The sequence below is a fragment of the Bos taurus genome, chromosome 5 (genome assembly GCF_002263795.3).
Source record: "Bos taurus isolate L1 Dominette 01449 registration number 42190680 breed Hereford chromosome 5, ARS-UCD2.0, whole genome shotgun sequence".
In the NCBI taxonomy this organism is placed as follows: domain Eukaryota; kingdom Metazoa; phylum Chordata; class Mammalia; order Artiodactyla; family Bovidae; genus Bos; species Bos taurus.
In genome coordinates this window covers 44,856,347-44,977,275 of record NC_037332.1, presented here as the reverse complement: position 1 = coordinate 44,977,275, position 120,929 = coordinate 44,856,347, and the positions used below count along the sequence as shown (strand labels likewise).

The 120,929-nt window shown below is 40.8% G+C and overlaps 1 protein-coding gene across 3 annotated transcripts; it reads right to left on the bottom strand.

Annotated features, from left to right (window-relative positions):
• Positions 1-11,847: 11,847 nt before the first annotated feature.
• On the bottom strand, positions 11,848-100,679 carry CPM (carboxypeptidase M). Of its 3 annotated transcripts, none has more exons than XM_005206471.5 (9): positions 100,618-100,679; positions 100,183-100,345; positions 48,899-48,996; positions 41,876-42,048; positions 40,050-40,234; positions 39,196-39,363; positions 32,973-33,125; positions 22,007-22,155; positions 11,848-13,743 (listed from the first exon to the last, which is right to left on the bottom strand). In XM_005206471.5, exons 2-9 carry the CDS (start codon positions 100,340-100,342, stop codon positions 13,699-13,701), a joined length of 1,131 nt encoding a protein of 376 aa, XP_005206528.1. In that variant the 5' UTR covers positions 100,343-100,345; positions 100,618-100,679; the 3' UTR covers positions 11,848-13,698. The 3 variants fall into 3 exon arrangements, with proteins under 3 accessions (XP_005206528.1, XP_003586115.1, XP_059742916.1); XM_003586067.5 differs by lacking the exon at positions 11,848-13,743 and adding an exon at positions 16,818-19,909; XM_059886933.1 differs by lacking the exons at positions 11,848-13,743; positions 48,899-48,996; positions 100,183-100,345; positions 100,618-100,679 and adding exons at positions 16,818-19,909; positions 43,066-43,450.
• Between the last annotated feature and the right edge of the window lie 20,250 nt (positions 100,680-120,929).

Genomic DNA, 120,929 nt, shown 5'->3' with positions numbered 1-120,929 from the left:
GTTTATTTGGGTTTTTTGGAAATACAAAGACCTACAATACTGTGTTAGTTCCTGTTATACAACAAAGTCATGTGGTATTCTATACATTTTCAAATGAATACAATGTCTCATTATATGTTACTGTACAAAGATGTTACATAGTTATTGCCTGTTATTCATACCCTGTGCATTTCACACCTGAGTCATTTACTTTGCAACTAAATGTTTGTACCTGTTAATCTTCACTTATTTCTTTGCTCCTCTGATCTCTGTGGCAACCACCCCTTTCTGATTTGTTGTGTTCATTTTTTAGATTCCACACATAGTGAAAGCATGCAGTGTTTGTCTTCTCTGATTTATCTCACTTAGCACAATACCCTCTAGGTCCATCTATATTGTTGCAAATGGCAAGATTTTGTTCATTTTATGGCTAGTCTTGCACAGTGTGTGTATGCTACATCTCTACATCTTTACTCATTGTGCATTGATGGATACTTGGATTGCTTTCTTTGCTGTTGTAAATAGTGCTGCAGACATTGAAGTGCACGTAAATTTTTGGATTAGTGCTTTTGGTTTTTCAAGGTATATACCTGGAGTGGAGTTGCTGGATGATATGGTAGCTCTATTTTTAGTTTTTGAGGAAGCTCCATACTGTTCTGTAGTGGCTGCACCAGTTAATGTGCCCACCAAGAGTACAAGGAAGGATTCCCTTTTTTCCTCCTTATCTGCTGTCTTGATAATAGCCATTCTGGTAGGTGTGAGGTGAGATCTCATTGTGATTTTGATTTTCATTTCCCTGATGAGTGATGTTGAGCATCTTTTCATGTGCCTGTTGGCCATCTGTATGTAGTCTTTGGAGAAATAGCTGTTCAGATCCTCTGCCCGTTTTTCAATAGGCTTGTTTTTATTGAACTCCTTAATCTATTTTGAATTTATTTTTGTGAATGGTGTGAGAGTAGGCCAGTTTCTTTTGCATGTAGTTGTCCAGATATCCTAACACCGCCTTTTCAGAATATTTTATTTTTGGCTGTGCTGGGTCTTGGTTGCTGCACATGGGCTTTCTCTAGTTGTGGTGAGAGGAGACTGCTCTGTAGTTACAGTGCGAGGGCTTCTCGTTGCGGTGGCTTCTCTTGCTGCTGAGCACTGGCTTTAGGGCTCGAAGGCTCAGTAGTAGGTGGCGTATGAGCTTAGTTGCCTTGTAGCATGTGGGATCTTCCTGGACCAGGGACTGAACTGGTGTCCCTTGCGTTGCAAGGCAGATTCCTAAGCACTAGACCACCGAGGAATCCCCCAACACCCCTTACTGAAGTGGTTGTGTTTTTCTCATTGTATATCCTTGCCACTTTGTCATAGATTAATTGACCATAAGTGTGGGTTTATTTCTGCGCTCTGTATTCTGTTCCATTGACCTATGTGTCTGTTTTTGTGCCAGTACTACCCTGTTATGATGACTGTAGCATTATAGTATGGTTTGAACCAGGGAGTGGGAGGCCCCCAGCTTGCTTCTTTTTCCTCAAGACTTTTGGCTGTTCAGGGCATGTGTATTCTCAGTGAAAAATACCATTTTGGCTGTTCAGTGTGTGTGTGTGTGTGTGTGTGTGTGTGTGTGTGTGTGTTCTCAATGAAAAATACCATTTTGTGTGTGTGTTTTTCTCATGTGTGTTTTCTCATACAAGTTTTATAATTAGTTGTAGTTCTGTGAAAAGTACCATTAATATTTAAATAAGGATTGAATTGATCTGTAGATTTCCTTGAGTAGTATATAGTCTTTTTAACTAATCCTTCCAGTCCATGAACACCGTATATCTCCATTTATCTATATCATTTTCAGTTTCTTTTATTGATGTCCTGTAGTTTCTCAGTACAGGTCTTTAACCTCCTTAGTTACCTTAGTCTTAAATATTTTATTCCTTTTGATGCAGTTCTAAATGGGATTGTTTAATTTCTCTTTCTGATGGTTTGTTGTTAGTGCATAGAAATGCAACAGGTGTCTGTCTATTGATTTTTGTCTCTGGCAGCTTTACCAAATTCATTGAGCTATAGTAGTTTTTGTTGTCATCTTGAGAATTTTCTTTGGTGTGCTGTGCAACTTGCAGGATCTTTGTTCCCTGACCAGGAATCCAACCCAGGGGCACCAAATCCTCACCACTAGACCGCTAGGGAATTCCCAGGATTTTCTATGTATAGGATGTTATCTGTAAGCAGTGACAATTTACTTTTTTGCAATTTTGATTCTATTTTTTTTTCCTCCCTGATTGCCATGACTAGGACTTCCGATAATATCTTGAATGAAAGTGGCAGGAGTGGGCATCACTGTGTTGTTCCTAGTGTTAGAGAAGATGCTTTCACCTTTTCACCATTGAGTATGATGTTAGCTGTGGGCTTGTCATTTATGGCCGTTATTGTTTTGAGGTATGTTCCCTCTATACCACTTTGTTGACTTTCTATCATAAATGAATGTTGAATTTTGTCATATTTTTCTACATCTGTTGAGATGATCGTATGATTTTTGTTCTTCAGTTTGTTAATGTGTATCCCTTTGATTAATTTGCAGATATTAGTCCACCCCTGGGATAAATGATGTTTGATCTTGGTGTATGATCCTTTTAATGATTTGCTGAATTCTGTTGCTAATGTATTGTCAAGAATTTTTGCATGTGTGTTCATCAGTGATATTGACCTGTAAATTTCTTTTTTAGTATTATCTTTGGTTTTGGTAGCAGGATGATACTGGTCTTGTAGAATGAGTTTGGAAATGTTACTTCCTCTACAGTTTTTTGAAATAGTTTGAGAAGGATTCGTGTTAACTCCTCTGGATGAAAGAATTCACCTGTGAAGCAGTCTGGTCCTGAACTCTTGTTTTCTGAAAGTTGTTTTATTACTGATTCAGTGTTATTCCTGGTAATTGGTTTGTTCACATTTTTATTTGTTCTTAGTTCAGTCTGAGGAGATTGTACATTTCTAGGAATTTATCGTTTCTTTGAGGTGGTCCGTTTATATAATTATTTGTTGTAATCTCTTATGATCCTTTGTAATTCTGTGGTGTCAGTTGTAACTTTCCCCTTTTCGTTTCTGATTTTATTGATCTGGGCTCTCGTTGAGTCTGGGTAATTAATTTTATCTTTTCAGAGAACCAGCTCTTGATTTCATTAGTCTCTATTGTTTTTTAAATCTCTTATTTCTGCTCTAATCTTTTAATTCCTTTCCTTCTGCTCACTTTGGGTTTTATTTGTTTTTCCTTTTCTGGTTCTTTTAGGTGTAAGAATAGGTGGTTTATTTGAGGTTTTTTTTCTTTGCTGAGATAGGCTTGTAGCACTATAAACTTTTCTCTTAGAACTGCTTTTGATGCATCACATAGATTTTGGATTGTTTTGTTTTTGTTTTCATTTCCAGGTATTTTTAAGTTCCTTTTTTGTTGGCATCTTCAGTGATCCATTGATAAGTAGCATGTTGTTTAGCATCACATTTACATTTAATGCAATTACTGATAGGTACTTATGGCCATTTTGTTAATTGTTTTGGAATGTTTGTGTGTGTGTTTTTTTTTTTTTTTGCAGTTTTTTCCCCCTTGTATTTATTTTCTAGTCTCATAAGATTGTAGTCAGAAAAGATGATATGATTTCAGTTTTTTTAAGTTTATGGAAACTTGTTTTGTGGTGTAGTAAAAGTCCCTTAGTATTGTATTACTCTGTTTCTCCCTTTGTGTCTGTCAATAGTTGCTTTATGTGTTCAGGTGCCCCTGTGTTCGATGCATTTATTACTGTTAATGCCTTCTTAGGTTTATCCCTTTATCATTATGTATTGTCCTTAGTCTCTTGTGAGTCTTTATTTTCAAGCTTATTCTGTCTAAGAATTGCTACCTCATTTTACCCCCACCCCCATTTTCACGGAATGCTCATTTTCCCATCTACTTTCTGTTTCTTCAGATTTGAAACAAGTCTCAGGCAGCATATATATTGGTATTGTTTTTGTATCTGTTCAGCCATTCTGTGTCTTTTGATTGGAGCATTTAGTTCATTTACATTTAATGTGATTTTTAATAGGTATGTACTTAATGCCATTTTGTTAATTGTTTGAGGGTTTTATAGTTTTTGGTCCTAATTCTCTTCCCTTGTGATTTGAAGACTCTTTAATGTTATGTTTTAATTCCTTTCTTTTTTCTGTGTATCCGTTACAGGTTTTTGGTTTTCTGATTACCATAAAGTTATCTACCTACCTACCTACCTATCTATGATTATTTTAAGTTGCCGATCTCTTCAGTTCAAATGCATTTTAACAATCCTGGCATTTTTACTGACCATTTCCCTTCATGTTTACTGTTTTTGATGTCGTATTATACATCTTTTTTCTGTATTCCCTGAGTACTTATTGTGGATATAGGCAGTTTTACTATGGATAATTTTGTCTTTTAATCTTCTTACTTGCTTTATAAATTTGCCTTTACCAGTGAGATTTTTTTTTTCCTTTTGTAATTTTCATTTTTCTAGTTGTACCCTGCCCCCTAGCCTGCCCACTTAGGAAGTCTGTTTAACATTTCTTGTAAGCTGGTTTGGTGGTGCTGAACTCTTAGCTTTTGCTTGTCTGTAAAATGTTTGACCTCTCCATCAAATTTGAGTGAAAGCCTTGCCAGGTTTTTTGTGTGTATGTGTACGTGTGTGTTTTCCCTTTCGTCACTTTAAGTATATTGTGCCATTCCCTTCTTGCCTGCAGAGTTTCTGCTGAAAACTCAGCTGATAGCCTTATGGGAGTTCCCTTGGACTTAACTAGTTGCTCTTGCTTTGCTGCTTTAATATTCTTTAATTTTTGCATTGGTGTAGTCCTCTTTGAGTGTGAGACTCTTGGCTTCCTGGACCTGGATGTCTGTTTCCTAGCTTAGGGAAGCTTTTAGCTATTATGTCTTCAGATGGATTCTCTGTCCCTTCCTCTCTTCTTCTGAGACTCCTGTAATGTGAGTGTTGCTCCACTAGATGCTCTCCCTCAGGTCTCTTAAACTCATTTTCTTTCTTTTTTTAAAATTGAAATATAGTTGATGCACAATGTAAGTTTCAGGGATAGAACAGTGATTCACAATTTTCAAAGCTTATGTTCCATTTATAGTTACAAAATATTGTATATATCCTTGTAACTTACTTTATACATCATGATTTGTACCTCTTAATCTTCTACCCCTATCTTGTCCCTCCCCTCTTCCTTTTCCCCTTGCCCCTCTGGTAAACACTAGCCTGTTTTCTATGTTTCTATTTGTTATATTCACAAGTTTTATTTTTTAAACTCCCCATATAAGTGATCAGTTGCTCAGTCGTGTCCAACTCTTTGCAACCCCATGAATCGCAGCATGCCAGGCCTCCCTGTCCATCACCAACTCCCAGAGTTCACTCACACTCACGTCCATCGAGTCAGTGATGCCATCCAGCCATCTCATCCTCTGTTGTCCCCTTCTCCTGCCCCCAACCCCTCCCAGCATCAGAGTCTTTTCCAATGAGTCAACTCTTCGCATGAGGTGGCCAAAGTACTGGAGTTTCAGCTTTAGCATCAGTCCTTCCAAAGAAATCCCAGGGCTGATCTCCTTCAGAATGGACTGGTTGGATGTCCTTGCAGTCCAAGGGACTCTGGAGAGTCTTCTCCAACACCACAGTTCAAAAGCATCAATTCTTCAGTGCTCAGCCTTCTTCACAGTCCAACTCACATCCATACATGACCACAGGAAAAACCATAGCCTTGACTAGATGAACCTTTGTTGGCAAAGTAATGTCTCTGCTTTTGAATATGCTATGTAGGTTGGTCATAACTTCTTCCAAGGAGTAAGCGATAGCATACATTATTTTGGCTTTTTCTGACTTATTTTACTAAACATAACATGGTTCATGTCCATTCATGTTGCAAACAGCAGAGTTTCATTCTCTTATGGCTAAGTAGTATTCCATTGTGTGTGTGTGTGTGTGTGTGTGTACACACCATATCTGTCCATCTGTTGATGGACACCTGGGTTGCTTCCATACCTTGGCTATTGTAATAATGCTGCTGTGAACACTGGTGTCCTCATTTCTTTTTGTTTGCTTGCTCTTTATGTTCAGCTCCAGTGATTCCCACTGCTGTCTTCTATCTAGCTTTGTGGGTCCATTCCTCTGTATTGTCTAATCTACTATTGATTCCTTCTAGTGTATTTTTTATTTCAGTTATTATATTCTTCGTCTCTGGCTCTTCTTTATATTTTATAATTCTTTGTTAAAACTGTCTTACATTTTGCTCTGTTCACCCACAGCACTTTGTCTCAGGTATGGAACATCATTGTGATCATTACCTGGTGACTAGGGCTGTATGCCGTAGGGCCGCCCCCTATTTCTGCGTGAACTCTTCTTTTGTGGGCTGATCACTGTGGGCCGTCTGATGGATGTGGCTGGCCCAAGCCCGGTTGGTTTCCAGGCCTTGCCTTGTGCAGAGGCTGCCATTTGCTGGTGGGCAGGGCTGGATTACAAGGCTGCTGGCTGTGGAGCTTTAGGGGATCCTGGGCTCCAGCTAGTCCACCAGCGGGGTGAGCAAAGTGGCGTGGGGGCTTGTGGGGAATGAAGGGGGTGAGTGTGTCCCAGATCTAATGTTGGCTTGCTCATGGGTTGGGCCAGTTGCTAACACAGCTGGCTCCCAGGTCTGAGGTGTGGCGTTGCTCACTGGTGAATGAATGGGCCTGGATCCTGGGGCAGCTGGCTAAGGGTTACAAGGTGTCTTGGAGTTGGTGTCTGCCTGCTGGTGGGTGGGACTGGGGCTTCCTGGGGCTGGTGGTGTCTTGTAGGGAGACAGTGCTGGAGCTAATGCCAACTCACTGGTGGGCAGAACTGGGTTCCCAGGTCTCTGCCTGCAAGGCCCCGAAAGTTCTAGAGCTGGTAGTGTTCTGTTGGTAGGGGGGGACGTATCCTGGACCAGCTGACTGAGGGGCCCAAGGGGTCCTGTGGCAGGTGCAAGCCTACTGGTAGGTGGCTGGGTTTTGATACGGTAGGGTGCAGGGTGGAAGTAGTCCTAGGTCTGGTGTCTGCTTGCTGGTGGGCAGGGCCAAGGCCCAGGGTGTCTTGGGGCTAATGCTTATTCACTGGGAGGTAGATCCAGGACCTGAGGTCTTTAGCCCAGGGTCCTGGGGGTCCCAGAGTTGATGTTTTGTCCTGCTGGTGTGTGGTGCCCATAGGATCCTGTGTCTACCCACTGATGGGTGAGCTTGGTCCTGTGAGTAGTGCCCATTGGTGGACCCAACCAGGGTCTGAGCCAGGTTGACTATGGGCTCGAGATCATAAGGCAGCAGGCCTGTTGTTGGTGGGACTGTTTCTCCACCTGGTTAGTTGCTTCGCCTGGGCATCCCAATACTGATGCCAACAGGCTGGTGGGAGGGGCTGGGTCCTGAGGCTAATAAGCTGGAGAGAGGACTCCAAAATGGCACTCACCAGCACCAGTGTTCATGTGATAGAACAAGCTCCCAAAGATAGTTGTGCCAGTGTCTGTGTCTGCAGGACAAGCTGCAATTGCCTCCTGCCTCACCAGGAGACTCCAAGATCAGATGGTGGCTCTGACTCAGGCTCCTTTCAAATTACTGCTTCTGGCCTGAGTCCTGGAGTATGTGAGAGTTTGTGTGCATCTTTAAGAGTGGGGTCTCTATTTCCCACAGTCCTCTGGCTCTCCCAGAAGTAAGCCCTGCTGGTCTTTAAAGCCAGATGTTCTAAGGGCCCATCCTGGTGCAGGATTCTCTGGGCTGGGGAGCCCACTGTGGGGCTTGGACCACTCACTCCGTGGGAGAACCTCTGCAACTTTAATTATCCTCCCATTTGTGGGTCATTCACCTGGGGGTATGCGTTTTAGCTACATCACATCACCTGCCCTCCTACATGTCTTGTTACAGTTCCTTCTCTCTATCTTTGGTTGAAGATACTTGCTGCTAGTTTTCCAGTTTTTCTCATTAGTCGTTTCCCTGTTGTAATTTTGGTGTGCCTGTGGGAGGAGGTGAGCTCAGGGTCTTCCTCCTCTGCTGTTTTGGCCACATCTCCATTATAATGAGTTTTGTTAAAAATTATATTTGAATATCATCTATTTGGGTAATCAAAGGCACTAGTGTAAATATGCTGCTGCTTTTAGAATGGCCATGCCTGCGCACTGTGGAAGTACATATATATGGGCAGCGTGACCCAGTTGGGAGCTTGTAAGGCATGGAATAAGACCAACTTGAGAATAATGACACAATTTAGTAGGGCCACGAAATGCTGTTGTCTCCCTATCTTGCACTTTTGTTACCATACGGCAGGCTGGCTTAAGTAGTTTCTCAACAAGTGGTACTTCTGAACAGTCTGAAAGGGATGTAGCTAGGGCATGGATGGGACTAGGATTAGCTACCCTGTCACTTGTCAGCCTGAAAGGCACTGTTGTAATCGCGTGTGACTTCTCTGTGTTGTCTGTGAACCTAAATTCCATGAATGTCTTCTTGACTGTGATATACATATGGGTGCTTAATAAGAGTTGATATTGAATGAGTCTAAGCACTGGGACATGAGTCTTGAAGCTGGCTTGAAAGCAGGAGATTGTGGGTCCCAAAGGCAAACCAGGGTTAGCTGTTGGCATAATTTAGGTTTTTAACTTTGTTGTTCAGTTGATAAGTCTGATTTTTTAATTTTTTGTTGTTCAGTCACTAAGGTGCTAATTCAGGGTTGATTTCCTTTAGGATTGACTGGTTTGATCTCCTTGCTGTCCATGGGACTCTCAAGAGTCTTCTCCAGCACCACAATTTGAAAGCATTAGTTCTTTGGTGCTCAGCCTTCTTTATGGTCCAACTCTTACATCCATACATGACTACTGGAAAAACCATGTTCTTCAGTCGCTAAGTTGTGTCCAACTCTTTGTGACCCCATGAAATGCAGCACTCCAGGCTTTTCTGGCCATCACTATCTCCTTGAGTTTCCTCAAACTCGTGTCCATGGAGTCAGTGATGCCATCTAACCATTTCATCCTCTGTCACTCCCTTCTCTTGCCCTCGATTTTTCCCAGGATCAGGGTCTTTTCAGTTAGTCAGCTCTATGCATCAGGTGGCCAAAGTATTGAAGCTTCAGTTCAGTTCAGTCACTCAGTCGTGTCTGACTCTTGTGAACCCATGGACTCCAGCACTCTAGGTCTCCCTGTCCATCACCAACTCCCGGAGTTTACCCAAACTCATGTCCATTGAGTCAGTGATGCCATCCAACCATCTCATCCTCTGTCATCCCCTTCTCCTCCTGCTTTCAATCTTTTCCAGCATCAGAGTCTTTTCCAATGAGTCAAGTCTTCGCATCAGGTGGCCCAGAGTATTGGGGTTTCAGCTTCAACATCAGTCCTTCCAATGAACACTCAGGACTGATCTTTAGGATGGACTGGTTGGATCTCCTCGCAGTCCAAGGGACTCAAGAGTCTTCTCCAACACCACAATTCAAAAGCTTCAATTCTTCAGTGCTCAGCTTTCTTTATATAGTCCATAACTACTGGAAAAACCATAGCCTTGACTAGACGGACCTTTGTTGGCAAAGTATAATGTCTCTGCTTTTTAATATGCTGTCTAGGTTGGTCATAACTTTGCTTCCAAGGAGTAAGCATCTTTTAATTTCATGACTGCAGTCACCATCTGCAGTGATTTTGGAGCCCCCCAAAATAAAGTCAGCTGCTGTTTCCACTGTTTTCCCATCTATTTGCCATGAAGTGATGGGATCAGATGCCATGATCTTAGTTTTCTGAATGTTGAGTTTTAAGCCAACTTTTTCACTCTCCTCTCTCAAGTTCATCAAGAGGCTCTTTAGATCTTCACTTTCTGCCATAAGGGTGGTGTCATCTGCGTATCTGAGGTTATTGATATTTCTCCCAGCAGTCTTAATTCCAGCTTGTGCTTCTTCCAGCCCAGTGTTTCTCATGATGTACTCTGCAGATAAGTTAAATAAGCAGGGTGACAATATACAACCTTGACGTACTCTTTTTCCTATATGGAACCAGTCTGTTCCATGTCCAGTTCTAACGTTGCTTCCTGATCTGCATACAGATTCTTAAGAGGCAGGTCAGCATCAGTCCATCCAATGAATATTCAGGGTTGATTTCCTTTAGGATTGACTGGTTTGATCTCCGTGCTGTCCAAAGGACTAAGAGTCTTGTCAGCACCACAGTTCGAGGGTGTCAGTTGTTCAGTGCTCAGCCTTCTTTATGGTCCAACTCTCACATCCATATGTGACTACTGGAAAAACCCTAACTTTGACTATGTGGACTTTTGTAAAAGGCTTTGGCATAGTCAGTGAATCAGAAGTAGGTGGATTTGGGGATTTCCTTGCTTTTTCTATGATCCAGCTTATGTTGGCAATCTGAAGGGCATGTCCCTGCTAGTTAGGGCCTGACAAAATCTGGTCCACTGGAGAAGGGAATGGCAAACCACTTCAGTATTCTTGATTTGAGAACCCCACAAACAGCATGAAAAGGTAAAACCATGGCTTTGGTTTACATATAGACCTTTGTTGGGAAATTGATGTCTCTGCTTTTTAATAAGCTATCTAGGTTTGTCATAGCTTTTCTTCCAAGGAGTAAATGTCTTTTAATCTCATGGCTGCAGTCACCGTCCACAGTGATTTTAGAACCCAAGAAAATAAACTCTGTCACTGTTTCCACTTTTTCAACCCTTCTGTTTGCCATGAAGTGATGGGACCGAATGCCATGATCGTTTTTTGACTTGTTTGAAGCCAGCTTTTCCACTCTCCTCTTTCACCATCAAGAGGCTCTTTAATTTTTCTTTGGTTTCTGCCATTAAGGTGGTGTCATCTGCATATCTGAGGTTATCGATAGTTCTCCTGGAAATCTTGATTCCAGCTTGTGCTTCATCCAGCCCAGTGTTTCTCATGATGTACTCTGCATATAAGTTAAATAAGCACGTGACAATATACAGCTTTGTATTCCTTTCCCAATTCTGAACCAGTCCATTCCATGTCCAGTTCTAACTGTTGCTTCTTGACCTGTATACAGATTTCTCAGGAGACAGGAAGGTGGTCTGGTATTCCCATCTCTAAGAATTTTCCAGTTTGTTGTGATCCACTCAGTTAAAGGCTTTCGCATAGTCAATGAAGCAGAAGTAGATTTTTTGGGAAATTCCCTTGCTTTTTCTGTGATCCAGCAGATGTTGGCAATTTGATCTCTGGTTTCCCTACCTTTTCTAAATCCAACTTGTATATCTGGAAGTTCTTGGTTCATGTGGTGTAGAAACCTAGGTTCAAGGATTTTGAGCATTACTTTGCTAGCATGTGAAATGAATTAATTGTGTGGTAGTTTGAACATTCTTTGGCATTGCCTTTCTGTGGGATTGGAATGAACACTTACCTGTCCTGTGGCCACTGCTGTATTTTCCAAATTTGCTGACATATTGAGTACATCTCTTTAACAGCATCATCTTTTAGGATTTTAAGTAGCTCAGCTGTCACCTCACTAGCTTTGTTCATAGTAATGCTTCTTAAGACCCATCTGACTTCACACTCCAGGATGTCTGGCTCTAGGTGAGTACTTTAAATAAATGTTTTAAAGCTACTGATTAGATCTGTGGGTTCATGATAGTAACTGCAAATATTCATTGTATTGTGAAAAGGTGATGGTTGCATTTTCTGGTTATTTGGATTCTGAATTGTGTTTTTTGGTTTAGTTTACTAAATTTTTTGATTTGATTTACTAAATTATTTTTTAGTAATACTTATTTACAAAAACTATATTTTAGTAATTTGTTTAAAAACTGGTTTAAAAGTTTGTGGACATATTGTCTATCACACAGCCAGTTTTTAATAATACAGGGAATTTTTGACATTTACAAATACTGCTTTAAAAAGATAAATATCTGAAAGGACCAGCACATTTAGAAGTTGCTCAGAAGTGTTTAATATAATGGCACATTGTATAATGAACTATTAACAGGAACTAGCAAAGAGAAACAGAAAATAGAACAAGGGCAGTGTGAAGTGACAAGCAATTGTGAGAGTCCCCATGGGGTTAGTAGTTTACTAGTATGAAATGCACGTGAAATTATATATTAAAATATTGTTACAATAGTATTATTTTGGATAAGAGCACCATCATTGATTGTTTTTAGGAGTGTGGTGATCCTAAAACATCCTTGAATTCTTACCATTCTCTTCTAAAACTCTCCTTTAAAAATTCCTGTTTTAAAAAATTGATAGAGATTACCTTCTCTCTCTCTCTCAGCATGGCTTACAAGGTCTTAGTTCCTCCATGGGGGATGGAACCTGGGTCCATGGCAGTGAAAGCAGGGAGCCTTAACTACTGGACCACCGGGAATTCCCAGTGTTGCCCTCTTATCCTTGTTTCAGTCCTACAGATCTGCCTTTAGAATACAACTATTTAGATGTTCACGCAACTACTGGGCAGCTTATCAAAATATCTTTCATATTCAAAATTTCAACCTTTTCAGAAGATATTTTTACTATCATGTTAGGTGGATTTCATTTATTTCTCAGTTAAGTTTCATCTGCTTATTTTTGGTTCACACCTTCCCAGGACACATCCTGTACTAGGCTTTCCTCTGAGATCACAGTAACATCTGCCTAGATTGACCTCACCACATTTTTTAAAAAATCCATTTATAGATAATTTACAGATATCTTCATGTCGCTTCCCTGATTTAAATATTGAAAAAAAAAACCTTCAATAATTTTACTGCTTGTTGGACATTATCTCAGATGTTTGCCCAATCATGTTAGACTTGTAGAGCTCTCTATGAAAGCTTTCTTTTCACCACTCTATTCTCTCAGGTTTCTTGCTGCAACAAAGGTCATTTGCCTCCTGAGTTTCTCATGACTTCATTTTCATCCTAGTGGGGCAGGACAGGCTAAATTCAGATAGCAGATCTGGTACTTACTTGCTTAGTGACCTTAGATTTCAGTTCAGTTCAGTCACTGAGTCGTGTCCGACTCTGTGACCCCATGAATCGCAGCGCGCCAGGTCTCCCTGTCCGTCACCAACTCCCGGAGTTCACCCAAACTCATGTCCATCAAGTCAGTGATGCCATCCAGCCATCTCATCCTCTGTCATCCCCTTCTCCTCCCAGCATCAGAGTCTTTTCCAATGAGTCAACTCTTCGCATGAGGTGGCCAAAGTATTGGAGTTTCAGCTTTAGCATCAGTCCTTCCAAAGAACACCCAGGACCGATCTCCTTTAGAATGGACTGGTTGGATCTCCTTGCAGTCCAAGGGACTCTGGAGAGTCTTCTCCAACACCACAGTTCAAAAGCATCAATTCTTTGACGCTCAGCTTTCTTCACAGTCCAGCTCTCACATCCATACATGACCACAGGAAAAACCATGGACCAAAGATGGTCCTTTGTTGGCAAAGTAATATCTCTGCTTTTGAATATGCTATCTAGGTTGGTCATAACTTTCCTCCCAAGGAGTAAGCGTCTTTTAATTAGAATTAGAGACAATAATACACAAATCCTGGAATGGAGTCTGGCCAGTGGGAAGGACTTTTAATCATATCCTCCTTGCATCCATTATGACCACAAGTCCACTGAGCTAGATTTGAATTCAACTCGCCCCCATTTTTTCACCTGTGTTGCCTGAGTACTCTACTCACATTTACATTCACTGCCTTGCTGCTTTGTGTCTTCTCTCCACAGCAGATTATAACATCATTTTGAGTTGTCTTCTAACCCCAGGGACCTCATGTACTGCATCCTGTGCACAGTAGCATTCAGTAAAAGATATTGCTTGGCAGGGAAATCAGCTGTGCAGTTTTCTCAAATTTACAAGAGGAAAAGACAGTTGTTATTGTCCATGCAATAAATTATTACTTAAATGACAAGAGAAACATTCTAGTCAAACAGTAATCTTACAAAGTTGATGGAGTGTCAGATGTGTAATAGAATAACTTTCCCAGTTAAAAACAGAGCATCCCTCTGTATTAATACTTTTTTCATCTTTTCTCATAATCATTTATTTTTCTTTTCTAAGAGACATGTGAGAAGACCAAATCTCTGTAGTTAATTCCTTTAACCACCAGATGCAAGCACCGCATTGGGCATTCTCAGAAGGCATCACTAATGGTAGGTAGACTCCTAACAGTATGTACAGAATACTCCCACAAGACAGATTGCCAGACTAGAAAGCAAAGAAATAGTACAAATTCTATTACACATAAATCCTTCACTAGTCACCCTTAAGGGTTTCATGAGATAAACACTGTGCATAATAATACCGTGCTTTATGCTGAAGAACATGTCCGTGCCTTGATCAATTAGGAAAAGATTTAACCTACGTTAAATCAACTTATTTTCATATAAGCTCTGGAAATCTCCATGAATATGTAAGAACGTGTAGCAGTTGTATAAGCTGGTGTTCTGAAATTTGAGATTTCATTCTTTAAATCAGTTGTATTTCTTCCCCTGGTGGCTCAGACAGTAAAGAATCTGCCTACAATGTGAGAGACCTGGTTTTGATCCCTGGATGGGGAAAATCCCCTGGAGAAGGGAATGGCTATCCACTCCAGTATTCTTGCCTGGAGAATTCCATGGACAGAGGAGCCTGGTGGGCAACAGTCCATGGGATTGCAAAGAATCGAACACGACTGAGTGACTAACACTTCTTTCATTACAAAAGTAGCAAGTGGAAAGTTTCAAAAATGAAGTAGGAAAAACAAAAACATACTACCATGCCCAAATATGGACTACTACATTTAATGTACTTTTGGCTGTGCTGGATCTTCATTGCTTGCTCAGACTTTCTGTGGTTGCGGTGACTGGGTGCCGCTCTCTAGTTGCAGCGCTCAGGCTTCTCACTGCAGTGGCTTCTCTGGTGGTGGAGCACAGGCTCTAGGGCGTGCAGGCTTCAGCAGTTTCAGCTCCTGGGCTCTAGAGCCCAGGCTCAATAGTTGTGGCCCACAGCCTTGGTTGCTCCACAGCATGTGGGATCTTCCTGAATCGGGGATGGAGCCCTGCATTGGCAGGCAGACTCCACCACTGAGCCTCCAGAGAAGCCCCCTGGACTAATCCTTTTTAGAATTTACCTTCTTTTACTTTTTTCCTCTGTGTCTATTATTTTAAAATTTAGTTTATTTAAAAATTGTATTTTTCTTTGGAAGGTGTAATGGGAGTAATGAATGCTATAAGGAGTTGCAAATTTAAGTATCAAAATCTAGGGACTTCTGGGGGTCCAGTGTTTAACACTCTACACTTTCACTGCAGGGAGTGTGGGTTCAATCCCTGGTTGGGTAAACTATGATCTCACCCTGGTTGTGATGCAGCCAGAATTTTTTTTTTTAAAGTATCAAAGTCTAGGTAAGATATACCAGGAAACTCCTGCTAAAGGCATTTCTATATAATGAAGTCACTCAGTCGTGTCTGAAAAGTCACTCAGTCATGTCTGACTCTTTGCAACCCCATGGACTGTAGCCTACCAGGCTCCTCCATCCATGGAATTTTCCAAGCAAGAGTACTGGAGTGGGTTGCCATTTCCTTCTCCAGAGGATCTTCCTGACCCAGGGATCGAACCCAGGTCTCTCATGTTGCAGGCAGCTGCTTTACCAGCTGAGCCACCAGGGAAGCTCTTTCTTTTCCTTTTGAAAATAGAAAAACTAATTATTTTAAAATTGAGACACTTGTCACTTTTAAAAAATTGGTACCTATAAATTAGTTCTTCCTCAGTCTTGTCTCATTTAAACTATTATTTGTTTAGCATGTTTCAGGGGGCATATCGACACTTACGTCCAACTTCTCTGCCCTGTGACTAGAAATTCAACGTTAAGAGGTTGCATCAATCAAGGAACGAGGGTTAGGGCTATTAGTTTTCCAATTCCTGGAAGAGGCAAATTCTTCTTCTATGTTTCAAAAGCACTTTGAAATCAATAAGACATTATTTAGGACAAAAGGCCCTTCACTATATCAGCATTTCCCAAAATGTGTTTAGAAATCTAGATAAGTCAGTTCTAAGAGATGCTGCTGCTGCTGCTGCTGCTGCTAAGTCGCTTCAGTCATGTCCGACACCGTGCGACCCCAAAGACAGCAGCCCACCAGGCTTCCCCGTCCCTGGGATTCTCCAGGCGAGAACACTGGAGTGGGTTGCCATTTCCTTCTCCAATGCATGAAAGTGAAAAGTGAAAATGAAGTCGCTCAGTCGTTCCTGACTCTTAGCGACCCCATGGACTGCAGCCCACCAGGCTCCTCTGTCCATGGATTTTCCAGGCAAGAGTACTGGAGTGGGGTGCCATTGCCTTCTCCGTCTAAGAGATGGCACTAGCCTAAATTATTCAAGCAAAGGCTCCATGGATGAGTCTGTTGGAGGAATCCACTTTTTTCCTGCATGATTTCTCAGACCCTTTACTACATTAGTATGCATTGGGAATTTTCCAAAGATTTTTTTGTATATATGGTATGTTTTTTGTCTGATTTTTTTTTGTGTTTGATTTTTTGTGTCAGAAAGGAAATGGCACCCCACTCCAGTGTTCTTGCCTGGAGAATCCCAGGGACAGGGGAGCCTGGTGGGCTGCCGTCTATGGGGTTGCACAGAGTCGGACACGACTGAAGTGAATTAGCAGCAGCAGCAGGCATACTTTTCATCCATTATCTGCCCCATGCACAAACTAATTTGGGTGAGTATATGTCATATAACATATATGTCATATACGTCTCTCCTGGAAGGGCTATCTAGGCTTTGAAGAGTTATTGCAATATTATTGCCTCATAAAAGGTCATTAGATTTGGTCTTTCCCAGGCTTTGTTTGATGACAACCAGTTCTTTCTGGTATGTGGACTTTGTACACTGGTGTAAGTATGTGTTTTCAAAGTAACATAATGGAAAGAGCAGCACTCATTATTTATAGGAATATTAATTCTTTATTGAGAATCAGAAATATTCTGATTTTTACTGAATTCAGAGGTAGTCATGGCCCCTACCCAACAAGACTTTATAGTCTTAGACAATTTGTATGTTTTAATTTCTTAATTATAGTACAAAAGAAAGTCACTGAGAAAACTTGTAAAATCATCTTATGCAACATCTATAAAAGGCTATGGAGTAGTTCATATGCTAAAGTATGATATAACAATTTATGATCAATACAGTACAATGTCTACTTATCAGTGATATAATGTAAAAGTCTGTAATGAAATTAAAGTGTCTCCCCAAATTTCTGCTTTAGGTGCTGTGAAGTTTTTTCTCTTGAACCAAAATTTTCTCCCCTTCCACCCTGTCTAAATCAGTCATAAAATAGGCATCAACTGTATTATCACTGTGTAGAATAAGAACCAAATTTCTCAATAAGCAACTTTCCCTGTTACAGTGAGACAATATGCTATGTTCGTTTTTCTGTATTCCCTAGGAAAAGATATTTTGTTTCCAGATCGTATAGAACTTTCAATTTAAGAACTAAAGCAACTCACTTTCCATGAGGAATACACAGCACTCAGAAATCTGCTTACCGCAGTTGCTATATTTTTCTGTTTGATAACCACCCAACCCCCTTAACCTAATTCGTATACATAATGTTTTAAGTATAGCAGTTTGCTGGAGCATTTAGTTCATTTATTCAATTCTCACCGTGTGCTAGGATTTGAGAATAAATAAATTTTCCAAACAAATTAAGTAGACCTTGGTCTCAAAGACCTCACACTCTACCAGAGAAAATCAGCCATGGAAGTAGAAGATCATAATACAGTGTGGTAAGTCCCATAACAGAAGTAACCTGTGTAATTTGGGAGCAAAGAGGCAGGGGTCCTCAGATCAACGGGTTAGTGGGTGGCGCAGTGAAACTGAGAAATGAAATGGACAACCGTCAGCAAAGGTTTCCCAAGGGAATTGAAACCTGAACTGAGGTTTCCTTTTTCTTTTTAAAGGGAATCATCGATCTTTAAGTTTTCTTTGTTTACTCTTAACAGACTAGTCTTTATTTCTGTTGTAGTTTCACATCAACAAGAAAGATGTAATTTACATAGCCTGTATGCCTTGAAACCTTCACTTTGTAGAGTACATGATCACAAAGCACCTTATGAAACATTGTTTTAATATGTAATAGTTACTATCTTTATACATAAGACCATTTTAACCAGTTTGAGTATACAATTCACTGGCATTAAATACTGTACAATGTTGTACAACCATCATCACTATTTTCAGAACTTCCTTACCTTAAACAGAAACTCTGCACCCAATAGACAGCCTTAACTGAGGTTTAAAGGTGGAGTGGGAAAGAAAATGTAGTGGGTCAGAATGGCACTGCCAGACACAGGGAACACTCACGGCATGTTCTGTGTGTAGGAACTACATGCAGTTGATTGCTGATTGTTTTTATAGCCCCTTTCCCTACTGCTACATGGAGGTTGCGTTTGAAGAGGAGAAGGCTGGGAGCAAGAGACCAGTAAAGCTGTTGCTGTGGTTCAGGTGAGTTATGATGGCCTAAATCTGGTGGTCTTAGTAGCCATCAAGACAACGTAGAATCAGTCAACACAAATAACAATCTTTATTGTTATTTGAAGTCTTTGCTATTTGATAACATGTGAAAGGAATGATTTCATATTTGAATTTGAATAATAATAATTTGAATCCTTTAAAATTCCTTTCATATTGTTATTTGATAACAATCTTTGTTATTTGTTATTGTAAATGAAAGTCAGGGACTGACTGAATAGAGGGGATGAAGGAGCAGGAGGAGGTATTAAGGGGGACTTCCAGGTTTTTAGTTTGGTGCTATCAGTAACTGAGACAGAGAATGCAGGAGGAAAAGCAGCTCTGGTGAGAAAAGTATGTACAGTTTTTCAACATGATGAGTTTGAGGTATTTATGGGTCACACCCAGGTAGATGTGTCCAGTGGGCAGTCAGACCTGAGTCTGAAGTCCGGCCTTTGGGGATCATCAGCATAACTGAGGACTGTGGCATCCGGTTTCAGAAAGGCAGGGACCCTTACTTAACCTATTATTTTGGGGGCTCTGTAGACAAATTTGTCATCCCATCAGGTCTGTATTTTCTTGGGCTTCTGGGACATGGTTGCCTATTTTCTCTTACATTTCCTTAGAACATTGGCAGAACTTAATATTCCCAGTCCTATATCATTTCTCCCTGTACTGAAAATTATATATGGCACCATCTCTTCACACAGAGCACCCATGGCAAGGTCTTGCATGTCTTAATAGTATGCTATATGCTCATTCAGCTGTGTCCAACTCTGCCACCTTTTGGACTGTAGCCCCGCCAAGCTCCTCTGTCCATGGGATTTTTCAGGCAAGAATACTGGAGTGGATTGCCATTTCCTCCTCCAGGGGATCTTCCCGACTCATGTATGTAATAGGTAATCAATAAATATTCATCTTCATCGCTTATATTCAAATGGCTGGCTGTATACAAAATTAGTTTTCTTTTTTTTCCCCTTGCAGGAACTTTTTTTAGCTTCTCAAGTTTAACTTCTTATAAATTTCTAAGACCACTTCAAGATTAAGTGTAAGTGAGCAGTACTTGATGGGCAGGTATCTTCCATATTAAGACTAAATCATTCCTTTCATTATCACCATACATTGCTCATTGCAGGATTTGAAAACAAACATTTCTCTTCTTAGGGAAGGATCATGGAATTTATCCAATCAAGGTCCCACAGAGGGAGTTAAGAGTTGCAGTAACCTGGCATGATTAATCCCTGATTCCAGGTGATGATGGGGGTTGAGTTTCACATTTTGCTTTATTTGAACAATATGTGAAAAAGAGTCACTAAAAATAAGAACAGACTGGGTTTTGTTGCAGCTGAGTGGCCTTGCAGTTCACTGTAAAGAGGAATCCTGGGACATAAAGGATTTGATTCTGAGATATGATTCAATTGCCCTCTGAATGGAAGTAAAATATCCTTTTTAAGAGCACTGAAGTTCTGGGATTTGGGGGGAATAGTCACCTTTGTGAGATGTGGATCATGTCCAGGGACTGTAACCTGAGAGGAAACGAGAAACAGTTATCTGAGTGATTTCAGATGTTTTGTGGTGCCAGCACTGAAAACACTGATATCCACCACTAAAATGCAGCCTTTATGAAACACATGTAACAACCTGCCAGGTCTCCCTGGGTGTTAAAAACAGCTTCAGTCCTGCTTGCTGAATGAATTATCCTGTTGATACGGAGTACTGTTGTTAATGCCGTTGCCGAGAATTACAAAGTGAAATAAAGACAGTTCCTTTATCTGGAGATGTCAGAATTCAAAAGCAACAGACTGATTTCTGTCCCCATCATTTATCACGGATTGCAAAGGTAAAAGAGTTGACTGTTTCTCTTTGTCCCAATCTCTACTTACTATCCTGATTCGGAATCAAGATTATTTATAAGTGGAAATCTTTTCTCAAATTTATTCCATTTTCCTGAAACTGATTTTATATATTTCTGTATATATATAATGTTATTGCTTCCTTAAAAAGCTTTGATTTTACCTGGTTTTGTCCATGAATCTGAATCTTCAGCTAGATTTATCTTTTTGGTGGAGGAAATGATCAGGAAAATAACGACAAATGCTAAACTATGGACTGTTATTTACTGAGAAATGCTTTCATTATATATGGTAGAGGGAGAAGAGAATGGGGAATAACATTTACATGACCACTAACTAGCCTGTATTTAGTTATTCATCTCCGCTTCCACAGTCTTACCTTCGCCTTTTGTCCTAGAGTTAGTAACGAAAGCTGATTTGTGCTGTGTTAGTCTCACTAATTGGAAATCAACGATTTATAACTTTAAATTGTATTAGAGTATGGTTGATTTACAAGTGTTTAGTTTCAGGTGTACAGCAAAGTGAACCTGTTATACGTATACATAGATCTAAGATGTGGCTTATTTATGGGATTGCATAAAAACAATTTAGATTCACCACAAGGAAAACCCTTTTTTTTTCATATAATGAAAATGTCCCAGGAAAAAAAGGGCCTTTTTTAGGCAAAGATTCACAGTGAGTTGGGTCTTTCCAGTTCTGTCTATCTCCTCGGTAGGAGGAGAGACACTCAAGAAAAGGATGTGTGCTGGGCACTTTGGGGATAACCCCTGGATCGGGAAGATCCCCTGGAGAAGGAAATGGCAACCCACTCCAGTATTCTTGCCTGGAAAATACCATGGATGGAGAAGCCTGGTGGGCTACAGTCCACGGGGTCGCAAAGAGTCGGACACGACTGAGCGACTTCACTTTCACTTTCTTTCACTTTCTGGAGCGGGAGTTTTTAATCCTACAGAGTTTTACAAACTGAAAATCATGCCTTTTTTTTATGTCCTAAAGACAAAGTAACTACAAAGCCAGTTTTTACTACAGAATAAATGACTACCTTCTCAGGAATAGCTCTGTATGGAAGGTATGCTATGGCTGGCATTAGACCCACTAAACAAACTAGATATAACTTGACATTCTAGATAAAGCCACGTCAAAAAGGAAGAGGCACAATCTGGCCTACTAAATCAGCTACTTATTCATTTAGCTGATTTGTATAAACCCACTCAGCCTCAAACTAGGCCATGTATCCTTACAGAAGAAAAGCCTCAGAACCATTCATCTAAATAGAATTAAAATCTGGAATTTTACTTGGATTGATTGAAAAACTGACCTTCATCTGCTTATGAGAAGGCTGCAAAAATACGTGTTACTTAATATGCTGGTAGACTTTGTGGATCACATTTTATTTGTAATGAATCCTAAGGAACTTGTGTCCCAATCAGTTCATGGAATAGGTGTTAAACTGGTATTTCATGAAGCTTGGAAGAACTTTGACTATGTTGGTTGTTGTTATAGGGTTTGTTCCATTTTTTATCACGAGAAATGTGATCTGGCTTCTATTTTAAAAATTTCCAGTTGGGGAAGAAACATGATTTTGAGTTTGTTTTTATTATTGCCACTTTACGCTCTCCCTCTGACAGATGCAGATCTGACACTGACTTTTTATTCTGTACTGATGGATCTCCTTTTGCATATTCCAGACTTACTTTTACATCCTTTCTAGGTGAGTAAGTATTGTGTTCTATAGTATTTTAATAACAGTAACTAGCATTGTATACTTACCTCTATTACATAGGATCCAGGCAAGAGGAGGAGGTAATACTCTCCAAATTTGTTGGTTCTATAGGGGCAGATATGTTTTCTGTCTTGGACTTCTACAGTTACATTGGATAATGGAGTCTGGTTCTGATCAAAAACTTGGCCCTTTACACCTGCAAGACAAAAAAAGAATTGTGTTAACACCACATTTTATGGCATAAGAAAAAAAATCTTATAATTGTTTAAGAAAAATAAGCCCAATATTTATTAGCTATTCTGAGTTAATAGAGTATTTGAGGAGGGATGGTAAACTTTAAAAAAAAAAATTGAGATAAAATAAAAATATATTAGCTTTAGGTATACAACATTGCTAAATATATGTATGTACTGTGAAATATTCACCAAAATATGCTCAGTTAACATAGTTACACTTTTTTCTTGTGCTGATAACTTTTATTTTACTTTCTTATCAAATTTCAAGTATACCATACAGTATTAACTATATTTACCATGCTGTACACTACCTCCCCAGGACTTATTTCAACATACCACATTTTCTGTATCTATTTATCCATCTGATTAAGTTGCTTCCATTTCTTTTGGATAAATACCCTTAAGTAGAATTACTGGATCATATAGTAGTTCTATTTCTAGTTTTTCTTAGAAGCTCCATACTGTTTCCATAGTGCTGCACCAATTTACATTCCTATCAATAGTGCAGAAGGGTTCTCTTTTCTCCACATCCTTGCCAACACTTGTTACTTCTTGTCTTTTGACAACAGCCATTCTAACAGGGGTAAGGTGATATCTCTTATTTGTCTTTAACTTTTGACATATTAATTACAATATGTCTTGATGTGGGTCTCTTTTGGTTTATTTGGAATTCTCCAGGTTTCCTTGATCTGGATGTCTGCTTCCTTCTAGGAAGTTCCAGGCTAGGGAACTTTTGAGCCTTTTTTTCCCTTCAAGTAAGTTTTCTGTTTCTGCACCTTCGGGGACTCCTATAATGTAAATGTTGGTCTGCTTGATGTTGTCGCATAAGTTCTTTAACACGTCTTCACTCTTTTTCATTCTTTTTCTTTTTGCTGCTCTGATTGGATGAATTCCATTGTCCTGTCTTTGGATTTACTTACCTTTCTCCTGTCTCATCTAGTGTGTTGTTGAACCCCTCTACTGTATTTTTAAGCTCCATGATTTCTATTTGGTACTTTCTTATATTTTCTTTCTATTGAAATTATTTTGTTCATGCATAGTTCTGCTGAACTCAGTGAGCATCTTTATGACCACTACTTTGAACTCTATCATGTACATCACTTACCTCTATTTCATTAAGCTCTTTTCTGGGGTTTTATCTTGTTCTTTGATTTGGAATGTAGTTCTCTGTGCTGACACTGTGTTGGTTTATATGCATTAGATAAAACAACTATCACTCCCAGTCTTGAAGGAGTGGGTTCATGTAAGAGATGAACTTACTATTCAACCCTGCCCCAGCTCTGGGTTTTGTCTCAAATCTTTGTGATTACCCAAGCTGCTTACTTTAGTCTTAATGACTCCCATAGTTGAGAGTATGCCAAGACCTGTTAGTGTCTCAAAGGGGAATATTTTGCACAAAGGTTCAGGTATACTGGAAGCCAAACCCTCAGACAGCAGCTTTGAAGGTATACAAATACCTCTCTTTCAGGGAAGGCTGGGAGATGAGTGTTTCTGTCTATTGCCTTTGCACTGAGCCCTGGGGTGATAGCCAGTTAAGAACCATTTCTTTGTTTGATATCATCTCTTTGAACTCGTGAGAATCAGGCTATCAAAGAAAGTGTTCTCTGGGTAGTAGCCACAAAAGCCAAGGGGCTAGATGGGTATACAAGCTCCTTTCTTGAAGACAAGTTGAGAGTGAAGATGGTGCCCAATGACATCTAGAGATGATTGTAGTCAGCCACTAGATGTAAATTTAATTAGAAGCCTGCTCCTTAGGCCACAACTATGAAGATAAACTAATAGTCCTCTTTCACCAAAAGACTGTTTTTACTGCTGCCTCTCCCACTGTGTCCTGGGTGTAGCTGGTTAAGAACTCCTTTTCTGTTTGTTACAGTCCTGTGGGATCCATCAACACAAGCCCTGCTGGTCAAACAGAACCAGGAAATGAAGGGGTGGCCCCTGGGTGGCAACTGTAGAAAACAGGGCACCAGACAAGTGCACAAACTCCTTTCCAGGAGACACTGGGATCCTGCAGGGAGGTGGAGGGACAGGGCAAAGATGGCAGCCTCCATCTCTGGAGAGTATTTCAGCTGACCCCTAGATATGTGTTAAATGAAATGACTGCCCCTCCGGCTGAAGCTTTCAGACAGGCAACTAGGCTTCTTTCACAGAAAGACTGGGCACTTTTCCATCAGCTGCCTTAGCACTAGGTCCTGGGGGATAGCCAGGTAAGTCTGTGTGATTCCTTGAAGAACTGTTTTTCAGTTTGCTATAGCTTTGTGGGTCTCATGGATGCATGCCCTCTCATTTTCAAAGCTATGTGTTTCAAGAGGCTCTGGAAGGAACCAGTCCTGCTGACACCTGGACTTTAGCCCAGTGAGACTGGTATTGAACTTCTAACCTTTAGAACTGCACATTTAAATTCACTGTTATTAGAGAGGAGACAAGATGGTGGAGTAGAAGGACAAGAGCTCACCTCTTATGGAAACACCACTGACAAAAAAAAAACCCTGGAATCTACCAAGAGATACCCTACCTTCAAAGAAAAAGAAGAAGCCACAATGAGACAGTAGGTGGGAGGTACAATCCTGATAAAACCAAATCCCATACACGTTGGGTGGGTGACCCATAGGCTGGAAAATGATTATACCACAGAGGTTCTATAGGATTGAAAGTTCTGAGCTCCATATCAGGCTCCCCAGCCTGGGAGTTGGGCAATGGAGAGGAGTCGTCCCTAGAGAATCTAGCTTTCAAGGCCAGTGGGGTTTGATAGCAGGAATTCCACAAAACTAGGGGAAACAAAAATTCCATTATTGGCAGGCACGCACAGGATCTCATATGCACCAGGACCCAGGAAAAAAGCAAAGACCAAATAATCGACTGGGCCAGACTTACCTGCCAGTATTGCAGGGTCTACCGTGGAGGTGGGGGTGATGGCTGTGGCTCACTGCGGGGACAGGGACACTGGCAGTGGTAGTTCTGGGGAATTTTCATTGGCACGAGCCCTCTGGAAGGCTGCCATTTTCTCACCAAGACTTGTCCCCACCCAAAAGCCTGTAGGCGCCAATGTTGGGAAGCCTCAGGCCAAATAATCCCTCACCCATCAGCAGACAGACTGTTTAATGTCTTCTTGAGCACACAGCTGCCCACTAACCACACCCCCTGACACAGCCCTGCCCACCAGAGGGACAGAACTCATATCTACCCACCAATGGGCAAAAATCAGTCCCTCACACCTGGAAGCCTGTACAAGCCTCTTAAACAGCCTCATCTACCAGGAGGCCAACAGCAGACGCAAGAAGAGCTACAACCCTGCAGCCTGTTGAATGGAGGCTGCAATCACAGAAAATCAGACAGAATGGCAGAGAACTATGTCCCAGATGAATGAACAAGGTAAAATGCCAGGACAAAAACTAATTGAAGGGGAGATAGGCAATCTTCCTGAAAAAGAATTCTGAGTAATGATAGAAAAGATAATCCAAGATCTCAGAAGAAGAATGGAGGCATAGATTGAGAAGATACAAGAAATGTTCAACGAAAAGCTACAACTAAAGAACAAAGAGATCAAAAATCACAATCACTGAAATGAAACAGTACCCTAGAAGGAATCAATGGAGTAACAGGCAGAAGAACGGATGAGTAAGCCAGAAGACAGAATGGTGGAAATAGACTGTTGTAAGAGACAAAGACGGACACTACACAATGATCAAGGAATCAATCTAAGAAGATAAGACAATTGTGAACATATAGGCACCCAGCCTAGGACCACCTCAATATATAAGGAAATACCAACAGCCATAAGAGGAGAAATTGACAGTAATAGTAGGGGACCTTAATACCCCACTTTCATCACCAAACAGATCGGTTAGAGAATCAATAAGGAAACATAGACTTTAAATGGTACATTAGACCAAGGAGTATTCTTGACACCTTGAAATTTCAAGAATACAGTTAATAAAAGGCCATATATATTTTAAGACTCCACTCATTTTAAATCATGTTTTCCCATCTCAGTTTGTCTACTTTGTTGACAAATGTTATCTTAATGACATAAATGAGAAGAGGCCACAAAGATAAAAGTTATTAAATTCCATATTTCCTTCTCATTTTTTTTCAATGTAATCAAATGTAAATCTCCACTTTGATTTTTTCCTCTTTTGCATTTAAAAAAAAAATAGGTTCCATTTATACTTATTCCTACTAGAGTTAACCTTTGGACAATGCAAGTGTTAGAGACATCAACCCTCCACACAGTTGAAAATCCACATACAGCTTTATGGTTTGCTCTCTCAGCACTGGCAGAGTCCACCAACCATGAACTGGGTATTACTAGAGTACATATTTAATGAAAAAACAAAACCAGTCCCCGACTCCACCCCACGCATATAAGTGCATTCATGCAGTTCATACATGTGTTGTTCAAGGGTCATATGTATCCTTTTGATCTTCAGGTAGTACTCAACTGTTAAACATCAGTCATAATTTAGTAACCTGATTCTGTATTTATTCATTGAATTTTGGTGGCATTGTTTTTTTGAAGAGAGATTTCCATCACGTCCCAAGTCACTAAACATTCCCAAGCCTCAATTCCATCACCTATAAAATGGGCATAATATGTATATACCTTCCAGGATTGTCATGAAGATCAAATACAAGAGGAGGATCAACAAATATTAATCCGTTTCTTAATCCTTCTCTTTCTTATTTGGATAGGAAAAATGATACAAAGGAATAGAAAGACCCCAGCTGTGTAAGTCTGAAGTTGAATAGATATACTACATAAATTGCTGGGATCTCAATTCAACTTTGTTCCTCAGGAGCAAGAATATGTGAGGAAAGAAGCTCTGCTTAGATCTTCCTTTCTTAGGGCTCTGAACTAGCTCATAGTCTTCCTACCACTTGGAAAATCTGCATTTACGCAAGATAGCTTGTGGTACTGGCAGTATGTGTGTTGGCATCTTTTGTATTTTTCATCTTCAAAACCAAAAAAAAAAAAAAAAAAAAAAAAACCCAACCCCAAAGCTCATAGAAAAGTAAGCTATCTTTGAAATTGACTTTATACCATCCTTTAACATCTAAGATAATGCTAGAATAAGACTCAGGATGTTTGAAACTATCACAACATTGTTGATTGGCTATACTCCAATATAAAAAAGTTTAAAAAGATTCAGGATGCAAGGCAGAATATACCAAGAAAAAAATTCCATGGTACTTTAAAATAATCAGCAAACAGTAATCAAAACAGCATGGTACTGGCACAAAAACAGACATATAGATCAATGGAACAGAACTGAGAGCCCAGAAATAAACCCACCAACCTATGGTCAATCTTCAACAAAGGAGACAAAAGAAATATACAATGGAGAAAAGACAGTCTCTTTAGCAAGTGGTGTCGGGAAAGCTGGACAGCTGCATGTATATTAATGAAGTTAGAACACACACCATACACAGAAATAAACTCCAAATGTCTTAAAGACTTAAATATAAAACATGACACTATAAAACTCCTAGAAGAGAACATAGGCAAAACATTCTCTGATGTAAATCACAGCAGTTTTCTTAAGTTTCCCAAGTCAATAGAAATAAAAACAAAAACAAATGGGACCTAATCAAACTATAAGCTTTTGCACAGCAAGGGAAATCATAAACGAAAAGACGACTGGGAGAAAATATTTACAAATGATGCGACTGACAAAGGATTAATCTCCAGAATATATAAACAGCAGGGCTTCCCTTATAGCTTAGTTGGTAAAAAATCTGCCTGCAATGCAGGAGACCTGGGTTCAATTCCTGGGTCGGGAAGATACCCTGGAGAAGAAAATGGCAACCCATTCCAGTATTCTTGCCTGGAGAATCCCATAGACAGAGGAGCCTGGCAGGCTACAGTCCATGGGGTCACAAGAGTCGGACACGACCTAGTGACTAAACCTCCTATATAAACAGCTCATACAACTCAAAAAGATTTAACAAAATGGGCAGAACTAGACAGTTCTCCAAAGATGACGTACAGATGGCCAACAGGCATAAAAGGATGCAAATCAAAACTACAATTAGATACCATCTCACCCTGGTTACAGAAAAGGCGATGGCACCCCACTCCAGTACTCTTGCCTGGAAAATCCCATGGATGGAGGAGCCTGGTAGGCTGCAGTCCATGGGGTCTCTAAGAGTTGGACAGGACTGAGCGACTTCACTTTCACTTTTCACTTTCATGCATTGGAGAAGGAAATGGCAACCCACTCCAGTGTTCTTGCCTGGAGAATCCCAGGGACGGGGGAGTCTGGTGGGCTGCCATCTATGGGGTTGCACAGAGTCGGACATGACTGAAGCAACTTAGCAGCAGCACCCTGGTTAGAATGGCCATCATTAAGTCTACAAATAACAAATGCTGGAGAGGGTATGGAGAAAAGGAAACCTGCCTACAGTGTTGATAGAAATGTAAGTTGGTGCAGTCTCTATGGAAAACAGTATGCAGATGCTTCAAAAAACTGAAAATAGTATTGCTATATAATCCAGCAATCCCACTCCCTGTCATGTATCCAGACAAAACTATAATTCAAAAAGATACATGTATCCCTGTGTTAACAGCACTATTCACAAAGGTCAAGACATGAATGTCCTTTGGCAGATGAATGGATAAAGAAGATGTACATACATACAGACCACAGACAGAACAGTTGCCAAGGGGTAGGTGGTGGGACAGGGATGTCCTGGGGGTTGGGGATTAGCAGATGCAAGCTGTCTAGAATGGATAAACAACAAGGTCCTACCAGGAACTATATTCGATATCCTGTGATAAATCAGAAAGGAATATAAAAAATATATAAAACTATATGTTATATATACATATATAAAACTGAGTCACTTTGCTGTTCAGCAGAAATTAAGACACTGTAAATCAATTATACTTCAAATTTAAAAAAAGTTAGCATTTCCTTCTTGGCTGGAAATGGTTGTTACGCTTTAACAGAACAGATCTGAATTTTTTGACAGCCTATGAACAGTGTTTTTGGATGACCTTAGATACCCACACAGCCCCCCTATATCATCTGTGAAACTGAAGAAAGATTTCCAGGGACCTATAGTCTGCCTATCCTCAAGTATGGGGAAACGAAGAGTAATTTGGATTCAGGTCAGTTGCTCAAGTCTTCATATTTGAGTTTGACTTTCATTCAATGTCCTCTAAAGATTAAAAGATTCATTTCTATATACCCCTTACCCAAACCTAGAGACAGTAGTTCAAGTTGGGAATATCTGAACATCACTGTTACGAACAAACACAGACCATGCTTAACTACAGAATTTCTATTAGAGGATAACCCCATACCACCAGCCAATTGTAAGCTACCTTTTGATCTTATATGTCTGTTCAATACTCTGTCCAGGCACCGCCAAACTTTTCACTTACAAGTGATTGTTTTACCAAAAGAGATGATTTATTTTGATATGTTAAAATTGAAAATGGGGAAAAAATTAAAAAGACCAGTAGATCCAAAGATTTTCAGATAAAAGTCAGCACTATGACATCAGGAGAACAAAAGGCAAAATTTTGAAAAAAGTTCATGTAATAGGCAAAGGAGAATGAAATCTGAGACTTAAATTTTGTGGCCACACCTGGAAATGAGGGGGAGAAATAAATGTACATCCCTTGGGGATGTATCAAGTTCCGTGGATGAAAAGCACATTCTGGGCAAGAACTGGCCAGAGCGCAGTCTGAGCTGGTGGTTTTCAGGGGACTGTTCATTCCCATGTCCCCACCTGATGAGCACAGGTGTCACTGACTTTGGATCCCATGACAGATGCATTATCCGTGTCTCTCAGGCTTCTGGCACTCAGCACATACCAGATTCTCTCGGGCCCAGGTTGCTGGGCCTAGGTTTCTGGGTGCTGTGGGCACCCCCTAACCTCTGGATTCAGCTCTGCTCTAAGGAGTTCAGGGGAGAGGACAGCAGCAGATAATGTTATGTCTTGCTCATCTTTACTTCTCCCCAGAGAGGGAATGTTTGGGACATTCCAGGTCCCTAGAATTCAGACTCACCTTAATGTCTGCCTTACCCTCATCTCAGCCTGAGCCTGGTCAACCCTCTTAAGCTTGACAACACAGCAACAAAGAGCCTGAGTTTAGACTGAGGTTGGAGGTGAGATTTAATTGAAAGAACGACCAATCAGAACCTTAGAATAAGCTGGGGTGAGGCAAGGCGTATGCTGTTAGTCCCAGCTATCAGTTGACTAAAAACAGTCGAGGCAAGTGACTTGGCAAGATTTCACACAGGCAGATAACAGAACAGCTTAGGCTTTACCCAGGCTCCTGCCCTCTAGACCAGTGTGGTCCTCAACCCTTTCATCACCACAGACAGGTTTCATAGAAGACAATTTTTCTACAGACCAGGGGTGGAGGGATGGTTTTGGTATGAGTCAAGCGCATTGCATTGGTTGGGGACCCCTGCTCTAGACTAGGTTCTTCCGTTAGAGCAAGAGGCCTTTCCTTCCCAGACCAGGACGACTTACCAGAGTCTTTGACCCACCTGGAAATCTCAGATCTTAGCATCATAGCAAGTGGTGAAACTGAACCAATGAATGTGATGCACCTTGACAAACCTCAATAATTTTCTTAAACCAGAGCAATAATGGTAAAGAAATGTTTGTTTCCATTATCCACAAATATACTCTTTGGCTTCCCACTCGGCACCAATATGGAGAGAACCTCTCTATCAGGTAAGAGTAACCATGCTGTATCAGTACAGCGGATGCATGTTGATGTATGGCAAAACCAATACAATATTGTAAAGTAAAAAAAAAAAAGTATTTTGAAATAGGGTTTCATTATTAAACTAGGGAGGAAAACAAACAAACACCTGTCTTACACCACAAGGGGGCAGTGTTGATGTATTAATATACATTAATACATATGGTTTAAGTGAACTGTGCGCATCTGATTATAGGGACACGCAGATAGATGAATATTCTTTATAAAATCTAGTTAAATGGACTTGTAAATGCTTTAAATTAATAACAATAATGCTTAGGCCATAATTTGTATGTTATTTAACAGTTTACAAAGCTCCTTCGCTGACAATATTATTTTAGCATTATATTTCAGAGCCCACCTTAATGGGGCCCAGTAGTACCGTAATCTTTCCAGCTAGTCTGAAATTCATAGAGTGTATTTTGTGTTCCGTCGCATTCCCAGTTTTACTCTTATAAAGGAGGAATTTTTAGAGTTTACACTAAAAGATTGGTATAGGTAGAAGCTACAGCCAAAGTAGAAATGTGCCTTGTGAAGAAAGTCAAAAGGAGAAACACCAGAACAGAGTCTGGTGACATAATGAAAAAGGAAAAAGACCCAATAATAAGCTCAATAAAAATTATTAAGATGCTGGTTAAAGTACACTAAGATGCTGGTAATACTACATTTTGTAATATCCCCCATCAACCTACTCCATTAATGTCTCAGCCAGTTAGATGCAGTCCTGCCAATTCAAAAATATTATTTCTGGGAACTTCCTGGGTGGTCCAGTGGCTAAGACTCTGTGCTCCCAATGCAGGGGGCCTAGACCCCACATGCACACAAGAGTTCGCATGCCACGACTAAAGATCCTGCGTGCCACAATTAAGACCCAGTGCAGCCAAATAAATAAAAATAAATATTAAAAAATACATAATTTTTCTGTACTTGTGTTTTGGGATGGCAAGCGGTTGGGGGTCAAGTAGGAAAGGGGGAAGGATATCCACGTTCGGGATGTATGGCCAGGAGAAGCTTCTGATTGTCCCTGCACTCAGCCCTGTACCCCTCAACTACCCCATCTCTTTGCAGCAGGTGGGAAGCTTTGGTGTGAAGCATGCAGAAATTCCAGGAATTCTGCAATTATGCAATAGGTCCATGATGAAAACTTCTTCAACACACACACACTCCACTTTTGGTTTCATATGGTAGCATAACTGTTACTCGAATTCTTGATGCTTTGCTTCCCCCAACTGTTCTGAATGGAGAAAAATAACACGGGCAATGCAGAAGAGCCTTCCACACCCTGCCCAAGGTTCCACCATCACCACAAGCGATGTGCTGTTCTCATGCAATGGTTTTCAAAGAGTAGTCGCTGGACCTGCAGCATCCGCATCACCAGGGAAGATGTCCATCATTCCAGACCCACTAAATCAGAAACTCTGAGGATGGGCCTGGCAATCCATGTTTTAACAAACCCTCCTGGTGAGTCTGTTGCACATGTCTGAGAAATGACTGCTCTTCTCACACCGTCCGCTCATCTGTCATAAAGGTCAGACAGGCATCAAAAAAACAGGCTGCAAAGACTCCCAGTGCCTGGTCATTTGGCACAGTTGAGAGGTGGGAGGGGTTGAAGCCAATGGTGCTAGGTCACCACCAGTTCTAGGAAAAAATGTAAAATGGCATGTCCAACATTCTCTGGATCTGTGGTATTAAATGGCAAATGACAAGCAAACTTGGCTTCTTTCTAAATGGGTGATGATGTAACAGAGTTACAGCCTGTTTTATTGATCTTTTGCCAGGTCATTCAACATGTAAAATTAGAAGTACTCTGGATTTTACATCTCCATATTAAAGTAACACACACTATCCTTTCTCTTACATGAGCTGATGGGTGCTGCATTTTTCATATGCTGCAGATGCTCATGCACAGAGAATTCTGAACCGTTAGTTTTGGTACTAAAAATGAGGCTAGACCCAGAAAACAGAAATAGGGGCTTGCATTTTCTCAACCCAAAGGTTTTGCCAGATGCTATATTTTATGATAATATGAATTAATAAGAAAATCTTACAAACCTATGTGCACCTGTTTTATATATTCAATCAGCGAATCTTTGTTATCCTTCCAGAAGCCTGGAAGCTTCTCCTTGCGAGGATATTTACAGCATGACAGCTCCAACGTAATTTCAAAACACTGGGCCCAGATGTAGTTGTAATCTTGCATTCCACCTAAACACAAACATATTTAAATCTTTTAAAAAGTATGAAGTTGGAGTGAAGACAAGTATCATATACCTTGGAGACACGTGAATCAGACAGTTGAAATGACAGTAAATGTAAACAGGAAAAGATGAATTTGACATATTGGCACGTACAACTACAGCTTGACATTTTATTATCCAGACATGACCAAGCAATCCTAAATATTCCCATATGGGTAACTGAATCAGAGCTGACTGATGTTCATCTATGTATCCAGATCAACTGAGGAGTAAGGGAAGGGTATTTTTAAAAATCACAACTACAAAAAGGATTCTTCATATTACATTTCTTTCCTAAATTACATTTTAAACAGAGAGAAACTAGAGTGAAATTTCTTTTAAAATATTTCTACAAGCCTTTCATAAACACATTTATTCTGTGAAAATAAGTGTACGCTAGCGTGTGAGATGAGTGCAATTATGTGGTAGTTTGAACATTCTTCAGCACTGCCTTTCTCTGGGATTGGAATGAAAACTGACCTTTTCCAGTCCTGTGGCCACTGCTGAGTTTTCCATATTTGCTGGCATATTGAGTACAGCGCTTTCACAGCATCATCGTTTAGGATTTGAAATAGCTCAGCTGGAATTCCATCACCTCCACTAGCTTTGTTCGTAGTGAGACTTCCTAAGGCCCACTTGACTTCACATTCCAGGATGTCTGGCTCTAGGTGAGTGATCACACCATCTGATTATCTGGGTCATGAAGATCTTTTTTGTATAGTTCTGTGTATTCTTGCCACCTCTTCTGTTAGGTCCAAACCATTTCTGTCCCTTATTGTGCTCATCTTTGCAAGAAATGTTCCCTTGGTATCTCTCATTTTCTTGAAGAGATCTCTAGTCTTTCCCATTCTATTGTTTTCTTCTCTTTCTTTCCACTGATTGCTGAGGAAGGCTTTCTTATCTCTCCTTGCTATTCTTCGGAACTCTGCATTCAAATGGGTATATCTTCCCTTTTCTCCTTTGCCTTTTGCTTACTCTTTTCTCAGCTATTTGTAAGGCCTTGTCAGACAACCATTTTGCCTTTTTGCATTTCTTTTTCTTGGGGATGGTCTTGATCCTTGCCTTCTGTACAATGTCGTGAACCTCTGTCCATAGTTCTTCAGGTACTCTGTCTATCAGATCTAATCCCTTGAATCTATTTGTCACTTTCACTGTATAATCGTAAGGGATTTGATTTAGGTCATACCTGAATGGCCTAGTGGTTTTCCCTACTTTCTTCAATTTAACTCTGAATTTGGCAATAAGGAGTTCATGACTGCACAACTGCACTCATCTCACATGCTAGCAAAGTAATGCTCAAAATTCTCCAAGCCAGGCTTCAACAGTATGTGAACCATGAACTTTCAGATGTTCAAGCTGGATTTAGAAAAGGCACAGGAACCAACATCTGGTGGATCACTGAAAAAGCAAGAGAGTTCCAGAAAAACTACTTTTGCTTCACTGACTATGCCAAAGCCTTTGACTGTGTGGATCACAACAAATTGTGAAAAATTCTTAAAGAGACAGGAATACCAGACCACCTGACCTGCCTCCTGAGAAATATGTATGCAGGTCAAGAAGCAACAGTTAAATTGGACATGGAACAACAAACTGTTTCCAAATTGGGAAAGGAGTACATCAAGGCTGTATATTGTCACCCTGCTTATTTAACTTATATGCAGAGCACATCATGCGAAATGCCAGGCTGGATGAAGCACAAGCTGGAATCAAGATTGCTGGAAGAAATACCAATAACCTCGGATACACAGATGACACCACCCTTATGGCAGAAAGTGAAGAGGAACTAAAGAGCCTCTTGAAAGAGGAGAGTGAAAAAGTTGGCTTAAAACTCAACATTCAGAAAACTAAGACCATGACATCTGGTCCCATCACTTCATGGCAAATAGAAGGGGAAACAATGGAAACAGAGGCTTTATTTTGGGGGGCTCCCAAATTACTACAGATGGTGACTGCAGCCATGAAATTAAAAGATGCTTGCTCCTTGGAAGAAAAGCCATGACCAACCTAGATAGCATATTAAAAAGCAGAGACAGTGCTTTGCCAACAAAGATCTATCTAGTCAAAGCTATGGTTTTTCCAGTAGTGATGTATGGATGTGAGAGTTGGACCATAAAGAAAGCTGAGCACCAAAGAATTGATGCTTTTGAACTGTGGTGTTGGAGGAGACTCTTGAGAGTCCCTTGAACTGCAAGATCAAACCCGTCAATCCTAAAGGAAATCAGTCCTGAATATTCATTGGAAGGACTGAGGCTGAAGCTGAAACTCCAATACTTTGACCACCTGATTCGAAGAACTGACTCATTTGAAAAGACCCACAGGAGTACATCAAGGCTGTATATTGTTACCCTGTTTATTTAACTTATACGCAGAGTATATCATGAGAAACGCTGGACTGGAAGAAACACAGGCTGGAATCAAGATTGCCGGGAGAAATATCAATAACCTCAGATATGCAGATGACACCACCCTTATAGCAGAAAGTGAAGAGGAACTAAAAAGCCTCTTGATGAAAGTGAAAGTGGAGAGTGAAAAAGTTGGCTTAAAGCTCAACATTCAGAAAACGAAGATCATGGCATCTGGTCCCATCACTTCATGGGAAATAGATGGGGAAACAGTGGAAACAGTGTCAGACTTTATTTTTCTGGGCTCCAAAATCACTGTAGATGGTGACTGCAGCCATGAAATTAAAAGACGCTTACTCCTTGGAAGGAAAGTTATGACCAACGTAGATAGCATATTCAGAAGCAGAGACATTACTTTGCCAACAAAGGTTCGTCTAGTCAAGGCTATGGTTTTTCCAGTGGTCATGTATGGATGTGAGAGTTGGACTGCGAAGAAGGCTGAGCGCCAAAGAATTGATGCTTTTGAACTGTGGTGTTGGAGAAGACTCTTGAGAGTCCCTTGGACTGCAAGGACATCCAATCAGTCCATTCTGAAGGAGATCAGCCCTGGGATTTCTTTGGAAGGACTGATGCTAAAGCTGAAACTCCAGTACCTTGGCCACCTCATGTGAAGAGTTGACTCATTGGAAAAGACTCTGATGCTGGGAGGGATTGGGGGCAAGAGAAGGGGACAAGAGAGGATGAGATGGCTGGATGGCATCACTGACTCGATGGACGTGAGTCTGAGTGAACTCCGGGAGTTGGTGATGGACAGGGAGGCCTGGCGTGCTATGATTCATGGGGTTGCAAAGAGTCGGACATGACTGAGCGACTGATCTGATCTGATCTGATGCTGGGAAAGATTGAAAGTAGGAGGAGAAGGGGACGACAGAAGATGAGGTGGTTGGATGGCATCACTGACTTGATGGACATGAGTTTGAGCAAGCTCCAGGAGCTGGTGATGGACAGGGAAGCCTGGTGTGCTGCAGTCCATGGGGTCTCAGAGACATGACTGAGCGACTGAAGTACATGAATTTGGAGGAGTAATAACCAATGTTTATTGAGTGTTTGCTGTTGCTAGGTACTGTTTGAAGAACTTCACTATCAGCTCTAACCCTCACAGTAATTATCACCCATATTTTACAGATGAGAAACTTAATTACAAATGGTAGGTCATGTACCCAGGGGTTCTTGCAAGTGAATGGCTGAAACCAGAGCACATGCCACCTTCCTAGACTCCCCGTGCTCTCACCCATCACACCACACTACGTCTGTGGATGAGAGACATGGTGCCATGTGGACTCTTGGGAGCAGGGGACGACCCAGTCCCCCGCTGCTTCTGGGATTATCACTGCCCATTCTCACTTTCTAGTTCTTACCTCTCAACACTCTTATTTTCAAATGGTTATTCTCATATTTTTTAAGATGCACAACTTCTATTTTAAAATCTCTGAATTGGGAAGCAACTTAAATTTGATGGCTGAAAAGCATCATTGTGTCATTAGTTCAGCTGGAAACTTTTTCTTTCTTGGTGGGACATATTTTACAATCACTGGCATCTTAGATTTGATGAAGTATGGTATCTTTGAATGAATTAGTCTCTGCCAGATTTTAATTAGTTATACTTGATATTTGCCTAGTTAAATAAGTTTTCGCAAGTCCATCAGAGTATTTGGGAAGTAATGAAGTAAATATTTATGCTCAGAAAATGGTCAAAATATTATATAACTATTAAGTAATACTTATGTAGGTCTCTGGAGAAGGAAATGGCAACTCACTCCGGTATTCTCGCCTGGAGAATCCCATGGACAGAGGAGCCTGTAGTCCATAGGGTTGCAAAGCGTCAGACAGGACTGAAGCGACTTAGCACACACGCACGCATGTAGGTCCCAGTTTTAGCCAGGAAGAATTACTCTTTTCTTCCTTTTCCTTTACTTGCAAGTTTTGTATTTCTAAGCTTATTTTCACCAAGAAATAGAAGAGGAAAAAAAGAAAGAGAGAAATGAAATAAAACAAAAGCCCTTGACTGGATGACTGTCTCAGGTAGAAAGAATTTAAATGGCAAAACAGGTGTGGAAAGCACGCTGGACAGAGAATGCCAACTGTGGAGAGTGTGTGCCACTCTGGATAAGGCCAGTCAGGCCTGGCAAACAAAGGCACGCTTGGGAACAACTCACAACAGCAAGACTAGGTTCCTGTCAATCTCGCACGCGTCTGGATCTGTCTTGGGAAGTCACATAGCACGCTGCAGGACAGAGCCGCCCCTGGGCAGGAGGGCTCCCTTCCTCCCTGTGCAGAGTAGTGAGCGCACACTAGGCCGCCCCCGAGGTGGGGGTGGGAGGGGAGGCTGTCTCTCGGACGTGGGAGAGAAGTTTGGGGCACTGTGGCATCTGGCTGGCCCTGCTGCCTTCCAGTCATGGTCTAGGCTTATTTACGTTGCCTGGAAAGCTGGCAGAAACCTGCCCAGATATAAAAGTCCCAGCTTGTGCAAGATTACCTGCCTGTGCATCTACAGTGACGAGGAAGTGGCCTGAGTGTGGAAATGCAGGCTGCGCCTGCTGCTGGCCAGATCTGCTGACCAGTCTGAAAGGGGGCACTTTTCACCGAGGTGGTGGAACCTGGTCCCCGCCCACTGTCTCCCCTCTCACCCTTCTGTCCTCCATCCCCCCTATTCTCTAGAGTTTCTAGACTAGGACTATGACACCCTTGGGCTTCTGCTGATATTCTTCCTTCTGACAAGAACATCCCCTCTGCCATGTTCCCTACATGGCAAACTCCTCACTCCCTCCCCTCGCCTGGCTACCCTGTTCCAAGGGAGCAAGACTAGAGGGATCTTCTGTTCAGTCTGCAAAGTGGCTTGAAAAATCAGGAGACTTCATGGAAATATCCATCTTGCTTCACAAACTGGAAGATCTGGCAATGCTGCTCCTTACTGCTGCATGGAATAACTACCTGGATGTCAGCAGCAACACACTTTGCTTCCCTGGTGGCTCAGATGGTAAAGAACCTGCCTGCCATTGCAGAAGACAAGAGAAGCGGGTTTGATCCCTGGGTCAAGAAGATCCCCTGGAGAAGGAAATGGCAACCCACTCCAGTATTCTTGCCAGGATAATTCCATGGATAGAGGAGCATGGTGGGCTACAATCCATGGAGTTGCAAAGAGTTGGACACAACTGGGTGACTAACACACAGGTAGCAACTGCCCCCATTGGATGAGACATAAGAATTACATTTCTCCAAGGCCTTCATTACTTCCTGCTGTGTTTTGGCTTTACACCCCTGTGGTACACTGTCCCTTTTCTAAATCTCTGTTCTTATTCATATGACACTGTCACCACAATTAACTTAAATGTTGCTCTTCTCTGTTAAACTTGGGCTTAAGATCTGTGTCCTGTTCATCTTTCTTGGCACAGTTCCTGGCTCCAAAGTGAAGGCTAAACAAGCATCTGAACTCAGGCAACTTTGGCAGTAGGGAACATGTCTGAGCATCTCTCAAACGGTCGTCCCCCTCCTAGCTCTGTGCTATTATCTGACAGAGACACGACCGAAGGGACTGCACTGTGCCTGACTAACTTCTGGCAACTACTGGGGTCAACAAAGGCCAGCCGGCACCTCTAGGTAAAGACAACTAGGATAGTAGAACGAAGAGAAACTCACCTTTCAGTGGATACCAGGAGTATCCATTTATAATTCCATTAGAAAACCCTGTTTTAATTCTACATGAATTCCTTTTCATGTCAGGATTCCTTGAAGCATAGGTATTTGCAAGATATTGAAAAACATCATCATCAGGGGTTAAGCTCCGAGAGTATAATGTTCCAGTGGCTGTACATGGAAGACAGACCAAGACCTTTTAGTTGATGTAGAGGAAGTATACGGTATATTAGCCCCTGCATCGTCAAATTCCACACAAAGGCTCTGATTTCCTAGAGAGATCCTCTACCCACTTCCAGGAACGTCTCTCTACTCTTCTCCCAGTTTTTAATGGACACAGCAGAAGGGATATCACACAAAATAACCACGTACATGTCCAAACTCCTCCTCAATCAGCTTAAAAGTTAAATACCTTCTGAGTCATTCTTATTGATTCCAGATCAGTAAACTTTCCTTAGGTATTGTAGGGATTAAATGAAGCCACTAGAATACTTTAACTCCTTGGTACATACCTTATCCCACAGTTTTAAGGGGAGTCAGGAATTATTATTCATGTGATTAGTTTTTTTTTTTTTTTTCAGTTGTGTTGTCTCTTGTGTGCTAATCTAAATTACAATTTTACTATTTCACTGATGAATATCAAGTAATCCCATTTTTGGTTGTCAGTTCAGACACCTTGCCCATCTACTGTTTATAAATTGTAGGAAGGATAGCTCAGAGTCGAGAAAATGAGGCTTTTTCCAACCCCACCAGAAAAATTAAGTAGGGAGAGAAAGAGTGTATCGCCATTCAGAGGTGGACAGTTTGCAGTCTCACTCTGGATTCAGAAAGCAAGAGCAGGGCCCATGTGTGCTTACCTGGAACACCATTATCAAACGGGTAACTGGCCACCAGAGCACCACCATGGAGGTTTGCAGAGAGGACAAAGGTCTCTGTAGTCAGCCACTTCATGACTGCCACGGTCTCAGGCTGCCTCGGTACCTCATTAAGCTCAAAAGCATCAGGGAAATTTCTATTCAGGTCATAGAGGTTACTATTATCCCTTTAAAAGAAAGAAGTTTTAAGGGTTTACTGTTGGTGTATGAGGGAGCAAATTCCTGTAGAGTGTAGACCTCTGCTCTGGGCTCCAGCTGTTTTTCCAGATATGAATACAGAGGTGGTGGATGGTTGCCTTGTCAGCCTCCAACGAATTGCACTTGGTATTCATGCACTCTGTTGTTCCCCGCCGTGTGACTTGTTCTTGCCAGTGGGACAGGAGTGATTCGGATGTAAGCAGAGGTTGGATAAGTGTTTGTGTTTCGGGGCTTTTGCTCTTGGAACACTCCCATTTGGAACCGAGACCCCAGTGCTAGCTACATCAAGGGGCCACATGAAGGAATGAGGGACCCAGGTGAGATCCAGAACTGAAACTCAAGACACAGGGTCCCAGAGAGACCCCCGCTGAGGTCCCAGTCATCGTGGCATAGAGATGGACCCTGCTCTGCCCTGCCCAAATTCCCAACTTACAGAGTGGAGAGCAAATAAAAAGGTGGCTGTTTCCTCAATTTGGGGCAGTTTGTTCCATAGCAGTTGTTATCAGAAATAATAGGAACATGCTATTTTACACAAATATATTTCTGAAAAGTGGATTGGCTATGTTTGTCATACTTGTTTGGTCATTAAGTCCTGTCAGACTCTGTGACCCTATGGACTGTAGCCTGCCAGGCTTCTCTATCCATGGGATTTCCCAGGCAAGAATATTGGAGTGGGTTGCCATTTCCTTCTCCAGGGAATCTTCCTGACACAGGGATCAAACTTGTGTCTCTGGCTTGGCAGATGGATTCTTTACCACTGAGCCACCTGGGAAGACTTGGCCATGTTTAAATATGCTAAAAAAACAAAACAAAACAAAAAAAACCTTAAAAGTGGAAGGGAATCCAGTGGTGATTTATCTTTGGTAAAAACAAAATTTTAATTGCACAAGTATCAGTGTTTATCAGACATTTGAGAAATTCCAAACTCCCTGAGGCCATTTAAAATACAATAAACTTTAAATCAGAAATACTACAAAAAAAAAAAAGAAATACTACAAGACTCACTCTTCTTTATGTTAGTTTCTGGGCTGGCTTAATAAATCAACCTGCTTATCGAGGGGCCAGGTTCTATACTAGGCCCTGGGATTTCCTAGAGATGAACACTATGCGCAGGGCTCCTGCCCTCGGGTAGACATTAAAGGAGAAATGAGACATTAAAATTGTGCTGTGAGGGTAAAGGGCCAGGTGATATGAGTATAACTGGGGACCTAATATCCAATAGGTTAGGGAAGGAGGCTTTGAGGAGATGCTGTTGAAACAGGCCAGGGTGGGGCCGATGGGGGTGGGAATGCCAGAGGTGAGAAGGAAGCCTGTCGTCATCGTTTCAGGGGTGAAGAGGGATCTAAGCGGCTGCAGCAGGGTGACAGTGGGAAAAGCAAAAAAGCCGGAGCAGTAGAGGGTGGGCAGGCACGGGAGTAACCCAGCCTTATTCAGGATTTCACTTCTCACAGTCAAAGCCATGGGTGGCCCTGAAGAGTTTCTAGCATGGCAGTGACATGACGCAGGCTATGAGATGTTTCACCAATTCCTCTTGACAGGGCCAAGGTGTCCGATCTGATGGGGGCCTTTTGTGGTTTTGTTATGTTTTACATAGATGGGCCCATTCTTACCTGCCATCATTGTAAAAACAGTCAGGCTTTACAACAGTTTCGAATCCATCTGGGTTCATTGAGGGCATGATGTGTATCCGGGTACTGTTGATTAGATTTGTGATTTCAGGGTCTCTTCCATCTCTGGTTACAAGATATTCAATTAAATGGAGCAGCAGTTCCCGCCCTACAGCCTGTAGGTGTTAAAACAGAGAAGAGGCTACTTGAGGAAAACAGTCCCCAAGGTACAAATTCCCCAACAAGAAACACGACAGATGATACTTAAAACCAAAACCAGTTGTCAGACCACCATTTCTTCAGGCAGATGGCAATCCATCATTAGTATGCTGCAAAATCTTTTTAAGAGTTTGTTTTTTTTTTTAAGTTAATTTTTTTAAAGTATCTAATAATTTACTTTTAAAAAATGAATTGGAGTGGAGTAAAGGTTATTTCTTATTATCCCGTTTTCAATTTGCTTGTCTTCCAAATACTTGCTGGAGTGATGGAGAGAGGGAGAGCTAGAAATCAGGCATGGGAGCTGAGCACACGTGACCCACGGGAGTGCTGTGGTGCATGTCTGGGTGGATGACGCATGGAGAACCCCTGCAGCAGACACGCAGATGTGAACAGAGAAAAATCCAAATGGGTGATACTCATAATTTAAATAGGTTTCTGATTTCCAGACCCCCTATTTCCAAGTTCTTCTATTTTCAAATCCCCCTCTTGCACACTTGTGCAATTTTTGCCATACCTCCGTACTTCTGATCTCCACAGTCTCATGTTTCGTTGGCACATCAGCCTTACAACTTTCTGCCATGTCTCCATATTATCTATACTATTATTTAGTTTGCATTTTCTGTAAATTGGCTCACTTTTTACTTACGTTAAAAATTATAAACTTTGTATAATTATCATTTTGCTAGATTTCATGTTTTTAATTATACAGTAAAATAAAAGCACGACTATGAAAATAAATATGGTCACATTCACCTAAAATTACCTTATGTACCAACAATGATTGGGAAACTGAAGGCCTGTGAAAAATCTTGCTGTATAAGGGAGAGATTTCCTATTTTTCTTTTCTTTTTTTAGGGGAAAAAAAAAGGAGTTCACATTTTCAGCCTTATTCTGTAAAGATCTGACTAGCCTACATTAATTTTCCCCTGTAACCCTGACCTCAAAGATTCTGCTTCTCAGTAAGGAATATTTACCTCTTGAATGTGATCAGATGTCGTTGAGGGGTTAGGATATGGGAAATCAGTGCAGCAGGTGGTTAAATAAGGATGGTGCTGCCAGTGCATTAATGAAGGCCACGGGCAACAAAAGAATCTTCAATTATGACTCCATTGTAGCAATTCACGGCTGTGACAAAGAAGGAACAATGCTGCACTCTCTACCCCTTGCTGGCAAGCAGAGAGATCACATCTTATGAATCTGTTATCCTAATGGATACAGAATAATTGAAAATGGAACTAAGAAAAATTTAAATGTGTGAATTATATATTTATACATAGCCATAAAATTTAGAATAGAAATAAATTCCATTCTGACTTCAATTTGTTTTTTCTCCCACTCATGTCTGTCTTCTTCCACTACTGTGATTTTTGTTTTCATAGTCCAAATTGTAGGTTGAAAAAGGTCCTTACAAACTAATAACTAAAAAAGTCACGTGAGTCACACACTGGGTTTTCAATTTGGTGTTTTGGAAGCTCAAGCACATGTGCAAGCTCCTTACTGCCTTCCCTAAAACCAGAGGAGGAGGGGATGGTAATTTTAAGTTGTGAAAGACTCTACAAGTGGATCGTGTGGTGGGCTGAAGTGGGGGCTTTCCTGGCAAGGGGAGGGGAAGAGAAAAGGGTCAAGGAAAAGGAGGAGGAAGTGAGATTTCTAAATGCTGGTTCGAGACTGCAGGATGCTGCCCTTAGAGGGACACACTAGGAAAAACCTGAGGCCAATCGGAGTCCCAGGTCAAGTATGAAGTGAGCCATATTGGAATCCCCACGTGATTCTAAATTTCCTCTTAACTCTCTGAATCATACATTCTCAAGCATGCTTGAACTCAAGACAGGAATTGGCAATGAAATTCATCCACCCACAAGCAAATGAAAACAAAGAGCAAGAAGCTGTGATTAAGCTACACAACTAAATTAAGCAACTGTGGTGGTGTGAGTATAGGATAGAAGGTAAAAGTTAAGGTTTATAGTTAACAGCAAGGGTGGGGCTAGGGGAAGGGGGAGATGAGTTTTCAAAGTGCTAATTTCTTTACTTTTCATAGCAATGGGTCATAGGATATTATCCAAAGTTTAAAATATATATATATATATATATAAAATCATTATAATTTCAGCTTTTCCTAATTTTTTGACTTCAGAAGAATCTTATTAATAAGATAATTTCTTATTTTGAGAAATTAACAAGTTCACCAGTCATTTTCATTTCACTTCAGTTCTGTTAAGCTCAAGTAAAGTTATTAAATCTCATACTTCTTAAAGATAACACATATGACATTTTATTTCCTTTTGATTCCTCTCATTCTATTACTACAGAAATAAAGAGATATGTAGAATAGCATCTGGCAAATAATAATGATGGCTATTTCTGAGTGACAGTATCTTACTCTTATTTTTCTAGTTCTTTTAAAGGAAAGAAAACCTATGTTCTTTTTACAAAAACAAAATCATGATTCTTTCAAGGACACAAATGTGTGACCAAGGTTATCTTCTGTTTGCCTCCATATTCCAAAACAAACCACAAATTCTTAACTGCATAGGGTGAAATAAAAATCTTGGCGGTATGATAAAGAAGTGATTAAGAGTCAGATAATCTTAAAACTGGTGAGATAAACTGATAAAATTTCGGAGAGAGTTAAACAAGGTCCTTTTGTTTCCTTGGACCATATTTTCTTGTCTTTGTAAAAGCAAATTTATGTCACATATTATTCAAATTAATTCTCAACTTTAATATAAATGTCTCAAATATTCATGTTTTATGTATAGGTCTCTTTTCATTTAAAATTAAGTCTTTGAACATGAGACCTTAGAGAGACTAATTTTTTTTTTTTAATGTGGTCAAAAGTGTTTCCATTGACTTATCCAGCCTTTCATTTAACTTTCGCTTCCTTTTGTGAGTGTGTGGAGAATCCCTAATGAAGAGCCTGAAAGGCTGGGTAAGCACACCGGCTTCTAGAGTGTTTCTCTGATAATTCATCTGGTCATTAAGATGGCAATACCCCAGGATGGACCTACAGATTGTCATAGTGAGTGAAGTTAGTCAGACTGAGAAAGAGGAATATTGTATAATATTGCTTATAAAAGGAATCTTAAAAAACATGATACAAATAAAATTATTTACAAAACAGAAACAGACTCACAGAGAAGGAATTTATGGCCACCAGGGAGGAATGTGGTGGAAGTGGGGAAGGATAGGTAGGGAGTTTGGGGTTGACATACACACAGTGCTATATGTAAAACAGATAACCAACAAGGACCCTTGTATAGCACAGGGGACTCTGCCCAATACTATGTAACAACCTAAATGGGAAAAGGCTTTGGAAAAAATAGATACATGTATAAGTGAATCACTTTGCTGTACACCTGAATGTAACACATTATTAATCAACTACACTCCAACGTAAAATTAAAAGTTTTTAGAAAACGATGGCAACAACTCAGGAAGCAGAAAATAAATCTCTACCAGGTTTACTTCAATTCAGTCAAGTTGGAACTTGCTAGATAGATGAAAATGAGTGTTTCCGCACTTATCAGAACAATTGCAAAAAAATGTTGAAGCAACAATCCACAACTGGGTAGTGTATTGTGTAAGACTGAGCGTTGAGGTCCACAAACTCCTAGAAGATCCATGCACCTTGAGGACAGCATTCAAAGCTAGTGCCAGAATAGCAAGGAATCCACCCAAAGAAGGTTAAGAACCACTGCCCACAAATGTTATAGATGCTGCTTTTTAACAGTGCGCCTTGAAAATGCTCTTTAATTCTAAAAGGTCTAAGAGAAGAAGAAGGACGAAGAAGCTGGTTAGACCCAGCTAATCCAAGAGACCCTTCTGCTTCTGGGTTAAGCCATCCCTTTCCCCAGCTCCTGGTGGCACCAGGAGGGCAGAAAACACAAGATCTAAATTCAGGATAATAAGTTTCTCAGTGGCCCCCAAAGCTGTCAGACATTGTTAACAGCTGGGACACACAGAGGGTGACAGGACTTCAGGCCTCCACACCCAAAACACACTGACATTCCTCTCTGCATAATCTCAGTCCTTGGCAGTCGTCAAAGAATCAAGGTAAATGAGTGAGACCTGCTTTGACGGGATACATTAACTACCTGGAGGGCAAGATGTCAGAAATTTGGCAAAGTACAAGCAAATTCAGAGGTGAACAAGAGGAAGGACTCTTGCTTTTCTTTGGAAGTTTCAATTGGGAGGATTAAATTCTGAGCAGCAGACTGCAACCTTTCGAAATGCTAGGAATTCAATAAATAAGCTACTGGAGTCAATTGAGGGCCACATGTCTCTTATTAAAAATGGGTTCCATGGGAGCTGATCAATTGACCAGATAGCAAAAGGGAAAGGAAGTCTGGGCTGCTATCTATCATGAATAGTTGTTTTATTAAAAACAACTTTGCATTTCTCTGATAATGAGTGATGTTGAGCATCTTTTCATGTGTTTGTTAGCCATCTGTATGTCTTCTTTGGAGAAATGTCTATTTAGATCTTTGGCCCATCCAATATTCTGGGAGGTGGGTCATAGAGGATCCTGCTGTGATGTATGTCAGAGAGTGTTTTGCCTAGGTTCTCCTCTAGGAGTTTTATAGTTTCTGGTCTTACGTTGAGATCTTTAATCCATTTTGAGTTTATTTTTGTATATGGTGTTAGAAAGTGTTCTAGTTTCATTCTTTTACAAGTGGTTGACCAGATTTCCCAGCACCACTTGTTAAAGAGATTGTCTTTAATCCATTGTATATTCTTGCCTCCTTTGTCAAAGATAAGGTGTCCATATGTGCGTGGATTTATCTCTGGGCTTTCTATTCTGTTCCATTGATCTATATTTCTGTCTTTGTGCCAGTACCATACTGTCTTGATAACTGTGGCTTTGGACATGGAAGCAACCTAGATGTCCATCAGCAGATGAATGGATAAGAAAGCTGTGGTACATATATACAATGGAGTATTACTCAGCCATTAAAAAGAATACATTTGAATCAGTTCTAATGAGGTGGATGAAACTGAAGCCTATTATACAGAGTGAAGTAAGCCAGAAGGAAAAACACCAATACAGTATACTAACGCATATATATGGAATTTAGAAAGATGGTAACGATAACCCTGTATACGAGACAGCAAAAGAGACACTGATGTATAGAACAGTCTTATGGACTCTGTGGGAGAGGGAGAGGGTGGGAAGATTTGGGAGAATGGCATTGAAACATGTGAAATGTCATGTATGAAACGAGATGCCAGTCCAGGTTTGATGCACGATGCTGGATGCTTGGGGCTGGTGCACTGGGACGACCTAGAGGGATGGTATGGGGAGGGAGGATGGGGAACACATGTATACCTGTGGTGGATTCATTTTGATATTTGGCAAAACTAATACAATTATGTAAGGTTTAAAAATAAAATAAAATAAAATAAATAAATAAACAAACACTATGACACAGAAAAAAAAACACAACAAAAAATAACTTTGATCAGACTCCCAGCAATATCAAGCCTTTTTGAGCACAGCCTATTATGCTCAAAAAAGTAACTTCCACCCACCCATAAATCAGATTCAAAGACAAGCCAAGCCACTTTCTCAGAGGCAAACGTTTGCATTTGAGCTCCAGTGACAAGAAGTCCCCTCGCTGGTCAGGACGGTTGAGCAGCATGTCTGGACAGGAAAGGCAGAGTTGCGCATGTGTCACGCAGGGTGGAGCCTGTTCCTATAAAGCCTGGGTCTGGGGAGGGTTGAGTCGGAACAGGAAGTGCAGCATTTGAGCACTGGGTGCTGCCACACTATTGCAGATCTGGAAGTGTTGTAACAAGTCAGCAGGTTGTACTCACAGGATTATGCATTTTCTCTGACATTCCCTAAAGTGTGTTTGATAAGGTGTGACACAGATCCTGTGTCAATTTTCTTTACTGTCAAGACTGGAGACTATCTTTCCCTTCCACTGGATCGCCCAGTTGTGTGGGGTCCTGGGAAACAGAAAATCCTGCAGCTCTCATATTCTCAAAAATATGAGAGCTGAGGAGGTATATACTAAAATATATATCGAAAAGTATGTATAAATATATACTAAAATATATTTTATTGTACATAAAATACATATATAAAAGTATATACTAAAATATATATATATAAGTATACATACAAAAACATACTCTGAGGAAGTAAGGTGAGAAATTTTGGGGAACATCTTCAAATGCCTGGCTAGAATGGTTGGGCAGCCAGGAGTCGTAAAAGGCTATTTTGCAAATTATAAGATAAATAACATAAATGAAACAAAATAGAGTTGATCTCTGATAAGCTGGAAAAGAGCAAAATGTTATGATGGCATCTCAGGGTTTGTGGAATGGTGGGGATGACAGAGCCCTAAGCTTGATGGTCTAAACTTACGCATCAAAAATGCTAAGTTTTGGATTAAGAGAAAGTGACAAAAGCATTCAAAAAGCCAGCCAGGAGGAGGCTGGGTCGCCAGTTGGGACCTTCTTAGTTCAAATACATCACTCTTCTGCTGGGTCACCTCGATGCTGAGCAGGAGGTGGGGAAAACCAACCCAGGAGGCGTTCAGGAACTTGGGCAGTCCTGAACGTTCTTCCAGCCCCCAAACAAGAAACGAGCTCCCGTTACCCGCACAGGGCCCTGGGTAAGCAACCCAGCGGCTGATGGTTTGGGATCATGGCTCCTTCAGTCTCTCAGAAGGCCTTACAGGAAGACCCTTCCAGTCTTTGCTGCAATGTCGGCTGCTTCCTCTGCATTTACACAGAGTGCAAGAGACCCGAGGGAAGGTCCTTTGGTGACACGTCAGATACACGTTCAAACCACATACATACCTCATCTCCATGCATATTTGCCACGTACTTGAATTCCGGAATCCCGATCCTGTGTTCCTTTGGAGAGCGTCCCACGACGAGAACCCACAGGTTTCTGCCTTTACGGGGGAGAAAGTACAGAAAAATGAGTAGCCTTTTGAAATGATGAATGAACTCTGGCAGAATGAGAATAGTGAACAATGATGCTACTTCTCCCACCTGATGAATGTTTCATGACCATCTCAGTTCATGCAACTAACACCTCTGTGCCTGGAACGCTTTTAATTTACTGCCAGCCAAAATCCTTTCAATCAGCAGAAATATTTAACTTCTTATTCTAGAATGTGACTTTTAAAAATTGAAGGCTTAGTAGGTTACATAGATCTTATTCTTCCAAAATGTTTAGTAGACTTAGTAGGTTACATAGATTTGATTTTTCCAAAATTGTTTTTCCAAAAAGCGTGCTCTGAGGTCCTGGTGCCTTATAGAAGTGATCTTGCTAATTCACACAATAACACGGAAATAATAATTGATAGTTGACTGGGAGGGAGCCATAACTCTCAGTGCAAGGAATGTGAAAAAACCAACAGCAAGAAAACATGAAACTCAGAAGGGAGATTGTTTTTACAGCAAATCCTGAGTCTTGTTGTATTCAAATGATCATGTAACAAAGCCTCTCAGCAGTGAGTGTCCTTGATGAGCACCAAGTCCTGTCGAGTAAGCTGGGAACCACAAACAAAGCTGACAATGCCTCAAGGAAAACTTCTAAGTCCTAACTCTGCCAGATGGTGAGATTTGGACAGAGACTAAACATCATTGAAGATTCGCCCTGGGCAGATGTTACCACTGCATCTTTGGTTCATATTAACTCAGGCAATCCCTTGTCCTGAGCCAGTGAGATAGATTTTTAACCAGACTTTACAAAATGAAAACACTGACCTTCAAAAAATATTAAATAAACTGCTTATGATCACACAGCTAGTAAGAGGCTGTGATTTGAGCCCCAGAACCAAGACCTGAATTCTGGCCTATATGACTCAATTCTAGAGCTCTTAATACTAATGAAAACAGCCTGTCACTCAAGAAGCTTGGTGTCCTAATCAGCAAAATGAAGAGGTTTCTTTCGATTCTAAAATCACATTCTTTTTTTTTTTTTTTAAATACACTTTAAAACTAGAGATTGGGGAAATGTATATTTGATATCTAGCACCTAGATACAAAGTTCACATATCTGTAATAGCTAAACCTTCTGTGGAATTCAAGAAGCCAGGAAAGGAATTTAACAGCAGTCTGTGGGCTAATGTGGAGCCCGTTTCTGCAGAATTTCTAGTGTAGTTCCTTTAATCTGGGGATCCCATAGGTGGGGGAATACTCTCTTACCATAAAGAACTCAGGGAGAAGCAGATACTGGACTTGTTTTTTCCACCATTAATTCTTAATTTATTATAACAATTGTAGGACGATTCATCTTGACAGGGTAATGCTTTAAATTTAGTAATTGCAGAAATTGTCAAAAAACATCCCCAAAGGGCAGCTTATCTGACTGATGCCACTTGTTCAGTGCAGACTACTCAGGTCATTCATTCACATCCATTTATTTAGTACTATTATGTTCATGCATTTACTCCTACAGATAGTTATGCTCTCTACACCCAGTGAGTCTCTGATCTAGAGAAGAATAGCATGCAAGAACATCATTACACTGGACTGTGACATGTATGATCACAGAGTGTGTATAAGGTACTGGTGTGACTGTAGAATAAAGGAAGAAACTTTTTCAAGGAGTGGGATCACATAAAACTTTACAGACATAGGGTTTTAGAGCTGACTTCTGACCAGGGTTCTGAACAGTCACTCCAAGTTAGCCATGTGGACAAGTATCAGTACAATCCATTTGGTGGTTTCCCACCAGAACCACTTTATTAACCAGAATCTTTGATTCCCCCATATTACCAATTCTCAGATCACCTAGGGCTTCAAATTTAGCATGTTACCATTTTTCATGTGAAGCAAATAAGAGCTTTTTTCTATTAAACTTGGCTCTTTAGGTTTCCTTCTGGGGGATTCTTTTCTGTAGCTATTAATGCTTTCAAGGCTAGAATAACCACAGATTTGTATAGAATATGGTCTGGTCTCTGCAAGAAGATCCAACCAGTCCATTCTAAAGGAGATCAGCCCTGGGATTTCTTTGGAAGGAATGATGCTAAAGCTGAAACTCCAATACTTTGGCCACTTCATGCGAAGGGTTGACTCATTGGAAAAGACTCTGATGCTGGGAGGGATTGGGGGCAGGAGGAGAAGGGGAGACAGAGGATGAGATGGCTGGATGGCATCACTGACTCGATGGACGTGAGTTTGAGTGAACTCCGGATGTTGGTGATGGACAGGGAGGCCTGGCATGCTGCAATTCATGGGGTCACAAAGAGTCGGACACGACTGAGCGACTGAACTGATGGTCTGGTCCCCTCACAAGCAAGGAAAAAAATTCAGTATCATCTTGACGTTGTTGTTTACAGCTGCTAAGTCGTGTCCGACTCTTTTGCTACCCCATGGATTATACCCCATCAGGCTCCTCTGTCCATGGGATTTCCCAGGCAAGAATACTGGAGTGGGTTGCCATTTCCTTCTCTAAGGAATCTTTCCAACCCAGGGATCAAGCTCATGTCTCCTGCATTGGCAGGTGGGTTCTTTACCATTGAACCACCAGGGAAGCCCATCACCTCGACACAATGTTTCTCAATTGTTTTCTAACTCTGCATTTGCAAAGCTGACCTGTAATATAAAGGATAGTGTAAGACAAGAAAAACCTGACTTGACATGGGTATTCAATATTATTTGAGGGCTTCCCTGGTGGTCCAGAGGTTAAGAATCCGCCTTGCAATGCAGAGAACACCGGTTTGATCCCTGGTTTGGGAAGATTCCACATGCTGCAGAGCAACCAAGCACGTAGCGCCACAACTACTAAGCCTGCACCCTAAAACCCGTGTGCCAAAAATTACTGAAGGCCACTCGCCCTAGAGCTGCTGCTCCGCAACAAGAGAAGCCGGGGCAACGAGAAGCCCACACACCGCGACGGGAGAAAACCACATGCAGTGACAAGGACCCAGCGCAGCCTAAAAAAAAAAATGTGTGTGTGTGTGTATGTGTGTGTACTTTGGTTCAAGGAAGTTGGGAAATCAAACCAATAAAATCTAAATGAAGAAATATTGGTAGTAACTCAATCTCAATTTCAGCATGAATGGCTCCTAAGTGAACAGCAAAACGAGAAACTTACCTTGAATAACCCTCCATGGCACCAAGCCTGAGGATGAAAACAACCCATAAACCTGAAGATATTCACCCAATGCTTTTGGAAAGCTAAGCCTCTTGAAAGTTTTTAACCCGCCTCTCTAATAAACACGGGTTATCTCTGGCTTAGACTAGAGTAAATGCACAAAGGACAGACTATTGACTTTTCACAGCCTGATTGCCAAGGTGAGGCTAATTTAAACAAGATTTTTTTTTTTTTCTATCAAGGTTGGACAGGCTGCCTTTATCCCTCCAAGTTCCTGCTTTGAACTTTGAGCACCTACTTTGAACTTTGAACTCGAGCACCAGGTGTGCTCAAGAGCTCTGAAATGCTCAGCCACTTTCTCTCCACTACAAAGTAAAATTGTCAGTATCTGTGTCCAGGAACCTTCTCCGGGCTTGACTCTAAGCCCAGGGATGTGACATGGTGCCCAACTGGGCACCTAACTGGGTTTGCTTGTAGGACCAGAAAAGTGTTACCATTCAAAAGGCTTCACAAAGATCCGCAAGGCAAGGAAACAGAACACTCTAGGCATTCAGGAGAAAGTAGGAGGAGAAGCTTGAAAAACGAAGTACAGTGTCAACAGGGAGAAACTGAAGGAGTGTTATTCCCCTACCAGAATCACTGGATCCTTGGAAAAGCGCCAATCCCTGAGCCCCATCTCCCAAATCACACTCCAGGGGGAGGGTCCCCAACCTGCACTTAACAGGCTCCTTTGGTGATTCTGAGGCCCATTAAAGTTTGAAAGCTGCTCAGATTGAGGCAGTGAATGTCCAGATAGATTTGGGCGGTAAAATCATCTCATTTTACATACAATCATGAACATGTTTCTATATGAACAAATATACTTTGACTACACCTTTTAAAATGGCTGTTTGACATACATCAACATGAATCCGCCACGGGTATACACATGTTCCCCATCCTGAACCCCACTCCCACCTCCCTCCCCGTACCATCCCTCTGGGTCATCCCAGTACACCAGCCCCAAGCATCCTGTATCCTGCATCAAACCTGGACTGGCGATTTGTTTCTTATATGATATTAAACATGTTTCAGTGCCATTCTCCCAAATCATCCCACCCTCTCCCTCTCCCACAGTGTCCAAAATAAATAAATTTAAATTAAAAAAATAATAAAATGGCTGTTTGATATTTTATTACACAAATGTAGTATCATTCATTCAACAATGCTCCATGGTTAGGTGTCCAAATATAAGTAATTTATGTAAATTACAGCATGTCCACTTAAATTATGTACAGAATTTTTAATGTAAAATATTTTACCATGGCAAAGAAATCAGAGTACAAAATTATATAATTACAACCATGTAAAATAGACTATTCACTAACAAAATACCATGGAACAAAACAGCTCCAAAGCATATAAAGCCTTAAATGAAATAATTGATGAGTCCCTATAAGAACTGAAAATAGCACACTGTCAGTAAAAATGGGCTAAGTGATAGGGTTATAAAACTAAGACTTTGTTTTCACTTTTCCATCTTTCTAGTTTTTAAAAATAAAACACTAAATCTTATTGTTTATTAAGTTTATATACTGTATGCTGAGCTTTATAATACCTGATCTTTACACTTTATAATACTTGATCTTTACAACACCTCTGTGTGGTGGGTGATACCCACAATTCATTGATATAAGTGGTAGAACCAGAAGTCAAACCCAGGTCTGTTTGATTCCAGTATCTGTGTTCTTCTGATGACTCCAGGCTCTTCCTGCAAGTAATAGGTAGGTCAGGGCCAATCCCACTCTGGGCGCATAGTTCCCCAGCAGCTCTTTCAGCATCACACTGCCATAATTTGTCCCTGGAACAAGTTCCAGCATGCCACCCGTCTATGACCACTGAGCCATAGCAATACACCTGAACTTACGGCTGCCCTACAGGGACGGTCCATACCAGGTGTTGATATAACAATCCCTAAGTAAAACTGTCAGTATCTGTGTCCAGGAACCCTCTCCGGGCTTGACTCCAAGCCCAGGGATGTGACATGGTGCCCAACGGGGCACCTAACTGGGTTTGCTTGTAGGACCAGAAAAGTGTTACCATTCAAAAGGCTTCACAAAGATCCGCAAGGCAAGGAAACAGAACACTCTAAGCAGTGGAGAGAAAGTGGCTGAGCATTTCAGAGCTCTTGAGAGCACACCTGGTGCTCAAGAGAGCACCCAGAGAGAAGTGGAATCCAGAGAGAAGTGGAATCCCTGTGTGGGTGGCCTGGTCCCAGGAGCAGACCTGCAGTGATGACAAGGCTGGTGATGCGCAAGGTCCAACCCATGAGGCGCCAGCCTCCAGGGTGATGGATCAGTTGTTTCCCAGACTAGAATATTTCTCTTTGTGTCCTTAAAATTACCCTTTGACCTAAGTCAAAGCTCAGGGGACCTTGCTTGATGCCTGAGTTTGCGTCTTCATACGTAAGTGGGACCAACAGCTCTCCTGGCAAGAGTGATGTGAAGCTGGCGAGTTCCTCCTGTCTTCCCTAAAAAAGAAGCCAACACTCCAACACCAAACCTTCAATCTCACTTATGCTCATCCCCATTACTACACACACAAAGCCAGCCCGGCCTCAAATAATGTCCCAGAGGACCTGAAAAATAGCACATAACTTTGGTCGGGTTAAACATGTAGTCTCCGTGACCTCGGGCCTGGAAGTGGAAGAGGAAGTTCCTGCTAAGTGGCTTACGACAAACAACACAAACAACTGCAAACAAAACAGGGACAACGTCTCCAGCATGGCTGTGTTTGCACGGTAGCATGCCTCACAGTTCAGAGCATTTGATATATATTCACTTGGCCCTGATGACCATAAGCAGTAGGTAAAAGATTATCCTTTCACACAGGTGGAGGCGCTATCCTAGGGAAGCTCACAAGGCCATGGTTCTCACGTGTGGTCCCAAGAAAGACCAGTATCATCACATCCTCTGGGAACTTGTTAGAAATGCAGGTTCTCAGACTGCACCCCTAAGTACAGACTCCACCCCTAAGTACAGAGACCCTGGGGGTGAGGACCTGCAGTCTGTGTCTTAATGAGCTCCCCAGGGCATCCTCATGCTCGCTAAAGTCTGAGAACCACAGACACAGAGATCGGACTTGTGGACACGGTGGGGGACAGAGAGGGTAGGACGTAATAGAGAAAGTAGCATTGACGTATTTACGCTATCATGTATAAAGCAGCTAGTGGGAAGCTGCTATATGACACAGGGAGCCCGGCCTGGCAGTCCATAACAACCTAGAGGGGTGGGATGGAGAGGGGAGGGAGGAGATAAATGTATAATTATGGCTGATTGGTATTGTGTTGGTTTCTGCCCTACAACAACATTGTAAAGCAATTATCCTTCAATTAAGAGTATACATAAAGCTTGAGAGCCATAGTAACCAAGGACAGAGCTGGAAGGCCTATTCAGAGCCTGCTCTGTTCTTAACCACTATGCTGCACTGTTCCAGTCACCTAAGGGACAGAAAAGATCAAAGAAACATGAACCTGTGCCCATAAATTGCCAGGTGCCATTTCTGGTGTTGAGATTTTCCTTTCTCCCCTCTGGAGAACTGGAAATGGAGGAGGGCCTTCAAGGACCCTATGAGGATGGTCTGAGAAGTTAAAGCTATCATCTCCTTCCTTTAGTGTGCAAATTTCAGACTGGTCTGCAAACTAGTATACACCAGCTTGTCCCCAGACTGCTCTCTATTCAAGGATTACTGGTAAGCCTCAGTGGCTCTGCCCCAAAGCTGTGGAATCTCAAGACAGATCTACTTCAGAGGTTTGTCTGCTAAGCTGACTAGGCTGAAAAAGTAGGGTAGGTGGAGTAGCAAGAGGAGGAAGGACATGGACAAAACTCAACTGCTCTACTCAGATCTTTTCTGGGACAAAAAAAAAAATTCAGGGGAGGAGCCAAGATGGCGGAGGAGTAGGACGGGGAGAACACTTTCTCCCCCACAAATTCATCAAAAGAGCATTTAAACGTCGAGTAAATTCCACAAAACAACTTCTGAATGCCGGCAGAGGACATCAGGCACCCAGAAAAGCAACCCAACTCTTCGAAAGGAGGTAGGAAAAAATATTAAAAACAAAAAAAAAGAGACAAAAGAGGGAGGGACGGAGTTCCGTCCCGGGAAGGGAATCTTAAAAAGAGAGAAGTTTCCAAACACCAGGAAACCTTCTCACTGCCGAATCTGTGCCGAGCTTTGGAAGCACAGAGGGCAACATAACAGGGGGAAAAATAAATAAACAATTTAAAACTCGCAGATTGTGAGCCCTACGGTAACTCCCCCAGCAGAGAAGCAGCGCAGACGCCTGCATCCGCCATTAGCAAACCGGGGCTGGGCAGGGAGGCGCGGCGTGGGCTGCATCACTGAGAGTAAGAATCTGGCCTGAATACCCTGAGCGCTATCTGAGCGAAATAATTTGGGCTAGCAAACCAGACTGTGGGATACCTACCACGCGAAAAGCCAGCCCTAACCTAAGACCGCCAGGCCCGCGCACGGAACAAAGGACTGAACAGAGATAGCCGGCTGCAGACCTTCCCCCTCCGGTGACAGGCAGCCAGAGCCGGAAGGGGGCAATCGCAGCCCCAGAGAGACATTATCTATAAAATTGTAAGCAGGCTTCTTTGCTAACTAAAACTTCTTGGGGGTCTGGACGGTCAACATCTGCCTGAGAAGGTGCGCTGGTTTTACATCCAGATAACCGAGTGGCGGGGAGGCGATAAGTCGCAGCATTGGCGCTCGCCTGGGAAGAGCAAATTGGCGCTCGGACCTGGGAAGAGCACAAAATGCAGGCCCAACTGAGTCTGCGCCTCTGAGGACTACCCGAGTGCCTGAACCTGAGCGGCTTGGACCTGGGAGGTGCATGCAGCCCAGGGCCAGCCTCGGATTGTTCCCGGCGGAACAACCTAGAGTCCGAGCAGTGTGGACAGGGAGGCTACACGCGCCGTGAGCAGGGGCAGACCCAGGGTGGCTGAGGCATTGCGAGCCCACGCCAGTGTTATTTGTTTGCAGCATCCCTCCCTCCCTCCCCACAGCGCAACTGAACAAGTAAGCCTAAAAAAAAAAAAAAAAAAAGCGTCCTCCACCGTGCCCTTTGAGTCAGGGCGGAAACCAGATACTGAAGAGACTAGCAAACAGAAGAAGATATAACAGAGGGAAACGCCTTGGAAGCTACAGGCAATAGATCAAAACCCTGTGGTTACTACGGACTACATAGGAAGGGGCCTATAGATCTTGAGAAATATAAATCTGACCAAGGAACTAGCCAAAAATGAACTGAACCCACAACACCCAAAAAAAAAAAAAAAAAAAAGTCCTAGATATATTTTTATTATTTTTACGATCATTCTTTTTTTTTTAATTAAAAAAAAAATTTTAAGTCCTCTATTGTTCCTTTAATTTTCACTTTTATAACCTATTACTTTGCAAAAAAAAAAAAAAAAGACTATTTTTTTTCTTCTTCAGCAAACTTCATATATATATATTTTATAATTTTTTGACCTTGTTTTTTTTGTTTGTTTGTTTTTGTTTTTTCTTCTTTTCTTTAACATTGTATTTTTGAAATTCCAAACTCTACTCTAGATTTTTAATTTTCGCTTTTTGGTATATGTTATCAATTTTGTACCTATAGTTTGTTTTTTTTTTTATATATAATTTCTGTGACTTTTTTTTTTTCTTCTTCTCTGTTTCTTTCTCTTCTTCTTTTATATAACATTGTATATCTGAAATTCCAAACTTTACTCTAGATTTTTAATTTATGCTTTTTGGTATTTGATATCAATTTTGTACCTGTATTTTCTTTATAATTTTTGTGACATTGTTCATATTTGTTTGTTTGTTTTCTCTCTTTATTTTTCTTCTTCTTTTTTTTTTTTTTTAACATTATATTTTTGAAATTCCAAACTCTTCTCTAGATTTTTAATTTTTGCTTTCTGGTATTAGTTATCAATTTTGTACCTGTACTTTCTTTACAATTTTCGCGACCTTGTTTGTTTTTGTTTGTTCGTTTTTTCTCTCTTTCTTTTCCTTCTTCTTTTCTTTAACATCGTATTTTTGAAATTCCAAACTCTACTCTAGATTTTTAATTTTCGCTTTCTGGTATTAGTTATCAATTTTGTACCTGTACTTTATAATTTTCGCGACCTTGTTTGTTTTCGTTTGTTCGTTCTTTCTCTCTTTCTTTTCCTTCTTCTTTTCTTTAACATCGTATTTTTGAAATTCCAAACTCTACTCTAGATTTTTAATTTTTGCTTTTATGTATTTGTTACCAATTTTGTACCTTTAAGGACCCAATCTTCAGGACCCATTTTTCACTAGGGAGTGAGATTACTGGCTTGACTGCTCTCTATCCCTTTGGACCCTCCTTTTTCTCCACCAGGTCGCCTGTGTCTCCTCCCTAACCCCTCTCTACTCTACCCAACTCTGTGAATTTCTGTGTGTTCCAGACGGTGGAGAACACTTAGGGAACTGATTACTGGCTGGATCTGTCTCCCTCCTTTTCATTCCCCCCTTTTATCCTTCTGGCCACCTCTGTTACTTTCCTCCTTCTTTTCTTCTCTGTATAACCCCGTGAACATCTCTGAGTGGTCCAGTTGTGGAGTGCACATAAGGAAGTGACTACTGGCTAGCCCACTCTCTCCACTATTGATTCACCTCATCTCATTTGGGTCACCTCTAACTCCCTCCTCCCTCTTCTCTTCTCCATGTAACCCTGTGAACCTCTCTGAGTGACCCCCACTGTAGAGAAACTTATCATCTTTAATGTAGATGTTTTATCAATGGTGCTGTATAGAAGGAGAAGTTTTGAAACTACTGTAAAAATAAGACCGATAATCGGAAGCAGGAGACTTAAGTCCAAACCCTGACTCCAGGGAACTCCTGACTCCAAGGAACATTCATTCACAGGAGCTCATCAAATGCCTCCATACCGACACTGAAACCAAGCACCACACAAGGGCCAATAAGTTCCAGGGCAAGACATACCACGCAAATTCTCCAGCAACAAAGGAACACAGCCCTGAGCTTCAAGATACAGGCTGCCCAAAGTCACCCCAAAACTATAGACATCTCATAACTCATTACTGGACATTTCATTGCACTCCAGAGAGAAGAAATACAGCTCCACCCACCAGAACACCGACACAAGCTTCCCTAACCAGGAAACCTTGACAAGCCACCTGTACAAACCCACACACAGCGAGGAAACACCACAATAAAGAGAACTCCACAAACTGCCAGAATACAGAAAGGACACCCCAAACTCAGCAATTTAAACAAGATGAAGAGACAGAAGAATACTCAGCAGATAAAGGAACAGGATAAATGCCCACCAAACCAAACAAAAGAGGAAGAGATAGGGAATCTACCCGATAAAGAATTCCGAATAATGATAGTGAAATTGATCCAAAATCTTGAAACTAAAATGGAATCACAGATAAATAGCCTGGAGACAAGGATTGAGAAGATGCAAGAAAGGTTTAACAAGGACCTAGAAGAAATAAAAAAGAGTCAATATATAATGAATAATGCAATAAGTGAAATTAAAAACACTCTGGAGGCAACAAATAGTAGAATAACAGAGGCAGAAGACAGGATTAGTGAATTAGAAGATAGAATGGTAGAAATAAATGAATCAGAGAGGATAAAAAAAAAACGAATTAAAAGAAATGAGGACAATCTCAGAGACCTCCAGGACAATATTAAACGCTACAACATTCGAATCATAGGGGTTCCAGAAGAAGAAGACAAAAAGAAAGACCATGAGAAAATACTTGAGGAGATAATAGTGGAAAACTTCCCTAAAATGGGGAAGGAAATAATCACCCAAGTCCAAGAAACCCAGAGAGTACCAAACAGGATAAACCCAAGGAGAAACACCCCAAGACACATATTAATCAAATTAACAAAGATCAAACACAAAGAACAAATATTAAAAGCAGCAAGGGAAAAACAACAAATAACACACAAGGGAATTCCCATAAGGATAACAGCTGATCTTTCAATAGAAACTCTTCAAGCCAGGAGGGAATGGCAAGACATACTTAAAATGATGAAAGAAAATAACCTACAGCCCAGATTATTGTACCCAGCAAGGATCTCATTCAAGTATGAAGGAGAAATCAAAAGCTTTTCAGACAAGCAAAAGCTGAGAGAATTCTGCACCACCAAACCAGCTCTCCAACAAATACTAAAGGATATTCTCTAGACAGGAAACACAAAAACGGTGTATAAACTCGAACCCAAAACAATAAAGTAAATGGCAACGGGAACATACTTATCAGTAATTACCTTAAACGTAAATGGGTTGAATGCCCCAACCAAAAGACAAAGACTGGCTGAATGGATACAAAAACAAGACCCCTACATATGTTGTCTACAAGAGACCCACCTCAAAACAGGGGACACATACAGACTGAAAGTGAAGGGCTGGAAAAAGATTTTCCATGCAAATAGGGACCAAAAGAAAGCAGGAGTAGCAATACTCATATCAGATAAAATAGACTTTAAAACAAAGGCTGTGAAAAGAGACAAAGAAGGTCACTACATAATGATCAAAGGATCAATCCAAGAAGAAGATATAACAATTATAAATATATATGCACCCAACACGGGAGCACCACAGTACGTAAGACAAATGCTAACAAGTATGAAAGGAGAAATTAACAATAACACAATAATAGTGGGAGACTTTAATACCCCACTTACATCTATGGATAGATCAACTAAACAGAAAATTAACAAGGAAACACAAACTTTAAATGATACAATAGACCAGTTAGACCTAATTGATATCTATAGGTCATTTCATCCCAAAACAATGAATTTCACCTTTTTCTCAAGCGCACATGGAACCTTCTCCAGGATAGATCACATCCTGGGCCATAAAGCTAGCCTTGGTAAATTCAAAAAAATAGAAATCATTCCAAGCATTTTTTCTGACCACAATGCAGTAAGATTAGATCTCAATTACAGGAGAAAAACTATTAAAAATTCCAACATATGGAGGCTGAACAACACGCTGCTGAATAACCAACAAATCACAGAAGAAATCAAAAAAGAAATCAAAATTTGCATAGAAACGAATGAAAATGAAAACACAACAACCCAAAACCTGTGGGACACGGTAAAAGCAGTCCTAAGGGGAAAGTTCATAGCAATACAGGCACACCTCAAGAAACAAGAAAAAAGTCAAATAAATAACCTAACTCTACACCTAAAGCAACTAGAAAAGGAAGAAATGAAGAACCCCAGGGTTAGTAGAAGGAAAGAAATCTTAAAAATTAGAGCAGAAATAAATGCAAAAGAAACAAAAGAGACCATAGCAAAAATCAACAAAACCAAAAGCTGGTTCTTTGAAAGGATAAATAAAATTGACAAACCGTTAGCCAGACTCATCAAGAAACAAAGGGAGAAAAATCAAATCAACAAAATTAGAAACGAAAATGGAGAGATCACAACAGACAACACAGAAATACAAAGGATCATAAGAGAGTACTATCAACAATTATATGCCAATAAAATGGACAATGTGGAAGAAATGGACAAATTCTTAGAAAAGTACAACTTTCCAAAACTGGACCAGGAAGAAATAGAAAATCTTAACAGACCCATCACAAGCATGGAAATTGAAACTGTAATCAAAAATCTTCCAGCAAACAAAAGCCCAGGTCCAGACGGCTTCACAGCTGAATTCTACCAAAAATTTAGAGAAGAGCTAACACCTATCCTGCTCAAACTCTTCCAGAAAATTGCAGAGGAAGGTAAACTTCCAAACTCATTCTATGAGGCCACCATCACCCTAATACCAAAACCTGACAAAGATCCCACAAAAAAAGAAAACTACAGGCCAATATCACTGATGAACATAGATGCAAAAATCCTTAACAAAATTCTAGCAATCAGAATCCAACAACACATTAAAAAGATCATACACCATGATCAAGTGGGCTTTATCCCAGGGATGCAAGGATTCTTCAATATCCGCAAATCAATCAATGTAATACACCACATTAACAAATTGAAAAATAAAAACCATATGATTATCTCAATAGATGCAGAGAAAGCCTTTGACAAAATTCAACATCCATTTATGATAAAAACTCTCCAGAAAGCAGGAATAGAAGGAACATACCTCAACATAATAAAAGCTATATATGACAAACCCACTGCAAACATTATCCTCAATGGTGAAAAATTGAAAGCATTTCCTCTAAAGTCAGGAACAAGACAAGGGTGCCCACTTTCACCATTACTATTCAACATAGTTTTGGAAGTTTTGGCCACAGCAATCAGAGCAGAAAAAGAAATAAAAGGAATCCAAATTGGAAAAGAAGAAGTAAAACTCTCACTATTTGCAGATGACATGATCCTCTACATAGAAAACCCTAAAGACTCCACCAGAAAATTACTAGAAATAATCAATGACTACAGTAAAGTTGCAGGATATAAAATCAACACACAGAAATCCCTTGCATTCCTATACACTAATAATGAGAAAACAGAAAGAGAAATTAAGGAAACAATTCCATTCACCATTGCAACAGAAAGAATAAAATACTTAGGAATATATCTACCTAAAGAAACTAAAGACCTATATATAGAAAACTATAAAACACTGGTGAAAGAAATCAAAGAGGACACTAATAGATGGAGAAATATACCATGTTCATGGATTGGAAGAATCAAGATAGTGAAAATGAGTATACTACCCAAAGCAATTTATAGATTCAACGCAATCCCTATCAAGCTACCAACAGTATTCTTCACAGAGCTAGAACAAATAATTTCACAATTTGTATGGAAATACAAAAAACCTCGAATAGCCAAAGCGATCTTGAGAAAGAAGAATGGAACTGGAGGAATCAACCTACCTGACTTCAGGCTCTACTACAAAGCCACAGTTATCAAGACAGTATGGTACTGGCACAAAGACAGAAATATTGATCAATGGAATAAAATAGAAAGCCCAGAGATAAATCCACGCACATATGGACACCTTATCTTCGACAAAGGAGGCAAGAATATACAATGGATTAAAGACAATCTCTTTAACAAGTGGTGCTGGGAAATCTGGTCAACCACTTGTAAAAGAATGAAACTGGACCACTTTCTAACACCATACACAAAAATAAACTCAAAATGGATTAAAGATCTAAACGTAAGACCAGAAACTATAAAACTCCTAGAGGAGAACATAGGCAAAACACTCTCTGACATACATCACAGCAGGATCCTCTATGACCCACCTCCCAGAATATTGGAAATAAAAACAAAAATAAACAAATGGGACCTAATTAACCTTAAAAGCTTCTGCACATCAAAGGAAACTATTAGCAAGGTGAAAAGACAGCCTTCAGAATGGGAGAAAATAATAGCAAATGAAGAAACCGACAAACAACTAATCTCAAAAATATACAAGCAACTCCTACAGCTCAACTCCAGAAAAATAAACGACCCAATCAAAAAATGGGCCAAAGAACTAAATAGACATTTCTCCAAAAAAGACATACAGATGGCTAACAAACACATGAAAAGATGCTCAACATCACTCATTATCAGAGAAATGCAAATCAAAACCACTATGAGGTACCATTTCACACCAGTCAGAATGGCTGCGATCCAAAAGTCTACAAATAATAAATGCTGGAGAGGGTGTGGAGAAAAGGGAACCCTCTTACACTGTTGGTGGGAATGCAAACTAATACAGCCACTATGGAGAACAGTGTGGAGATTCCTTAAAAAACTGGAAATAGAACTGCCTTATGATCCAGCAACCCCACTGCTGGGCATACACACTGAGGAAACCAGAAGGGAAAGAGACACGTGTACCCCAATGTTCATCGCAGCACTGTTTATAATAGCCAAGACATGGAAGCAACCTAGATGTCCATCAGCAGATGAATGGATAAGAAAGCTGTGGTACATATACACAATGGAGTATTACTCAGCCATTAAAAAGAATACATTTGAATCAGTTCTAATGAGGTGGATGAAACTGGAGCCTATTATACAGAGTGAAGTAAGCCAGAAGGAAAAACATAAATACAGTATTCTAACGCATATATATGGAATTTAGAAAGATGGTAACAATAACCCTGTGTACGAGACAGCAAAAGAGACACTGATGTATAGAACAGTCTTATGGACTCTGTGGGAGAGGGAGAGGGTGGGAAGATTTGGGAGAATGACATTGTAACATGTAAAATATCATGTAAGAAACGAGTTGCCAGTCCAGGTTCGATGCACGATACTGGATGCTTGGGGCTAATGCACTGGGACGACCCAGAGGGATGGTATGGGGAGGGAGGAGGGAGGAGGGTTCAGGATGGGGAACGCATGTATACCTGTGGTGGATTCGTTTTGATGTTTGGCAGAACTGATACGATTATGTGGAGTCTAAAAATAAAATAAAATTAAAAAAAGAAAAAAAGAAAAAAAAGAAAAAAAAAAAAAAATTCACACACACACTCTTCCAACATGGCAAATGGCCCAGCAGTCACTGGGGCTTCTGCATTGAGTTGAGAAGTCTGGCCAGCCCATGTGAATGCCCCGTCTGTCTGATTCTGTACATGCAAAGCTGTGAACCCATCCTTGGTAAGATGCAATGATTCCAATCCCCAGTCAGCCACATGACCTCCTGGAGCTTTAATGCCATTTACTGTGTAGTGGGCTCGGAATTCCTGACATTGTTCCTGAATGGAGGAACTTGTCAAGAAGGGGTTCAGCGGCACAGAAAGAAATTGGGCGACCTAGAGGTCCTTCTGCTACTGTGACAAGAGCAAGTGCCCTGCTCCGCCTGGAAGCAGCCATGGGACTGGGCTGCCTCTTGCCTCTGGCAGTTCTAAATTCTAGCTAGGACCCCGAGTTTTGGTCCCTTTTCCCCCATGACATCAAAGTACAATCCAAGCTCCTCAGCATGGCAAGTGGCCTCTCCTGGACTGTGGCCTTGCTGCCTCTAGCCTTCTACCACAATTCCTTACACTGGGCTCCAGGCAGTCTTAATTTAATCATGTGTGATTCTAATGGGAGCTACCATCAGCCTTGATGCCTATAAATATACGCTCTTGCTCCCGCATGGATAGTCCTCTATCTACCTGATCAAAGTGGCCGGCTTCCTCTTGCCTTTCCAAGGCTCAACCGAAAGCCCCCTCCCATCCATCACCTTTCTTAGCCTTCTTCCTTGATCCTATATGTTACCCGCCTGAGTTGCACTGTCTTTTGAATGCCTCCCACATGCTTCTGCAACCCCTCTCCTAACACTAAAACCACAGGTTTTCCTGCAGGCATGGGACTGTGCACCTCTGTGCTTGTGGTAGCTGGTGTCATGCCTGGCACAGATGTAGTAGGTGGCCAATAAATGCTTGCTAAATGAATGGATGGCTGGAAAAATGATCAAATAAGTTCAGTTGGAGCCAGGGTCCAGGACTGAAGAAAAGGCTTACAGCTAGTCTACAAAGAACTACTGGGGTGGGCTCTGAAAAAGCTCCAAATTTCTAGATCAGTCCCAGGGTTTTCAGACCTTCTTGGGGATATTTCCATACAAGAGACTGCTGAGGTCCAAACAAAATATCTGGCTTCCGATTAGATTCTTCTGTCATCATGGGGACATGGGATTCCATTTGCTTACTTATTTGTCCCCATGGCACTAATGCTGTGAAACGACACCTGAGAAATGGAGATGTTAGTTTCATGTTACTGCTTCCTGAACAAGTCAGTAGGGAAGTTTGGGGGTTTCAATTTCTAAATCAGAAATTCTTCTGATTGCTTGGGGACATTATCTTTTTCAATTGAGAAGAGAAAAGGAAAAACCTGAAGATGTACTGAATTGGAAGACATTTTCCTTTCTTCCTTTTTTTTGATTCAAGACTAGTCACGATTCCCAGAGAAGCTGAGTGTTTGTCTCATTAATCACCAACCATCAACCCAAACAAGAAGATGGCAGGAAATTCCTCTGCCTTCCTCCTCTTTCAACTCTACCTTCTCTATTCCTCCCACTCGATTCCCAGGTCAGAAGCTGATAAATCTGTTGCACTTCCTCTAAAAATTTTTAATTTTTAAGCTATAAAATTAAGAGAATTTTTTTAAAAAAATTAAGTTTTAAAAGCTAGCCATAATTCTCATGTCCCAGCCGCCCTAATTTTTTTTATGTTCCCTTCTAGTCTTTTTTCATAGAGAGACAGGAAACTTGTTTTAAATCCCCAAAGTGAAAATCTCTAGAGGCCTCATACTATAAAAAGCTGCGAACTTCCGCTTTTGGTGCCTTAGGGGAGAGGTCAAACAAAATCAAATCTTCGTTTTGAAGAATGGCTCAGTTTTAACAGCCAAATTAAATATCATCTTAAAGTACAAACAAGTACTTGAGATTTTTTAAAAACGCTATTTTAAAAGGTCAATCATTATAGCTGGCTCTATGTGTATTGTCCGTTGGTGGGTTCTCTTTTAAGGTTTTCCAGGGGCATTCTGGTTCCTTGTTAGTGTTTTGGTTCTTTCTTCCCAGTTGGTGGCTTTACTTCTTATCCATTCCTGGGGGTGTCACACAGCTGTGTTTTACAATGAGGTCAATTCAGATCCATTTGAGCCCTTCCTCCATGCTCCCTCCCTCAAACCCCAGTTCGTTGGAGGCCTGCTTATCCTAATTGCCTATTTATTGCTACCATAAGAACTCATCCTTCAGTGGCAAGGAATAATGGCAATTTCTTTACTAGTTTTCTCATAAGCTGCTTAGAAGAACAAAGGCCTTGTCTCTCAGTCATCCTACTTGTTGCATTTGTACCTAAAAGGCTTTCATTTCAAAGTAAAGGAAGCCAGGGTTCAGACAGAAATATGCTGATCTTCTAACAATGGGAGAAGCCCCGGAGTTGCCAAAATAAGGCTCCTTTAAGGTCTAAACTTGACCTAAAATTAGGACTATTGGTGCTTTTGTGGGATGAACAAAATCCCACAAATTCTCACTGGTTTTACCATTCTGAGATTTAAGTTTCACAGTTGGGTCAATAATTTAGTTAAGTACATCTAAACCAGAATTTCATATATGAAATTCTGTACAACATATACCTCCAAATAGCATCTGAGAGCTCTTGACAGATATGCAATGTCCCTCTTGTGGCACCTTATGTAACAATGCCTTGTGCAGGTTTTAGAATCAAATTGCCAGGGTTTAAACCCCCCAGCTTTGACACTTACTACCCATATGGTATTGGGTAAATTGCTTAATCTTGTTGAGTGGATTTAGTTTTTATGTTATAGGATTGATGGTACCTATACCACATGGGATTTCTATCTCATTTAATCCTCACAAACTTTATAAACAGTGGCAGAAACACGATGAGCACATGTTTGTTTGAAGGCCCTGAGTTGAACTGATGGATGTTACTACCAGCCCTATGGACTTCCCTGGTGGTTCAGTCGGTAAAGAATCCACCTGCAATGCAGAAGACTTGGGTTTGATCCCTGAGTCAGGAACATCTCCTGGAGAAGGAAAGGGCAACCTACTCCAGTATTCTTGCCTGGAGGATCCCATGGGTAGCCTTGTGGGCTACAGTCCATGGGGTTGTAAAGAATCAGACACAGCTTAGTGACTACACCACCACCACCACTACAAGCCCTAGGAGTTGATGCAGCGTCAGAGCAATGAAAGAAAAATTTCAACTGTAAACAGTGTCCCTAACATATGGACAGACCCATCATGCCCCCAAAATGTGTCTTTCAGAAAATGTGCAGATCAGTTCAGGTAGACCAAAATCAGCTACAGTTTTTTAAAAAACTGAAGTGTGGATTCACAGAATGAACAGGCTGCCTTCAGAAAACATGTCCTTCAAAACTGATGGTGACAGCATGAAAACTGTCACGAATGTTCATACCACCAGACATCAGGTGAATTTACTTAAGCCCAAGAACTGAACCTCATTCAGAACTCCCAGAGCAAAATGCCTGAGGCTGGTGCTGAGCCTGGAAGCAGCACTGCCATAAGGAAAGTGAGGAAGCAGGTTGCCTTGGCCAGCTGTGCTGAACCGTAAATGCATCTTTCACAACGTGTTCTTACGTGGTCTGTTGCCAAAGTGATTGAAGCCATCACTCAGATTTTAATAGTCTCCAGGAGATGGAGGCTGGAAATCACGTTAAGATTCCCAGTCTGGTCCTGCCGTGGAGAGACGCCAACTCATCACTGTAGGCGGGCAACCCCAGTGCTTGTCGATAAAGAACTGGTTCATTAGGAATCAGTCAGTGACAAAAAACTGGTCCAATGGGAGATGGTCAATGTCAACAAAAGGCAGGGGGACTGGCCTAGATTACAAGACTAGAGATACAACACGATAGGTAGTGTGTTTCCAATTTTTGATTGGATTCTAAGGGAAAAAAATGTTATAAGAGGCATTCTTGGAGCCATTGGAGAACTTTGAAAACAGACTATATTGTTCATTGAGTAATTATTTTCTTAACTCAATAATGGTGTGCTGTGGTTAAGAAGAAGTCATATTTAGATGGTGTATGCTTAGATGTTTGTAAGTAAGCATGCTATTTACCATTTCTAATAGTTCACTGAAACCCATAGATAGAGCTCATGAGAGAGAGAAAGCAAATGTAGCAAAATATTAACAGCTGGTAGATATATAAATGAAAACTGAATATTTAATATTTTTGCAATTTTTCTATAGGTTTGAAACATTTCAAAATAAAAGCTGGAGGGGGCAGGATTTGTAGAAGATAATGGTAAAAAAAAAAAAAAAAAATCATAGCCTGATTCACTGGTTTCTGTACTTTGCAAAGTGAGATGCAGGCTCAGAAGAGGTCAGAGTTATTCACCTGAAAGGTGAAGTCATGGTTGGGGGTAGGTGGGGGATGGAGGCCCCAAGGTGAGAAATTCACAGGTTGCCTCTTTCTGAAGAAAACACAAAACTATACTAGAAAGGGGGTTAAGAAGTTACTATGTAAACTATCCAAAACCGAGGCACAATACCTTTTTTTTTTTTTTAATTTATTTGGCTGCACTGGGTCTTAGCTGTAGCATGCAAACTCTTAGTTGTGACTTGTGGCATATAGTTCCCTGACTGGGGGTCAAACTTGGACCCCCTGCATTGTGAGCTCAGAGTCTTAGCCTCTGGACTATGAGGGAAGAGCCCAAAATAGCTTATTAAATCTCCATATATATTGAGAAAGAAAAATCATCTCGATGAAAATATGAATGTTAACTAAAGGATGTTTTTAAATTTCTATTACAACCAGAAAAAAATTAAAGAAGTATTTTTAAATCACATAATTTATGTGATCACTGAGTTTTCTGGTCACCAAGTCATTAACTTAGCAAAGGTCAAGTGATTAACATAGAATAAGAAGCTTGGATGGTGGGGAGCATTAATCGTGAGTTTCATGTCTTCCTCAGGATTGGGCTTTGGATCAGGGGAAAAAAAGATGTAGATGGCTGAATTTTTCTCTCTGCCTGAATTTGGTCACCACTCCTGTTCGGACTTTGGGTAGAACAGAGCAGTAAGACTGCTACAAGTGAGGAAGCGGAGGGGAGGCAGGGACAGGCTCTGGCTGCTGAGAAGGCAAGGATGAGAAAGAGCCTGTGGACGTGAACTTGGAAAGTTTCTGGCTTTCAAGGGTCCTTTCATTTATCCTTTGACAAAATCACAGCATAAATTTGTTGTCAACAAACTTAAGAAGCTACATGATAATCACTCAACCTCTTTCAAGAGTGGTGAGTATGAGATTTATTTTTTTTCCTATCTTTTGGCCATGCTGCATGGTACGTGGGATCTTAGTTCCCCAACCAAGGACTGAACCTATGCTCCCTGCATGGGCAGCATGGAGTCTTAACCACTAGACAACCAGGCAAGTCCCTGTTTCTGTTTATTTTTGATATAGCCAAGAAGAATGTGAGCATATTTAACATTATAGTTCTACATCATTTAAGCCATGAACTGGTGCTAATTAACTTCTGTAACAAAGCAGCATGTTAAATTCATTGCAAAGTCAGTACAAATATAAATATTTACTTCAAAACAAAACCACAAGAATCACTGCTTTGGCATTCACATCTTTGCAACACCCAAGCTTCAGAAATTATCAATGGATTTCTCAAGCTTACAAGAGTCAGCAATGACGCTTTCAGCAGACCCATGGACAACTGTCACTCACTGAGGGGCATTAGAAGGTGAGCTGCTCTAGTAGGAATTTCTATTGATTTGGGGCTTTTCTAGTATTGCACTGAGAATTTGATTATTAGGATTACAGAGGGAGTAGCATATTTAAATGATGTCATAATCAAGGTATCTGAGGAAGAATTCAAAGATTTCAGGAAACCATATCTGCTTAAAATCCTGATATTTTACATAATTTCCAAAGTGTTTCACATACTTTCACATGTCATCTTATCACTTACTCCTTAGCAAAAACCCCATGAGATATGTAAGGCAAGCAGTACCCTCATTTTACAGTTGAAAGAATAGGCCCTGACAGCTTGGAGTCAAACTGGCTTTTTGTTTTACTCTAAGATTAATGTTTGTTCCACACCACTCCTTCAACATAAAGTAGAACTTCCTCTCTTACCACTTTAGATGCAATAGTTGTTTCTCTTTCTTGGGACAAAGAACTTGAGGCATCTAACTCCTGAATCCTGAGGCATCTGACTCCCAAAATAAACCTACAGCTTCATCTCCCACATCACTCTCCCCTCCCAACAAAAGCAATTCTCAGTAAGTCACTTCTCCAATAATGGCATTAGACTCATTAATTAAGAAGCTTTGGGAATGTAATGTGCTTTTGTGTCTAGAAGAGGTTTTGAGACCCTTCTTACCCTTCAGGTCAATGTTATCTGCAAAGTAGACCTATGTCCAGATGGACAAAGAAATGATCATTTACTTTGGAAGTTGCTCAGGAAGCAACAGTTAGAACTGGACACGGAACAAGAGACTGGTTCCAAATAGGAAAAGGAGTACATCAAGGTTGTATATTGTCACCCTGTTTATTTAACTTATATGCAGAGTACATCATGAGAAACGCTGGGCTGGAAGAAGCACAAGCTGGAATCAAGATTGCCAGGAGAAATATCAATAACCTCAAATATGCAGATGACACCACCCTTATGGCAGAAAGTGAAGAGGAACTCAAAAGCCTCTTGATGAAAGTGAAAGAGGAGAGTGAAAAAGTTGTTTTAAAGCTCAACATTCAGAAAACTAAGATCATGGCATCTGGTCCCATCACTTCATGGGAAATAGATGGGGAAACAGTGGAAACAGTGTCAAGACTTTATTTTTTTGGTCTCCAAAATCACTGCAGATGGTGATTGCAGCCATGAAATTAAAAGACGCTTACTCCTTGGAAGGAAAGTTATGACCAACCTAGATAGTATATTGAAAAGCAGAGACATTACTTTGCAAACAAAGGTCAGTCTAGTCAAGGCTATGGTTTTTCCAGTGGTCATGTATGGATGTGAGAGTTGGACTGTGAAGAAAGCTGAGCGCCAAAGAATTGATGCTTTTGAACTGTGGTGCTGGAGAAGACTCTTGAGAGTCCCTTGGACTGCAAGGAGATCCAACCACTCCATTCTGAAGGAGATCAGCCCTGGGATTTCTTTGGAAGGAATGATGCTAAAGCTGAAACTCCAATACTTTGGCCACCTCATGCGAAGACTTGACTCATTGGAAAAGACTCTGATGCTGGGAAGGATTGGGGGCAGGAGGAAAAGGGGACGACAGAGGATGAGATGGCTGGATGGCATCACTGACTCGATGGACGTGAGTCTGAGTGAACTCCGGGAGTTGGTGATGGACAGGGAGGCCTGGCGTGCTGTGATTCATGGGGTTGCAAAGAGTCAGACATGACTGAGTGACTGGACTGAACTGAACTGAAGCTTCCCAACAGTTTTTCTGGCTGTGCATGTACAACTGACTGATCAAAAATCTTAAGCTGAAGATCATAGCTTTAACAATGCCACCTTGTACCTATAGCTGCAGCTTTGGCTCAATATGTCCAAGGAAACAACACCGTATGTTCAAGCCCTGAGCTGTCTGCCAGAGCAGATCCAAGATTACATGGATCGCTGCCACTGAACACTTCAAGGTCAGAAAATCTCCCAGAGCCAACTTTTCTGCTTCAGACTGTATAATTATCTTGCATCTCAGGTCAGCTTCTACCTTAAAATGTGGGTTGAGCAATGCCCATTTCTAAAGAAGCAAGAGGAAATGCAGCTGTTAATCAGCCACCAAATGTTACTCACCCACTAAAGGACATCTTATCTTGATTTTTGTTAGTTTATATGTATTTAATGAACAATTATGCCTTTCTAATTTCACAATGATATGAGGTGGCTTGCTCACATAGCACGTGGCTCACTGGCAAACTATTCTCAAGAGAGAGTGGGCCAGACGCCATGTCCAAAAGCTATGATCAAGCACGGAAGTGTATGATGCACGTGTGGTCTCTTGAAAGGCACCCTCTTTTTCAGGGTCTCTGACACAAGAATCTCAGTGAAAAGTCCCAATAGTTGCAAGAAGCCATTCCAGAAACCCCTTTTTTGACTATATTAGCCACTTTCCTACAACGGGTCGGTGTAGCCCTGGTGCATCTCACATCTCCTAGGACAGGGCCGGCTCCACACTTATCATCTGCTGCACATGGTGGCTGGCCTTCATCCCCTCTGACAGCGTGCCTGTGTTTACTTCAGTTGAGTTTAACACATTTGGAGACAGGGCCCTTATTCAAGCTGTCACCTAATTCACTTCAGTACTCTCAGTCAAATAATTGGGCTGTACAGATGAGGCAGATTCTTCAAGGATGGGCAACAAGATTTGCCAGGGTTTCTCATTGCTCAATAAGCCAGCAAGCTGGGCCACAGAGTTACTAATAGGGCAACACCTTGAGATGTGCCCAACCATCCTTCAGAATCAGGTGCACTCTTGAAGGCCAGTGACTTCGTGCTCTTCAAACTGCCCTCCCCACTTAACCCACATGTAAGTGGGCATGAAATGGTATGAGAGAGGCCCACCAGGGAAGCTGGGCAGAACAGTTTTAACCATAGCATGTGCATTTGGATAGAAGGGGAAGAAGAGGCAGTGGAGGATGTGAATGGTGATGGTTGTGTACAAAGGACTTCTATCTAATGGAGATAAACTTGAGTAGAAAAGAGCCAGGCTTGGAGTTTACTCTCTTTCCATTAACCTGCGGGAGGAATTTAAGATACCTCTCATTCCAGCATGAAAATGATTCAGAGAAACCTTGTTGTGGGCATGTTATACAGTGTTTCTGCATTTTTGTGACTCTAAAGTCATTAAGATACATCTCTATCTATGCTATATCCTATAGTGTGAGTTCAATCATTCTCAAAAAAATTTTTTTTTGCCAATGCCTTGTGGCATGTAAGATTTTAGTTCCCCAACCAGGGATCAAACCTGTGCCCCTGCAGTGGAAGTACAGAGTGTTAACTACTGGATCACCAGGGAGGTCCCATGAATAATTCTTCTGCTCATCTTGCATAGTCTTGCTGCTGGCCAGGGTTAAGTAGGTCGGTAGCATCACTGTGTTTCTTATGAGCAGGTCTCCGGGTTTCCTGCAGCAGTGTTATCTGGGGTATTTGTTAAAACTGCAAGCTTGTGGGCCCCATCCAGATTGGGAACCTCTAGATATGAGTTCAGGAGTTTGCATTTTTCCTAATTCCTCAGCTGACTATAATATACATCATTAAAAAAAAAAAAAAAAAACCTTTTCAGTAAAATACAGTACACATACAGGAAACTATACATTTTACAGCTCGCTGTGGATTTTATAAACTGAACACACAGATGTCCAGCCAGCATGTAGAAGCATGCTTGTGCCTGCTCCCAGGCACTATCCATTTCCAACTGCGGATTTACTCATAGTGCTGTATGTAAATGTAACTCCTTCTCAGGGCTGTGTAGTATCTCGTCCTATGATGCAAACCATATTGAGAACCATTTCCTTCAGAATGCAGCACACCAGCCCTGCGTGGATGTGCCACAGAGCACTTATGTGTACCTGGAGCCAGACCACATAGGTCCAGACTGGGATTCTGTGACTTCCTATGTGATGCCGGGCTCCTCCTCAGCTCTGGAGCCTGTTTTCTCATGTGTAAAATAAGGCTTATTTCTGTATCTCATGGGGTTGTTATGAGGGGTAAGTGAGCTAATATTTGAAAAGCACTTAAACAGAGCCTCGCACATACCAATCAACATACATGTTTGATAAATGGATTAGTGTAACACAGACACTAAAGGCTCAAATGGATCTAACGTCAAAGGAAGAAGGGTACCAAAGTGGCTTTGCGTGGCTTAGCCCAGACTAGATCACACTCCACCCCTCCCCCCCTTTAAAGAATCATCTACCTGAATTTTGTTCATTTGTTACCTTATTTCTGCCACTTTTGCTTTCTTATATCTAAGAGAGTGTTAATCAATATACCACTTTTACTAACCACTGGTAGTCAGAACTAATGGGAATGAAGTGAATCATTCATGTAGTGTTGGATTATTTTTAAATAGGAGACTATCCCAAACTCATTTTTGTCCCAGATGATGAATTGATAAATTCTATTATATTACTACTAGAAACACCAAAGAATCCCATCTCTGATTCACTCCGGCTTGTTTTCTTATTCTTGTATTCTGAAGTTGACATAGTGTTTATTTGAGATGACTCATGTATTTCCTGAGTCGCTGTAGCTCCCAGGACACAAGGTCAGCCAGAGCTCTTCTTTCTGTCCATATCTAGGTTCATTATGACCCAAACCCACTCCACAGGCCACAGCCCTCTTTTCCCATCACTTCACCTTTCCTCCTCCGGAGTCCACTTATAAGTGTGTTTTCAAAATCATCATTACTCTTTCTGCTTACAAAAATCATGCATACTTCTTAAAAAATTGAACATTTAAAAATATATACTGTAGGATGTGAAATCCATCCACACACCACTTCATTCACCAAAATAGATTCCAGATGGATTCAGGTGCTAAATGTAAAAACTAAAACTACAAAGTACTAGAAAAAGTATAGAATACATTTATGACCTTGGGGGTAAAGAAGGCCTTTTAAAATGAGACATAAAATAAAAAAGCATAAAGACAAAGATTGATGAATATGACTTCATAAAAATTTAAAACTTCTATAAGGCAAAAGATGTTGAAAATAACATTTAAAGAAAAGCCACAGAATGGGTGAAAATATTTGCCACACATGTAACAAAGACTACCCTAAATACCTAAGAAGGCCTACACGTAAGTAGAAAAATAGGCAGTAGGCATGAGAAAATAAAAATGGCCAATAAACTTTGAATGTAAATTTCACAGGAGCAGAAATTTGTTCACTGCTGTCTCCAGCATCTGGAGCAGTACCCTGATGTTTATTTAATGTGAAGTAAAATGTGAAAACATGCTCCTTTTAAGTTTCAATCATGAAAACACAATTTTAAAGGAGACATATTTTGCCCATTGGATTGGAAAAAAATTTCATTGTTGCTTAGGAGGTGGGGAAATGTACACACTTGTGTGGTGCTGGAAGTGTAAACATACATTCTTGTTGTTTAGTCGTTAAGTCATGTCCAGCTCTTTTTGCAACCCCGTGACTGTAGTCCACCAGGTTCCTCTGTCCATGGGATTTTCCAGGCAAGACTACTGGACTAGGTTGCCATTTTCTTCTTCAGGGGATCTCACCCACAACTTCTGCATTGGCAGGCAGATTCTTTACCACTGAGCCACCAGGGAAGCCCAGTAGACATCCTACTGAAGGGCATCTGCATCTACCAAGTACAAGAATGCACATACCTTTTCATCTAACAATGCCAACCCTCAGGAAATTATTGAGCTCATGTGCTCGTTCAAAGGGTATCAATCACAGAACTGTCTGAGATAACTGAAAGTTGTTAAGTGACCTAAATACTCATCAACATGGAAGTAACTGAATAGGCTATGGTAAAATCAAACCACGAATAGTATGGAGTAGTTTAAAACAATGAGGTATTACTACAGGTACCAATCCACGCCTGCCCCATGCCCCCATACACATAAGTGAAAAAGGCAAGCTGCATAAGAATATTAACAAAGCAATACCCATAAAACAAAACTGTAGACATGTGCATATGATGCTCTCTACATAAATGCATAGAAAAAGGTTTGGATATGACATCTTTTCCTTCATATATATTCTGAAATCTTCCCATGTCAAAAGAAAAAAATCTAACTCATTCTTTTATAAAGGTTGTGGAATGTTTCATTGACTGGGTATAGCATGACCTAATCAATTCCCTGTTGATGAATATATAGTTGTTCTTGAACAGCTTTATCAAGTATAATTCGCATACTACACAATTCACCCACTTAAAGTATATAATTCAATGGTTTTGGAATATTATACTATTAATTTTTAAAAACTGTGATAAAACATAAAATTTGCCATTTTAACCATTTCAAGTACACAGTTCAATAGCATTAATTAAATGACTGTATCTTTTTTTATTATAAATAAATGCTAATGTTAATCAACTGGAGCCAAAATACATGGTAAATATTTGGAAAACCAAGCTGGAAATCATAGACTTGAGCCTATATCTTTATTCAAACACTTAAAAATCCTCTCTAAAGGGTTTAGGTTTATCATTGCCATTAAAATTTATTTTGGGGACCTATTGATACCGATATACATATATATATATATATATATTTGAAATCCAGTTGATTTACAATATTGTGTTAACTTCAGGTGTGATTTGGTTATATGTATTCTTTTTTTTCTGATTCTTTTCCATTATGTTTATTACAAGATATTGAACATAATTCCATGTGCTATACAGTAAACCTGTATTGTTTCCTAAAATAAATAAATAAATAAAATAAATGCTGTAAATATACATCCTTATACATTCTTTGTGCACATGTGATCCTCTGCAGGATAGGCAGTATATTAAAAAGTAGACACATCACTTTGCAATAAAGGTCCGTATAGTCAAAACTATGGTTTTTCCCAGTAGCCATGTATGGATGTGAGAGTTGGATCAGAAAGAAAGCTGAGTGACAAAGAAGTGATGCTTTTGAACTAGGTGCTGGAGAAGACCCTTGAGAGTCCCTTGGACTACAGAAAGACCAAACCAGTCAATCCTAAAGGAAATCAATCCTGAATATTGACTGGAATGACTGATGCTAAAGCTGAAGCTCCAATACTTTGGCCACTTGATGTGAAGAACTGACTCATTAGAAAAGACTCTGATGCTGGGAAAGATTGAAGGCAGGAGGAGAAAGGGATGACGGAGATGAGACGGTTGGATGGCATCACTGACTCAATGGACATGAGTTTGAGCAAGCTCTGGGAGACGGTGAAGGACAGGGAAGCCTGGCGTGCTGCAGTCTATGGGGTCGCAAAGAGCTGGACATGACTGAGCGACCAAACAACAACAGGATAGAAAGCTCTCATCTGCTGAATATCAGTGATAAAGAGAAATACGGGTGAGTCTTTTCAGAAGATTACTACATCATTGTTAAATATGATTCTAAACCTCTAAAAAGGTATCAGTCCAGTCACTCAGTCATGTCCAACTCTTTGTGACCCCATGAATCACAGCACGTCAGGCCTCCCTGTCCATCACCAACTCCTGGAGTTCACCCAAACTCATGTCCATCGAGTCAGTGATGCCATCCAGCCATCTCATCCTCTGCCGTCCCCTTCTCCTCCTGCCCCCAATCCCTCCCAGCATCAGAGTCTTTTCCAATGAGTCAACTCTTCGCATGAAGTGGCCAAAGTACTGGAGTTTCAGCTTCAGCATCAGTCCTTCCAATGAACACCCAGGAAAGATCTCCTTTAGGATGGAGTGGTTGGATCTCCTTGCAGTCCAAGGGACTCTCAAGAGTCTTCTCCAGCACCACAGTTTAAAAGCATCAATTCTTCGGCACTCAGCTTTCTTCATAGTCCAACTCTCACATCCATATATGACCACAGGAAAAACCATAGCCTTGACTAGATGGACCTTTGTTGGCAAAGTAATGTCTCTGCTTTTCAATATGCTATCTAGGTTGGTCATTACTTTCAAGAAGTAAACGTCTTTTAATTTCATGGCTGCGGTCACCATCTGCAGTGATTTTGGAGCCCCCCAAAATAAAGTCTGACACTGTTTCCCCATCTATCTGCCATGAAGTGATGGGGCCAGATGCCATGATCTTAGTTTTCTGAATGTTGAGCTTTAAGCCAACTTTTTCACTCTCCTCTTTCACGTTCATCAAGAGGCTTTTTAGTTCCTCTTTACTTTCTGCCATAAGGGTGGTGTCATCTGCATATCTGAGGTTATTGAGATTTCTCCCAGCGATCTTGACTCCAGCTTGTGCTTCTTCCAGTCCAGCGTTTCTCATGATGTACTCTGCATATAAGTTAAATAAGCAGGGTGACAATATACAGCCTTGACGTACTCCTTTTTCTATTTGGAACCAGTCTGTTGTTCCATGTCCAGCTCTAACTGTTGCTTTCTGACCTGCATATAGGTTTCTCAAGAGGCAGGTCAGGTGGTCTGGTATTCCCATCTCTTTCAGAATTTTCCACAGTTTATTGTGGTCCACACAGTCAAAGGCTTTGGCATAGTCAATAAAGCAGAAATAGATGTTTTTCTGGAACTCTCTTGCTTTTTCGATGATCCAGCGAATGTTGGCAGTTTGATCTCTGGTTCCTCTGCCTTTTCTAAAACCAGCTTGAACATCTGGAAGTTCATGGTTCACATACTGCTGAAGCCTGGCTTGCAGGTAAGGACTCTTTATCTCTTTAAAGATAAGGATCTTTGCCGACAAAGGTCTGTCTAGTCAAAGCTATGGTTTTTCCAGTGGTCATGTACAGATGTGAGAGTTGGACCATAAAGAAAACTGAGTGTTGAAGAATTGATGCTTTTGAACTGTGGTGCTGCAGAAGACTCTTGAGAGTCCCCTGAACTGCAAGGGGATCAAAGCAGTCAATCCTAAAGGAAATCAGTCCTGAATAATTATTGGAAGGACTGATGCTGAAGCGGAAACTCCAATACTTTGGCCATCTGATGTAAAGAACTAAATCATTGGAAAAGACCCTAATGCTGGGAAAGATTGAAGGCAGGAGGAGGGTTCGACAGAGGATGAGATGGTTGGATGGCATCACCGACTTGATGGACATGAGTTTGAACAAGCTTCAGGGTTGGTATGGACAGGGAAGCCTGGTGTGCTACAGCCCACGGGGCTGCAAAGAGTTGGACATGATTGAGTAACTGAACCGAACTGAGAGAGATAAGGGATTTTCCAAAGCAAATGCAGAAGTGAAAAAACAAAAAAAACTCTGCATCTTCCTGAGTTCATTCAAGTTGTCAAGTATATAAATACAAGCCAGTTAAAGCAAAGGATGCTCTGTCCCCCAGTATCTGAGCATGCATATGCTAGACAATGGAGTCAGTTATCTGCTATCCGACAGCTTATCCTGAAATTTTTGGTCAAACGTACCACAAGCACTGGACCCTGCACTGGACACAGCCTTATCTGGTTTCCTAATCTGAACTTCACACTCTGATTAGAAGGTGACCTCTGGACATTCACTTAATCCTTCGGTTTTGTGTCTCTCTTCTGTAAAATGGAGGGTCTAGCCTGGACGCCAGCACTTGTACGGCCCAGGTCACAAGGTTGTGCTGGCAGGAATGAGGTCAGCCTAAACCCATAGGTGTGCCAGAGCCAACCTCCAGAGACTGAAAGCTCAGGTCTGAATGTGCCAGTGACTTGTTTTGGGGCCCTGAGCAAGTTACTAAACTGCTGGCAAGTCAGTCTTGAAAGCTGTCAATTGGTATTTACCTTACAGAGTGTTGTGACAATTTAATGAGATAAAGCACAAATACTGCCTCCTTGTGCCTGACATCAAAGATGCCTTCAATAAAGGGTAGCTTTGAGTGTTTTAAACACCAAAACATGTGTCAGTGCCATGGTTCCAAGTTGCTAAATACCCCAACTTATATAACAGAGTATGCTTCTGTACCATTTATAATGTGGCAATCACATTCAGTCAATCCTAAAGGAAATAAATTCTGAATATTCAATGGAAGGACTGATGCTAAAGCTCTAATACTTTGGCCACCTGATGCGAAGAGCTGACTCACTGGAAAAGACTCCAATGCCTGCAAAGACTAAAGGAAAAAGGAGAACAGGGAGACAGAGGATGAGATGATTAGGTAGCATCACCGACTCAACGGACATAAATTTGAACAAACTCCAGGAGACAGTGGAGGGCAGAGGAGCCTGGTGTGCTGCAGTCCATGGAATTGCAGAGAATCAGATATGACTTAGTAACTGAACAACAACAAAATCACATTCTGAGCACTTAACATCTATTAACTTATTTAATCCTCTCAACACCCTATGAGGCAAATATTATTACTTACATTTTACAAAAAAAAGAAACAGGCACAGAAGGTAAGAAACTCATTCTAGATCACAATTAGTGAATAGCATAACCAGGATTTGAATTCAGACAATCTCTTCTATAGGGTCTATATTCTTAACCACTACCTAAACTGTTATTGTTATTTACAAGTATCTGTATTTATTGGTATGGATATAAATACAGTATCTCACCCTATTCTGATAGCTCTCCAGTTTCAACATCTGATAGCAACAACCCTTTCTTACCAAGATCTTACTAAGATTACTTTGATAGAACACTCACTTTTCACTCTACCACCTAATTTTAAAATCTTTTTTTTTTTTTAACGTATATGTGCTGCTGAAGCGAGCATTAAAACATCTTTTTAAATGACTACCAAATGAGAACGTTCTTAAAGGCAGCTATAAAAAGACTGCATATTAAGAGAGGACATTATTAAAGTTCTCATTGGTCACTCGTGGCCTCTAAGATCACACTGATTCCTATGTGTATAGGATGTTTTGAAAATCAAATGCTTGGCCACTACTTTCTCATATTGGGAAAGTATTCTGTTTCATTAGCTTACTTTATTTCCCTAGAGTTTCCACCGCAAAATTGAACAGGTTTTTCATGGGGTCTCAGAGTTAGACACGATTTAGCGACTGAACGAGAGAGGCTACACCTGCCCGGAATACAGTAATGATGTGGGCATGCGGAGGCTCAAGAGTGAGATCTTTTGCCTACTTCAACATACAGGTGATCAGCCAAAATGTTGATAGAATATATTTAATATATGGTATATAAAATACTGTATTTTCTAAGAATCTTGTTTTTATCCATTTCAGAAGGTCCTGAAAAGCCCCTTTGTAAAGCCTCACATATATGTATGTCCACACACACACACACATATATATGTCCAACTGGAAGAGAATGTTCCAAATGGCAGGAATTAATAATCCTTGGCACTCGCCAGAGTCTGGCACGTTTGCCTTGCTTATGGCACTTTCTCAGACTATCCTTGCAAAGGTTCCATAGTCAATGCAGTCGCTTTCATGTTACCTGTCCCTGGGTTACAGAACCTTTACTCCAATAGATTCTTATGTAAAATCTAGTGTAAGAAGTTAAGCTGAGCTGCTCTGGTTGAAGGAGCCAACCTGTTGTCTGTCTTCCTACCCACTAAAGTATGCCAAGTCACCTTGACAGAAGTTTCCCGGTTCTAGAGACCATTTGAAAACCGCAGGAACTGGAACGTGGATTCTAGGTTTGAGTTCCGAGCTCTGCTGCCTGCCAGCTCAACTGCCTTATGCAACTTCTCTCCAAGCCCCAGCTTCCCATCTGTAAAACAGGGGCACGTGCACGCTAAGTGTGTCAGTCATGGTGGACTCGGTGCGACCCCATGGACTGTAGCCCGCCAGCCTCCTCTGTCCATGGAATTCTCCAGGCAAGAATACGGGAGTGGGTTGCCATGCCCTCCTCTGGAGGATCTTCTCAATCTAGGGATCAATCCCACGTCTCTAATGTCTCCTGCATCAGCAGACAGGTTCTTTACCACTAGCACCACCTGGGAAGCCCCTAAAACAGGGATAACACTACTTAGTTCCCAGATTGACATCAGGGTTTAAAATAATATGTCAAAGTAGCTAGTATATAGCAAGCATTCAATAAAGTATACAACTTTAATGCTCAAAACCCCCTTTTTATTCCTTTTCTTTTAGATTTTTTTTTTTAAATGTGGACCATTTTTAAAGTCATTGTTGAGTTTGTTACAATATTGCTCCTGTTTTACGTTTAGGTTTTTTGGCCACAAGGCATGCGGGATCTTAGCTCCCCAACCAGAGACTGAAGGCAAGCCCCTGCATTGGAAGGTGACGTCTTAACCACCAGGGGAGTCTCTATTCCTTTTTAAACATATTTTCCCAAGGACAAAGAACAGAATGTTCTGTGGAATCACAGTTCCCTGGGGGCTACAAACTATGCAATTTTAGTGAAGAGTTACGTGAGTCAAAATATTTTCCCTATTTATCACTGTCCTTTGAACAATCTGTTTCCAAAAAACCATAACCCAACTCACAAAGACACAACCTTCCTAAAACTTTGTATTTTCCAGTGAGCACAAACTAAGATACCCTAGGTGCTAAGACATATTAGAAACCATCATCAGTTCTACATAAACACATTGCTATGCATAAAATAGGTAATTAATGAGAACCTACTATATATTAAGTTGGTGTAAAAGTAATTGCAGTTTTGCATTGTTGAAATTTGCTGTTAAATATTAGAATACGTTTTTTTTTTTTTTAATCATTTATTTATTTTAATTTGGCTGCACTGGGTTTTAGTTGCTGCATGTGGGATCTAGCTCCTTGTCTAGGGATCGAACCCAGGCCCCCTGCATTGGGAGCACAGAGTCTTAGCCACTGGACCACCAGGGAAGTCCCTGGAATACATTCTTAAGCGTAATGTGGTTATGCCATATAGTATTTTCATGCACATTTCTCATTTTCTGATTTTTTTGCTAAGGACTTATTACTTTCTATTTTATATTTATTTTAGACTATTGAAATGATGTTAGACAAAAAGCAAATTCAAGAGATTTTTTTTTTTCAAAACGAGTTCAAAATGGGTCATAGAGCAGTGGAGACAACTCACAACATTAACAATGTATTTGATCCAGGAACTGCTAACGAATGTACAGTGCAGTGGTTGGTCAAGAAGTCTGCAGAGAGACGAGAGCTTTGAAGATGAGGTGCATAGTGGCTGGTCATCGGAAGTTGACAGCAACCAATAGAGAGGATCATTGAAGCCGATCCTCTCCCAACTATATGAGAAGATACTGAAGAACTCAACGTCGACCATTCTATGGCTGTATGGCATTTGAAGTACATTGGAAAGGTGAAAAAGCTTGATAAGTGGTGCTTCATGAGCTGACCACAAATCAAAAAAAATCATCCTTTTGAAGTGTCATCTTCTCTTATTCCTCACAACAATGAACCAGTTTTAGATTGGATTGTGATATATAACGAACAGTGGAATGTATGACAACTAGTGATTACCAGCTCAATGGCTGGACCAAGAAGAAGCTCCAAAGCACTTCCCAAAGCCAAACTTGTACCAAAAAAGGTCATGGTCACTGTTTCGTGGTCTGCTGCTGGTCTGATCCCCTACAGCTTTTTGAATCCTGGTGAAATCATTACATCTGAGAAGTATGCTCAGCAAATTGATGAGATGCATCGAAAACTGCAATGCCTGTAGCTGTCACTGGTCAACAGAAAGGGCCCAATTCTTCTCCACAAGGCCAAACTGCATGTCTTACAACCAGCGCTTCAAAAGTTGAATGAATTGGGTTATGAAGTTTTGCCTCATCTGCTGTATTCATCTGACCTCTCACCAAATAACTACACACTTCTTCGAGCATCTCAACAACTTTTTGCAGGGAAACAATATCACAACCAGCAGGAGTCAGAAAATGCTTTCTAAGAGTTTATGGAATCCAAAAGCATGGATTTTTATGCTATAGGAATAAACAAACTTATTTCTCATTGGCAAAAATGTACTGATTGTAATGGTTCCTATTTTGATTAATAAAGATGTGTTCGAGCCTACTTATGATGATTTAAAATTCATGGTCTGAACTGCAATTACTTTTATACCAACGTATTAGCACAGGGAACTCTACTCAGTGCTCTGTGGTGACCCAAATGGGAAGCAAATCCAAAAAAGAGGGAATATGTGTATACATAGACCTGATTCACTTTGCTGTAGAGCAGAAACTAACACAACATTGTAAAGCAACTATACTCCAATAAAAATTAATTTAAAAAGAAAAAAACCCAGGAAACCACCGTCAATTCTTTATCCTTCACTGTGTATGAGGGCAGCATTCAGTGCCCCAGATGCTGCTTGCAGTACACTCTCACCCTACCCCTTACTCCAGTCTGTTTTCTCCATTCATTTTACCAAGAATTCCTACCCTGTCACCTGTCTGCCTGGGAATAGTCAAAGCTTTGTCCAATTATCAGCTTCCCTGATAAACCTTTCTCGACTTTCCCAAGCACCCTGGATACCAGGCCTTTCAACATTTACAGCCCTGTTATGGTACTTTTCCAGAGAAGGCAATGGCACCCCACTCCACTACTCTTGCCTGGAAAATCCCATGGACGGAGGAGCCTGGTAGGCTACAGTCCATGAGGTCGCTAAGAGTTGGACACGACTGAGAGACTTCACTTTGACTTTTCACTTTCATGCATTGGAGAAGGAAATGGCAACCCACTCCAGTGTTCTTGCCTGGAGAATCCCAGGGACGGGGGAGCCTGGTGGGCTGCCATCTATGGGGTCGCACAGGGTCGGACACTACTGATGTGACTTAGCAGCAGCAGCAGCATGGTACTTTTCCTATTAAGGTGACTAGGTGTAAGGCCCCGGCCCTAGTTCCTAAAGAGAAAGGTCCAGGTTCTTTGCAGCCTCCCACCAAGGTTCTGATAGACAACAGGAGGGCAATAAATCAATTGTTGACTGAGTATATAAATGAATTACTGGAAGACACATTTGGATTATTAACCCAAATCTATCAGTTACCAAGACACAATTTTGGATCAGTTCCTTCATCTATGGAATCTGTTTGTTCTCAGCTCTAAGACAGGCATGTAAATAACTTAGAGCTTTTGTATAGCTTAAGTGAGGAAAATCTGCAAAGGGCCTAGCAGAGTGCCTGGCACATGACAGGTATGTAGTAAACAGCAGCTGCATGTCTTGCATTTTCTCACCCTTGCTGTTCCTACTCAATAACTTGCTAGAAAATGAGACCAAGATTAAGTTCCCTCTCTGTGCTGCTACACAACACTTGAAAAGTTTGAGTGGTTGTAGAGTTGACTCTAAAACAACACAGGGGTCAGGGGTGCCAAGCCTCTGAACAATCAAAAGTCTTCTTTGTAATTTAGTCAGTCCTTTGTATCTGTGGCTCCTTAGAGGATTCAACCAACTGCAGATCATGTAGTTGGTAGTATTTACTGTTAAAAAAAAAAAATCCACAGTGGACCCACGCAGTTCAAGCTCATGATATTCAAGGGTCAACTATATTTCATGATAACTCCATGAGTTATATACATATATATTATATATATATGTATATATATAAATAGAAAGTGTTTCTATCTTGTGCGTGGTTGGTAGGCACATACCTTGGTACAGCCACTATAAAAAATGGTATGGAATTTCCCCTCCCCACCCCCCAAATTAAAATTATATCTACCATGAAGAAAAAGTAAAGTGAAAGTGTTACTCACTCAGTCATGTCCAACTCTTTTGTGACCCCATGGGCTGTAGCCTGCCAGGCTCCTCTGTTCGTGGGGATTCTCCAGGCAAGAACACTGGAGTGGGTTGCCATTCCCTTCTTCAGGGGGTCTTCCTGAGCCAGGGACTGAACCCAGGTCTCCTGCACTGCAGGTAGATTCTTTACTGTCTGAGCCACAGGGAAGCCCCAATAACTACCATATCACCCAGCAATTCCACTTCTGGGTATTTACTTGAAGGAAACAGAATCAGTATCTCCAAGAGGTATCTTCACCCCCAAGTTCAAACAGTAGTAGTCATAATAGCCAAAACATGGAAACAACTTAAACGTCCACAGATGGATGAATGATAGAGAAAATGTGGTATGCACATAGAACGGAATTTTATTCAGCCATAAAAGAGAAGGAAATCTTGCCACCTGTGACAGCATGGAGGAAATGAGGGCATTATGCTAAGTGAACTAAGACACAGCTATGATCTGACTTATATGTGGAATCTGAAAAAGCTGGACTCACAGAAACAGAGTGGATTGGTGGTTGCCAGAGGCTGGGAAGCAGGGGAAATGGGGAGGTGTTGATCAAGGGAAACAAACTTCCAGTTATAAATTCTGGGGACTTAACAGACAGTACAATGACTACAGGCTTTTCCGATGGCTCAGCAATAAAGAATCCGTGTGCAATACAGGAGATCTGGGTTCAATCCTTGGGTCAGGAAGATCCCCTGGAGTAGGAAATGGCAACCCACTCCAGTATTCTTGCCTGGAAAATTCCATGGACAGAGGAACCTGGTGGGTTACAGTCACATGGGGTTGAAAAAAGAGTCAGACACAAGTCAGTGACTAACACACAGTGACTATAGTGAACAATACTGTATTATATGAAGTTGCTGATCGAATGACCAGACTTAAATATTCTCACCACCACCAAAACAACATAGTATAGACGTGAGGAGGAGGAGATGTTAACTAATCTTTTTCTGATTTTATAGTACATGTGTTTCAAATTTCAAACTTACATAAAATTATACACCAATTATATCTCAATACAGTTGGGAAAAAAATTTTAAGCATCTATTCCTAGGTACTCTAACATATCTCTCTGAATTCTAGATTTAATTATTATTAAATACTTTCGGTATATAAGTCTGGCATAACTATAATTTGTCTCCAAAATGACTGATTAAAAAAAAAATCTTTGTGTGATCTGTACTCTGTGAGGGCAAAAAAGACACAATGTGCAATGCATCATTAAAATGCTTCTAGCTAAGTTGTATGATTAAAAATAAATGATCTTTTAGATTTAAATGAATAATCAGGCCCAAATATGGTACTTAAATCAGAACCCTTTATGCTGATTAATTCTGATGAACTATTCTTATTTTTGTAGATTTAATATTATGCTTTGTTGGTGCTCTGGTTTATTGGCGTGTTTCTATTTTCTCACTATTTTTCTTATTCCAGACATGGCTGTTGCACTTTACTTCTTAAAAAGAATCTTTATCATAATGCAAAATGAACTGTAAAATAATCAGAAATTTTCTGCTTAAGAAAGCAAACCTATCAGGCAGGAGTCCATAGGATGATGATGACTCTCTCTGAGTGAAGCATGAAGTCTTTCACAAGGTAGGCTAGGTCTTCCACAATCTGCCCGTCTTGCCTCCTCTCGCCCCTTCGTGCTCTCCTCTCCAGCCACATTCAACTTTTGCTCCACAGGGTCCATATGCCCCTTCACCACCAGACCTTTGAACACACTATTTATGGCCTTAACTTCCACCTTTCACCTAACTCACTTCTATCCCTCAGTTCCCCTGCCATCGAGTCCCCCAAGGTGAATCCCATCTGCATTCATTAGGATGTCTCTTCCTTCCCATGAACGTCTCAGATCATCAGCTCCATCAGGGCAGGGGACACATTTGACTTCTTACCTCTATATTTTTATGCCAGCACATGTCACAAACTATATTAAGCATTTGGTACACGTTTGCTGAATAAATTGAATGAATCTGTCCAGAGATATAGATTAACTAACGCAACTTTGGGATCTATCACTTAACTTTATGGCTATCAGACTTCACTTATAACTGCATCCAACATGGTTGGCCAGGACCTCTGCAAGGAAAGAATTAACATAGCTGGTCTGTTTTACTCCCTCCTTGCTTATCTCGGCTGCTGCTGCTAAGTCGCTTCAGTTGTGTCTGACTCTGTGTGACCACAGAGACGGCAGCCCACCAGGCTCCTCTGTCCATGGGATTTTCCAGGCAAGAGTACTGGAGTGGGGTGCCATTGCCTTCTCCGTGCTTATCTCTAGAATACTTAAACTCATCATAATGCCCTTAACCAAATTCTGAGCACTACTCTTTCAATGTTCTCTAATTAATGATGCTATTCTGTACCCGCAAGACAAAGGGTCAGTATATACCAGCCTAAAGCATTTGTTTAAAGTAAACAGTAGTATTCATAATGGGTACCTGGTATTTAGTGTGGGTATGTGTCCTGGCTGGTCACGATAGTCATGTGACCAGCTCCTGTGAAGAACTCTGGGCCTCCAAGACTCGAGTGGGCTTCTGTGAGTGGAGACAGACTTCAGGTTGGAGAGAAGCATGCATCTGTGCAACCCTCACTGAGAACAGGTAAGCCCATGCTGACTTCTGTAGTTTTTGCTGCTGCTGCTGCTGCTGCTAAGTCACTTCAGTCGTGTCCGACTCTGCACAACCCCATAGACAGCAGCCCACCAGGCTCCCCCATCCCTGGGATTCTCCAGGCAAAATGTATCATTATTCTGCTGTGCCTGCACTGTGTCTTTTGCTTCATTAATCCTGGCTATGAATATGACTTTGTAGAGTCACGGGTCCTTTGGCAATTTACTAGTGGGTGGTCATGGGACCCCAACTTCTACTTCTTGAACTGCTGCCCTTTCGAGATGTCTATGATACTGCTTTTCATCTTTTTCCTACTTCATTGCTGATTTTTTTCCTATCTCCTTTGCTGGCTTCTATCTCTATCAGACTCAAAAGATTACAGTATCCTACAGCTCTATTCTGGCCCTCTTTTATCTCTATTCTCGTTAGATTTTTTTTTTAATCACATAGGTTTCAATGCCATCTACATGTTGATGACTCTTAAGTTTATTTCTATAGTCAAAACTTTCCTCCAAACTCCACCTATACATCTGTCTACTGGACATTCCCACTGGATATCTTTTAAGGATTTCAAATTTCTAAAATCTGTCTAAATCAGAGCTCTTTGTTTCAACCAAAACTTGTCCTTTTCTAGTGTTTTCTACCTTGGTAAATAATACCTTAGACACTTAGCTGCCCAAGCTGGAAACCTGAAAGTCATCCTGGATCTTTTATTGTTCCCTGATCCCTGCCCACTCTCTTCCAATCCATTAGCAAGTATTGTTGGTTTTATTTCCAAAGCAAATCTCTAATCCCTCCACTTCTCTCCATTTCTAATACAGCATCTTCATCCAAAACACCACCGTTAACCAGTGCCTGGATTATTATAACTGAATTATTTTCCCTCCGTCTATACTTTCCCCTTTCTAATTAACTCTCTACTCATCAGACAGCAGCAGAGGACGAGATGGTTAGATAGCACCACTGACTCAACGGATATGAATCTGAGCAAACTCCAGGAGATAGTGAAAGACAGGGAAGGCTGGCGTGCTCTAGTTCACAGGGTTGCAAAGAGTCAGACACGACTTAGCGACTCAACCACAGCAACAGCAGCCGAAGTCACAATTTTTCTAAACCCACATCAGATGACATCATTTTGATTAAAACTGTTCAGTAGTTTCCTGTTATTATCAGAAGAGCATTCAAGCTCTCCTTCTTTGAATTCATGTGCCGGGCACTCTATGGACTGTCCCCTGCACCCCTCTCCAGCCACGCCCACTACTATTCTCCCCCTGCTCGCTGTGCTCCAGCGCCACTGGCCTCGTTTCTGTTCTTGGAATACAGCAGACTCCTCTACCCTCAAAACCTCCTCTCTCTCTGCCTACCCCTACACTGTGAGCTAGAGCGTGCTGCTGAATCTGAAGACACAGTCTGTACATTTAGAAGTATACGTTCCTAAAACTCAGAAGATGACCAGGCCCAACTAAATGCTTGTTAAGGCTAGAATGTGGTATTTCCAAATTTGTCTGTTTTTTTCATAAACAGAAAGGAATTTACTGGTAACAAATGATAACCCTGCCAGGCTTATCTCTAGGACAGCAAGATTATTCAGTCTATAAGAGTAAGTGTGTTCCTCAACTGAGCAACCTGCATCTCAGCTTTAACTCCACACACATTTGGTATTATCCGTGGTGGTTTGCTGGTTTAGTTGCCAAGTTGTTGTCTGACTCTTGCGACCCCATGGACTATAGCCCTCGAGATTCCTCTGTCCATGGGATTCTCCAGGCAAGAATACTGGAGTGGGTTGCCATTTGGTATTATTATAAATATAATATAAAGGGTGCTGCAGTCGTGTCCGACTCTGTGCGACCCCACAGACGGCAGCCCACCAGGCTCCCCCATCCCTGGGATTCTCCAGGCAAGAGTACCGGAGTGGGGTGCCATTGCCTTCTCCAATGCATGAAAGTGAAAAGTAAAAGGGAAGTCGCTCAGTCGTGTCTGACTCTTAGCGACCCCATGGACTAGAGCCCACCAGGCTCCTCTGTCCATGGGATTTTCCAGGCAAGAGTACCAGAGTGGGGTGCCATTGCCTTCTCCAGTATTATTACCAAGGTGCAAATATATTTAATTATTAAAATAATGGGGAAACTTCTGTGGAAGTGCTCCATGTTAAAATGATCTATACTCTCCACACATCCCCACTTTCCATGCTGTTTACTTTCACAAGAGTAAACAGGCCCTGTAAAAGAATTTTAATGGACGGGCTTGACTGAGTTACCAATGAACAAGAGAATGAATATTTAATAGGGATTAAAAAATCAAAGATGCTTTCAACCTTCAATCTGTTGACCTCTGTATTTCCAAAACCTGTACATCTTAAATCTGTAAAGCATTGCTGAGTTTGGAAGGAAAAAAAAGACTCTTAACATTAAGAGATTCCAAGTACCTGCTTAACATTTGTGTGTGTGTGGCGGGGAGCGGGGCGGCGGGTGGAGAGGTCCTTTCTCTTTTTTTTACATTTTCTAAATATACTTGAATTATTTTTGCACTGTTCAAATAAAACCAGGGATATTTACTTAAACTCTTCTTAATGGAAAGGGGTCTGTGTGTGTATCTCTTGTATTTACTCTCTCAACACATGTTTGGTTAGTGTCTGGGGGGCTGAGGGGAGAGGCGGACAAAACCCCTTTAGGTTGGCAGTGAACAGTTCAGTTATCCGCCTTACTGCCCGAAGGACACTAACGTCCCTACTGCCTCCTCCCACATGCCAGTGACTCACTGTGGGTCCTCCATTACCACTACTCCAAGTTATACTATTTTACTGTAGTTTGAGCAAAACACTTTACATGGCCAGGAAACAATTCATTTTCTTGACACTTATGGGTACATACTACATACTATATAATGTTGCATAAAGTTACATATAGTATGTGTAACTACATAAATGTCTATAAAGTATACATAAAAATAAACATCTTATATACATACACATAGCATACTATATACTATACTGTATAAAAGTGTATTTACATTAAAGTTTCCTTTACAGTGCATGGAAAAACTCTTCAGCTGTGACCCTCAGAGCGCCTGTCACATACAATCAGCGCATATTTGGGACTATGATACACAGATGAGCAAAAGCCCTGCCCTCCAGGTGCAATATAGACAGAGGGGCTGGAAGATGCTCAGGAAGAGTCTACCTCTGCCCAAGCGTCTAAAGAAACGCTTCCAGGAGGAGATGACACTTTGAATTCAGCTCAATCAACGGAATAAATGATCGAGTGGTCCCCAACACCCATTCCTGCTCCGAAAGTGCGGCAGTGTGCTCAACATTCACCTGACTACATTCCTAGTACTCCTGTGCACGCTGTTGGAAAGGGGCGCTCAGTTACATGTCGGGAGGACTGTCAGCTCAGGTGACTGTGGTCGTGCTCCTTAGTGTGGTTCTAGTTCCCGCAGAGATTTCTATCAGAGCAATTTTTAAAAACTGCGTAAACAACTCCCTGAAAGCTCTTTGTTTATACAGATTGCAGGTTTGCTTTCTTCTCCCAGACTTTGTGACAGTGCCTGCATATTTGAAGGGTTTACCCTGTTGTTAATGCCTTTATACCCCACCATGAAGGCTGTTATCTTCAGGAAGCTCTGGGGAGGTTCAGAAGCCTGAGGAGCCTAAGTCTGAGGAGCCAGTTTGAAGCCAACTTGTTTGAAGTTGGTGGCATTTTTGTGATGCCATGGAGATTAAACCTCCAGTTGAGCTTTTGATAAAGTTATGTATGTGAAAGGCCACAGACCAGAAAATGTGCACTTTTTAACCATCTGACATGCAGCAGTCCTTACAAAACAGGCATGAGAAAACATTTTTTAACGTGGAACTTATGTCTGTTTTTGTATTTTTTATTTAATGTCTGTTTATTTGCACACAAACTCAAATAAGGATTTCCTACCTTCTCAGCAAACTACTATCTTACATTGCATTGAATGACTACAGAGCTAGAAAGAATACCAATTGCTTTAAATCACCAGATAGGAAGTTCTGATTTAATCTCTTTCCCTTAACCCAAATGCATGTTGGTATTTGATATAATCTTTAAAAATTTAACTTTTTGGTAATAACCTATAAGGGAAAAGAATCTGAAATATATATACACACACACATATTTTATGTATATATAAACTAAGTCACTTTGCTGTACACCTGAAATATAACATTGTAAATCAACTATACTTCCTTTTTTTTTTTACTGTAATATTCTTATCTTACTTTCTGACTTTGTATTCTTTGAGAAAGGGACACTCTAAATGCACAAAATAAAGGAAGGAAACAGGGTGAACAGCAGTTAGTTCTCAACTCTAGATTCTATTTGTCACTGTAGTGTTACCTCCAGACACACAGTTTTTTTGGTTAAGAACAGAAACCAAATACCTTTGGGACGCTGGCTACACAAACCTGAAGAGGGTCCTTTATCAGCTCTCTGCATCTGTGGTTTTCGACCAACAGTTCCAAACCCTATCAGTTGAGGCCTCTTTTCACACCCAATATTTCGCAACTCTTCTTTTATTTACTGTGTTGGCATAAAATTCACAGAAAATATTTGCCTAGGTAATTTCAAAAAGATTTATATATCAAGGAAAAAAAGAAAGCAATTTATAATAAACCATGTTATCAATATGTAAATACTTGGGCACCATCCACTCAAAGACACAATGAAAAAGATGCTTATATCAATTCTTGAGACTCACAGTGAAGGCATTTATTACAAATGCAGACTGATACAGCTGTGTGCCCACTGGTGTCAGGATTTTATGTGAAAAATCTCAAAATCAGGTTCAGAGAAAAACATAATAAAATTTTCCTCAATTTACCTATAGTTACATTCCTGCAAAGTTTGTTACATATTAATATTGTGAAGGAAAATATTTTGCATTTGTAAATAAAAGAATTAGTTTTAGGTTCAGATGATGGTAAGCTTGTCTTTCACTTATGGAAGACATTAGAAAGTATGGGGGACGATTTTTCATTATGCATGACAATTCTGTATATTTGTTAACACCACCAGGAGGATGCATTATCAGCAAGGTCCCCCATCCAAAGACTTCAAAGTTATGGCCTAAACCGTCCCTCAATTTTCAAATTTTCCCCCTAGGGGGCGGTACTGCTCTTAATGAGAAACACTATTATCAACTTCAGAGATGGCATTTAGGTGGGTGGGTGTCCACAAAGTGTGCAAACCAGAACTTCAGCCTTCTCCTTTTGCCTCATAATCAAACAGTTTTGGTATAAAGAAAAAAGATTAAGTCTACACAAAAATATGGAATTCACACCGCTTTGGATGAAACTGCAAATACTGAAAAGGGGTCAAGGAGTTCTACAGAATATCACTCAGCACAAAAAACATTTAAAACAGGCCTTTCCTTGGATGATAGAGTATGCTTGTCTACTTTTTCAGAATCACAGGGATCGGGGCAACGGGAGAGGCAAGGATGTGTGGGGGAGGGGAAAGAGACAAAAAGAGAGAAAAGGTAACCGGAGAAACTTTTCTCTTCAGCAAAGTGCTTTTAAGGGTTCACTACTGGGCAAGACAGACTTGGTTCCAATCACTCTGTCATTTACTGACTATGGATGATTCATTCAATCTCAATTCTTCCCATGTGAATTGAAGGGTAATAATGGTATTTCACACTCTTGCTAGAGTGATTAGGTGAGGTGTATGTGTAAAGTGCTATAGGTAAAGAGTAAAATTCAATTAATGTCGGCTGTCACTATCCTTTAAGTTTCAAATGGCCCTAGAGTATTGGTGTTTGGATATATTTGAGATTTGGAACAAAAATTGTTCCTAGACACAAGAAGCAGAGTAAAATTCTGTTATTTTTTGGATATTCTATCTCATCCTCTTCAAATATCATCCTACAAATATGGTGGAAATCTAAATCATTTCCTTGTAAGAAAAAAAAAAAAAAAGCAGTGTCTTTAAGAAACTGAGTGGTTATAAAACAAGGCTGATATTCCTAAGATGTTTCAGAAAAGGACCTTACATTTCAAGTTAAAGAAGGGGAAAGGCTAACTCAATGTAATCTGAAATCACAAACATGTATATTACAGCTGAAATTCCTAGATTTTAATGGTCTTCTTGGTATTTAGTCCTCAATATGTCAATATTTACATCACAAAAAGCATTTTATGCAGGATCTCAAGCAAACTGGCTGTCCAATCACATTTGGGAAATGAACAGAGTGACAGAAAACTGAACGTCGTGCAAAAGTCTTAAATACAATGTTCTTTTCCGAGGGTAAATTGCTAGTCAAAATCTAGTCAAAGGCAGTAGACAACGAGAGATCTGCATACGCAAACGCAGCGCATGCCTCTTTGGGGCTGGAATCTAAGCCAATTCTAGGAAGATTTTTGAGCATATGCAATGTTATGAAGATTCCTGGCAGAGAAATTCAATACAATATCTGTTGAATGAATATAGGACAGTGAGAGTTCGTGAGGTAAATGCACGAGAAGTAAATTCTCCTTTATACTTTAAACAATCATGAAAAAATCATGGTACAGTGATCTTTCATCATCATCATCAAAACAGTCAGCATATCTACCTTCTTAGCAAATGTTAAAGTAAACAACATTGTTAACTACAGGCACTCCACCGTACAGTAGATCCCTAGGACATATTCATCCTGATGACCAAACTCTGTACCCTTTGGCAAATACTACAGAAATCTTTAAAGCCACTAATGCCTGATTTATCACTGATATAAGATTTAGAAGAGTTAAGCATACATTTCTTGTGCAATTATCAAATCAATACACTCTTAGGAAATAAGTTTGGTTACATGTATCAAATACATAAAACTGCTTTAAGTGTTGGTAATTTCCTTTTTGGAAATGTATCCTCAATAGCAGGTCTTATCCTGAACGGCAGTGCTTATGTAATACTTTACCATGATCCAGGAAGTATTCTAACCACCCAGGGTCACACTGCTACAAAATAGAGAATCTGGAATTTGAACTTGGGCCTTGTGGTTACCAAGCCTGTGTGCACTCTGACAACTTTAGTTGTTTTAGCTACAAAGATGTTCTCTATGGCATTAAATTTTATTTATTTTTAATTGAAGGATAATTGCTTTACAATATTGTGTTGGTTTCTGCCATATATCAACATGAATCAGCCATTGGTATACATATGTCCCCTCCCTTTTGAACCTCCATTTTTTTTTTTAACAACAAGAAAAGTTTAGAAACAAACTAAGTGTTCATCAGTGGGGTCTAAGTTAAACAAACAATAGTACGTCCATTGATAGGACACGTAGCAGGCATTAAAAGTTAAGTTTTAGAAAAATGTTTGCACAGGCAAGCAAGTCATTTGGCTCAGTGGGAGGGGAGAAAGACACAAAGGGCATATAGCCTTTTAAGTTTACTAAATGTTTCCTTTGGATGGTGAGATTTTAATTTTCTTCTTGGTGCTTTGTTATATCTTCCCAAATGTCTAGATGAACTTGAGTTTCTTTTGTACTCAGAAAAAAAATTGCTCATAACAAAGTTCTGTCCAGATCAGCACAGCCCAAAATGCAGTGCAAGTCATATGTAATTTAAAATGTTTTAGAAACCACAACCATGTTAACAAAATTAAAACCAGGTGAAGTTAATTTTTAAATATGTCTTATTTCACCTATATATTTAAAACATTACATTTTAACAAGGAATCAATATAAAATATTAATGGACTATTTTACTTTTTGGTATTAAAATCTTCAGAGTCACTTTTAGCTCATCTTAATTTGGTCTGGTCACATTTCAACGGCTCAATAGACAAGTGGCAACTAACTACTGTGTTGGATCTTGGCAGAAGCTTTATTTTCAGATCAAATGTGCCCAAAACATGACTCTGAAACCCTCCACTAACTACCACAATCTCCATGCAACCACATCTATGTGGAACTGCTTCCTTGATGAGAAAGATGTGCTTGAGACCTAACACTTGTCAGCTGTGTGATCTTCAGCAAGTTAATTGACTTATCTGTACCTCATTGGACCCATTCTGTAAATGACGTTAATGCCTACTTTGAGATGTTGAGATTTAAAAAACATATTAAAACACCCAATACGTGGAAAGCACTTTATAACATATTGTTATCTAATCCTTGACCTTTGCAACCTTCCTTATTCAGACAAAGGTTAGACTTAGCAAGAGGAAAGACAAGATTCTTAGAATAGATGTAGGAAATCTTATTTTAAATGGTCCTAGAACTAATCAGAGGGGATGTGAAGAGAAAAGCTGGGGAGTCTATTGATACAACAAATACATTTGTATTTTAAAGGGGGCTATCTGATGGCAGGACACAAATGGCACACTTTTCGGCTTGCTTCACAAGACCCCTTTGGCAAATATTCAAGCCACTAAACAAACATAAAAATCACTGAATATGTGCCAAACACACTCCACAAAGGGACTTAGGAATAATTAAAAAGATAGGAGAAGATAATTACAGCATTGTCATGATTTTTGCCATATATCAACATGAATCAGTCACAGGTATAATGTGTTCCCCCATTCTGAACCCCACTTCTACCCGCTCCCCACCCCTATCCCCCTGGGTTGTCCCAGAGCACTGGCTTTGGGTGCCCTGCTTCATGAATCAAATTTGCACTGGTCATCTATTTTACATACGGTAATATACTTTCAATATATGTTTCAGAATATGTTTCAACACTATTCTCTCAAATCATCCCACGCTCTCCTTGTCCTACAGACCCCAAGTCTGTTCTTTATATCTGTGTCTCTTGCTGCCCTACTGTATGTAGGACTGTCATTACCATCTTTCTAAATTCCAAATATATGTGTTAATATATAGTATTTGTGTTTCTCTTTCTGACCTGCTTCACTCTGTATAATAGACTCCAGTTTCATCCACCACATTAAAGTTGACTCAAATGTGTTATTTTTTATAGCTGAGTAATATTCCATTGTGTATATGTACCACAGCTTGCTTATCCATTCATCTGCTGATGGACATCTAGGTTGCTTCCATGTCCTAGCTATTGTAAATAGTGCTGCAATGAACATTGGGATACATGTGTCTCTTTCAATTCTGGTTTCCTCAGGGTGTATGCCCAGCAGTGGGATTGCTGGGTCATACAGTAGTTCTAATCTCCACACTCTTCTCCACAGTGGCTGTACCAGTTTGCATTCCCACCAACAGTATAAGAGGGTTCCCTTTTCTGCACACCCTCTCCAGTATTTTTTGTAGACTTTTTGATGACAGCCATTCTGATTGGTGTGAGATGGTACCTCATTGTGGTTTTGATTTGCATTTCTCTAATAATGAATGATGTTGTGTGCAGAGCTTTTGTGTAGGTTTCAAACATTTCAAAATTAAAAACTGGAAAAATACTCAATTATAATAGAAGGCCATTAATCATGACATTTATTTTTTTGGCATCACTCTTTATAACAGAGGCCACTAGAAACTATATAGATGGCTCAAAGACGAATGACTAACAAATTAACATAATCAACATAAAATATTATATAGCAACCAATTCACACTAGCAAACCATTCAATTCATAGAAATACGTAATGAAATAATATGAACTGGGAGAAAGAAAGCAGACTATAATCCATGATCACAGCAGTGAAAATACATGTGACAGGCATTTACAAAAGCTAAAAATAAATTGGCAAGGTAGAAATATTACTTTCCCTTCTAGGTAGGTTGTCCACGTTCATAATACAAAAAAGAAAAATAAATAACACATATGGTAAATCATGTTTGCTAAGTAAGCATCTTACATCAGAGGGCAAGATGGCCAGGGAGAACTGTCCATCTAGCAAAAAGAGTACCAACAACCATACAAGGATGCCCTGGCAACCAGCTCCCAGTTACCACTGTACAGTTTAACCTCCTGCTCGGAACCCAATAGCAGATTTGGGACTTATCTTAATCAGAGTAATTATTCAGAGCATACTCAATACAAAGCTTTGACCTAAACTAGCATCATTGTATTTTTTACATGGTAATTCCCCAGTCCTTTAACTATAAGAGTGCACACAGATAAAAACAATTAAAGCTTGCTGGCTTTCATTATTGCTATAGTCTGACAGCATGCAGGGTAGATCAAAATAGCTGGTTGACATTGAGAGAGAGTCCCTGATTTTCTTGCACAAGCACTTTGTGCTTGAAAAAATAAAAGCTAACTCACTTAGTACTTAAAAATTAACAACATTCACATTGCCTTGTGGTTTAAATGATGACTGAACAATAACTCAAGTCAGCTGTGCTCTGTTTTTCCTTTATTGATATAATTAGTATTCTGAGATCTTTTAAAGTTGCTCTTCTTTACCCCTAGGGGAAAACAATTTCAAAAGGCTATATACGTATGCTGATTCAAGATATGCTTTCTCATACATTCAATCTCTATAATTTTGGATTATAGAGCAATATAGAATAATTCTGGCACCAACTCTTTAGCAATGCTGTTTAAAAACAAAGATGCCATTACACACAAGCCTAGGATTTTTCTGTTGCATTGCATATAAGCAAACTTATGGAACACTGCTTACAATATAAACCACAGCCTTAAGTTTTTGGGAAATGATTACTTCAGAATATGGTGATTAAGAGACTCCCAAATTGGCTGAAAAACACAGAGCTAAAATTCAGTTGGGGTTGAAACACACCTTATAAAGAGTTGAGATCCAAGAGACTCATGCACAGATCTTTGATTTACCACTCATTTTGCAGGACTTAAAACCAAAAGAACAGATTTGCAGATTGTTAAAGTATTATTCTGGTGTGGGGGAAAAAAAAAAAAAAAAGAGTTGAGATCCAAATTACATACACTTGACAAAACTTAAATATTTAGTCAACTGGTATGTTTTGGGGGAAGTACCAATATAAGATTAATAATACGTGGTAAAATTATTTGTCTTTTCCCCCAAATATTTAAGCCTTGAAGCAGAATGATCTGTGTGCCAATCCTGGTTATAAAACTCACTAGTGATCTGGGGTGTTCTTGGGCAAAATACTCATTTCACTATGATTCAGTTTTCCTATCTACTAAAAAATAATTAATATAACATACATTTACATGTTTATACTCAATATATGGCTTCCAAATTAAAATACAGTATTTAAATAATGAGCATGAAAATACTAGGAGCAATACCAGTCACTGCTATGGTACACTTATTATTCAGCAATTGTCTTATTCCAATGAATAATTTTTAAAACAGCATTTTAATCAGTACCAGAGTCACTTTTTTTTTTTACATAACTTTAAGCCATAGGGCTAATTATACATGATATAGAAATCTCACCAACAGAACTGAACTATTTCGAATTTAAAAGAGACTTGCAGACAGGATCCTAACAGTCTGAATCATATTTAAAGAAGCCATCAAAAAGGGAAACTTGAGATGGGTAAACAGACTTCCTTTGCAAAAGTTTATCTAGAAAACTAAAGGCTAAAATATTCATTCCAAGAAATCTGTCTGCAAAATCCAAAATCAGAACGCCATTCACGCAAAGCACTCAATGACACCGAATGACAGCGGAGACATTTAGTAAAATTCAGATCTTAGTACTCCCCTGACAAAAAGCAACGCAACTCACAAAGGGAGAAACAATCTACACGCGAGACAGTGATGGATTCGCCTGGAGCCCCTCTGAGTAGCTTCATAGAAAGGGGACAGGAAACTAAGGTATATTTGATGAATGAAAGTGAGGACTAGGGGTTTTGGAAAGTACAGGAGACGCGCCCTACCTTGTACAGATTTCCCGATACTGTGTAAGTGAGTGATAGAACTGTAGTTTTGGGCAACATTCTTCAGAAACGCTTCCATCTCTGGCTGGTGGTGGTAGCTGAAGTCCAGGGCAGCTACCGCAGGCATTAGCAGCCCTAGCCAGAGGCGGGCGCAGTCCATGTTCTAGAGATGAATAAAAATAATAAAGCTGAGCAGATAAGGCAGGCGGTGGGCTGGAGGGAAAATGTGAATGCTACTAGCTCCCGCTCTGCTCTTTAGTATCAGATCTCCCGACACTAAAGCTCGCTGCTTCCGAAAGAGGTAAAAGTTGGAAGTAACACCTTCAGGAGTTAGCGTACCCAGAGCACCGGCAGCCCCAGGTGCCCACCATCCCGTAGCCCACCCAGCCCCTCCCCACGTCCGCTGCGCCTGACCCCGCGCGCCCCAGGCCTCACCCCTGCCCAGGCGCACACCACCGCCTGGCTGCAGCCGCTTGCCGAGACCAGACATTATAGCTGGGCCAGGGGGCGGGCGAGTTCAGGTCCCGCCCTCGACATCTAACTGACGTCGCTTTGGCCCACTCAGACACCGCGGGAGGCACTCCGGGGCGGGGTCTAGCCCGGCGACCCGGGCACCTCTGCCTGCTTCTCACCTGAGCCCGCCGGCGCCCACGCGGCGCGAGGATTCCAGGGCGCGGCGGCTTGTGCCGAGGCGTGGCAGAGCTTCCCGAAACCGAGTTACCTTGCGTGGTCTTAGTTTTTGCCGGCGCCCTAGGTTGGAAGTATCCTCACCTCGGCCACCGCTCCGTCCGATGTAGGGGTCCCCGGCGCTCCGCCCAACAGCTGCAGCAAGGGCTGGGACGGCTTCTCGCGTTGGGCGGTGCGGGCCGGCAAGCCCGGGGCTCACCTGGAGCCCCACGATGCGCCGTAAGTACCGGGCGGCCGCAGCTGCAGGCAGGCTTTTACGCTCTTCGACTCGCCAGGGCCACGCTCTCAGACGCTCCAGGCGCCCCCAGCCCTGCGGTCGCGTGGCGTTTCAGAACGTGTGTTCAGAAGTTTTAAATGAATCTTGTGGAATCCAGGAAAATTTCCGACAAATATTTATAGTGTATGAAAGAAAGAGAAAGTCGTTCAGTCGTGTCCGACTCTTTGCGACCCCGTGGACACTATACAGTCCATGGAATTCTCCAAGCCAGAGTAAAGGAGTGTGTAGCCGTTGCCGTCTCCAAGGGCTTTTCCCAACCCAGTAGGTCTCCCTCACTGTGGGCAGATTCTTTACCAGCTGAGCCACCAGGGAAGTTTGACTAAATCAAAGTTAAATTGAACACTGACAACCTGGAATCATGTGTAAGAAGGCATCAGAGTCATCATTGTAATGTCGACGCTCCCTCCACCAACGCTGCCCAGGTCAGTTTCAGGGCCTAAAAATACTTCTTTCTGGAAGGATGGAATGGTCTGTGTTTGCACTAGGGACAGCAAGGACTTGACCAAAACCTGAGAGGGTGTGTGGGGAGGGCAAACACCTCACACACCTGTTATACATTACCTATCAGGGTAACAGGAGACTTGTGCCAAGGGTCCAGTAAATGTAAACGTTTGAAAAGCACTGATTTAGGATAACATTTTCCTTTAACAGACTAAAAAGAGTAGTGCCAGGGCACTACCCCAGACGACTTAAACAGAATTTCTGAGGCCTGGGAATGTGAATGAAATGTGCCTTCCGGAGTTGAAAATTGCTAGTCACTCTTCTTGGTGATAGATAGATACACCAAGCATTTAGGAACCTTCCCAGGAGGCAGAGTAGAGAGGTTTAAGAGCATCTAATCTGGGTTCCCATCCTTGCTCTGACACTCATTGGTTGTGTCAACTCACTACCTTAGTTTCCTAGTCTGTAAGATGGAAATGATAATTATACTTACCTAAATAACTGGGAGATGTCTATTAAGTGAATAACCTAGTTTAATTCATAAATCTTTAAGCCAAATTTCTAAGAGTTGGAAAATCTTATGATTATGTTGTTGAGCTGCTGAGTGGACTCAAAAAAAAAGTATGCAGCAGTTACTCTTCTGTTATTTCTACTGTATGACTTTAAGAAGTTCTTTGTTATTCATTCGTCAGAGGCCTGAAAAGAGGTGGAATAGGGTTGAGGAGATTAAATTTAGGCAAAATTACTGTAAAGAATGGGAAAGGGAACTGTCAAGAAACAAAGTGAAGGATTTCTGATCTGACGTTAAAAATTATACATTTGTTACAGAAGCAAGTGGCAGTTATGTGATTTCTTTTAGTGGTGACGTGGCTGGAGACTGGAGAAGATATGGCTTGGTCCATACTGGGATGCAAATTGCCAGGGTTCTTATTCCAGATAAACAAAGGAGTGAGGTATAGTTGAAATTGCTGTGCTTGGGGTTCATAGTAGGTAGGAAGAGAAGCAAATTCAGGAGAAAGCCAATCAGAGAAAGGAGGTAGGGAGAATAGGGATTTGAGGGCTGAAGGTCCAGAACCTAGCCACTCCAAGTATGGCCAGACAACATTGACATCACCTGGGAGTTTGCTGGAAATGCAGAATCCTTTGTTTCACGCCAAACCTACTGAATCAGAACGTACATTTAAATAAGATTTCCAGATGATCCCTATGTACATTCAAATTTTATTTGCAGTGGTCTACAGGTCAAAAAGGCTTAGTGTTAGAGTGTGAAAGATATGGAGGTATATAAGGTTGGCATGAAAGACTAAAACACTACAGTTAGCACAGGTGATCTTTCTAAGCACGACACCACTATAGGTAAAACCATAATAAGGCAGATCATTGAACATCATAAAAATGTATACATTTTATTCAGGAAATCTCAAAGGTTACCAGAAAAATTGCAAACTGGAAAAATTGATAGCCCTTACAAAATCAAGAATGGGCAAGGACATTAATAGGCAGTTCACCAAAGCAGTAATACAAATGGTCAATAAACATAGTAAAAGCTACTATCCTGCTTAGCAATCAAAGAATTACACATTTTAGAAGGGCGAAGTAATACTTTGTTTTGCTTATCACCAAGAAAGATTAAAAAATTGATGGTACCTAGAAATGGACAGGATCTGGAAAAATGACATTCCTGCTATTTTAATGGTATTCTAAATTGCTACAATATTTCTGGGAGGAAATCTGGGGAATGGACATCGAAATTTAAAATATGCTCTTCCTTGATAAAAACTTAAGCTATAGAAGTAGTTTGGAGAAGAGCTAAGTTTATATGTTAGGATATTTATAAGCACCACTGTTTTTTAACTTTTTACTTTGTATTGGGGTATAGCCAATTGACAATGTTGTGATAATTTCACAACAAAGGGACTCACCCATACATATACATGTATCCATTCTCCCCAAACTCCCCTCCCATCCAGGCTTCTGTATAACATTGAGCCGAGTTTGTGAAAGCATCTGTTTTCAATTGTGACAAAGTAGATAAACAAACAATGGCAGGTTGATTATATCACTGGTTCTCAACTGGGGGTTGATACTGGCCACAGGTGACATTTGGGAATAGGTGTGAAATATTTGATTGATTTGGGGTAGGGGAGGAGGACAGTGCTATTGGCATCTAGTGGGTAGAGGGCAGGAATGCTGCTAAACATTCTTCAGTGACAACACAGCCTCCCACAACAAAGAATTTACTAACCCCAAATTCTGGTGTTGAGATTGAGACACCTTGGGTTAGATGAAGAATATTATAGTCTTCAGTTCAGTCGCGCAGTCGTGTCCAGCTCTTTGCGACCCCATGGACTGCAGCACGCCAGGCTTCCCTGTCCATCACCAACTCCCAGAGCTTGCTCAAATTCATGTCCATCGAGTTAGTGATGCCATCCAAACATCTCATCCTCTGTTGTCCCCTTCTCCTGCCTTCAATCTTTCTCACCATCAGGGTCTTTTCTAATGAGTCAGTTCTTTGTGTGAGATGGCCAAAGTATTGGAGTTTCAGCTTCAGCATCAGTCCTTCCAATGTATATTCAGAGCTGATTTCCTTTAGGATGGACTGGTTTGATCTCCTTGAAGCCTTACAATAAATTATTTTTCAGTCATATTAATGATGTGGGTCTTTATTTATTGGCTTGGAAAGATAAGTCATTGAGTGGCAAAAAGCAGATTGTAAAAGTAAGTGAATAGTCAATTCCCACTTTGGAAAGCAAACAAACAAACAAAACTATTCCCAGCAAAAGGTTTAAAGGGTTACAAACTGCAGAGTGGTAAGCTTTGAGTTTCAAGGTTCTGATTTTTCTTTTAAAATCTGTCTGTATTTTCTGAAAACAATTTGCAGTTATACATGTGTTACTTCTTTTCATCAGAAAAACAATGAAGGCATTTTCACCTGAAAGCAAAAAGCACAGAAGTGTCAGAGATAAACAATTCTCAGTGAAGACAAGATCTAAAATTTCTTTGGAGTGAATTACAGAAGCTAAGAAGGACGTTGGAAATGGGATATTAAGGAATTTTAAAAGCTCGGGGAGCAGGTGGATGATTCTGTCATGGGACTCTGAAATTCCCTAAGATAGTGGCAGGAATTAGAGCAGAAGGGAAGACTATAGTGACTATTTTTTTGTGTCGTTTATGTTGTCACTAGGTCGTGTCCAGCTCTTTTGCAACCCCGTGGACTGTAGCCCACTAGGCTCCTACGTCCATGGGATTTCCTGGGGAAGAATACTGGACTGGGTTATCATTTCCTTTTCCAGGGGATCTTCCCCACCCAGGGATGGAACCCCTGCCTCCTGCATTGGCAGGCATATTCTTTATCACTAAGCCACCAGGGAAGCCTGGTGACAAGTGACTATAGTCAGGGGTTAAATACCACAGTAATTGTCAACAAGAATGGGCAGACCGGTGAAACCAGACTTTGTGACCTTCAATCTTGCTTTTTCCGTCTTTCAAAAGTGTCACAAGAAAATATGAACAAGGTAAAGAAATATTTAAAAGCTACAAATTCCACTTACCCAGTAACAACAATTCTGAAAATAAATGTAGGCATTAAGTAGTCCTCTAATGGTGCACACTTGCTTCTGATATTTTGCCCTTATACAGTAAATGGTCTTAGAACTAAATTTTTGAGCACATCCTTGTTTAGGATCAGTTCTTAGACATGCAGTTTTAAATATTTGGCCAAACTGTATTCTGATAAAATGTCAAAAGTATAATTTCAAAATGTTCAAAAAATTCTCACACAGAGTAAAAATACAGAGTAAACATAGGTCAAGTTTTTATTTTTTTTTTTAATAATTTTTTAAATTTATTTATTCTTGGCCGTGCCGGGTCTTCTTTGCTACGTGAGCTGTTCTCTAGTTGCAGTACAGGGACTTCTCACCTCGGCGGCGGCTTCTGTTACGGAGCACGTGCTCCGGGCACTCAGGGTCAGGAGCCGTGGCTCCCAGGCTCTAGAGCACAGACTCAGTAGTTGTGGCACACAGGCCTCGTTTGTTTCACGGCATGTGGGATCCTCCCAGACCAGGAATAGAACCTGTGTCTCCTGCCTTGGCAGGTGGACTCCACCGCTGAGCCACCAGGGAAGCCCTAGGTCAAGTTTTTCTTTTAGCTTATTATTGAAGAAGTCAGCAGGAAACAAAGCTGGTTCAAAGAAAGATATGGGAAGTAATATTTTATATATATCAGTGTAAGAAAAAAAGAATATTGAAACCATTCTAAATTATTGCTAGATATAAATCTGATTAAATTCCTGCAGAGGAATAAACTATAACCTTTGGTGCTATGTTCTCTACAGAGTATAAATCATTTTCATCTATAAAGGACAAAAAATATTTGTATCTCTCTTAGACAAAAAAATTAGCTCTGGGACTTCCCTGGTGGTCTAGTGGTAAAGAATCCACCTGCTAATCCTGGGGACATGGATTCAGTCCCTGGTCTGGGAAGATTCCACATGCCTTGGGACAACTAAGCCTGTGTACCACAACTACTGAAGCCCTCTCGCCCTAGAGCCCATGTTCCACAACAACAGAAGCCACTGCAAATAGAAGCCCAAGCACCAAAACTAGAGCATAACGCTTGCTCACCACAACTAGAGAAAGCCCACGCGCAGCAATAAGGACCCAGTGCAATGAAAAATAAATAAATAAATTGTGCTTAGTCACCCAGTCGTGTCCAACTCTTTGCAACACCCTGGACTGTAGCCTGCCAGGTTCCTCTCTCCATGGGCATTCTCCAGGCGAGAATACTGGAGTGGGTTGCCATGCCCTCCTTACATTAAAAGAAATTAGCATCTTACCAGTTTTCTACAAGTTAACATTTAAATTTCTTTTTTATGAAAGACAAGTTTGGGTCTATATCTATTAAAGAAATTGATCAATGACTAATAACCTTCTAAAAACAGAAAGTACCAGGCCCAGATGGATCACTGGTGAATTCTACCAAATATTTAAGGAAGAATTTGTACTAATTTGCCATAATCTCTTTTAGAGTATAAACGCAAAGGGAATACTTCATAACTTATTCTATGATGCCAGGATTAAAATCAGACAAATATATTACAAGAAAAGAAAACTACAGATTGTTATCTTTCATGAACATGGATGCAAAAGTCCTCAACAAAATATTAGCAGGTTGAATCCAAAAAAAGTATAAAAATAGTTATATATCATGACCAAGTTGGATTTATGCCAGGTAAACAAGGCTGGTTCAACATTTGAAAATTGAATAAAGTAACCTATTACATCAGACTAACAAAAGAAATACCACATGACCATATCAATAGATGCAGAAAAAGCATTTGACAAAACCCAAACCTCATTCTTGATTAAAAACTTTCAGTAAACTAGAAATAGAAGGGAACGTTCTGAAATTACTAGAGACTATCTACAAAAAACCTACAGCTAACATCAGAGTTAATGATGAGAGATATAAAGTTTTTCCTCTAAGATCAGGAACAAAGCAAGGATGTCCCCTCTGGCCACTATTTTTTAATATCTTACTGACTGTCCTTGCTAATGAAATCAGGCCAAAAAAGGGGGGGGGAAAGGATATAAATTAAACACAATTGTGAAGGAAGATGCAAAACTGTCTTTGTTTCACAAGTGACATGATTATCTGTGTAGAAAATCTGAAAGAACTGACAAAACAAACATAAACGAAAACATCTCCTGGAACTAACAAGTGATTGTTGCAAGGTTGCAGGTAGCAAGGTTAATATATAAAAATCAAATGCTTTCCTACATACTAACAAGTAGGATTTAAAAGTTAAAACGTAATACCATTATGGCAACCCACTCCAGTATTCTTACCCGGAGAATTCCATGGATAGAGGAGCCTGGTAGGCTGCATTCCATGGGGTCAAAGAATCGGACATGACTTAGTGACTAAACCACCACCATCTTTTGGGCATCCCCCCAAAAGAAATACTTAGGTATATATCTAACAAAATATGTACAGGATCTATATGATGAAAACTACAAAACTCTGATGAACAAAATCAAAGAACTAAATAAATGGAGAGAGATTCTGTCCATGTATAGAAAAACTCAATATTGTCAGGATGTGGGTTTTTCCTAACTTGATCTGTAGATTCAATGCAATATTAATCAAAGTCCCAGCAAGTATTTTGTAGATATCAACACACTGAGGCTAAAGTAAATTTGAAAAGGCATAAGAAAGGACTCACACAATTAATTAAAGGAGAATAACATAGCTGGACTAACACAGTCCAACTTCGAGACTTACTATAAGGCTACATTAATCAGGACAGTGAGGTACTGGTGAAAGATTTAACAAATAGATCCCTGTCAGTAACCTCCTGTAACTGACTCTTCCCACCCTCAACATCTTCTTTTGTCTGTAACTGAGGATGGTATTCAAGATGAGGCTTCAGCCATTTGGCAAGTGGCTCAGTTTCTCTGGTCTCTTCCACATATTCGCATCATTAAATTTTGGTTTGATTTTTTCCTGTTAATCTGTCTTACGTCAATTTAATTTTTAGACCAGCCAGAATAATCTAGGGCTTCCCCTGATGGCTCAGCAGTATAGAAGTCTCCTGCAATCAGTGAAACACAGGAGATGTGGATTTCATCCTTGGGTCATGGGAAGATCCCCTGGAGGAGGAGATGGCAACCCACTCCATTATTCTTGCCTGGGAAATCCCACGGACAGAGGAGCCTGATAGGCTACAGTCTGTGGGGTTGTAAAGAGTCAGACACGACTGAGTGGCTAAACACAGAATAATAGGATAGAAGGACAGAGGAAAATTTCTTCCTCCCCAACACACCACCAAAGACATGAATCAAGAAAAGAATAATTGATAAGCTGAACTTCATTAAAATTAAAGACTTTTGCTCTGCAAAATGACAATATCAAGAGAGCTAAAAGACAAGTCACAGACTGGAAAAAATTATTTGCAAAAGACATATCTGATAAAGGACTGCTATAACATATAAGGAACTCTTAAAACAATAAGAAAATAAACAACCTGATTTTAAAATGCGCCAAAGATCTTAACAGATGCTTTGCAAGAGAAGGGATGTAGATGGCAAATAAGCATATTAAGAGATGCTCCACATCCTAAGTCATCATGGAAATGTAAATTAAAATAATACTGAGGTATCATTACACACTTGTCAGAGTGGACAAAATCATGATCACCGATAACACTAAATTCTATGAGGGTGTGAACTCTCATACAAAGCTGGTGGGAGTGCAAAATAGTACAATCACTTTAGAAGACAGCTTGGTGTTTTCTTACAAAATTTAATATATTCTTACCATATAATTCAGCAATCTTGCTCTTTGGTATTTACCCAAATGAGTTGAAAACTTATGGCCTCACAAAAAACTGCACAAAGATGTTTATAGCAGCTTTATTTATAACTGTCAAAACTTGAAAGCAACAAAGATGTCCTTCAGTAAGTGAATGGATAGACCATTGTTCATTTAGACAGTGGAATATTATTCAGTGCTAAAAAGAAATGAGCTATCTAGCCATACAAAACATGGATGAGCTTTAAATGCATATCACTAAGAGAAAGAAGCCAATCTGAAAAGGCCACATAGTATATGATTCAAACTATAGGACATTCTGGAAAAGGCCAAACTTTGGAGACAGTGAAAAGATCAGTGGTTGCCAGGGTAGGGCTTGGAGGGGTGCTGCTGCTGCTAAGTCACTTCAGTCGTGTCCAACTCTGTGCGACACCATAGACGGCAGCCCACCAGGCTCCCCCGTCCCTGGGATTCTCCAGGCAAGAACACTGGAGTGGGTTGCCATTTCCTTCTCCAATGCATGAAAGTGAAAAGTGAAAGTGAAGCCTCTCAGTCGTGTCTAACTCGCAGCGACCCCAGGGACTGCAGCACCAGGCTCCTCCGTCCATGGGATTTTCTAGGCAAGAGTACTGGAGGTGTGGGGGATGAATAAACAGAGCACCTAGGATTTTAGGGCAGTAAAAATACTCTGTATGATATTATACTGATGGATATACATCATTACACATTTGTTCAAACCCATAGAATATACAACACCAAGAGTGAACCCTTAGGTAAACTATGGATGATTGGGTGTTTATGATGTGTCATTGTAGGTTCATTCTTGATAGAAAATTTACTATTCTCGTGAATGATGCTGATACTGGAGAGGTTATGCACATTTAGGGGCAGAGACTGTATGGGAAATCTCTGTACCTCCTTCTTCTTGATTTTGTTGTAAACCTAAAACTGCTCTTTAAAAAACGGTCTTTGGACTTCTCTGGTGGGCCAGTGGTTAAGAACCTTTTCTGCCAATGCAGAGAACACGCATTCAATCCCTGGTCTGGGAAGATTTCCACATGCACCAAGACTACTGAAGCCCTCATGTTCTAGAGCCTGTGCTCTGCAACAAGAGAAGCCACTGCAATAAGAAGCCCGAGTACTGCAATGAAAGTAGCCCCTGCTCACAGCAAAGAAGAACCAGCGCAACAACCCCCCACAAATCATCTTTAAAAAAGACTAGTTTTCTTGACATTTCACCTGTAGAATATAATAACTCATACTAATGCCACTCAGTGACTCCACTGCCTGCTGCTTTCCATATAGCTGAGAGAGGCTGGGTATTTACTGTTAGCCTGACTTCCCTCCCTCAGCCCTCCACCTACGTCCTGCAAACTAGCTCTCCCAAATCAAATGTCTGCTTAAATTGGATCTGTTAATTCTTGGTAAAAATAAAAGAAGTGACTTTACAGTGTTGTAGGATGGAAAGATGGCCATTTTTAGTCATTGACATGAAAGTTGTCAGTGGAAAGCTAGATGGTTTCCAGTAAGGTCCAAAATTCTGTCCTTCTCCTAGGCAACCTCAGAGTGATGTCTAAACAGTGGGACCCAGAAGTTTAAAGAACCTAGCTCAACTCAAGCACTCTGTTGGAAACAGGAACTCTGTAGTCCGTGCTGTATATTTGTTGTTGTTGTTTTTGGTTTTGCTCCTTTATTTTTTGAGAACATTTCATTAGGGATGATAAGCATTTCATTAGGGATGGTGATTTTGTTTTCTATTTGCTATGCAATCTTCTCTTGAAATCCAAGCAAAATAGTGCGTTTATCTTGGAGGTACAATTGTAAACCTGTTGGCATTCCTTTGGGAGATTTATAAAGGATTTGTGTACCCATCTGTGTTCATGATAAACTTCTGAATTCTGGAATTTTTGATAGCACACAGAGAGAGAGCTGAAAAATGCAAAGTCATCAAAAGCACGACATAGTTCCTGGAAGTGTTTAACAATAGATAGCAGTGACTACAAAGGTATCCACCATTATCACACTCCCATGGTCCCCCTTCAGCGCTGAGTGCATCACTGTGAGAGTTAACCTGTTTGCTGCTCTGCCCCACTCTTCCTTCTTTCCTTCCTTTCTCCCCTCCTTCCTTCCTTCCTCTCTTTTCATTCATTCATTCTTTTATCAATTATTTATTGCTTACCCTGTGCCAGGCACTGTGCTATCTCCTAAGGAGTACAACTGTGAACAAGACGGGTCAAATCCCTGCCCTTATGTAGCTTGCATTCTACAATCAAAATTCTCCGCTGAAGAATCTCACATGTTCAAAAAAACCTGTGATCTTTCTTACATTACTTTCTGCCACTTCCGTCTTGTCTTTAGGGGTTTGGACCACATTCTACACTGTATAGCATGACCTTTTTGGCTCAACATTTTATCTACTGACAGTGGAGCAAAATGAAAATTTAATCAGATCAAAGCTTAGACCTGACACTCCAGGGTATCCTAACACACTGATTGAGAACCACTGTCAGGAAAAATCTAAACAAATGTGGTATGTATCTAATTTAGTTCATGAAGATACCCCAATTAGAGTGAGTTGAGCCCTCCACAGCCTCTACAGCAGTGCTCAGTATATGCTTGCTGATTTATAAATGTTCCTCTAGGAAGGATAGAGCCTCAGTATATAATTCATAATAAGCCATACAGTAAATTGCTAAAAACTGTTTGTGGAGCCAGGGCTTCCCTGGTGGCTCAGTGGTAAAGAATCTTCCTGCAGTGCAGGAGCCAGATCACCCAAGTTTAAACCCTAACTCTCTCACTTACTGTTTGACCTTGAGCATGTTACTTAACCTCTCTGTGTTTTCACTTCCTTATATGTAAAATGTGTACGTGTTTGCAATACTCATGGTACCAATCTTATAGGTTTGTAGGCGTTTTATAGGGTTGCATATTTTAAATGAGTTGTGATATGTAAAGGACTTAAAACAAACAGCATCTGGCACATGGTAAATTTTTTAAGATAAGAATTCTTCAATATATTAATATGCAGTCAACTTTCAACTTTTCTAGATTGTCTTCTAAACGTTGAATTGTATGTATTTAAATCCTGAAAGATGATGCTGTGAAAGTGCTGCACTCAATATGCCAGCAAATTTGGAAAACTCAGCAGTGGCCACAGGACTGGAAAAGGTCAGTTTTCATTCCAATCCCAAAGAAAGGCAATGCCAAAGAATGCTCAAACTACCGCACAATTGCACTCATCTCACACACTAGTAAAGTCATGCTCAAAATTCTCCAAGCCAGGCTTCAGCAATATGTGAACCGTGAACTTCCTGATGTTCAAGCTGGTTTTAGAAAAGGCAGAGGAACCAGAGATCAAATAGCCAACATCCGCTGGATCATGGAAAAAGCAAGAGAGTTCCAGAAAAACATCTATTTCTGCTTTATTGACTATGCCAAAGCCTTTGACTGTGTGGATCACAATAAACTGTGGAAAATTCTGAAAGAGATGGGAATACCAGACCACCTGACCTGCCTCTTGAGAAATTTGTATGCAGGTCAGGAAGCAACAGTTAGAGCTGGACATGGAACAACAGACTGGTTCCAAATAGGAAAAGGAGTTCGTCAAGGCTGTATATTGTCACCCTGTTTATTTAACTTATATGCAGAGTACATCATGAGAAACGCTGGACTGGAAGAAACACAAGCTGGAATCAAGATTGCCGGGAGAAATATCAATAACCTCAGATATGCAGATGACACCACCCTTATGGCAGAAAGTGAAGAGGAACTCAAAAGCCTCTTGATGAAAGTGAAAGTGGAGAGTGAAAAAGTTGGCTTAAAGCTCAACATTCAGAAAACGAAGATCATGGCATCCGGTCCCACCACTTCATGGGAAATAGATGGGGAAACAGTGGAAACAGTGTCAGACTTTATTTTTCTGGGCTCCAAAATCACTACAGATGGTGACTGCAGCCATGAAATTAAAAGACGCTTACTCCTTGGAAGGAAAGTTATGACCAACCTAGATAGCATATTCAAAAGCAGAGACATTACTTTGCCAACAAAGGTCCGTCTCATGAAGGCTATGGTTTTTCCTGTGGTCATGTATGGATGTGAGAGTTGGACTGTGAAGAAGGCTGAGCGCCGAAGAATTGATGCTTTTGAACTGTGGTGTTGGAGAAGACTCTTGAGAGTCCCTTGGACTGCAAGGAGATCCAACCACTCCATTCTGAAGGAGATCAGCCCTGGGACTTCTTTGGAAGGAATGATGCTGAAGCTGAAACTCCAGTCCTTTGGCCACCTCATGCGAAGAGTTGACTCATTGGAAAAGACTCTGATGCTGGGAGGGATTGGGGGCAAGAGAAGGGGATGACAGAGGATTAGATGGCTGGGTGGCATCACTGACACGATGGACGTGAGTCTTGTTGAACTCCGGGAGTTGGTGATGGACAGGGAGGCCTGGCGTGCTGCGATTCATGGGGTCGCAAAGAGTCGGACATGACTGAGTGACTGATCTGATCTGATCTGATGTATTTTAAGTTACTTTTATTGAGTATTACAGACACATACACAAGCACACAAAGAAGTACACAGCTAAATGCTCATGTAACCACCATTCAGGTCAAGATAAAAAATGGTTCAGTTACTTCAGAATTCCCTCTTGTACCACTTCCCAGTTACTGGGCCTTTCCTCCTTCTCCAGGGTAATCACTTAGCTTTGCAATTTTTATTAGTACAAGCTATGGCATGTTATAAATTCTTTATAAGCCCCAAATTGGAGCTATTGTTGTCATTGTTGTTACCACCTAGTGAAAATAAGCAAGACAGAAAGAAGCAAAAGATGTAAGAGCTTGCTTCTGCTGCTTCTTTATTTCTGCATCCCAGCTTCTTTCAACATATGCCCAATAGTGGAATAAATCTTGATCACTCATGATAATTAATTGTTAGAAGCAACTGTTAGAAGTAACTTTTTCTCTTGAAAGCATGGTCTCTGAGTGCAAAAATAATTCTCACTTTACCTGCTATACTTAATTTATAGGATAGATTTAAGAGAAAGCTTCCTAGGCCAAATAAGGTACATTTCCAAAGCCAAGGCAGTAACATTTAGCAGCATTTACTTGGCTCACTGGATTATGTTTGGTCACTATCAAACTGTTTGCCATAAGAGCAGATGATAAATGTACTCATATCTATTTAGGAAAGAGTATAACCATCACTTCATGGGAAATAGATGGGGGAAAAGTGGAAACAGTGTCAGACTTTGTTTTTTTGGGCTCCAAAATCACTGCAGATGGTGACTGCAGCCATGAAATTAAAAGGCGCTTACTCCTTGGAAGGAAAGTTATGACCCCCCCTAGATAGCATATTCAAAAGCAGAGACATTATTTTGCCAACAAAAGTCAGTCTCATCAAGGCTATGGTTTTTCCTGTGGATGTGAGAGTTGGACTGTGAAGAAGGCTGAGTGCTGAAGAATTGATGCTTTTGAACTGTGGTGTTGGAGAAGACTCTTGAGAGTCCCTTGGACTGCAAGAAGATCCAACCAGTCCATTCTGAAGGAGATCAGCCCTGGGATTTCTTTGGAAGGAATGATGATAAAGCTGAAACTCCAGTACTTTGGCCCTCATGCGAAAAGCTGACTCATTGGAAAAGACTCTGATGCTGGGAGGGATTGGGGGCAGGAGGAGAAGGGGACGACAGAGGATGAGATGGCTGGATGGCATCACTGACTCGATGGACGTGAGTCTGAGTGAACTCCGGGAGTTGGTGATGGACAGGGAGGCCTGGCGTGCTGCCATTCATGGAGTTACGAAGAGTCGGACATGACTGAGCGACTGAACTGAACTGAACTGAACTGATAACTACTGAATCCATTTTCTTCTCTTGCTTTGTTTTAAATGTTGAGCAATAACTATCTTTTGGCTCATTAAGAAAAAATAAGCTATGTATTTGAGAAAGGGTTCTCCAATTTTGTTCATATTCCATATCTGCTAAGAAAAGTAAAGGGGTTGTGGAGAAAGAAAGAAAAAGATGTATATGTACCAGAATGACAAAGGTGAGACTATTTGATTATAGTTGATATTTGTAAGTTTATCTAATTATCTACTTTTTAAATTCTCATTCCTTCTTTTTTTTATTAAATTAATTTTATTTTTTATTGCAATAACATTGTTATACAGTGTTGTGTCTGTTGTAGGTCTTATTGTTGTTCAGTTGCTAAATTGTGTCCAACTCAGTGGAACCATGGACAGCAGCCTGCCAGGCTCCTCTGTCCTCTATGATCTCCTGGAGTTTGCTCAAATTCATGTCCATTGAGTCAGTGATGTTATCTAACCATCTCATCCTCTGCTGCTCCCTTCTCTTTTTTGCCTTCTGTCTTTCCATTGAGTCAGCTCTTTGCATCAGGTGGCCAAAGAAATGGAGGTTCAGCCTCAGCAACAGTCCTCCCAATGAATATTCAGAGTGGATTTCCTTTAGGATTGACTGGTTTGATTTCTTTGCAGTCCAGGGGTAATTATTTACTTTTCAATGATCCTTTTGAAAATAGCCCAGATCGTGTCCATTCAACAATGATCTCCTCGAAATCAAATATTAAATATATTTAGACAGCACCCAAAACATTCTCTTGTCTCCTCATGATTGCTTAATTAATTGATTCATTCAGCCTGTCAATAAATAATAATTGACATCAAATAATACACTAAGCACTGTGAATACCACAGTGGAAAAGAGAAACATATCCTTCATACTAATAGAGTTCCTATTTTATTGTGTAAGTCATTGCTGCTGCTGCTGCTGCTAAGTCGCTTCAGTCGTGTCCGACTCTGTGCGACCCCATAGATGGCAGCCCACCAGGCTCCTCTGTCCCTGGGATTCTCCAGGCAAGAACACTGGAGTGGGTGGCCATTTCCTTCTCCAATGCATGAAAGTGAAAAGGTGTAAGTCACAGAGACCCACAAATACTCAGCGAACATTTTGATGTGTATCACAAAAGGAAAATTACAGGATATTAGGAGGCAGACTAACAGAAGGTTCTAATCAGGTCTGGTGGGCATGAGTGAAGGTCAGAGAAGGCTTTTTCAAAATGTGTCTTTTTAACCCCAAACCTAAAGGATGGAGAAAGGGAAGGTTCAGACAAAGAGAATAATGTATTTTATTTTATAGACTCATGTAGTCTTTATTATACTTGTTCACACCCATTAGAAATAATATTGAGATGATGAATCATTTCATATTTTATACATTTATATTGTCATATTTTCTATTACCAGCACCCCCCATTCTCCAAACAATTCTGATAGCTGTTGCCCATCTAAAAGGGTTCTGAAAACCTAATTTCAACATGAAAGTGTGAGCTAAGAAAAACCTAGGCAGCATGTTAAAAAGTAGAGACATTGTTTTGCTGACAAAGGTCTGTCTAGTGAAAGCTATGGTTTTTCCAGTAGTCATGTATGGATGTGAGAGTTGGATCATACAGAAAATTGAGCACCAAAGAAGTGATGCCTTTGAACCATGGTGTTGGGGAAGACTCTTGAGAGTCCCTTGAACTGCAAGGAGATCAAACCAGTCCATCCTAAAGGAAAACAGTCCTGAATATTCATTGGAAGGACTTATGCTGAAGCTGAAGCTCCAGTACTTTGGCCACCTGATGAGAAGAGCCGACTCATTTGAAAAGATCCTGATGCTGGGAAAGATTGAAGGCAGGAAGAGAAGGGAATGACAGAGGATGAGATGGTTGGATGGTATCACCGACTTGATAGACATGAGTTTGAGCAAGCTCCGGGAGTTGACCATGAACAGGGAGGCCTAGCATGCTGCAGTCCATGCGGTCGCAAAGAGTCGGACACAACTGAGCAACAGAACTGAACTGTGTGAGTTTCCTCCCTACCAACAAGCAATTCTCTGGATATAAACTGGGTCTCTTACAATTCAATTCATTTCTGACATTATTGAAACTTAATAAAAAGAAAAACGTTTAAAATGGAATGGGAAGGCCAGAAGAAGGAGCTCTCAGGCCCTACCACTCAACTTCAATTACATTACTAACAAAAGATTTATCTTGCATCTCCAACAGGAAGAAAGCTATTACTTTAGTACCCAGCAGGAGGAAAGAAGAATTTCTCCTTGCCGGGTCATGGCGCTGCCAATGAGACTTCACAACTCAACCAATAGAAAGCCACTACTCTTCAAACTCCAGTTTCTACCAATGGTCTCTGTTTATAACAGCTCCTTTAAACTCCCCCTTCTCTATAAAAGAACGGTCCTCTTTGTTCTCTGGCCTTGCCTGTGGTTTTCCATAGATTGCATGTCCTGAATTGCAATTCTTTGCTATTTATCAAAGAGACTCATTTTGCTGGTAAAATAGCTGGCTGTTTTTATTGTCTTAACACGATCTATATAGAGATAGTATCAGATTCCACAGTTTAAGTGTTCAGTTCTGCAAGATTCGTCCATCATCCTTCTATGCCTACAACACCCTTCATCAGATAATCACAGATCTAGGTTATCACTTGAGCTTCTCACCAACTGGCTATAGGTTGGAGGTTTCCACAACACCCTCCTTGGATTCAATTAATTTGCTGGAACGACTCACAAAACTCAAAGAAACATTCTACTTACTGGATCACCAGTTTACTATAAAGGAATATAGCTTAGGAACAGCCAAATGGAAGAGATGGCTAGAGCAGGGTATGTGGGAAGGACCCTGGGTTTTCATGTTCTCCAGGTGAGCACTCATCCCAAATCTCCACCAACCGAGAAGCTCTTTGAGCCCCCTCCTTTTCAGTTTTATGGAGGCTTCATTATATCGGCACAATTGATTAAATCGTTGGCCACTGGTAATGGATTCTGTCTCCCTCCCTGACCCAGGGGGTAGAATGGAAAGTTCCAACTCTCTAATCAAGTGGTTGGTTCTCCTGGGAACCAGTCCTGATCCTTAGGTGCAAAAGTGAAAGTGAAGTCGCTCAGTCATGTTTGACTCTTTGCGACCCCATGGACTGTAGCTTACCAGGCTCCTCTGTCCATGGGATTTTCCAGGCAAGAATACTGGAGTGGGTTGCCATTTCCTTTTCCAGGAGATCTTCCCAACCCAGGGATTGAACCCAGGTTTCCCGCATTGTAGGCAGATGCTTTACCGTCTGAGCCACCAGGGAAGTCCTAGTTAGGTGCAAAAGTCATTTCAATTTTACATAACAAGAAACAACTTTATGTTCTCAACACTTAGAAGAAGCATTCTAAGCATTTTAGGAGCTCTATGCCAGAAACTTGATGAAGACCAAATATATATTTCTTATTATAAATCACAATATCACAGTATCTGAAAGCAAGCTCTCAAGACCCAAAATAGAACCTAACAAATGAACAAATAGGACCCAAATCTTTAAGGGTTCTGCGCTTTTGCAGGGCTAGGCCTTTATTTAATTCCTGTTGGGGATTATCTTCAGACTATGGAGGAGTCATTTCTGTTTCACTTTTCCACAATCAACAGAAATATGGAAACTTAAGTTTTATAATTGTGCTTTTGATTTGTGCCCCTAAATAACTGAGGTTTCATTATCTATCTGTAATAGCTGGAATATGGGTATCAGATAAATAATGCTAACCATTTATTTTCTGGAGTTTTCCCTGGAAGTGTGAAACTACCTGTGTCATGATCTTAAATGATTATTCTCTGGGGAAGAAGGAAGAGGGGTGATGAGCGGCCTTGTTCATCTGCTCACTTCTGGAGTGAAGGTGGAGACAGCTGCTCCTAAACTGGACGGACTAAAAGAGTAGAAAACGGTCTGGCTCCCCAGAGGGCAATAGAGGCACATATACTAAAGTGAGTAACTAGTGCACGGAATAGATCAGTGCCTGCTCCAACCCTCTAGGTTTTCACAATTCCAAATTTCTGATTGCAGTGCTATGAGAACAGGTTCCTCTTTGATTAAATCAAGCATCAACACATTCCATTCTGGAGAACATGTAGAACTGCTTTGGGAGAGCCACTCAGCCAGAAAAGCTACTGCAAGTACAGTTTGGTGGTCCCAGAAAAACTAGACATGAAATTAGATAGCTGACCTAGGCAAGCCCACTCCTGCTTCAGAATCCTAGGAAGCAACTGGCATGATTACTAAGGGCATTAATATACTGCATGTGTGTTCTAAGTCACTTCAGTTGTGTCTGGCTCTTTGAAACCCTATGGACCACCAGGTTCCTCTGTCCATGTGATTCTTCAGGCAAGAATACTGGAGTGGGTTGCCATGACCTCCTCCAGGGAACCTTTCCAACCCAGGGATTGAACCTGTGTACCTTAGGTCTCCTGCATCGGCAGGTGGGTTCTTTACCACTGGCACCACCTGGGAAGCCCATTCTGCATAATATCATGCAGTATATTAATGTTATAAATACTGGTTTTCAGGAATGGAAATCTTTCGTAAATTGTAACAGTAAAGCAACTAGGAGTCAGAGTGAGGAAAATTTACATTGTGGCAATTAAGCTAAGCTGGAACCCTATTTCCCAGATCTCCTTTCCCTGCATAGTTCTGGGTTGCTATGCCGCAAGAGATATTTTGCCAAGATTTGGAAGGTGGGAGTGAAGCATCTATTTTTTCTATTCTCAGAAGATCAGGGCAGAGTCTCAGAGCTATTGCAGCTCAGCCTTCTTTGTTGGTTCACCTGATTGATGTAGAGAAGCTGGTCCCACAGCTCCTCCAGATCCTCCCAGATCTCCTCCTTCATCTTCCATGATCCCTGGGCCAGGTGTGTGTTTACCCCTAACCTAAAGGTGCTTAAGCTCATGTCTTTCTCACATGGAGGTTGGAGGCTTGAAGCAGGTGGCTACCAGTGTGGGTTCCAGTCTGTTCAGGAGGGTTCCAGCTAGTCCCCGCAGGCTCCTGTTTGTCCTTGCTCTCTCCCACTTCATGTCCATCTTTCCTTCCTGACTACCTGCCTTGCAGACTGCAGGCCCCAGCACCAGACACAGAAGCAATAGCCTTAGAGAGACCATTTAACAAAGTCCAACAATTGCCCATTCAAGTCCAATCCTTAAATCCCTCACTCTGTATCATTCCTAGTGGTGCTACCTCTCTGATTGAACTCCAGCTGACACAGGACTTTCCACATATAGACTGTAAAGCCTGACAATATGATGGCACCACTTCTGTGTGATCTTGGGCAACTTAATCTCTGAACCTCACTTTCCCCATCCGTTAAATGGGAACACTAGTTCTCGCCTTCTACGACTGTCACAAGATAATAAATGAAAATCACTTAACAGTGTTTAACCTTCAACAATATTCAACAATTGTATGTGTGTGTGGCAGGAGGAGAAGGCTGCCAAGTTTGGGGAATACAATGGAGAATAGACAAGCTAGTTCCTGCTTCAATCTTGCTTGGAGTTCAGCAGGGGATACAGACTAGTTTGGAATAATTATTAAGTATAGTGGGATGTACATTACTACAAGGGGAGGGAAGAGGAGGATGGGAGGACCGCCTTATAACTGGTGGTGGGCAGGGGTGGGGTACATCCAGGAAGGATACCCAGAGGAGGTGGCGTCTAAACTGAGACATGAAGGCAGTTAGATGCCCTTGAGCCGTCTAAGAAGAGGGCACTGTGTGGGTAAACCTAAGAGGTAAATATCAGACTTGTTGTTGTTCGGTTGCTAAGTTGTGTCCAACTCTTTGCAACCCCACGGGCAGCACACCAGGCTCCCCTGTCCTTCACTTTCTCCTGGAGTTTGCTCAAACTCATGTTGATTGAGTTGGTGACGCCATCCAATCAGAGTCTGATCGTTGCTATCACCGTCAGGGTTCACATTGCATAGGCTGAATGTTGGCCCTCTTGGCCTTTGCCACCAGTGGGCTCTGAGTCCAGAGCAGAGAAGAGAGATGGAGAGTGGGAGGCAGGCAGCGCCCAGGGGAGCGGAGCACTACCAGGAACCAGGAGACCCATTCAGAAGCCAACTGGTCTGGCAGTGAGAGTGCCCCTAGATCAGGAGTTAAATATTGTATAGTAAAAAGCAATGTTAGGACTGTGTTCTAGCAAATGTTGAGTTTTTTGAAATTGAAATA

Bases quoted from the DNA above. Each gene is read 5' to 3' on its own strand.
- CPM (XM_003586067.5), bottom strand. From the start codon at position 100,342: ATGGACTGCGCCCGCCTCTGGCTAGGGCTGCTAATGCCTGCGGTAGCT. The intron at 48,997-100,182 runs GTAGGGCGCGTC...TCCCCCGTAAAG, and splicing joins TATCGGGAAATCTGTACAAG to GCAGAAACCTGTGGGTTCTC. The intron at 33,126-39,195 runs GTGAGTTTCTCT...GTTTGTGTTTAG, and splicing joins CTCCTGGTATCCACTGAAAG to GTGGAATGCAAGATTACAAC.